Source organism: Argiope bruennichi, chromosome 1 (assembly GCF_947563725.1).
Source record: "Argiope bruennichi chromosome 1, qqArgBrue1.1, whole genome shotgun sequence".
Lineage (NCBI taxonomy): Eukaryota > Metazoa > Arthropoda > Arachnida > Araneae > Araneidae > Argiope > Argiope bruennichi.
In genome coordinates, this window is record NC_079151.1 from 75,740,095 (window position 1) to 75,884,273 (window position 144,179).

The 144,179-nt window shown below is 32.6% G+C and overlaps 1 protein-coding gene across 2 annotated transcripts; it reads left to right on the forward strand.

Moving 5' to 3' along the window:
* The first annotated feature begins 35,047 nt into the window (after positions 1-35,047).
* On the forward strand, positions 35,048-97,244 carry LOC129962684 (mucin-5AC-like). 2 transcript variants are annotated; one of them, XM_056076596.1, is made up of 11 exons: positions 35,048-35,382; positions 70,922-73,724; positions 88,409-88,495; positions 88,615-88,711; positions 89,437-89,894; positions 90,520-90,630; positions 93,102-93,268; positions 93,377-93,522; positions 93,668-93,748; positions 94,533-94,683; positions 95,641-97,244. In XM_056076596.1, exons 2-11 carry the CDS (start codon positions 70,977-70,979, stop codon positions 95,924-95,926), a joined length of 4,332 nt encoding a protein of 1,443 aa, XP_055932571.1. In that variant the 5' UTR covers positions 35,048-35,382; positions 70,922-70,976; the 3' UTR covers positions 95,927-97,244. The 2 variants fall into 2 exon arrangements, with proteins under 2 accessions (XP_055932571.1, XP_055932580.1); XM_056076605.1 differs by lacking the exon at positions 35,048-35,382 and adding an exon at positions 48,595-48,694.
* The last annotated feature ends 46,935 nt before the right edge of the window (positions 97,245-144,179 follow it).

Consider the following 144,179-nt stretch of genomic DNA (forward strand, 5'->3'; position numbering starts at 1 on the left):
CCAGGAATTAATTGTCAAATAACTTTCCAAGGATGGCACGATAGATTCAGTAATGCTAAGTTCAAGCCGAAAGTCAGTATTTCGTAACTATTGTCAACTAATGCCATGGAAGGCGTTCTCTGGCATGAAAAGATTATTAGACAGTATGCGAGAAAGTTTCGGAGAGACCACTCCCAATGGTTTTCTAATATCAGGATATGACTAATACAAGAAATGTAAGGGTAGTTGTACCTTCTGGCTAAATCTAATGAGTGAAAAAGAGGACAACGGTTTTCATTCGAATTCCAAGCAAAGATCGATAGCAAAGTTGTTGTCGTATTATCAATTGCATTCAGCATTATATAGGCATTTTTTATATACTGAAATGAGTTAAGATAAATCAAAACTGACATACGCGTCCCTGCTGGTTGCACAGGGAACATGAGAATGCGCATGCTCGGAATGAGAAATAAGCAGATGATTAATATTCCATTGACGATCCATCCATTTTATGCAGGGTATGAATCCTTGATTACTTTTACAAGTGTAACAGTTGCGAAATGGCGTTTTTCGATGTAGAAGGTGTAATTCATTGATGATGTCATCGCCTCTACAGTCAGAGAGGTTCGCTGGTTGTGTTGCCAGAGAATTAAGAATCACGTTTTTCAAATAGATTTAATTGAAGAAACTGGTTGATGTGGGAGTTGTTTACCGAATTCAATGCTTCTCCAGGTTCTTTAATCATTATAATAATATATAATATTCAAATTCAGGTATAATTCATTGAGAATCAGTTCACCAAATGAACATACACCATATGTGATAGGTTTTACATAGGTTCGAATTATGTTCTAGTGACTGACGATTTATGGAGGCTAAAGTGATCCACATCACGCCTTACCAACTGCCCTTCTACTAAAAAACATTTCACTTCAACAAGCCAAGTGTAGGAACTTAGTGACAAAATATGCTTAGTGACAGGAATAGTGGCAAGAATCGGAACTGGAAAATTTGTTGCTCGAATAATGAAGATTACAATGAGTTCTACGAGAACAAAAGTATGATATCATCACTGAAGCAAAATAACTTTAAATATCTTCGTTAACCACTAAGACATTGAATGTGGATTTTTTTTTCCAAATAGCTCTTTCCCTCCTTTCCCCTTTTAAATTCTTTCTTATGCCGAAAGAGTTGTTTTACCATAAACTTTATCACAAAGTTCATCGGAATTCGTATTCATTCCTCGTGCAGGGTAATTTGGAGTTCAGATAGTGTGTGTGGAGGAGGAAACGGAGCACGGACTTTATTCTCTAAAAAATCTCACAAAGCTCAATGATATTGAGATCAGGGGACTGAGGACACAAGATTAGATGTTCCACTTCAACATCATGCTCATGTAACCATGTATGAACACAGCGAGACGTGCGAACAGGGGCGTTGTCATCTTGGAACAAAGGAAGTTCTCTGGAAAAGAGAGTCAGAAGCATAGGGTGAAGATGATCTGCGAGAATGCTTCGATAGTGGTCGCTTGTGATCATCCCCCTCAAGACAACGAGAGGCTCAAATCCCCGGGAAGATATTACGCACCACACCATCACAGAACACCCTACATGTTTCACGGTTGGAAGCAGGCAGACAACATGAAATGTTTCTGCCGGTTAAGATAAAAATTAGGCAATTATTTGGATATAAATTAAATTATCACTACACATACACACACAGACACACATATATAATATAAAATGCTACATTCACAAAAAATGTTATATCTAAGAGTAAAGTCATAGACTAAAATTTATTTACGGGAGTTGTACATCTGCTACGTATTCAGTTCACTTCGGAAAACTTAATCAGTTCATTTTTTGGTAACAAAATATAATTTTTATAAACATAATAAAATCTAACTTTAATAAACACGGCGATTGTAAAAAAATAAATAATAACTCAAATAACCACTGAGTAAATGTGTCTTGATGAAAATGCAAACAAAACTGTAGAAGATACAAACTTTTTATATTTCCCAATCATGCACAATGTTCGGTGAAAAATTCGTGACATTTGCACGAAATGCTGATGTCACAAATAAAAATAAAGATTCATTACGAAGAAATATTTTGATGCAATTAATTAATCTTAACGTATTTGAAATTCGATTTCAGTATGTTGCAGGGCTAAGGCAGAACCAAGTACTAGAAAGGTTTCACTGTAATTTATCTGTGTAAATTGCTGTCCTTTAAGAATTTAGACCTCTTTTAATTCTTTATTTTTATCCGAAACCTCTTTCTCCCTATCCTTCATTCTTAAGCAAGAGGGGTGCGATGAGGAGAGCGAGTGAAAAAAAAAATTGGACTCCTTGCAGAGAAAATGAAACCGAAGCCATAGAAAAAGAGCACAAAACCAACCCAGAAAACAGAAGCCACTGCAACTGACGAGTGGAGGAGGAAGGGGGGAGGAGTAGGGAAGTGGAGTGGAAGAGAATGAAAAAAGGAAAAGAACAGAAAAAGCAAAAAAGGAACGGCAGCAGAGCGTCTGGGAAAGTTGGCTGGTCGAAAAAGGATATGGACATGGACGTTATCGTCGCTGCGCAGGAGTTGAGGAATCGTTTGCTCGAATGGGTAGAAGGGTCGGTTGACCCTGTTACTGGTCTTATCGGCACGGACTTGGCGTGGCTAAACAAAGATCAAAACTTGAGAGGAAGATAGAGAAGACTTTCATTCATTCGAATTTCCGTTTTTATTTCCCGCCGTGGGAGCTCTGAAGACTGGCGAAAATGGCATAATTCCGCGGTTTTTACGACCGAGCTTAAACGGGAGAGCCACGTCGCCAAAAGCTTTATTTGGCCCATCGCGCGACGCTGATAACGCTTGTTGATATGTGTCATTTTTTTCAGCCAGTTTTCAATGCAGAAGAGCTTAAAACGATTGAATAAATTTTGTGTTCAGCGTAAGAATAATAATTGTTTTATTTGCTTTAATAGTTTGTTATCAAGGCTAAAAGAAATCGTACTGTAATATTTGTTAAGGCATATTAACAACTTAACTTTTTTCACATAATGCTACTGAGATGTTTCTAATTACATGATTGCCATGATGTAACGTGAGATGTTACTATGTACATGACTATCTGGACGTAGCGTGCTGAAAACAAGTTTTAAACTACACGAGTATATACAGGGTGGCCATAAAATAACTTTTCCTATTTGGCGGCATCTGCAGCTAAAACGAATGAACGAAATGGAATCACATTTCATATATGGACTGTGGGAGACATAAGAAGATAAATTCCACACAAAAAAAAAGTACCAAAAGTTGCCGATCGGGGCAATGTTGGCGTTGCTGTCGCGTACGAACAAGGAAATTTGCATATCGAGATGGATTATGTATAATTCCTTGTGTGTACACGACAGCAGCACCATGCATTCCTTATAAAAAAGGAAGAGCAAACGAGCTGTTAGCAGTTCGTTTTTGACTATTGATGTGTTCTTGACTGTTGTAGTGACTGACTGTTGATGTCTGCATAATACAGGTCCTACCTTAACGTGGCATGCTTTACTGGTAAAACTGTTCTACGCTAAACAGTATATTGCCGCGGTTGCCCCTAAGCAAACCTACATGTTTTGAACAGAACATAAGACGGGCTATGATGAACATCGAAATTGACAGTTTACACGCAGCAGTGGGGGACGTCATACGCCATATACAGTTTGTCGTACATTGAAAGACCAGAATATTGAAAATGTTGCACGGCGTCCAGAGGACCTTAATATTGATGAATAAAATATTACTTTTTGTAAATTTCATGAATTCATTCCTACCTGTATTCCCATAGTGCCAGTATTTCTCCCATCAGCAACTTTTGATACTAATATTATTTTCTGCGGAATTTATCTTCTCATGCCTCCCACAGTCCATATATGAAAAGTGGTTTCATTTCATTCATTTGTTTTAGCTGCAGATGCCGCAAAATAGGGAAAGTTATTTTATGGCCACCCTATATAATTGAGCATAAGCATCGAGTGTAAATGTGTTTATTTGCACTCTTTGCAAGTACCATTCATGCGATTCACAATACGGGATTTGTCTTATCTAGAAATTAATTTAAATAAGGAAAAAAACCTCGTTCCAATGTAGGAACGAGGCTTTAGGGAGTCAGAGAAATCAGAAACTCTCAAAATGACGTTTCTTCTCAGCCTTCATTCTTTTCCCGGAGTGAAAAGTGAACTTCCAAGCACTCCATCACATCGGCAGTCGTATGGTAAACAAAAACATCTGCAAACGATCTGTCCTGTATGACTGTTTTGCTCCTTCTGTCTTTCTGGTACGCACGGCAATAATTGTCGATCTAGATGAATCGTTTATCACGGGCCATTATTACATGAATTTATGTTTTTTTTTTTTTTCGAATGTAGATTTTGATGTGGAGAGTAAAAATGTGTGTAGTTGTGAAGATATTGTTTGATATTGTAAAAAATGTTGAATTCTTTTTGTCTCGTGCACAAAACATTTTTCATTTTTTGATATCTCAACTCTAAAAAAGATCCCCCCCCCCCTATCAAAGCACAAACGATTATTTTAAAAAAATGTAAATGCATTCTGGCAAAATTGAGGTTCAAGAATTCTTTTTTGTGAAATTGAAATTGTTTTGCAATGCGGAAAGTTCCTTTTTAGTAAATAAAGCAATCAATTATTTTTCTAAATTATTTCGTTTTTTTTTAATTTATTTATTTATCTAGAGGTTTTTTGATCATTTAAATAAATTTCAAATTTTAAAAGCGTAAATGATTTTTTTTTGTTTGTTATTTTCAGATATTTTAAATCTGAATTTAGTTTCATCTCTTTTTTTTTTTTCTTTCATTTAAATGTTTTTGAAGATCTATGAAAATACGAAGAGCTGAAAACAATATGATTAAGAGATTAAGGCATAGTTAGAATTAGAAGAGATAATCTCAAAATGTTTGTAAAAATATATTATGAATGCGATTAAAATCTCAATTTACTTATTTATATTAATGCTTTAAGCTTTAATGATTTCTGATAAAAAAAATATTATTATATTTTTTCGAGTTTTTAAAGCAAACTGTAGAATTTTTCTTTATGTGATTGTGTTTTAAGGCTGACATACTACAATAGCCGCCGTCTGCAGATATCATGGATGTAACGATCACTCAAAATAAAGTAGATTGGACCTACTATATTTAAATAGATGCAAATCTGTCAGTTCTAGTGATAAGCAACTCGCTTAAAATGATCAATATCGATGGTCGAATGGGAAAGTCCAAAGACAGAGTTAAAGAAGAAGGGGAGGAAAAAAGAACTATTTTGATCAAAGAATATCAGTTTCACGATGAACAACGGTCGCGTGTGTATAACATGACAGAAAAATGCAGCTTTCTGGAAGAAGATGAAACTTAGTCAGCAGAAGACTGCAGGTACGCTGAAAATTTCATGCTGTAATGCAGAAATGATTCTGAATCTATAGTTCGAGTTCAGAGTTCACTATTTTTCCTACCAAGATTTGTCTTGGTAGGAATCTTTCCGTGTTTTAGAAAGAATATACCTGTTTTAAAAATAAAGATTTTTTTCTTCTTATCTTCAATGCACTACTAACGTTAAAAAATTGTTTTTTTTTTTGTTTTTTTTTTGTTTGTTTTTAATGCCGAGAAAATTTCCGATTGAATACAAAATTATAGGCCTTGATTGCTATATGCATTAAAATTCTACACTTTTTTTTCGTAGCATTTACATTTTGTATTTCATTGATATTAGGGGCTAGTAAAAGGCACTTAATAGGGAAATGAGAGGTTTCGATTTTGTTATTTTTACCAGTGTATATATAATTTTTGTAATTAGAAAACATCAACCAGCAAGCAAATATCTTCCCCGATAAAATATTACCTGCTTTGTGTTGCCTTTTGTACTATTCAATCATTTTGATTTTGAAAGTTTTACTAAATTCTGTTATTTTGTCTGGAAATTACTTTATTTTTTTTATGTACCTACATTTATCTTAATAAGTTTTCAATTCTAGACCTTCATTCTTTTTTAGACTCAAAAAAATAGATCTGAGCAACTGCTCTAGAAATGAGTTACGTTTAAATAAATTAAAAATTCTTCTAAATTTTAAAGAGCTTAATATATTCTTTAAAATGAGTTATCTAAATTAATAAAATCTTAAAATAAAGAAAAATGAAAGCTTTTAAATGATTGATTTTAAAATGCACATATTCACAAAAATTTAAAGATAGGTTTCTGCATGAAATTTGCCTTTTATAAAAATTTCTTATATTATTATTAACATTTATAACGGTGAAAAATGTAGCTTCTAATAATATTATAAAATATATCACAAAAGGTACACAACCCCTTTATAGTCAACAAGGATTCGGATATTAGAAACATGGCTGTACATTAACGCAGATGAACACTTAATAATTGCAATTATGGGGAGGGAAATCTTATGTTCATTCTTCTTCACTTTTGACCGTCTTGGATTTTAAAGAACTAGATTTAATTGTTACACAATTTGTAACAATGCTTTTTATTGTTCTAATGAAATTCAAATCAATTTTTCTATTTCATGGAGTGTTTCACTCTCAAGTATTTGACAATATTATCATTATGATAAAAAGGAAAACGACTTTCTTTCGAATTCAAAACAATTGTCACATCCACTTTCATTAACATAATAAAGACTTCAAGTCTGCATCATTTCTTTGAATTGAGTGATGTAAATTGTTACTTACAAAATGTAACAACTGTTGCAATCAAATCAAGACAGGCGAATCAAATTTTATCACATTGCAATGTTTCGTACTAGAATCTCGAAATGCACGAAGACAATTTTTCTAATTGTTTTTATTTTCCTCGTTTCTATATTTACACTAATATGTTTTGAATTAAAACTGCTTATTTTAGTTTGTTTATAAACAATGCACTAGATAAACAAAAATAAACTCCACAAAACAAGAGCAACGAGTTGTCCTTTAAAGAGCGAAATGAATCTAATTCCCGTCGAATGTTCGTTTGCATTTCTGTGGTGCATGCTTTTATGCGGGCTGCCGGGAGAAAGAACAGAGGCAGGGTGCCATGGCAATAGCAACCGGACACCTGCCTCCCCTTTGTTGTAATTGGAGAAGAGGGTTTTGCGACAGATGAAGAGATATACGGGTGGAAAATTAATCGAAAACTGCTGATCTGGTAGTCGTCGGAAATGAAATACGGCCCACTCTTTGTGTGCCGCCAAGTTATTGGAATGAATTTTAACATAACGTTAAGTAATTTTTACGTGAAATTACATCTCCTTTTACATAACAAGATAGGTAGTGAAAGAGGGAGTTTTGTTGGTCAAAAATTCTTTCTGTACTTATCATTACGAAACAACTTACAGAACTCACTAATGAAAATTAATATTACCTGGACTAGTCAAAAATTCTTTGCTTTCTGTTTTTTATGTTTTCAATAAGATATACAAGGATTGGGCCAGATAAACAAGACTCGGGGCAAATTTCTTTTTCGGAATACGACACACAATGTTTCGTATCAAATTGCCTATTGAACCTCTTACTCAAAAACTTTTCCTACCAAAAACTCATATTGAAATGAATAATTATATTCTAAAAGGATTATGAATAACCGTATTCTGTAAAGTTTATACAAATGGAACTAGGAGTTTGGCTTCCATCTGTTTTCAATCAAATGAGGAAATATTAGGTGTGATAAAAAATAATATAATTTTTCGTTTCTTGTGATTTTCATTGTGACAACATTTTGCCCATTGTTTAAGCGCCTTATATTTTTGCTATTTTTTTTTATCTCCTGTTCATGTTGATTTATTTCCCCCTTGATAGCCGTTCTTGGATTATCCGTGCCACCCAATACCTCAGAAAATCAAGAATTAACAACTTTTGAAAATAAATAATAGAACGAAATATTGGAGAAGAAGTAATGAGCTACATCGTGTTAGCTGAAAGTTAAAAGCAACATCTCGAGCTCAAAACTATGAAGCGACTACTCCCAAATATGTATGTATAAATGATATTTTTATGATTTCACCAGTTGCCAAATGCGTGTGTTAGCGAACTCGTAATTAATGGCATGTGAAATTTTCATTCTAATATTTAACCAGCTGGTCTGCCAGAAACTTCTATTTGTGCACCACTTTAAATGCTTAAACTATGCCTCAATTTTTATTATGCTAACTCTTTGCGTTTTGCAGTTATTGCATTTTGCATTAGAAGATATAAGTACATCTCTTGTGAATGGATTCTTTTAAAATTTGACAGAAATACACAAATTTGGTGTAAAGACCATATACTGAATATCATCCGTCGAACTAAAATTTATCCTGCAGACAGATCGACAGAGAGATATAATTCCAAAAATATGCCTTGTGAACTCAGAGATATATAAACGTTGAAATACGTTAAAATCTTGAGCGTTCTTTACTTTATGCAGTATATAGAAAGTTTAGTAATCATCAAAAAATTTGTACTCGAGTTTATGAAGTTATCATTGGAAAACGCAACATTTCACTCACTTTTTAATTAGTAAAAAATTCAAAATAATTTATCAGAGATGCACGTTCCCATCCTCAAAAGTATATATGTGCCAAATAAGGTAGCACTAAGTCAAAAGGTTTGTCATACAGAATGCCAACACACACTCGCACTCTCTTTTATTATTTTCTCATATACGTAGCTACATAAATATTGTTTGTTTGTTTCTTTATGGCACTTGCCACTGACAAGCCCACTGTTACGAAGACAGCGATTTAAGTCTGAGGGGGAACGTCTCTTATTTTTTATAGCAGCGCCAACTAGGGCCAAGAGTACGACTTTGCCACTCACGCATCACTCATTCGCTTGCACAACCCCTTTTTACAGGAGGGCACATTCACACATCTCACAGATAGAACAACAGAAGAACAACCATGCCCAAACCGGGACTCGAACCCGGGACGCCCAGATCACGGGGAAGACGCGCTACCCCTATGCCAGGACGCCGGCACATAAATATAGTAACGTCAAAAAATCCGAACTCAAAATTTTGACGAATCTTCACGTTAAGATCTCCCTGCTTTCAAAAAACACATTTTTAGAAAATGTCTGTCTCTCTTTGACAAAAATAGCTTAAAAAATCTTTGATCTAGATGGATGAAATTTGGTGTACGATCTTTACTACAAAATTGGAGATTTCTATCAAAATGTGTGCACAATTCGCTCCGATGAAGTATGTCTGTTCTGCTCTTCGAATAAAATTTAAAACGATAACTACAAACCAAGAGAACTAGATAGAAAAAAATTTGATACTCCGAATTAAAATCTCTAGTCTAGACAAATTTTGAGCTGAATCCAACAAGGCATTGATCGTCTGTCGGTTTGTATTTTTAGAAACATGTAAATGCTCAAATTCCCAATGACTTAATTATATAAAATTTCACGATAGATTCAGTAAAAAGGCTAAATTCCCGCCAAAGATTAATATTTCATAACTATCGAACACCAATGATAAGCAAGGTGTTCTTTAGGATAACACTTTTATTAGAGAATATGCGAGAACGTTTTGGGGAGACCATTAGGTGGTTTGAAGATTTCAATACTTCCTCTTTATATATTTGGTACGACAAATAAGTATGAAAATATAAAGCGTACTATTCATAAATTCTCGAGTAACAGCTTTTAAGCCATCAGTCTACGGGGTCTCCAGGACTTGCCAGTAATATTTCTGAAATGACTAAGACGAAAGCACACGTGTGAATGTTTAACTCGCGAGTTAATGAGCATAAGGAAGACAATTAAGAGAATCAGCGATTTATTTACTAAAGGTAAGCATGTAGGCAATTACTCTCGGCTAACAGTCGTTTCTGTAAAGCTTGCAACAACGACTTTCCTAGCAGCGCGAATAAGGATAAAAGAACGACTCAGTTCTTAGCCTTAGAGAAGGAAAAGGGTTTCATGTTAAATTTCTGATTAAAAATTATATTTGCAACTATTTTGAAGAATAGAATGAATCGGGAATCTTTGATGTTTCAAAGCAGAAAGCAGTTAATGCTCTTTATTTCTAACACAGGAATGTGTGGCTCTTAGTTGAAACCAAATTCCATAAACAAAGTTAATTTAGAATACTCTTTATTTCTGAAAGCTGTGGAAGTGATGATTAATGGTTACTTGTACATTTTAATCGTAGGAATATCAGTATTTATAATACTACATTGCATAATAATGCATTTTTTGCATAACTTAAGTTCTGCATTTTTTTGTATTCATTTTTGAATGATTTTTATATACTTTATTAAAATTAATAATGCCATTTTTATTACATGCAGGTAAATTTTTTACAAAAGAATTTACTAAACAGTTACTATTTTTTTAATTAATTTTTATTTAAAACTTCGAAATTAATTTTTTAAATTTTTGTTCATCGTTTTTATTTTTTGTACAAATATTTTTTTATCTACTGTTGAATAGCAATAAATAAAAATCAGGAAGTGTGAGATTAAAAGAAATACACAGGTAAAAAAATTACTTACAAGAAATAACTTATTTATTTCCAAATTTTTGGCATACACACCCACACACAACGCACACACAATATATATATAAATTTTAAAAAATTCGACGGTGTAAAAAAATATTTTGAAATTTCATGTCTATGACATCTTTAACTACCCCTTTCTAGTGTACTCTCTCTTTCTTTCAAATCATGAATTGGGAAAGGAGTGTATTGTTACAAGGGAACAATTAATTACTCACATAATAAAGTCGACATTAATTTAAAATAAACTAATTTAAGGAGTGTTCTCTCTCTCTCTACAAAGAAGAACTTACCATTTTTTCTCCACTCTATTTCCCGTGAAGACCTAAAGCTCTAGCGAATTTGATTATTGATGGGCTTAAATTTTAAGTGTAAAATTATATGATATATGAGGAATTAATATGTACATTAAAAAAATAGGCATACAATTTCGCATGCTAACAAATGATTCGTCTCTGCCTGTAGCAAAATACAAAAATGGCAACATTTTCCTTTAAGAAAGAAAATAAATACGATTTAATGTTGACTTGTTTAGCTAATGCGAAATTTCAAATAAACGATATTTATTTCACTAAGCTTATTTTTTTAAAAATATCGTTGTGTGACATCTTTTAACTTATTTCTTAACTTATTATTAATTATCCTTGATTTTCTTATTTATTTTCAAATTTTCAAGACAAAAAGTCCTATTTAAAATATTTTAAGTAAAACTAGTCTAAAATATTGTTCGTTTCAGAATCCGATGTCCCCACACTTTAGCACGATTTTACTCAACAGAGGTTTGCTACGCAGTGAGTAAAGAAAAGACCTTCCAAAGTTTTTCTTTCAGCTAATCATTCCACGATTTTGGTAGTTTCTCTTTCAATCATACCATTTTAATTTGAAATGTGTGTCATTTTTCGATATATTTCTTTAAAAATAATCTCCTTTTCTAGCTTTTATTTCACCATTATTTTAGCAAAATCAAAAAAGACTGGCGCATGCGCTACAGTGCAAACGGTCTCTGTATCTAAAAAACAGACAATATGTAAATCTTTTTTTATGAGCCCTCGACATCTTTGATTGCAACATATTCATTAGAGACAAAGCAAATAATTTTAAAGCAAATTAAACCTGCAAGAAAAGTCGCACCTTTATTTAAAAAAAGCAAAATAAGTTTTAATTATGCTTCCAACCAATGGCCACGGTTGTTTATAATTAAATATTTCGAAGATACTAATTTCTATTATATTTAAAAGAAATGCCTAGTTTAAAGTGTAACACTGATAATTTTTTTTAATGTATTATATCGTGGTTTATAATTTTTTTATCTACATGAAGGAATAAGTTGTGATTTCTTTTTTAATTTTCAAGCAAAATAGTATTTTATATATATGACATGAAATTTTACATTTATACAGTTCGTAAAGGTGTTATGTATTTATCAGCTGTAGGTTTTGTATATCTATCACGGACTAGAAAAGTTGTTTATCCAGATGTGTGTTTCTTTTATTTTTAATTAAAGAACAAAACAAACTAAATTTGAAATAAATTTTCAAAGATTCATATTGCAGAATGATTTTGATTGTTCAAGAAACACTATAATATTTGGATATAAATCTAAAATGTTAACTTGGTTCTAAATTTTCCGTTGACCTCCTCAGTGGTCTCCTTATAAACGTGGGTCCTTTCTCTAAGATTCAGCAAAGAAAAGAAACAAATGAAGAAAAAAGCAAAAGTTAAATAAAATATTATCTCTACTATATCATTTAACTATGAAGTTTAATAAAGATGTTTCTTATTCGTTATAGTAAATGTATTTTAAGAAGAACGAATCTTTTAAAAATTTGGCATTTATAAAAAATAACTACTTTATCATTTTAGAAGTGAAGAAAATTATTTTTCTCATTTGCGTTTGCTTTTATAATAAGAACACATCAGAGGTACAACAGCTCCCCAGTCAAAGGATACACTGTTATAGATTTCTTTTGAACTGGGCTAGCTATAATATTTGATTATTATTATTAATAATTATAATAAAAATTTTTTATGTAATTAATTTTTGTAACTTTAATTAAATAAAAATACTTGATTCGAGAAACGAAAATAATTTGCTTATTTTCTTCCTTTAAAAACATATTTAAATTTATTTTATGACGAACAAACTAAGTACGACAAGCTTAAAAATAGTGCAGTAACATTTACAGTATTTTTTTAGTTTGATATTTCTCTCCACACATCACTTCTTTACAAGATTTTTTTTTAATTTTTTTATTATTAATAATTTAATAATTTTGATAACAGTAATTTAATAATTTTAATAATAACAATTTGATAATTTTAATAATAACAATTTAATAATTTTGATAACAATAATTTAATAATTTTAATAATAACAATTCAATAATTTTAATAATAACAATTTGATAATTTTAATAATAACAATTTAAAAATTTTAATAATAACAATTTAAAATTTTTAATAATAACGATTTAATTATTTTAATAATAATAATTTAAATAAAATAATTTTCATCATTCAATTTCTTCTGTTCTTATGTTCTCTGTACTTATTTTTTTTAACTAAATTTTGCAGAAGTTTTTTTTTTAAATTCATTAATAGAAAAATTCGGTTGTATTCTCACTCTCATCCTACCTGCTTAGTAACTAAAAATACTCATAATTTTTAGTAAACAAATCCAAAAAGTAAGGCATGCGTACTACATAAGGCATGTCACGAAATTAAACGGAATTTCATATTATTATTTCCTTTAAAATTTTCTAAATTCTGGAAATTCTACTTCGATTTTATTTCTTCTATGTAGTATTTTCAATTTTACATTCTTTCGGTCACAGAAAATTACGAATTTTTTCGCAACCTTACTAAGAATTCGCAACCTTTACTCGAAACAATCCAAAAGTAAAGCATCTCTTTAACTGCCGAGGTATTAAAACAACGAATGAAGTACAACATATTTATTATATTATTATTTTGTTTCAATTCTCAATATTTATATAATCAACTTCGAATTTATTTATTTAGTGTGAAATTCTCAGCTTTTTTAAATCAAAAATTAAAATTGGATGTTTTCTTGCTGTCCAGAAACTAAAAGAGTTTGATTCTTTTTTTGCTCAGTAATAAAAAAAAAAAAAAAATGAGGCACATCCACCACTGTTGATAGATGCGTCATGCGAATAACCGAAGTTTCGTATCGTCATTCATCCTCGAAATTTGCAATACGGCGATAATCCTCGCCAATGTAGCAGCCCTGAGCGCGAAATGGAAAGATGAGCGATGCGGGCGGCCCTTTGCCTTTGTTCCAGGTGGCTGCCGCTTTCGAGCGATTACAGTCATTACGGACGAACACGGGTGCGTGACACTCGGAGACGCGCCCTTCGTTCCCTCCCCGCCACCTCCCGACACACGGCGCTGCCTCCCTCCCTCCCCTCCACCCCACCGGAGGGGGGAATGCAGCGGGGAGGAAATTGAAAGAAAAATAGGAAGAAAACTCGCCCGCAGAGGGGAAAGAGAGCTCGGAAAACAAAGTTGTAAAGTGTGCGGTGCATCAGGTGTGGTGCGCGGATATCTCTTTTTTTTCCTCTCTCCCTCTTTGTTTTCTTTTTGCCTCTTTTCCCGCGGGCTGTTTTGCTGCCCCCCTCTCATTTGGGAAGGGAGGAAGAGTTTATAAAGTCACCCACGCGTCAAAATGGCGCCCCTATGGTAAACGAAGGGCGGGAGCGGCGATATCGGAGAGATTTGCATACGGATTCTGCTGGGGCTATTTGCGTGGTGACAGGTCAGAATTCCAATCGTCGAAAATGGAAAAGCTGTGGGTTGGAGGTTGTCGTGCCAAGGCTTGTTTAGGAAGGTTCTGCATGTTTTGCTTTCGGAACTGGAATTTAAAACTTTAACGCAGCTCTCCTCCCCCTTGTTTTGTTGAAGTGACGTGTTTGCAGGCGCGTTTTCAAGTTGACAGACCGAGACCTTTTTCTTCTTCATTTCATTTATGGTATTTTTTTTTAGAATTAATTTTCCAAGCAGAATTTATTTATTTTTTTCCAACAGGGTGTAAAGACATTCATTTTCTCTAAGTAATTAGGTTAAATTCTAAATGCAGAGTTATTCAGAACAATTGCAATGAATACAAATGTGTGCAACTTCCTTGTAGCCAATGATAGGGAGGAACAAATAATTAAAACGCAAACGCATTGATGCTGATGTTGATGGTTGACGTTTGAAACCTACATTTGTTTTCCAACCGTTTCTTCTTTAACTATGGTTTGAATACATTATAAAGAAATATTTAAACTCTTGTTTGCATATTAATAATCATACCGACTATGCTGACGCCTAGGGGCACCGAGATAAGGCGAAGCAGCAGAAAAGTTAATTTAATGTACAATTTTAGCCTTGTTGTCGCCAAATTAATCTGTAAAAGATACAAATTTTATTTTTTATGAAATATTAACACATCGTCTAGTATAATTGCTCAAGTTGATGTTTGATTCATTATATTCATAAACGTCAGGTATCTTCTTAAATAATATTCATGTTTAAACGAATATGCAACACAATGATGATTACTAATAAATAAATAATAACATGCATATTTTCACAAATTAATAAAATAAAAATTACTCTAAATTAAATCGTTAACATTATTCGTGAGTTAAAAATGTGTCGAAATATAAAATTAATTTCATCAATTCATAGAAAATGGACTTTATAAGGCGAATTACCTAAGGGCGCAAAATGCTTCAATTCGACATTTGGCAATAAATGGCTTATGTGATTTCTTTTGATCATATGAGGGTCAGCCGTTCGATTGTCCATATCGTGTCAGAGACTATTAAATTATTTCCAGTCCTTGATATATCGCTTTTTTTTTTTTTTTTTTTTTTTTTTTTGCATATGGGTAATAAAAACTTTTTGAGATTACTTTTCGGTTTTTCATCTCTTTGAAATGCGCCATGAACGCAAGGCATGTTAACGATGCATGCAATGATCCTTAACATAGTAGCATATTGTTGGATTTTTTTTTTTAAATTTTACAATTCATTACATCTTAAATTAAGGTGATGGCATTGTGACCAAAAAAGGACCCATGATCATATTAAGTTGTTTTTTATGGCACTGACCATAAACAAGCCCGCTGACAAAGTCAGTGATTTAAGCCGAGTTTGTGCAGTAGCTTCTTAGGGTAAAGGCCCCTAAGAACTAGAGTGCAGAAGTCTGACTTCTAGCTCATATCAAGATGACGTTCACACACTTGCTTGCACAACCCCTTTTTACAGGTGGGCTCTTTCACATACCTCACAGACAGAACACGGTAACGAATGACCATAATTGATGAGATCAGTTGATCATATTATTTATTATTTAAATATTTGTTTATAAAGATATTAAATAAAAATTACTCCCCCAAAAATTAATTTTGTAAGTTGGGTAGGGGGAAATTTATATCGCCTATGGGCTTATCCTTATCATAATACGGGTTTGCTGTTCAGTTTGCAAGATTTAACACGTTTCCATTTCCACGAGTCAAAAGACGATATCAAATAACTCAATCAATTGTGTCATACAATGCTATCTATTGAATAAATTTTCTTCTTGTTGTCATTGATTAAAAAATATATACGCAGTGCTTTATCTGTGCTTTGTGAAAATATTGCGTTATCTCCCTTTTAAAATGTCTTCAAAAATAAATTCGTTCTGAATACCTGTGCTCTCGCGATACGATTTTCGTTTCTTTATTTTGTGCAACCAAAAACGTTTTTAGCAACCTACATCAGCTAATCTCAGTAAAGGTCAGGTCTGTTGTTAAAGAAGTCCGAAAGGCGAGAAAGAAAGGAAAAGAGAAAAAAGTGCGACAGAGCCTAGAGCATAACTTTTTGTTGCAATAGCATAATGATATATAATTTTATCTTTTTTTATTATTTCTCTCTTTGAAGCCAGCTGCCAATAAACTTCGTTCTAGTTCAGTTAGTGTGATATTTAATGCCTTGCCATTTATGGACTACAAACGTTTCACGGCAGTATAGCCAGTCCAGTTAATCCAGTTGCTTTCTGAAAATGTACCTATATTATTAGGCCGAAAATAATGTAATTGCAACAAAGATTATGTTACTTTCTTTCAGAATTTTATTGATGAAATTTATATATATATATAAAAGGAAATGCTTGAGTCTGAGATGAATAAACAGAACTATTCTACTCAGAACTATGGAAAGTGGTACATAAGTAGATGTAACAGTGATCCAATGCGCCTCGAAGCTCAACATTAAAAATCTATATGGTATTTTCTTTTTAATATTTTGAGTTGTTTTAAATAATTCATGCATACATTTGTCCTAAATGTCGTTTCTAAAGATCGTAGGGGGGAAAATACGGTACACTCCCAAGTATCCTGTTCGCGACTGTCCGGGCTTGTTTTCTTTTATCGTAATTAAATGAGGAAGGCAAGACGTTGCATTGGCAACATTGCCAAGACAGTGGAAGCAGACGTCTGCTTCAATCCTTCTACGCATCAAGTGTAAAATGTAAATTGTGACAGAAAAACAACAGGGTTCTGCTAGCTGTTCATTGTTCCGTCAGTGTGTAACGAACCTCTATTATAAATTGTTGTTTCTAATTATAACTGCATAGTACGCACAGTATTCTTAATAAATTCATGCAATGTGCAAATAAACATATACAAACACCAGTCCAGAGCCTTCTATTTTAACTCGACACGTTACCGGCAACTACTTCTATGATTCACCGGGCCCGGACCCGTTCACATTCTACGTGGGTTGAGATAAATAGATGGTTTAGTCCTGGATAAGAAGTGAGAAAACAATGAGTTTTAATATGTCTTCTAATATTGGTGGGCAAAGAAATGAGTTCATAGAACTCCGGTTTATCCGGCTTTTTTGTTATCCGGACTACCAGTCCACCACATTAATCCGGATACTCGGGAGTGTACAGTCGATGTATTATTGAATGAAACAAAGAATTCTTATTTGAATGAAATTCATTTGAACGCCTAATGTAATTCGAGATTTTTTTTAAAAAAACATAGTCAGTTTTCCAAAAAAATTTAAGAACTTGAACCAAAATACAACAGCTGACTTTCTAACTTTATCTTTTTTGAATTTTTGGAAATATTAACTCAAATATTTCTATCTAATTTAAAACGAGAATGGTGAAAACATCTTTTTTTTAATTGATTTTAAATTAATTGTTTTCCAAAATAATGAAAACATTTTTTTTTTTTTTTTTTTTTGGCGATTTTACTTCTTCGCTTGTTTGGCAATGAACCAAATCAGTTTTAATGTTCGGAGAAGCATGAAGATAATTTTTTTTACACAATTTAATTTCTAAAAAACATCATTTGAAGAAATGTTCTAATTTCTTTTTCTCTTTATTTTTATGGCATGCTTTCTATTTTAATTAAATGTTTTGATTTCTATTACTTGCAGTTCATCAAACGATATCATTGTCGCCAAGGAAGATAAATGTGTAAAATGAGTTGCTCTCTTGTTTTGATTTCTTTTTATTTTATCGTATATGAAGCATACAAAAGGAAAGTATTGAATTCCTCAAAAATTTACAATTCGAAATTTTGCAGAAACTCCACTTTTTAAACCTCCCAATATCTGAAAAACGTATTTTTAGAATTATTTCAGAGAACCGTTGCATGTCAGGGATTATCGCCTGATAGCTAGCTTAGGAGGACACGATATATTCAGTAAAAATGCCAAATTCTTGTCAAAAGTTAATATTTCACAATTATTTTACTCCAATGCTATGCAAGGTATTTTCTGGGATAACACCGTTACTAGAAAGTGTGCGAGAAAGTTTTGGGGAGACGACTTAAGCTGATTCTTTTAGAGCTTCACATTTAGCAAATTGTCCTTTTTATAGCACAAAACAACCAATGGGAACCACACTTCCTTCAATTTTTGCGTATTTTCCATGATATATACTTTTGTATAATAAAATGGTCTTTATAAACAAAACGAAAGGTTTTTAACAAAATTATAGTAAATTTTTTGTACATTTAAAGAATTATTAATCAAATATTAGAGCAACAGTTCTTTCCTTTGAGTGATTTAGCCTAAAATTTGAAATAGATTTACAGTTTATGCACAGAATAAGTGCTAAATCCACCTCTTCCTTCCGACTAAATAATGAGTTTCGAAAGTTCCTTCCGACTAAATAATTTTATTGTTGCTGCCTCTTAATGTGATCATTTAGGAGCTTAAGAATTTCGATGACAATAATTGATTGATAACAATACCCGAAAAAATAAAAATCAGCTATATTTTTATTACATCAAGGATGGGGGGTGGGAAACAATTATCTTAAATCTATATATAATTTACTTCAAAAACAACAATTCAAAAAATTATTGATTGTTTTTTTTTAACAACTCAGTTATTTCCTTTTTTTTTTTCTTCTTATTTTTTAAAAGTAATCAAAATATCAAACGCTGGATTCATTTCGGTATTCTTTGGTTCGAGAACCGATTCCACCGAAGAACCGTCGCGTAAGTGGGTCTGGTGCACGTTAAAACCATCGGGGCCAAACGTCCTCCGGCTGGTGTTGTGTGGATATTTGGAGAGAGGTTGCCTGCTCAGGTGTTGTCCTCGTAATCTGACTGTGGTTCAAATTTAACGAGATCCGTCGCAAAATAACCCTAGTGTTGCTTTAAAACGGAAGATTAATATAACTAAACGAAACCAAACTAATTGGGCATTCCTTAACACATTCAAACTCATTGAAAACATCATCGTTTATAGCTTGGTCTAGCTAACAATAAAATTAAGATTTTTTTTTTTTTTTAATTTTACAAAGAAGAGGTTGTGACAGAACAGCGCTAAGTTGACTCTTTCTCGATGGACTTCCATCCTTGTTGAATATTTAAATTTTGTATGAGCTCTTTTTTACATCCATTTTGTTTTCATGTTTCAATTGTTGACAACATTGGTTTATGGTTTTTCAACAAATTTCAAATTTTAAACCAATTCAGACCATTCTAACTCAGACAAAATCATGTGAATTTCACGCCATAGGAAAAATAACTCTTAGATGTTTATAAACAAATGAGATAGGAAATTCCATGAGCGTCAACTGTTAATATTGGTTGAAAAAAAATAATAATCGATCGTTCTATTAAACAGGTTATTACATTAACTGTTAACATTAAACATTATTACATTAACTGTACATTAACTGTTGTAGTGATCAGACTAAGCGAATATTTTTGTGTACATTTGAATATATCTGTTCAGGTCAAGCAGATATTGATAATATAAAGCAAATGATAACATTAACCGCGATCCACTTTTAAACCTTTGTACTCGGATGGCGCCTCTAACTCACCATTCAAAACGGTGCGCTATTTTAATATTTCATTTATTTATTTTTCAATTTTGATCGTTAAAAACACTTACAGAATGGTAAAAAAGATATCGATTTATTTTTCAGGAAAATTCAACTTAAAACAATTGCATGGATTTGTTTTTTGGTGTAATAAACAAGTGCATGCATTAAGTGAATAATCATGCATCAAGTTACTTTTCCGAGTACAAAGCTTAACACAGCGGCATCATTAACACATAAAGCGCCATCCACTCCCTGTTTTTTTTTTAAGGGATCGAAGTAAAATACACGCGAATAAATAGACAGCCAAAAGTCAAGCGTTTAGCTTATTTGTTCAAAGTTTCTCACAGCGGTATCATCTGGTGATAAAATAGTGTGCCAAATTTCCACGTCCCAACTGAAGCTTTGAATTATCGTGTTTACATGCAGACAGATCGAAAAGCAGACTTCTTTTTAAAGGATTAAGACCAATCTTTGGCACTTTTTGGCTTAAAGAGCACGTACCAAATTTCATTCGCCTATTTCACACCACTTATGAGTTTCGAAAGTTCGGAGAGAAAGAGAGATCGATTAATAGATAATCATAAATAAAAAAAAATGTTTTTTTCATAAAATTCTAAAAGGTGGCAATTCTGAAGCCGAATTGTTGACGTCAACCATTCTTTCTTTAATACATCCTCTTCGAAAGTGAAAACGGAATGGCAGGAGAGGCGCAACAATCGATTAAAACAAGCGGCGGCGGGCATTAAGGAATGCACGAATAAACATGGCTTCAGCACGCACTCTGTCAACCTTCAACAAGAGTCAGGCGATGCCTCTTTCCAGGAAAAAAACGAACGTGATAACATGCAAGAAAGAAATCTCTCATCGGTTATCTGTCATTGGTGCGATAAGGTGTCTTTGACAGTCTTCTCGCAAACCGAACACAATGCTGCGTCGAAAGGAAAGCAATTTTCTTGAATATTGTCTTTTTTTTCAGGGGTCAGCTTTTCAGAAAATGGCGCGCGGACCAATCCCGGAGATCATTCCCTGGGGTGAAAGATCACGCATGGAAGGCAATGCGATGATCGCACACGGCGACTGGAACCAGTTTGATCGCCGCATAAGGGATTGATCAGATAAGGAATTCGCCTCTCTCTGCACTCGGAGATGCATCGCGTCAAGCTTGTAATTAAATGTGACACGCACCATTCATTCCGATTTGGAGAGCGACTTACAAGGATGGATGAGAGGTGGCGTTACGCGTCGTTTATGCTTCTTCCTTCCATGGCGCCGTGAAAGTGCAGAGCAAAGCCTCTGACTTGATGGAACTGCAATAGAGTTGGTTTATTCTCGGGATAATCTACTGACGGTATATTGGAAGCAAGTTTGAAACACACAAAGATTGACTGGTTTGAAACATATAAAGATTGTTTGATTTATTGGCACAAAAACCAGATTTTGCCGTGTTGCGCCAGTCACGTGCTGAAACAACTTAATCCATATGAAATCTTAAGAATGTGTCATTAAGATTCATACATTACAGTCAATGTATGAAAAAATGGCTTTCTATAAAATAATATCTAGGCATTTTATAGAATGCCAAAAACTAAGCTACAATGTATAAAGCGATTTGGCCATGCCTAAAGCGATTATAGATTTGGCAATCTCATGATGAAAGAAAGTCATTGAAACCTTATTTAATACCTTAGCATTTTGTAGAAATGCGAAAACTGCTGGGAAACGTATGAAACGATAAAATATATCATTCATGATGTACAAAAAGCTGATCCCTATAAAATGTTTCTTTAGAATTTGTATGTTAGCTTCAGTGTACGTAAAATGGCATTCTATAGAATTATACCTAGATATTTTATAGAATGACAAAAACTGGTCGACTGTGTATAAAACGATTAAACGGTTTAGCCATGCCTAAAACCATTACAGATTTGGCCAATCTCATTATGAAAATAAAATCACTGAAACCTTATTTAATACCTTAGTATTTTATAGAAAGCCGAAAACTGGCGGGCAACATTTGAAACTATTAAATGATCTGGCCATGTTCTACCAATCTCATGATGAAAAAAAGCCGATCTACATAAAATGTTTCTTTAAAATTTATATTTACCGTCAGTATATGTAAACTGGCATTCTGTAGAATAGTACCTAGGCATTTTATAGAATACCAAAAACTGGTCAAACTGGTTTTTTGGAGATCACAATATTTTCCCTGTACTTTATATATGAGAACGTATTTAAAGATTTAAAAAAATAAATAAAAGGAGATTAGGAGGAGAAAAGGATGAAGGTATTATACAAAATATGAAGTTCATTATACAAAAATATAAATATCACAGTTTTTTTACAGCAGCATATTTATTGATTCAAACAGTATAAAATATGATTCTTTAAGTAATTTAAAACAATTTTCCAACTTTAGCATATGCCTATTTCTATTGCTGAACTAGCTTATCAAATGAGCCATAACTAGTATGCACCTCCTGCATATGTAGACTTGATGCAAACATTAATTGTCAAAAGACTATAATAGTATCGAAAATGCTCACATTCGAATTGAGCGATAAATATACCCGCAGGTACTCCCTTTTGCAGATCGAATTAAAAAGAAAAGTTTCCGAAATCAAATATGTCGGCCGTGAACCCGGGAAAAACCCCAGGGCGGTCGGTCTGTAACGGGATGGTGGGACTGAAATATGGCTCATCCACCCTTGGGAAATCATCAACTATAATAGCGCTTTTGGGAATCGTCTGCTCCTTTTGGCCTGGAATGACAATAAAGAGACCGGACGTTCGACAATAATATCTTTTAACAATGGGTATGTTTCGTGGTGACGGAGGAAAAATCGATCTCATTTTCTATTTTCCTTCAAGAATTCAATCTTTTTAACTTTGTTGTTTTTGTTCTAAATGAATTTTTATGTGTGAAACAGAAGGCTAGTTCACTTTCGGCAAGAACTACATCGCATTCTACATTCAGTTTTATATTCTTTGTTAGATCATTTCATGGTTTCTGCAGTTTATCTTATTTGCTACCTCCTTTTCAGCAGGGAGTTATGGAAATCAAACAATAGTAATAAAAGCCCAGAAAAAAAATAAAACAAGTAAAAGAATACAATTAAAGTGCCATCATTAAATGATTTATTAGTAAATAAACATAAATTATTGATACATCTTTCCATACTGGAAATCATAAAAACATGTAACGGTTACATAACTCTACTACCTTCTCTTTTGATAATACAGATCTTTTTAAAGTCAAGGTATATTTCCCATGATCCTTCTTGGGGGTCGTTATTAGATTGCATTCTAAGTGGGTGTCATGTATTTTCATGTTCGTGTTTGTTTTGTCTTGTGAAATGTGGAACTTAGAAAATAATTAAATAACTGTTTCTGAAACTCGTCTGTTATTTTCATCTACCTTATGATGAAGTTATAAAGAGTCTCATCGCTGTACAAATATATATAATAAATACAAAAGAGCTTTTTTTATTTTTTAAAATTAAATAAACCATTGCCACAAAAATTAATCTCTTTTTCTTTCCTTTTCATTTTTGAAACTAATTGCAGTGCTTTTGATTAATTGAATAAATATAAAATTGAATAAATTTCTCAATTTCTTGGCCAGTTGAAATTATTGTTAAGAGTTATGATAAGATGGATTTGAAATATTTCTTAATTATTCTAATTTTTAAATATTAGTTTCTACAACTGGCGAAAAACGTGTAGTGCGAGTAAAATTCTGAAATTTACAATTAAAGACTCGAAAACTCGTTACAGGTTATTTTTATGAATGTAACGAAGCGTTTTTTCTGTAAAACCTGAATTAGGAAGCAATTTTTTTAAAAATATTTTTAATTACTTCATTGGTTTGAAATACTCACATCCATTTATATATTATTTTTTTCTAACTGAAAGAAGCTTTTCAATGTTTGGGTAGTTTTGTTTTAATCTGCTTCTGCTGAACTTCATATGTTTGAATTGCACAATACTTTAAAATCTGTGTAATCTTAACATACAATTCCTTTAATATTTCTTTTATACGACATTTTCCAATGTGGAATATTTTTACTTTCTCCTATACACAGTACAGTTATCGTCAAAAGATTCGAACTCAAGATTTTGACGGATCTCCATATTTTAGACCTCCCTGAGTTCTAAAAACACATTTTTGTCCGTCTGTGACAAAAAAAAAAAAAAAAAAAAAACTATTTTATCTAGAAAGGTGAAATTAGGTATAATTTGCAGATTCCTTTCAGATTGTGAGCAAAATCTGTTCAGTGGAAGTCTGCCTGTCCGGTTGTTCGAACATAAGTTAGCACGATAGCTACAAAACGTAGAAATCTAGATAGATAAAATTTGTTACACAGATTTATTATCTTTAGTATAGATATGTATCAAAATTTGTGCGAAATGCAACAAGGGATTGGCCGTCCCTCGTCCTGTATTTTCATAAACATGTAAACCCGATAATTTGAAAATGCAATGACTTAAGTATATCAAATTTGTTATTCGATTTTGTGAATTCAAGTGTAGTTTTATGTCAAATTTCCGCTTCAGTCGGTTGGGAAGAACGCATCTGCCTTTCGTCCCAGAGGTTTTCTCTAAGATACAAGTCTGATTTAAGTCCAGTCGGTTTATCCCTTTGTCATCATACCAATCCATGGTGAATCTTGCCATCTGATAAGAGGTGTTGTCATCCTGGAAATAACAATGATTCAACCCATAAAATTGTCACAAAGTAGGGAAGACATTGTTGTCTAGAAAAATTCAGTAAGAGTCGGCGTTGAGCTTAACATGAATTCGGATCAATACTCCCAATCCATACCATGAGAAACATCCCCAAACCATAATTCCACTTCTGCCAAACTTTACTGTAGGTTACAATCTTTCTGGCAAAAGGCATTCTCAATGCAGACGCCAAACCCACACTCTGCCATCCGATTGGTATAAACTGAACCTTGAGAACTCCAGGGGACCTGTTTCCACTCATTTACAGTCCAATATCGGCATTATTTGCACCATAACCTAGCAGTACGGTTGGATATTGCAATCAAAGGCTTATGGGCGGCAACACGACCACGTAAACCAAGCAAATGTGCTTCCTTGCGGATGGTGCTTATCAGAACAATAGTCCCGGATGGATTGTTAGAACTTTTGGAGTATGTGTATCATTGGTTTTTGTGATTTTTCCGAATTTCTTTAGATAGCACTCGTTGGTCTAAGTTTCTTATTTCGTGGGTCTATCGGAAATGAAGCACATTCCGACAATCACCACTCACCTTCCAATTCTTAATCACAAAAGCCACTGTCGATTTTGGAATGTTTAACTCACTAGATTTAAAGACAATTACTAGATTAAAGGATTGACCATTTCTATGATATCCGACAATTACACCTTTCTCGAAGTCAGAGAGCTCTGAATTTCATGGCATCTTGCATGCGACTAATACCAATGATGTTTCCTACACGATATATAAGTATAGAAGGCGTGATGTTGATTTGAACCCAGATATTCTCATTTGCATGGGTATCCAAATATTTATTGGTAGATAATGTATAAGTATATAATCTATGAAAATGCAACTTCTTTGTGAGAAACTTTTTCTTACCGCATAACACGATGAATTTCTGAAAGAACTAAAACATCCTTTAAAACCATTACTCATAGCAAGAGAGTTTAAACCCGAAAATCCCACTTATGAACCGCATTCCAACAGAAATCCCCACACTGCTCCAATGAGTGAAAACATCCGATTCATTCGAGACGAGCGAACCTTCCCCATCCCTGGCTCGAATTTTCTTCATCAGTGGATTGGAAAAGCATGTGGGTTCCTCTCGGTCTTCAGGCTCACCCTCTGATCCGTTTGCTCTCTCCAGAGATGTAAAAAAGCCGAGGCACTGGATGCCAAAGATTTCTTTTATTGTTGCTTCCCTTTTAGCAGCAACTCCTTTCGGCATTTATTTTTTCCCCTTCCTTCCCACCAACGAGCGGTAGCTAACTTTCGCTTCTCCGAGAGTAAATATGAAAGCGAGCCCGCTCCTCTCTCACACATACACTCTCTGTTCATTCTGAATATATTAGCGGGGAGGAATCTTGGACTGCTTCCATTTTCGCTTCGGCTGCCGAGAAATGAAGCTGTGCCAGCGGCAATTGTTTTTCGAACCACCACTCCGCTGAGAGAGAGAGTTTTTTTTTCTCCTCCCGAGCTCGAGAACTGCGCCTACTAACTTTGGTAGCATTACTAATCGTTCTGACAAGCGACAAGCCGAAAGTCATATTTTCTTTTTTTTTAATGTTTTTTTATAAATAATAGCAGAATTTAAATATAAACCTTTTTATTTTGGAGAAGTTTGTTGCTCTTGAGATTTTTGGTTTTTACGAGTTTCTTACATTTAGAAAAATCAACAAGGGCCAAAAAAATAAATAATGATAACGTTTGTTGGAATACTCTCTGTAATTTGCAACATGAGTGATGAAAAAAAAAAAAAAAATTCAAAGCGTTCTACAGCATGGACTGCTGCGCCTAAAGCTATCAAAGTTGGCTGTTAATTATTTCTTGAGTTGTAAATGTTTAGTAAAAATTTTGAATGCATTTTCTTATTAAAAATCTATTCAAAATTTTAAAATATTTTCTCAATAACTTCAAAGCATATTATTATATTAAGACCATTTTTACGCTATTTTAAAATTAAGAAAAACCGAAAAAGAAATCTTTTTAGTAATATCAAATTTATTTCTTATAATTTTCCTCTAATTTTAATAAATTCCTAATAATATTTCAAGTATACTTTATAATAACATTTTTCGTTTAAAAAAAATATTTGATTTACAGTCATGTGAAACATGATGATATCAAGTCCATTTTTTATGTGCAAATTATCACTGCTAATTAACCCGTTCTTCGCCAAGGCTTAAGACAGATATTTGAACCACCTATCTAACTAGATGACCCTTTTTTTTTGCTATCATTTGATCATAATAAAGAAGGAGTGATCTAATTAGATAGATGGTTCGGTACAATAAGAAAGTAGGCGTGGATCTACGGGCGATGCTCATGTCAGTAAAGAATATATATATATATATATATATATAAATTACGTGTCACGTTGTTTGTCCGCGATGGACTCCTAAACTACTTAACCGATTTTAATCAAATTTGCACACCGTGTGCAGTTTGATCTAACTTAAAAGATAGGATAGCCCTTTTTTTGAATTTTTAATTAGAATTTTAATTATTAATTAAAAACTAAGTTTCCCGCCAAAAAAATCTTCAAATCGCCAAATGAGTACGGCTTCAATTTTTTTCCCCAACAGTCATGAGGTTAGGCTTAAGATTTTTCGGCTGATTATTTGAAACGATTCTATTTATTTTCTTAATGTTTGATGCATTTAAAATTAAACATTGTTAATGAATCGATCTTTCAGATTCATTCTGAAGTACTTTTGAATTAAAATAAAACAAAATAAAGGAAATTAAAAATTTCTAATCTGCATAGCGTTACCCAAACTGGAGTAGAAAATTCGCACATTTGCTTTAGCATAATTGGCGTTGAAAATTCACGCATGCGCATTGTTTTCTTATTGTTGACAAATGTTTTCAACGGATGCGGATTTGGTTTTGATGGTTTAATATGTTTCCGACAGATTATTTCAAACGATTCTGTTTATTTTTTTAGTGTTTGATGCATTTGAAACTAAACATTGTTAATTAAATGATCTGTTTATGATGAATCTGAGAAAATTTTGTTGAAAACTTCTTGAGATATTATATAAATTAAGAAAAATATTCTTTAGTGGCCATAAGGTTTAAATACTCAGCGACTCTGTTTTCAGTACTCATATTTAAAAAAAAATGCTTTGTTTCAGTAAAAAAAATATTATTATATTTATTGCAGTTTAATCATTTCCACTTTAATTTAAAGCATAAATTCTACGGGAGCTAACAGAAAATTAGAGAGATACATATTATGTTATGGCTGAAGGCCTTTATAATAATATGAGTGAATTATATGACTATTAAAATTTGAAGTTTTAAAATATTTTAATGAAGAAGCAATTAAAATGGGAGTTCCATAAAATATTTAATTATTAAAATTTTGACGTGCATTAAGATTGGCGAACCAGCTGGTCGCCAAAGGCGGCTAGTATATATATATATATATATATATATATATATATATATATATATATATATATATATATATATATATATATATATATATATATATATATATATATATATATATATATATATATATATATATATATATATATATATATATATATATAATGATATAAAGAGAAACGAATGAAGCCTGGAATATTATCATGCTACTATGTTTTAAAAAATATTATTACTTCAAAGCCATTATTAAAAGCTCGAATTTTCTTTGATTTTTTTTTTTAAGCTAATAAGAAATGTCGCAGACTTGTACTTTTTTCGTCTCATGTGATCATTATAAATTAATATTATCTTGGATATCTTCATTTCGTGTTCATTAGACTCACGCCAAGTGCACCGCGCCAATTCTAACATTCTGCTCATCTTGTTGGCGGAACTTAGGCGTGACATTTTCTCACACTGTAGCGTAATCTGGATGGTAAGAATGGAAATAAATTCTCCCCGTATCAAATAAATTTAAACGCTTGATTAACAGCTGAAAGAAATGGTAATAGTTAGAGATGAGGCACAATGTTTAGCTTGTGGTTCGATAGAACTAATAAAAAAAAAAGCCTCACCACCAGGATTTTGACAAAGAAAAAAGACAGGTCTTTCTCCTCTTCACTTTGTGATTAGAATTGTATTTATTTTCAACGCCTAATGTATTTGTTAATCGTATTTTCTCCGATAAGCAATCAAATTAACAATCAAACATGATATCTGTTACAGGAAAGAGAAGTAAAATGGTCGATTGTGTGATGAAAGCCAGATTAACTTAGGTAAGAGAATAAATACAGATCATTTGTTTGCATTTCCGTTCTTCTAGTCCGTAGATAAAAGTAAAATTGCATATGCTTCGTCTTCTCTTAAACAGCTCCTCAAATGCAACTAAATTTTGAACACTTATTATGTAAGTATATATGCATGTATGTGCATAAAAAAACGCAGTCTTATTTTCAAAGTATAAATATTATTTAAATGTTCAGTTAATTCGAAATTAATCAAAGTTTTTCTTTTCATACACTTTGAACTATTCTACTATCATTACTTTTTTGAAATTGGTTTTAAATTAGATTGAATTTAATCATACTTAAAAGCAAGTTTAAATCCATCTATCAAAAGAACACATATTTCAAAATTTGTAAACAAAATTTGCAGCATATAAAAGTAAAAAAAAAAAAAAAAAAAAAAAAAAATGCTAATAACTAAGGAGAAAATTATTTATCGGCAGTTTTTAGAAATCGGCTAATTCATTTGGTATTCCAATTTTAATTGGAAACATTTTAGAATTTAAATTTTATACTATTTAATAAAAGAATACAGTGAAAGAAATTATTTTAATCCCAAATAAAGCCAAGTATATCAACGAGTAACACATGAAAGTGAAGGCAACCTACTGTGTCTCGAAGAAATCTATTAGAAATTCTGACGCATTGATTGCTTAGCCTCTTTTGCCAAAATGAATACATACTTTGTAAACTGGGAATGTTCAGATAGAATCGGATTCTATTTGATGATCCCATGACTCCAGATTTCGCCCATTGAATCTATCTCCCAAGAATAAATAAAATTCATAAAGTCTTCCAAAATACGAAGTTGGTAAACAAGTATAATCGAATAATTTCAAATTTTATTCCTCTGGGCTCAATGAAACTATAACACATTACTCCAATTTATGTTCTATAGCCATAAACATAGCATTATACACTAAATCACTAAGAGTATATTCAAAAGTAATAAAGCTGCCTTGATATTATAGTACGAACATCTATTGGTACTTTCTTTTCATTAATCTTTAATTAGTACTTTATTTCTTCGTTGTCTTAACTCTTTATTATATCTGTGATGGATTGCTGCATTTATTATCCTTCGGACAGTTTTAAATTGGTGCAGTATGGATATTAGTAGGATGGAACTTTGATTGGATGGTATCATTGTTCTTTATGATTACGGTACTGTTTTCATACGGTATAAATACAAAGACGTTAATTGCGTCAGCCGTCTTTCTGTTGTTTGAGAGCACTATAAAAAAAATGTATGAATAAGTAAGAAATAATTGATTGTAATTAAATAAAGATCCCCATTGATCCAATATACCTGAAAAGTGTAAGACCATAAAAGAGTCAGTGGGGTAAGATTAGACTTAATCTCCTGCATTCGAAGAAACCAGGAGAACAGCCCAGCTTAGCAGAAAGACAGCAAGCATGCGACCACCAAAGTAACATTAGAGAATACCATGGACACCCAGAGTTCACCACCACTCATTTCGATCCGTAAAAGTTAATTAAGCAAAATATATAACATTGCAAAAGTTGCCTGATCAAAAACGGAAGAAATGAACACAAAGAAATTAAAACAACTTGCTAATTCACACAATTGTGAAAGATATCGGTCACATTTGTTCGATTCACCAAATGGGGAAGAAATGGTATAGTTAAGCCACTTTCCAATATGGGAAAAAAAATTCCCTTTCGGCAAACTGGAAAGCAAAGGTAGATTCCTTTACGTATGAGTTATTATCTAACAAACATAAGTTGTTGATGCCAGAAACAGTCAAAATTAGAGCTTGAAAATCCATTTTCAGTCCCTAACTTCTAAGACATTGCAGCTATCGAAGAACTTTAAATACAAAAGTTGTTCGTCTTAATGAGGCGCTAATTTGGCTAAGTGGATTTTTTTTTGTCTTTAATATTAAGAAAGTTAAGCAAAATTAAAATTTCAACCCTCCCCATTCTCACCCCATTTTAGCTAGATGGGCCATTTACGAACTCGCACGTATGGCACTCGGGCAAAAAGATAAGCGGTTAAAGATTTTTGTCTATATGGTATCTTGGCAACGGAAGAGTACGAGCTAAAATTCTGATTACAAAATGGTGCCATTTAGCACTGAAAATCTGAATCGATTCGTTCGATGTTTTATTCTAAAATGGCATTCAAATAGCGAGCAATAAAATTCTCGCTTCCTTTTTAAAACATTGAGCACTGAGGACCAGCAAGAAATTCGCCGTAGTGCGCATTCAAATGCATGCCTAATACAGCAAGCTACACCCATCAGACACCTCGAATTTTGAAGAGACGGCACATAAAATAGCCTATTTTGAAAGTAAATATTAGGTTTACTCCCGGCCTTCGTAGTATAGGCATTCGTTATGAAATATAATGTACAAATAAAATGAAAGCAGCGATTGTCGGATGCAGTTAGTCACAAGTAACTGGAACAAAAAACTGAGAGTTAATATTTCATCATTTCGGATCACTTATTGTTTGAAGATACATCTCTAAGAAGTTAATAATGTTGCTATTAATAATATTTTTATAACTGCTTAAACAAAGTTTGAATTTTCTTTCTTGGTATTATTAGATAGGATAGGAGTATGAAGAATTATATTATTACGTTTTTTTTATTATGGTTTCTTTATATAATTATTATTTTATTCCGGATATTTTAAGAGAATAGAACTAAATAGATAAAATTCGGCACACGGATTTAATATCGATAGTGCAAATACCTGTCAAGGTTTGAGCCAAATCCAATTACGGGTTGATTGTCTGTCGGTCTGTATTTTCAGACACATGTAAACGCAAGAATTCAAAAATGCAATTACTTAAATGTGTCAGATTTGGTATGGGATTCTGTGACTACAAGTGCAGATTTGTGTCAATATTTTGTTTCAATCGGTTTTAAGAAAAACATCTAAAGTACAAATTCGATTTTCTGATACTATTACTGCATACCAGGGATAAATCGCCAAATAACCAGCCAGGGAATCGGTAAATATGCTAAATTCACACCAAAAGTTAATATTTAGGAACTATTGCACGCCAGCGCCAAGTAAGATTTCGTCTGGCATGACATGTTTATTACAGGGCACTCGAAAAAGGTTTTTTTGGGGGGAGGGACCACTTCCGCTGGGTTTTATTCAAATTTATGGGTATACTATGCATGAAATGGCGATTTGAGTCCAAACAGTAAAATTTCGAATAGGTGTTGAGGAGGGATATAAATTTTTTTTGGACTTGTCTAAAGAAAAAATCATTTCCTTGTAATATTCTATACTAGCATGGTTAAAAAACAGATCAGCGACATTACTTCCTTTAATATATTAAACATTGTTTTTAATTTCGCGTAGTGTCCCATTTTGAAGCTTTCAAGAATTATTCGGAGCGGTTCTCCCAATTCTCAACCATGATCTGAAGATGTACACGATTTTCAGTGGACGCCTCACCAAACGAGCAGAGAAGACTTTTGACCACGATGGATCACGTACATGGAGGAACAGTGATCAGACCATTAGGGAGGAGGGAATTGGAAGAGGAAGGCAAATCCCCGGAGCCCGAATCCGGGGAGAGTGGATGTCGCCGCTCGAGAAAAGGTAGGGTTAAGAATTATTGGGAAGTCTTAGATATGTGGGGACACCGCATGCCAATATGGGTGCGGAGGCAGAGTTCGGCGGACCTGTCTTTGATGGATTCATGTCCTGACCCTATTGATTTGGCAACAAATCATCGCAACTTATTAGGTTTGTAATAGTTGATTATCAATCCTAGGAACTGGTAAATTATCTGTGAAAAATTATAAATGTAGAAACAAACAAACAAAAAAAATAATCCAGTTTTAACTTGTAATAGAGTGGAGTAATGCTTTAATGAAGTATAAGATTCTTTCACTGAAATTTCGAAAAACAAACATTTTATATTAATTAATTTTCAAACGTTAACGTTTAACGTTAAAAACGTTGGTTTTGAAAAAATTAAATCATTTTTGAATAGAATCGGAAAATCCAAACTTCAAAAGCAGGACCTCTCAGATTCTAGGCTTTTAATCATTACAATCCTATCTCTAACGATAACACATGGGGTTGTTTGGACGGAAGATAAAGACACATTTTTCTGAATGAAATCAAATAATTATCGTATACTGTCAGAATTGCGCATTTTCTGGAAGTCCTTCCAACATCAATGAAAACTGTGGAAATAATTGCATTGCAAGATGACACACACACACACACACACACACACACACACACACACACGTTTTAAATCTAACTTAATTTCCAAATTTTTATTTTAAATTAATCTATATTTACTTCATTCTAAAATGCTCTCTTATTTCCTGATCCAATTCCACTTTATTACTTAATTAATAACTCGCATTCTATAAAACTGCGGATCTCAGCATTTTTTCACGTTCCGAGTGAAGAGAGGGGAAAAAAATCCCCAATGCTTACAACATTCTTTTGAAGATACTTAAGGTTCCCCTTCCTAAGTTTAGACGTGGCAATGAATTCCTATCAAATTCTTATAGTAAAATCACTGAAGGGGAAAATTGAGGTCGTTCTTTTGTCGTGATATAAACGGATGTCAGTTTTGTCATCGTTGTTTTTGTACATAAAATACTTCCCGTCATGAAATAAATTAAAAAGTTAAAAATTTCAAAAGTTTCTTCTATTCGGCCACGCATCTGCTAAAATATGCTTACACACACACACACACACAAACATTTTCTCATACTGTCTAATATAGATCTTCTCCCTTTCCCTTTACATAAAATTTTATTAAAGATGCTTTACATGCTTTACATGATATTGGTAAACAATGGTTTCGAAATATAGCTTTTAAACATAAGTCTAGTATTTCAAAAAAAAAAAAAAAAAGGCTGAAGAATCTATCTTGCGAATATGTATTATGAATGCTTTTTTTTCTATCGATAATAAACAGACGTTTACTATCGATATAGCATGGAACTATAGTAATCACAAGAACACGTATTGAATTTCACTGATGTAAGTCATTGTATTTACGAATTATTGCCATTACATGCATATGAATATACAGAATGTCAGTGGGCAAGCTTTGGACACATTTGACTCAAAATTTGATAAATATCTACATTTTAGATGGCAAACCTATGTAATTTTTTTTTAAATATCTGCTTCTATTTATTAGCTCTTTACGTTTTGCACTTATTCTGCTCACTTGTATTCGAACAGCATGGCAGACATTTTTTTTCCTGAATGAATTTGGTTCAAAATTTGTTCGTAACCTATAAATTCGGTCTATAATCCATGTACGAAATTTCATCCGTCTAGCTCAAAGCGTTTTGGAGTTATCATATTCAACAACAGACAGCAAGACGCAGCGTCACAAATGTGTTTTCTGAACTCAGTAAAGTCTGAAAGTGGAGGTTTTTTAAAATTTCGCGTTTGAAATTTTTGATGATTATAAGATTACATTACTTCCTGATGTACGACAAAGTAAAAATAAAACAAAATAGATTATAAAAAAGAAGTTAAAATGAAAAAAATCGAAGATTTTATAAAAAAAATCTGAATTACTAAAATTTTTTTACACTGTAGGTTTTTTTGTATTTGCATATCTTTAGTATTAATAAACTTTGGGAAGTTAACCTCAATAGTAATAAATAAACGCTAAATAAGGAAATAATTTTGACTATTTTTCACAAACTGAGAGGTGTGAAATTATTTTATTCACCACACTGATGTATCTGATAAAACCGAATTACTCAATCTGCGCCAAATCCCGCTTTCGAGTAAAGAATAATTAGCATATAAATTTCGAGATTTCCTGCTATGTTCTGTACTTAGGCAGACATTTCTGAACGAATCGACGAAGTCCGTCGCAACCATGACCATATGGACCAGGTGCTCAGACAAAGAAAACAGAGAAGCCCTTTAAACCAACTCAAGCTCTACGTAGGCGTAAAATCGGTCGGAAACCCGACGCTTTCACCCGCATTCATCGCACGCGAAGCCGACCGCACGTGATGCGAAAATTGCCAGCGAACAGAACCGAAAAGTAAGAGAAATAATAATAATAATAAAAAAAAGAAGATAAAGTGAACCGCAACCGCGCCGACGACGACGTCATTATCCATGGTGGAACGGTTATTTCGCAACTCGCGGGCAGCAATTGGATTTTTGGCGCTCAGTTTTCCTCGCCAGATACTCCGTTTTTGGCGATGGGGCGAACGAGAGCAAAGCCGAGCGGAATAATGTCGATGCGCGGTAACCCTAGCGTTACAGTCGGCAAAGAGCTACGCGAGCGATTAGTCGATGACGTGTCGGGCGTGTTGTCTGCGGAACTTCCGACGATAGAACTCCGCGGAGTTTGGACCGCGGGAAAGCTGCGTCTTTTCCGACAAGTGTTTTTTCGTTCGCTCTCTCCCGATCTTTGCCATTGTATTAAAGTTGACATTTTCCTGTCCCGGACTTTTGGAATAATAGGAATTGTTTCCACGAAATTCGTTCGATTTGTTTGCGCGTTGGACTTCTTTTTTTAAAATATTATTTATAATTCCGTTGATCTGTGAATGGTATGGAAGTTTCTTCCATCAACGACTGGTAAGTGTTAATCTTTTTATGATAATTAATTAATTAATTCATTCTTAAATGAATTGTTTTTTTTATGCATAAAATTTATTACGTGTATGTTTTCCCGTAATTTTTATGGACGTGGGAAAATTATTTCGCATTCTTTTCTCGTATTCTCTATTCTGTTAAACAAAGAGAATGCTTTCATATCGCACTTCTTTTTATTTTGAATTCTTTTTCCTTATTATAGATTTTATATTTATTAATAATTAATCCAATATGAATAATTTATTTAGTGTAAGAGTTTTCTTCTTTTAAATCCAAAATAATTTGTCTTTGAAACGTCTTTAATCTTGATACAATTTTCCAGAATGTATTAAAAATTCAATATGTTAATAACCATAATTTTAATCACGTGTATATAAGCAATTTTATCTAGATATAATTTTTTTACTTTAGAATTCACTAACTTTGCTATTTTATATCTAAAAATCTCTTTTTCTTTATTATTTCAATTCTTATTCTTTATTCGTTCTTATTCATTTTCCTGTTAAAAATTGTAATGGAAAAAAGAAAAATACGTAACATCAGAAATGAATTTTAAAATGGAACAATTTTAGACCAAATTACGTGAGTCTGTTAAAAAAAATCGTGTTTTTATTTCATTCAGAATATATTCATCGCCAATAATAATTTTTTTTTTTTTCATTTGCAATAACTGAAATTTATAATCGAAATCTAATGAAAGAAATTTATTTTATTTTGTAATTATGATTTTGTGACGGAAATAATTTGGATTAATAGAATTTACCATTATGACTTTTAGGCGTCAAATTTCTTTCCGTGTTCTGTCGTCGATATCACCTGATAGTGTTTTATTAAGTGAAATAATATAGCAGACGATAATAATCACTAGTGAAAATTGGAATTCTTTACAGATCGTTTGCGTTTATCGTCATTGCCATCTTTAATCGTGTTTGATTGGGATGGTTTTCTATCTTTATTTAAAATTTTGCGTTTGCTTTGTAAAATAAATTGTTCTAGCTGTAGTTATAAATTTAATATTTAAAGTTTCTGACGCTGAATTTTTATGATGGAATATTGTGGAACATAATCGAAAGAAAGTTTAGCTTCTAACCGAATTTTTTTTGTGGTTATTTTTTTATAATCTTTGTAAATTTGTGTTTAAGTTTAACATAATTATAAACACTTATAACTTCTGGTTGGGATGGTTTTGGGGTTTCTGAAATCCTTCAATTTTATTTAATACAATTGTATTATTTTTGCAATTTGTTTTAGTCTAAATCCAAATACAGGATAAGTTTCTTAAGGGAATTTTTTTTTAAAGCTGTACGTTGATTCGAATATATCACTGTAATTTTTATTTTAGGAGTGGAAAATCTAATTCTGCATTACATGCGACTAAATATATAGCTTTTCTGAAAGACTTCTTTACATGCTTTACAGGAAAATAATTGTTACTTTTTTTTTTTTTTACTAGAGCTGAAATACAAAATGCTCCGAACCTAGAACGGTTGTTCCTATTTATAATTGTAAGAATAAAAGAATATTTCGCTTCTAGTTTATTACGAATTGCTGGAAACTGAATAAGTCTATTTCTTTTCGCATTCGTACTTATATATATAAATATATTTTAGGTAATTCGGAAATTTTTTGCATTCTGAATAATTCTTTTAAGAATAATATTTATTAGCATTAACATGAACAAACATAATGATATTTCTAATAGTTAACAAACTAAATTCGGCTATTTCCCTTTATTCCTTTCTACCTCTCTCGTTAATTTATTAATTTAGACCCACGATTTCTAGTAAAAAGTCTTGACTTTTTTTCATTGTATTTTTTTTTTTTAAGTAATGTCTTTTACTTTATTAAAATCCCGTAGCTGGAAAACGTTTACGAGATTTTTCTGTTTCAGTACATTCTAAATTTTACATTTCTAGTGATATGATAAATGTATTCGAAAAACAAATAAACGAACAAATAATTAGCTCATATTCGGTTTTAAAAAAACTTTTATAATTTTTTTTATTTGTTTTGTCTTAAAAGTATCTTTTTAAGTTATATAATCCATTTGAAAGAATTTTCTGTTTCAAAGTAGCAGCTAAGGATCGTTATATTATCTTCTAAGAATTCTGTGTTCATTCAATCTTATCGACACTACTGTTTCCTTCGAATTTTCGAAACAAGTTAAACGTCCCCGTGAGAAAATCTCCATACACATCGAGTTCTTATTTGTGCATTTAAGCACAAGGTTCGTTTTTCTTCTCTTGAAGTAGAACCACCTGTTTGTCAGAGACGCAAATTATGATCGAGTGCTAGTTTACACCCTCAGTCTAAGTGAAGCCATCTGTAGAATAAATTTCAAGGACACTCATTTTGGAGGTGAACCCTTCCGTTGAACCATCTCTCCCTCCTGGAAATTGATAAAGGGTTGAAACAACCAATGCTTCTGAAGTTTATCTGCACCGCTGTTTGTCCTGTTAGTTGATCCAGCAAGCGATTCTGAAGTGGGGAAAATGATAAAGAAAGGCAATAAGTATTTCCAGCGTGAAAAGAAGAGTGCCTTTTGTGTTGTTATTTTTAGAATATTTATCCATTATAGCATTGCTTGGACTGATAAGTGGAACGTATTTATACAAGTGTTGAATGAATTGAAATTGGCTATCTAGGTCTGTGTAAGACTTTTGTTTTAGCAAACAACTGAGATTTTAAACTGGAGTGCAATTCGCAGATGTCATAGCATAGGAAAATATTGGAGGCGCGAAATCCTTCACTGGAACTATTTAACTAAAACTAAAAAACTAGAACTAAAAAAAAACTATTTATTAATATCTTTAAAAAAACATTTCGTTATAATTTGCTTAAATAAGTACTTTTTACAGACTTTTTAAAAAGTGTCATTAATGCATGCTTCATTTTCCTACTTTTTTTCCAATTTTCTACAGCAAAATTTTTTCATCTCGAATGAAAATGTCAAAAACTTTGTAATTGTCCTAATTCTATTCTTTATTTTAGAACAGAATAGAGTAGAGTCGTTTATCCTTATTGGGTAGAACACGAAGACACTAAGAGTCGTGAAAACTTTCAGATAATCGCTTACCATAACATTCTTTAGCATTTATTTGAAATCGAAAAATGTTACGAGTACTGTTTTGTTAACAATCATTATAAAATTATTCTGTGACTACTTGTTACTGCATTTTTTAAAAATATTATTACTCCATGTACAATTTATTACCCTATTTATTTTTCAATTACCCTATTCTATCTATTACTCTATTAATTACCCTATTCTATCAAATTTTTCTGTCAAAAATGGAGACGCAGAATCTTTATTATTATTATTTTGGTTGAAAAAGGGGTCACGACTTAGAGAGGAATCATTGAATATATTTTATTACGAAATCAATCGAATGAAAAAGCTATACAAAATTCGAGACGTGACAATTTAAGAAGAGTTCTTATCAATACCATCTCATGACTGGTGAGTTTTTAATGTTTTTGCCTTCATTCATGGTTGAAACATCATAAATCTTTACACTGCCAATTAATAAAAAATAGCATAGCTTATTCAGCAAAAATTGTGCCTATAAATTGATCAAAAACAGTATTTTAAATCGTTTGCTGTGTCTGTTACGTACAAAATACGCGGCTATAAGCGATATAAGCGTCAATTTGAACAGTAAAAATAAACCATTTCAATGAATTCTTTTGCTTTAATTTTTAAAAACCCATCAAGTTATATATAAATCAGATTTCATTTAATTCGAACATTTTCTCCTATCTGAATTTATTTTTAAGAGATACTACATTGAAAATTTTTATGAGTTCTGAGATTATTAAATGCAAACTGGCAGGTCTTTTTATTTTTAAATTTATAGACGATAGTAAATTGTGTTTCATCTGTTTTTGAGAATTCTATTTAACAGGTTTAATTTAAACGTAAAAGTAAAGGAGATAAAGTATTTTGAATTAAATTTCTGTTTTTTAACTGATTATTATTATTGATAGTAAAGTATTTTTTAAAGTTAAAATTTTACGCTTAAAATTCTAAAGAAGAAAAAAAGTTTTAGGTACATGGAAAAAAAATTACAGACTGAATAATTATATTTGAATTTTATGTTCAAGAAATGAAATAAATGATTGCATTTTAATTTTATTTTTATACTTTCATTTTCTGGCTACTTTCGCGCTTCGGTTCCGTAAATCTTGAAGATGGTATTAAAAAATTTTTAAGCTGACTGTCAGGTTTATAAACCATTTTTTAAGATAAATAAGTAGTGTGGATTTTTGATATCCGCATAGAGAGCGTATTTTCTGTGAAAAGTTTCAATAAAAGTTACTAATACGCATTTACCCCTTAAATAAAAAATAATAATAATAATAAAAAAAAACGTGCCATTCGTCCAATCCATTTCGATATCATTTGGTGCGGCAAACTGAGCAATTGGAGGCAGACGACGAAAAGCGAAATCGGGGGTTGTTGAGTATGCCCTTCACGTGCGTCGGCCCCACCCAGTGTCTGCGGTAGGTGGCTGCGGGGAATGAGATGGGTCGGCCGCACAACATTTCGCAACCGCCACGAACAAAAGGGTCGGCGGGGTTTGGGGGTGCACCTGAAGGAGCGTGCACTTGATATCTGCCAGAAAGGTGCTTTTCGATAACGGAAGTTTTCCCAGAATTTTTTCAGAACGTATGTTTTATCATCGTTGGTTTTGTTTTTGATTTTTCCATTAAAAATAATTAAAAAAAAAAAATTGAAAAATCTGCCAATGGGCTTCTCAATTTAGCATTGTTCATTTCTCAAAATTATTTGAATCAATTAATATTTTCAAGAATTGGACTTATTTTGCTGTTAATAATTGTAGTATTCGGCGTTTTTTGTGTTTTTGTCTTTGTTGTAATGTGCAAATTGCATGGAACAAATTCACTAAGAATGTGAGATATTTTCTTTTGCTTGTATGATGTTTTGAACAATATTTTGTTTTTTTGACAATGGAAGATTTTATGAATTTGACTGAAAACTTCTGTTTCAGAATTACGTTTCGATGAATTTGTTTTAGTTTCAATCTTTAATCTTATTGTCCTGAACTAAATCTTTTAGCTTTTCTTTATTTAAAATTGAAATTGCAAGTTTTATATTTTTCTCTCTACTGTACCATTTTGCTTTGAAACAAAATACGCGCCCATACCATCAATGAGTTAAATACTAGGTAAGGAAAATTTATCTTCACTTGTATTGTGTGTTTTTTAAAAATTTAATATTGCTTCACTTGTAATAATTTTTTTTAAGAATTACTATTGTTTTTCTAAATATTGTTAAAACAAATAAAATAGTGAAACTATCGCTGTTTGTATATTCGTTGCTCCAAAATTAGTGTTTCTGACATAACATGGTGAGAGGATCCATGGTTTTAGAAACTCCGAATTAAGATAAGAAATTTGAAATGCATAAAGTTTCACGGTTAATTTCGCTCTATAATATTATTTTTAAACAGTTTAAATTTAGAAAAGGAAATTAAAAATAGCGAGAAAAAAATTTAAGGAAATTTTTTGTTGATCTTTAAACCACTAGATAATATACATCCAAACAATAGCGTTATTATTTTTTTTCTGAGAGATTCTCTCTTGATTTAGAAAAAGAAATTAAAAATAGAGAGAAAAAATTATTAGGACATTTTCGTTGTTCTTTAAATTACTAGATAATAGGTATCAAATGAGTAGTGTTTTTATTATTTTTTTTTCTCTTAGAGATTCTCTCTTAATTTAGAAAAAGAAATTGAAAATAGAAAGAAAAATTCTTAGGAAATGTTTTGTTGTTCTTCAAGCCACTAGATAACGCATACCAAAAGGTTATAGTTATTTTTTTTCTTGTAATTGCAAGCTCCTGTTTATTAAACTCACATTCTTTTTCTAAATGTTTTCATCCTCCTAGAACCAGTGCCGCTACAGACCTGTCTGCTAGGTAAACAACGCGCGACACTTCGAATTTAAAGCTATTTCGCTTCAGTTTTAAGTAGGTTACTACCGCAACCATCCAATCACGTCACTATTTATACACCCAACTATTTTTCGGAGTGACGTGCAGGTGCTTTGCGTCTCGCTTCACTTTAAAAACCGATCCCGAAATACTCCGAGTGGAGCTATCGAGGCCAGGCGGAAAACCCCGAGAGTGTCCCCGTCGCATTTCGGGTCACGGTTGTGCGACGACTGGCGATTTCTTTTTGCGGCCCCGAGGCATTCGTTTTCCTCCCTTTCGGCATCTGCGCCTTTTATTGCGTGCGACAGACTTTAATGAATCCCGAGTCGCTATTTGCATATCAGCGCTGCCGATCTCCAGAGAAACAGAGAGAGTGGCTCCCAAGGTTCGCGACCGCTTCCGACGCTCCACTTTGGCGGTGAGTTCGCGTGGTCAGCAAGTGCGGTGACGTGCCAAGGTGAAATCTTTCAACTCGGAACGTCCTGCGCTGACCACGCATAGTTTTCGCAATGTCTTTTCGGGTGAAATGGAAGGGAACATGCAGAGAGTTACTCCCCGAGCTGAAATGTTGAAACTGAAAAGAAATGAATTATTTTCTACATTTCAGACAGGAAACGTTGATGAGGTGATGTTCAGGATAAGGAAAAAGTCCTCTATGTTGTATTTTTAGAAATCTTTCAGTGGCGTATTTAGATACATGACATATTTATTATCTGAAGTATTTCTGTATTTGAAATATTTCAATCGCATATTTAGGAATATATAAATGGAAAAAGTTTACGGAAAATTAAATTAGTCACTATTTCTAAATAGAAAAAATAACGTTTTTTGAGATTATTAATCATTTTTATAATATTGTTAGTTAATTTTGAATCTGTGAGCCTGTGTAATCTTTATATTTAGAATCGGAGAACTTTAAAATCCGGTACATCGATTATGCCACATCTGTAGTCATATATTTGTGCAGTTGCTCGGAAATTCCAAAAAAAAAAAAAAAAAAAAAAAATCAATTATATTGATTGTTTGTGATATTCAGTTTTAATGTTTCATGTACCAATTACCTGTATTTCTGAATATTTAATGTGTCATGCACCAATTACCCGTTTTCTGAACATTTAATGTTTCATGGACCAATATTTCTGAACATTGCACAAATTACCCACTGGAAAAATTCTAACCTCTATAGTAAACAATATCATTGGTACGCTGGTTCTCTTAGTGCACTATTTAGCATTTCTTTAATGGCATTTATTTTAAATACACTTCTACCAAAAAGAAAAAATAATAATAATCTAGTTCTATAATTTGGACAATTTTATAATTTCTTTTTTAAGAAATTCTGAAAGCTGTAGCACACACTTGCGAATGATTGCTTATGTTGTAAATAAAATATCTCAACTCATTATCTCCAATCAAATCAAGTCTTCGTATATACGAAAAAATTATCAATTCGCCTTTCGGTTAAATGTTCCTTTCTTTTCGATTAAAATCATAATTAATTGCAACATGAAATCAGACGCCACAATTGACTGTTAAAAGTCGTTTCATATTCTTTAAGAAATCCATGCTCCAGAATGATTTGCAGGTTTTTATTTTTCGATATACGTATTAAGAATTCCTTGAACTTGACTTGAAAATAATTTAAAAATGTTTCTACATTATCAGATTATTATACAAAATTCTCCGATTATTATTTCATCTTGATTTCTTAAAATTGTTCTTTTTAAAATTGCTTTTTAGAAAAAGATTTATTTTTATTTGACATTTCCGTAATTTGACATGTTCGTGAAGATTTTTTTGTGATGACTGTTTTAGATATGTTCTTAAAAGAATAAGGATTTTCTACGTTTTTGACGAAATTAGATATTCTTGTAGTTTTAATCATTTTATGTATTCTAGCGCTTTTTGAAATAATTTTTTTTTTATTCTTGATAAGATCTAAGATAAGATATTTAATCGTACATTTTTCTTTTCTTTTTAAAAATTTATTAGACACGAAGTTAGTTGAATTCTGAAGCGATTCTAGTAATTTTTAATTAGTTGCTTTTTCTAAAAAAAAAAAAACTCGGCTGTGATTTTCTAGTTGTCATACTTTTAACATACATTATATATAAATGAAATATAGCTTGGACACGTTCAACCAGTGATAGACTATAAATTCTTATAGGATACTTTTTTTTTTTTTTTTGCACCAACTGTTATCTGTCGCATTATCCGTCTATTTTGAAAAAAGGAAACCAGACTCTTTTCATTTTCTCGTTTTAAAATAAAATCTGCGCATTTTCGTCTTGAAAATTATTATTTTCTGTATAATTACTCCGCCAAAGAGGATTAGATGTAGAATTAACAATTGTCTTATTTGTAAATGAAGTGGAACTAGCAATTTAATTTTTTTTGTTGTAACAATTGTGCTTCTGTTACTGTAATGAATATATTTTTTATCGAAAAGGAAAGAAAGTGCAAAAGTAAAAAAACGATCTTAAATTATCTATAGGATTAGCAAAGTAGAAGCATAATTTATTCTATATTTCATTTATTTGATTATGTTTCTTTACTTTTCAAATATCGGCAAAACCGGGAAATCTTTAGTGTTATTTTCCTTAGCTGATGACGGACGATAGGAAAATATGAGATCCTTCATAAACTAGTCTATATGTTTCAGTATGAGCTCAGCAAAACTAAATTAACAGAATAGCCAGGATTTTAATGGATCTAATATGATATGCAATTAATTATTATAATTACATTAATTATTATTTGTAACTATTTTATATTGATCTTGCAGCAAAGTTGACTACTAGAAAAACTATGCGAATTTCTTTTTTCATCAAAGTAATGGCAATATAAAAATGCATGAAATTCATATATCTAAATTTATAAATTTCTATTGGAAATAGTTTTAATTTTTTATAGTTTAAAAGTGTGTAGAGATATGTAATGACTAAGAAGGTTGTGTGTTGCTGCCTTTCAAAACACTCTTTTCCTACTAATATTGTGTTATATTTTTTATATTTTAATTAGCGCTGTTACAATATTAAAATATTTTATTCTACGAAATGAACATTTTTTTACCTCTTGAAAAGGTATAATGCAGTGCTGACAAGGAATTATATTTTGTTAATTCTTTAATGTTTTATAACTTTGTTTTTTATATATTTTCGATAATTTAAAATTCCTATTCTGTTTCTGTTCGTAACAACTTAATAAATAATTAATTTTTATTTGTGGAAGTCACATAATGATAATAATAATAATAGTCGTAAGTTGTTTTTTACTTTTCCATCGTGTCATTGTTTGCAAAAACGAAGTACATTATATTTCATGTCTGTCAAAAGTGATTTGGGTGCGAGGGAAATGACGGAAACCTTTTCTTCCCGTACTCTTTCCAAAATTTCTTTTACATTATTAATTTAACTTAATGAAAATTTAAACGATAGTTGGGCAAAAGAAAAATCATTTTTTCTTCAACAGATATGATATCATACACAAGAAATTTTATTTTATTTATTTTGTGACATTTTAGGACTTCCTTTATAATTTCGAAACCTTAAAAAACCCTATTCTGTATCCATTTTTTGAAATGGTTTGATAGATAATTAAATTTTATTTGAGCAAGACACAGAGTTTTAAAAAATTCTTTTATTCTTGTTCTAACTGTTTTTAATTATGAAATGCAGTATACTCCACATCTATGAAAGGTGATTTGAGTGGAAGGAAACAAAGGCATGAATGATACTTAATGACAGAAGCCCTACAACTTCTTCCACATTATTTTCAAAATTTCTTTTACATTATTAATTTAACTTAATGAAAAATTATTATTTCTCGATAGCTGAGCTGAAGAAAAATCAGTTTTTCTTCAACATATATAATATGAAACAATGCACAAGAAATTTTACTTTTTTCTTTTTATTATGTTTTATGACTTCACCATATTTGTGAAACCTTATAAGTATTCTTTGATAGGCGTATTCTTTGCCTATTTTCGTAGCAGTTTAGTAGATAATTAATTTTTATTGCGCAAGTCGTAAAGTTAAAAAAAATCCTGAAGTTGTTGACTTAATTTTTAAATGAAATACCATTGAATTTCGGAATGCATTTCAAGCCTCAAAGTTAACTTTTGTTCGAGGGGGAAAAAAAAAAGAAAGTAGGTGCCTACAACAATATCTTCTTTTGTATTATACGAAGCTTAGTGGCGGAAGCCGCACAACTTTCTGGAAGCATACTCTTTTCATACGTTCTTCTATGCTATTATTCTAACTCCCTGAAAGATGTCGCCAAACATCAAAGAAACTTTTCGCAGTAGTTGGGAAATAACACAGTTGCATGGCTTCTTTATTTCAATAAACACAAAATTATTGATCAAGATCAATAATTTTTATTCTTACTTACGTAACAGTGAAAAATAAAATTATTTTTGTGCTAAAAAGTATGATTTTTACAGAGACTTTTAACCCGTTAACCGAATATGTCGAACAAAACTTAATTCCTTGCTTAGCAGTTAAATAATAGGCTGATGTTTCACATATGAAGCATCACAATGTGAAATACGAATACAGAGAATTCTTAAACTTTTATTATAGTTTCTGGGTGAAAAAATTAATCAGTAAATATTTTTTTAATGGAAATAAATGAGCAAAGAGAAGAAAGGGCGACAAAAATAGCTAAATGATCATTTATAATTATATTTCTTGGAGGAAAAAGACTTCGTTCTGCTTTCGCTTATCGTTTAAATGAAAAGTTTCGCAATTTGTAACTTCATGAAAAGTCGAAAATTTATCAGTTTTATCGAAAATTTTGCTTGAAAACAGTAAACACCAATCAATGATTCTGAAAATTTTCTCTTTCGCTTTCTGCTTTGTTAAGTTGTTGATAAATCTAGTGAAAATTAGGATGTCTGCGTTATAGATGGGAATAGGTGTCTGTTTTCTTTCTTTTCTAATATGTTCCCTTTCATTTCTAAAGCCCCCCCATAATTTTTCATTATCATCATGTTTGTTTTCGATAAGGCTTTTTTCATTACCAAACGATTCCCGAATTTTTTCTTTAAACAATTTTTACCAAAAACTGTTTGCACTTTGAGAATGTTACCAATGATGTTTAAAAATTGCAATATTTTATGAATACCTTATATTTGAAAATTTAACGGTAGGGTTTTTTTTTTTTTTTTTTTTTTTTTTTTGTACTGTGATTCCCTTTGCATTGACTGTAATAAGAAATTGCAATAATCATGCAATAATTTATTAAATTTTTGTACGAACAAAATTTTAATGAGGAATAAAATAGAAACTTTCTATTATCGTTATGCTAAAGAACGTACATATTTATATAAAGATTAATGTTTGTTTGTATGTTTTTTTGTACAAATCTACAGGATTTTTTTTTTTTTTTTTTTTTTTTTTTTGGCACGCATGCACTTCAAGAAGAAAAAGGTGACTGTCAACTTTATTTTCCCCGTTTTTGCTCTATATTCAGAAAATGTTCTCTTTCTTCATAAGAAAAAGAATTTTTTTCATATCTTCTAATAATTTTTTTTAATAAAATTAGCTTTTCAGTCACATCAATTTTATTTCTGTATCTTAAAAAAACCGTTGAAAAGTTCAAAATTAAATTAAGATAAAACTTTATTTTGAACAATGATTCTAAAAGATGTGTTTCATTTCCAGTTTTATTTCGTAGTATATATCTTAAATTTTTTTTTTATTTTTTTTATTTTACACGTGTAGTAATTTGTAGTTGTGTGATTCCATTTAATACATATTTTTCAATTTCATATCAATAACTTAACAGTCAGGAAAGCAAATAAGTTCGCCATTAAAGGTGGATAGTTTTATTTATTTAATGCATATCGAGACAATATTTTATGTACGAATGATATAAACAAATCAAAAGATAATATGAAAAATGAACTCTAATTTGAAGTGAAACTAAGTGTGCCATGAAAAAATGAAATGGTATCGTTTTTTGAGTATCTCAAAGTAATTTACCTCCTTATCAAAATTAACTTAAAATAATATTTTATCACTAATATTTTAGGAGACTTCGTAGTAAAAATTTAAAATTTAACTAAGAGACCGATCGTTTGTACTTGGAGAGAGAAATACAGAGTATCTGAGAATATATGATCAGCAAAGAATAATTTCATACTTAGGCTGAAAGACTAGATTTAAATGATTGAAATTTCATGTATTAATGACCTTCGTTAAATTTCATTTCCATTGCATTTATTAATCTTTTTCACATAGTTGTTTGCTACATAAAAAGTGGCAACGCAATGTTGATATTATTTTTTGCAGTTTAGATCAATTTTTAATGAAAATATTCCTTTCGCATTTAAGCAGATCACACACTATGTAAAATGAAAATAAAATTTTATCTAAAAATAGTAATTTTAAAAATCAGTGATAAGATAGCACGAAAAGTTGACTTCCACAAATAAATCTGAGTCGAGCGTGTGGCATTGTTTTATGATAGTTTCTGGAGCGACTCGTAATTTGTCGAGATAGTATTATCAAAACCACTCTGTTACCAATGGTTGTGTCGGGACCAACAAATGGACTTTTATCATTGGCACCGGCGCGATTGAGTGCGAACACTTCTGTTCTCCCTTATCAGCTGTGGATGTGACATTCGCTTTTGGGATGGCACTTCCGACGTTGCTAGCCGGAAAGATTCTTCACATTTCATTCTAACACCCGTGGTCACATCTCCCGATGACGCATCTAACGGGGGAGTGGGATTCTCCTACCTACAAAATTCCTTCTACTTCCCCCCCCCCCGGCCTTCAGTGCTCGTAACAACTCCCCTTCCCAAGTGACGGGGGGAAATTAGTGGGGGTGGAAAAACCCTCCCCCCATCTGCTTTGTCCTTCCCCTTCAAATCCGGAGATAGGGGCGTCACATGACCGCTGCAGACGGCGCAAGAGATTACCACACTCCTCCAGAGGGCTTTCGATCCTTTTTTTTTTCCATCCTTCCCTTTCGGTGGGTTCTCGCTCGCCCCCCGTGCCGTTTATTACGAGCTGGATAACGAGCCCTACGTGCCGTCCTCGTCCGATCAATGCCAAAAGCATTCTTTTTCGAAGAGGCAAGCGGGAGGACTTTTTTTTTCCTTTTCTTTCTTTCATGCCAATTCACCCCCCCCCCTCCCCTCCTCCAGATTTGGCGTCCGCCGCCGACTTGGTTGGGTGGTTTTCCTAGCCAAGAGGATTTTCTTGTCGCTCTGTTCTCTGGAATAGAACTTGTGCGTCTGTGGTTGTGTGCGGTTTAGCGTGCTGCCTCCTCCGGAGATTATGTTCATTAGGATTCGGTAAAGTCTATGGAATGGTTGGGATTCCAGGTAAAGTAGTATTTCAGTATGCATGGTCCCGTAGTTTGATTCTAATATTATCCATTAATGTTTTGAAAAGAAATCGTTATTTTGAAACATAAGTTTTATTTATAATTAAGTCTTGGAGTAGGGCTTAGCTTTTAAAATCCCCCTATCAGTTATTTTTATTTTTAAAGTTTAGAACTCAAGCGAAATGTATGTGAGTTCACCAGCGGCGTAGCAAGAGTAAATTGCCCCCGGGTTATAATATGATTTTTACGCCCTCAGTTGTTAGTAACCGAGCAAAAGTAAATGACGCCTGGTGCATGTTGTAATTTTATCGCCCTTTACTTAAATATGACTCAAAGTTCTAATGGTTTTCCTTCTTGGCGTCAACTAAGATAGATTTCGAACGCTTAAAATTGTACTATCAATTATTTTTATTTTTTAAGTTTAGGTCTCGAGCGTGTTTTTCTGCAATGGCGTAGCAAGAGTAAGTTGCACCCGTGTTGTAATATGATTTTTACGCCCTCAGTTATTCTTATTCATTGAGCAAAAATAAATAGCACCCTGGTGCATGTTGTAAATTTATGGTCCCTTAATTTAAAGAAATGCTGCAAAGGCATTAATTTTTTGCCTTCATGGCGTCAACTAAGACTGATTTCGAGGGCAACTGCAACCTCCCTCGCTACGCCACTGCATGCCAGTTAAGTTGTTATAATATTTAATATTTTCATAAAAATTAAAGTAACCTTATTTAAGCCATTGCAGCTCTAAATGTACGATTTAATGGGCTGTTACTAGTTTTGGGAAAAGCGAAGTTTTTCCAGCATAAAACTAATTGTTAGCATAGGGATCTATATAAGACAGTATGCTTTATTTTTATGACCAGAGACGATTTTTTTTTTTTTTTTTTTTTATAGTTGGAAAATTGTTTTTGCAATTCAAATTGTAATCTAGTAGAAATGTTATTCATGACAATTGAACCGTCACATTTTTTTCAGTAATATGTAAACAAATTATTGATTCTAAATGTTAAAATATTGAAATTTGTTTTGAATTTCATGATGTGCTGTTTATAAGTTTTGAATTTTGCTACTATCGTGACTTTAATTTATAAAGCTGATCGAAAAATATGTGCAGTCAAATCTGTACTTAGCCAGGTTTTGCTTAAAAATCTTGTTATAAAGAAAATTCGTTAAATAGAAATTTGCAAAATAAGTTATGGTAAACGAAAAAAAAAAAAAAAAAAAAAAAAAAAAAACTTGGGTTGAAATATACGTATATGCTCCGTTGATTGCAATTTGTATTCTAAACTGTTAAAAAATGAGTAATCCTTATTTGTACAGATTTTTTATCAAGAAATATTTCATGAAAATTTCCGCTCTTTGTTAAAATTTGAAACGCATCATTTGTACAGTTTCTTGGAACTATAATCTTCTTTTGTATTTATATACTGTCGGTATTTCTTCTTATAATTTTTTTTTGATAATTTCTTCATTATCATCTTTATCACCCAGTGTAGTGTCTTCATTACATTTCGTAATGATAACGATGTAATGTCGATCGTTATGCGATGTGCCATGCTCCATAAGATATTCAGCAATTACTTTATGAATGGCAAGAAAATTTGACAGAAGTCAACTTCTTCAACAGCTGCCATGTGTTTCAGATGCTGTTATTTTCAAAAACAGTCAATTTAATTGAGTTTGTTAAAATTCGACTGATAAGAAAACTGCGAAAACTTACAGAAAAAAAAAAGCGTAGGTAACTTTGTTATATAGAAATTATCTTCCTTAGGTCAGAGTGTACCTAACACAAATATCGATCAAAGTCATTTCCATTAAATGGAAACACTTCTGTACAAAATACCACCTTCTACTAAGATATAACTGCACCATATTCAATGTGTATTTTTATTACTATACTTACACCTAACTGTATTTTTTCCCATATAATTTTAAAATCGTAATGCTAACTCTTTCATTAGTTATTTAGCTTCTTATAGTTATTGAATAAGTATACTGAATTTATTAAAAATGAATGAGGAAATAGCCATCATGTCATTATTTGATTATAAATCACCAGTCCTAAACCACCTGAGTCAGACCCTAACTGTAAGTAGGACAAGTGGGTATTCTGGTCTCTTCCCTTAACCAGCTCAGCAGTTCGAAATGCAATCGGTAACAGGATGAAATACCACTCCTATTTAAATCCCCAACCAGCTGGAGCATGTGTGTCTCTCGCAAACAAGTCGCTGGCAAAAAGAAAGAAGAGTATCAAAAAAAAAAAAAAAAAGCCGAATGACGCACACCAAAACAAACTAATAGACAAATCTAACTATCAGAGGCCGAGCCCCATCGAGAGCTGCTAATCGCGGCACCGCACACTATTGATTGTTTTTCCTCGTTCGTCGCTCGCGGGCAAACGGCCAATTACGAAATTGCGCGATCCTCTGTTTACCCACGCGCTCAGACAGGAAAGCAAAGTCCTCCTCTGCTTTCTCGACGCACGCATTGTTATCTAGCTGGCTGCTGTCAGTTTTTTTTTCTTCTTCTTTTTCAGAAATTATTTTTTTTTTTTTCCCTTTCCTCTTTTTTTCTTCTTATCATTATCTGACTCTCCTATCGACGGCGACCTCTTTCGACGCGGCGGCTACCCTTCGCTGCTTTTGCCGTTCACACCCCGGTGGAAGACCGCCGACAGCGAAAGGCCAGCTTTTGGGAGTCGTTCGTTCTTTAGTGGGGGCCGGGTTTTCTTTTGAAGAATTTTTAATTTCTCCAATATGAAAGAGGAGGTATTATGGTAGTCGAAAAATTCGACTTCGATATTTTGATGAATCTAATCTTTTTAGATTTTTTCTCGGGGAATTTTTTCCGTATTGGTTTGTGAGTGCGTTATGCAATAAGTTAAATGAAAGAAAAAAAAAATGATGTAAGGTACTCACATCATAGCTATAGATTTCTATCAAATTTTTTACTCGAGATCCTCTCTTATATTTGATTTGTGTGCATCTGAACTCAGAAACGCAGTGAACTAGAAAGATGAAATTTGGCAAACGTTTTTTAAAATTATAATTGTAATTATATATCAAATATTTATCAGTTGTTGAAAGAACATCGGCGGCCTGTCTGTTAATACGTACTTGAAATGATAACTCAAAAACTCATAAGATAGACCAAAGAAATTTGATATAAGATCTTTAATCCAAAACAGTATATTTCAATCAAATTTGGGAAGTTATATGTTTTCTCTCCGACTTCATGTGAACACGATGATTCGGAAATAAATGAGTTAAAAAGATTATATTTGTGTGCTTTTTCTTTTTAATTGTATATCTGTCAGCTAACGAAGGGATGACTGTCTAGCAGTCTGTCTATTAATATTTTTGTGAAAATAACTGAACAAATTCGCAGCAAGCTATATAAATTGAATTCAATATTATGTATTCCCCTCACTATATAATTATTGATGTGAACCATACTTTGTACTCGAGTTATCAACGGAAAGAGTACAAAAGACGAGGTATAAAATCCGTACTTGATTTTGTTTCGTTATGATACGAAACTGACGCAACATACTCGGAAAGTAAACAGAAAAGTTGAGTTGAGAAATACTCCCGGTCGTTTTAGTTGCAGAAATGCGAGTCCTTTTGGATAGCTGCCTTTCATTGAAGTGAGGGAGTTTCCTTTCTTTCATTTCGATTTGTTCACGTCTTTTGCAATCAGCCATTGTTCTTTTAGAAAGGTTGAGTTCAAATTAAAAGACGATTCATACTAAATTCTTTTTTTTTATAGATATGAAACTAACGAAGATTATTTAAAATATGCTCTTTGAATTAATTTTGTGCGTCAAAACTGTCGAATTTAAAAATGTAACCCGACCGATTTTTAAGTTTCAATAGCTAAAATTTAGTTTGGAAATAGCAGTGAGTGCATATTTTTTTTTTTTGAATATAAATTTTTCTTCAATCTTTGTATTAATTATTATTATTTGCTAATTCCATTTCATATGTTGAAAAGAAAAAAGAAAATTTGACATTGTTATTTTATTATATCGTATGGGTATAACGACAACAATCCGATATATTGTTATTCTGCATTCAGTGTTTTTTTTTTTAATTACCTCATTTGCATATTGACCGAGGAATAAAAGATTAAAGTATTGGGGGACGTCATGTGTACGAAATATAATGCATTTATGTCGCGTCTTGAAATATCTTAAGGGGGCGAATAAATAATGTCATGTCCTTGGCGCCATTTGTCCTGGCTACATTACTGCATATTTGCAGAACACAACTCTAAATGATATATCGGAATTATTCCATTTCTTGAATTTTCTCTACTTTTTACAATAATGTTTTAACGATAAGGTTTTTCTTCTTCTTTTTTTTTTTTTTTTACAGCGAAAGAAAGTAAATTATGTTATTGAATTTTATAGAATAATGCCATTTCATTCAATATGCCTCATTTTTGTACTTCATTTGATTTAAAAATTCTAAAGACCGAATATAACTTGGGGATATTCGTTCCTCATTTCGTATTCCATCCTTCTGCGGTTGCATTTCTGTTAATGCATCTTTCACCCGGATCCACAGAAGTGGGATTCTTTTTCAGCTTGCCCATTCTGATGTAATGGCTCATGAACTGAACAACCTCGATTCGAACACGAAACCTTGTCCTACTGGAGAATCGATTTGCATAAACATTTCGCCAGACGACCGCTCTGTGTCAAAGGGCCCGTCTGTAGTTTGGAAAGCAGTATGTAGATTAGGAAGTGATCTGTACCTCGATTTTTATTCTTCTGGGTTTCTAAGAATGCTTTGGAAATAGAAGGAATACAGTTCATGCTGTTATATTTATCTAAAAGGGGAAAAAAAAAACTTATTCTATTTTCTTCTTGTTTATTATATAGTTTTACCATAAAAATATATATATTAGGTGTCGTTATTATATTTTATTGAATCATTTAATATCTTTTTAATGTTAAGAATTTATTCTATAAAGAGGACTTAATTAGAAGACTTTTTACCGGAACTTTTTAAATTTTCGAGTCCCTAAAAGTAATTCCTTTCTGCAAAATTTGTCTTCGAAAGTAATTAAGAATTTTATGTTTAAATATTTTAAATTTTCTCAAAAAACTTTCTAATGGAATCTATATACAATACACTCCCGTGTATTCGGCCTAATGTGGCGGACTGGTAGTCCGGATAACAAAAAAGGAGTTCGGATAACAAAACTAGCCGGAGTTCTATGAACTCATTTCTTTGTCCACCAATACCAGAAGACAAAGTTTTTTCATACCAAAATTCGCTGTTATAATGCGTATTTTCTCACTTCTTATTGAGTACTAAGCCCTCCATTTATCTCAAGACATGTAGAATGTGAACGCGGCTGCGGCCCGGTGAATCATAGAAGCAGATACCAGTAATTTGTCAAGTTAAAATAGAAGGCTCTATACTGGAAGTTTATATACTGCACTGCCCGTTTCAAGAATTTATTAGAGAAAAAGTAAGTTAAAAGATATAAACTGTTTGCATTTTAACATAAATTCTGTAAAGGCCAACTTTAATGGAGGAAATATTAACGTAAATCGTAGGCCTAATTCTTAAGATAATTGACTCAAACTGATTTTATTTTTCATTTATAAATGATTATACAGATATTAACAGGTAACCCTAAGATATGAGTCAAAACTTACACTTCTAGTTTTTTAAAAAGTTCTTAATAGATGATTTTTTTGCAGCTTAGCTCGCTTCCAATGCCTTTCCAATGCAACACCTTGTCTTCCTCATTTAATTATTATAAAAAAGAAAACTAGGCCGGATAATCGGGAATTTACTATATTTAATTTAATTATTACTTCATTTTTTTTTCAAATTATGATATATAGGAATTTTTTTTTTCTTCACCAGGAAAGCGGTTGCAAGAAAACATTTATTTGTACTAAGTCCCTATGTTAAGAAAGAAATTTTCACTGACAATCATTCCAACGTATCCAGTTAATGATTGTTTCCCTTTTCATATATTTTAATACAACAATTCTCCAAATAAACATGTGATCTGTTTTGCTTTTATCACGAACTCGATCAGAAGCTTATTTCGTCGGAAAGCAGTTTTCCCCCCACTTTGCATTGTGACACATGACTTTCATCTGATTTATTCCGATACTATTTGTGAGTTCTTTTGTTTTATTAATGTATTGTGTTTTTCATGCTTTTATGTATAGTCACGTGATGGAATAGCTAATGAAACGAGAATGAAAAACAATTCTGAGCATAGAATCGATTTAAATCACGCAAACATCTATTTTGTCTAAGCAAAATGACCATTTGTATCAGTATCAAATTGATAGTTGATAATTTGGTTTATGGATATGTGCTGCGAATTTGTTTAGATATTGTAACGTCTCATCTAAGGAATCCAAGTAATCTTTTATCATAATAAATTTGTCATTTTATTCAGTAATTTTATTGTTAAATTTTTTGTTTTCTTTTGATAAATGTTTAGTTTTCCCTTCTTTTTATAAAGTTTTTTTTTATATCATGTGAATACGTTTTTTTGATATTGATTTTATTTCTAAATATTTAAATTTAATATTATTTCCAACTTATTTCCCGATATTTAAAATTAACCTCTTCGCCGTTCGTAACGCATCGGGCGCGTTCAAGTGAAACTTCTGCAGGGCGTTCGTAACGCGCTTCAAGCGTTCTTCAACATTTTCAAACGTTTAAAACGCTTTGTAAATGTTTACATGTTTGAGTTTTTACTTTTGTTTGTTCCAATGTGGCGGAACACCAATGAAACAGAAATTTTCGCGGACAGGAGAGGATGGCGAAAGGGTTATTAATTATTATTTTCAGCTTATTTCCAGATATAAGGAAAAAAATGTATAATAAAATAATTTTTTAAAAATCATATCGAGTGATTGGTCGGTTTAACATTTTTTTAGAAAAATCCGTAGCATTCAAATAGAAATATTAGACATCAGGGGTGTGGGGATTTAAAAAAAAAAAAGAATTCGAAAATTAAATAAGTGTGTACAGCTATCGTTTTCATTTAGAAGAATGTTTTCATTTAGTTAACAATCCTTCTACAGGTTTTTATAAAAATCTGAACTTTTTTTCTTTCTTGGCTGTAACAGGAGAATTTTTTACCTTTTCTTGAAAACAGGTTCATTTGTTTTAATAGTAAATGGTTAGAACTTCGTTCTATTCATTGAATTAATTCGTTTCTGCTCTAATCGCTTGATTGATTGTTTTATATCCCTGTCCTTTCTGGGCCCGGTGTTCTCCCCAATTTATGTTGGACAAGTCATTAGCATTAAGGTGTCGCCAAGCCATTAGCGTCGTGGTTGTTATTTTCAGCAGACTTGGTATTTCACGCCTACTTACCGCCTTGCTGAAATGTCGAAAAAGTTATTAGCGACACTTTTCTTAAATAGTTACACAAAAGGTTTAAAAAATAAAAGAGGGAAAAAAATCAATGATATGTATGCATTATCAAACTATTATTAATATATTTCAAACTTCAAAACTTACCCGAATAATATAATAACTTAGAGATACAAATCGCATGCGTGCACTGTTCTTGAACCATCATATGCATGATGAGTATTTCGATTACTAATGCAGGAAAACATTAATAGTAATTCCGCAAGCAGTCAAGAGGACCTTCAGACTTAATCTTCTAGATATTTGGTTTGGTTTAGTTATATTTGTGTCCCAGTTCGAAGTAATATTAAAGTTATTTTAGAACAAACATAGTTTTGAAATCATGATCCGATGACGAGGACAATACCTGAACTGGCATTCCATTCTAACTACTTGATAGAAAGGACAAAGAACTCTCTTATTTATATATTCCCAATACACTATAGCAAAACGTTTTTGATTTTTTTTATATAAGGTAAGTCATTCTTTAGGATAAATTGAAACAAAAATAACTGGAAATAACCTGAAATCAGCAAACTATAATTGATAGTCAAAAAATATTCATTGAATTGTAAATCTGTTTATTTTAAATACTTGGCATCTCTCTTTAGTTTAGACAATCGATTCTGTGGCTTCATCCTTAGGATAGTTACCCAACTTCTAGGAAGACCCCTACGAAGTCAGTTTCCCGAGGAGCTTTGTGCTCGAGATCGTCTGTCGAGTGTACATGTGCGTGGAACGGGAGAGAGAGAGGGAGTGTGGGGAAGGGTGGACGGAAGATAAATAAATAAAGCAATGAAAAATGAAGCGGACGGATGGACGGTGGGCGTGAGCCTCACAGGATGTTTCCTCATGCCGCGTCACGTAGAATGCCGATAGCGGAGGGGTGGAGTGGGAGAAGAGAGGGAGTTGCTGACTGGATCGTTTGTTCCTTTTTGCTTTCCACCAAATACACTGGGGATGTCGCAGCGGGAAATGGCTCTGTCGTGCGATTGCACTCACATTGCCTTTTTTATTTTCTGGCACAAGGAAATCTTAGCGTTAGGGTGATTGCGAGGACTATTAAAGCGAAATTACGTGTAGCGGCGGTTAGTTGACTGCGTTTCAGAAGTTATCACTCCAACTAATGACGATTGTGGAGTGAGATCTGTATTTTTCCTTTTTTCTTTCTCGTTAGAAGATGATATGGGTTTGTGACATCCTTGTGTGTAATCGTTTGAAAGAAGAGTAATGTGTTGTTTTAGTACAGCCTGGTAGATTTATAAAACATTTGATAAATGTTAATTAAATTTCAGAACAAAAGAAGAAAAGTATTGATGGTAAAAAAAAAAAAAATGTACCTAAGATTAGGAGAAATAATGTTTTTGTTTTTTTTGTTGCTGAAAAAGTAACTTTCATTCTGACCAAGAAAAAAAAATTGGACATTAATCATTAAACTTATAAAATGCAGTAAGTTATACAAAGCTAAAATTCAAAATTACTTTTATTTTTATTAAGATTTAATTTTACTACAGCCTTCCATTCAAGGGAAAATCTCATTTAAATGAATCATAATTTAAGATTCGTTCTGCTCTTCGAATACGAATATCGATAAATTAACCATGCTGTCAGAGAATTTATTAATAACTTATAAATACACTTAGTATAAATCATGATACGTTCCTTAAGAAAAATTATATATTATTTCATTACTACAGAAAACTAATACTCTGTGTATTAATAACAAGATTATATATTGAAATTTTCTTTTGAAATTCACCAGAAGAGATTTTTTCTTGTAGAATCCAAAGATTCATAATATTAGTGACGAACTTTCGTTAGCATTAATTCAAATGATTTCACTCAAGATATATTATAATAATTTGCTAGTATAATAATTATTATTGTACCTATGTTTCTCTTTCTAGATTTCTTTATTGCATTTCTGTGATCACCAATTTTTATATTTCAAACGCCTTATAATTTTATTTGTGCGTGATCGTTATAGCCTTGCAATATTTCACAATTTGTTAAATGGCGACCGCCTTCTTTTTTGTGACATATAAGTTGCTTAGATGGTTAATCTAGTTCAAATAGATATTTTTATTTCTAATCATTTTTTTCTTCTTCAGGATTCGTTGTCATTAGAAAATTACTTCTTAAAATTATTCAAAGAATTGTTGTTTCGTTTAATTTTTCATTTAGTCCTGTCCAGGCAAATCACGTCATTCAGCATCTCTCAAAGTGTTTTTACATTATACAAGGTTTGTTTTCTATCAATGCTCACCATTGTGTCTTTTTTCCCAGGTAGACCATTTCATGTACACTTTTGGGTATGCGCATCATTTGTTGAAGTGCACTGCTGTAATGCATGATATGTCATAAGAAAATTATTTTTTCTATTGAAAAAAATAAGTTTAAATAATAATGAATCCAGTTCTTTTAGTTTTTATGAATGCATAAGATCCCATCCCGGGGGGGGGGGTGACACAACATAAATGAGGATAAGAAGCATCCGGTATGGTGGTTGGTTCTCGTCACCTGGATGGATACAGAAATGATGGGGGTCGGCTACCGCTTGCCGATGACGGAACGTGCTTCCCATGGGAAGGTTGTACCGTGGCCAGTGATGGCCCTTAAGACTCAGACATAGTTCCGGCCAGTGTTGCTATCTAGGCGATCCGGTCAATCAGATTTACCCATGTGCCTTAGTGGCGGGTCGGAGTGACCGTTTATGGCTTTAGCTGCGTTCCGACGGCCTGTTGCCTTTACGGATATGGTCGTAAATCTGCCATCTGATTCATTGTAAGAACACCCGCGTCTGTGGACGTCGATCGGGAGCTACTCACAAATTGTCGGCATCAAAGGATCCCGGGAAAGTGGGCGAAATATGCTTATCTTAAGATGTGCATGGGCCGTCGGAACGGAGCGTTATGATTCATTCTACATAGGTATTAATTTATCAACTATTTTAATATCCATGTGGTACTGAAAGCGCTATATTGTGTTAAATATTTTTTTTTTTAATTTTATTCTGTGTTTGAAATCATGAAAATATACTATGAGCTAAAGATTTGAACCAACGCCGCTTATTCCCTTTCTGTTTCCACTCCATTCAACGACCGCCACTGCCAGTATTTATCAATTACTAACCTGAATCGCGATTCGGCACTCAAAAGAAAACTGCGAAAGGATTTTAAAGACGAACTGCGGCGACTGCAAAGCGGAGCGGTCGGAATTTATTTTCCCCATTTAAGGCCATAAATCGTGTCCAAATGGAGACATCACTCGAGAAATGGGCCTTGCCCCAAGAAGGCGTCTGTAATGATGCGAATCTTGGGAACGAGCTCGTAATGAGCCGCTGGAAAAGGGACAATCGCCCTTTCTCTCTCTCAAAAACGGCATCGGACCTCAACTGTTAATGAAGTCATTGTACGGACGAAAGAAAGGAAACAAATAAATAATAAAAAAAAGTTCTCCCTGGCCTGGCTGTGTGTGGTGGTTTTTGTTCGGGGATGCGCGTCTTTTGTCGGTGGAACGATGCTTCGATCCGGATCGTGGAGTTGTCTCGGGTTCCGTTTTGCGTGACCGGCGAGAATGACGAAGTCGGGCTCGTTTCGGCGGAAAACGTCAGGCGAGGTTTCGGAGGGAGTTGATGGCGTGGGGGGGGGTCGAAGGGGGAAGTCGTCGTCTTCTCGAAAAGCGGTCTTTTCCTCCCCCGAAGCAGTTCGCGACGCCGATTGCAGTGTGGGGACTGTCTATGCAGTGCGCTGTGTCTATATACAGGGCTCATTTTCTTAAATCCTTTCTTCACTTCTGGGGATTATCAGGTGGATTAATAGTTGCAGAGATTGTTTCTTAAAAGTACCTGTAAAAATTTTATAAATAAATTATGGCACATTAAAAAAAATATGTATAAGTATACAGGATTTTTTCAATATTAATCCCGATAGTGATTGTAACTTTCATTTCATTTCTTGAATTTATCAGAAATGTAACAGAAAAGTTTGGCTACTAAATTTTTCTGATAATACTCGTTTCTATCGTGTTGTTCGTTACAAATGGGAGCAAAAACTGCAAAAAATATTTTTCATTTGGAATGTTTCCTTAGAATTTGCAAGAGAGTACTCTCAGTGTTATTATTATTATTTTGTTATCACAGATTAATTGATGTTTCAATTTTCATTATGAAAATTGTGAATAAAGTGTAATATAAATCAATTTATGGAGTCGTTAGGAGGTTCAGTAAAAAGTCCGAATTAGTATTGCAATTATTTATTCACTGGTTACGTTACACACAGACAATTTATATACAAAATTTTAGAATAATTTTAAAATATATATAAGAGCATGGATCAAAGCATACAGCATATGCCATCGATAGATCTGAACAGAGTTATAGCGCCACAAGATTTCTCAAGCAGTGTTCCTACGACCTGTGACTTTACAGATGGGGCACATTTTCTCCCCTTGACCCACTCTTGCAGTTTCCTGGGATCCTTTGATGCCTGGACTGTTTACCGACAATTTGACGATAAACTGGACAAACAACAAAGCACTCCAGAAAACCGCAAGAGATGGTCGGGGGGGGGTAGTAACATGCCTCGTCTGTAAGGCCACAGACCGTAGGAACAAGCTTCAGAGGGTGCTCTCTTTGATGTCATTATCCAGTTATGGTTAATATTACAAGAGCGGCTATAATTTTGTTTAAATGAAAAATAAAATAAACTTTTTATATTGATGAAAGGGTGACAATTGCCTTTTAAATTGTATGTTTTCTTCGTTTAGCAGTAGTCCTTTGAATTTATTGAAGTATTCTTATGATTTTTTAATATATAATGCAATAAATTGCAATTTCATTATCAACGTAAAAATTACATTCGGAATAGTGGGAAGTTTTATAAAATTGCTCTGCTGGGTTTGAAATAATATAGGTTAAAATGCACAGATTAGTTTGAAACTATCTATACTGAATGCTAAGAATCGTATCTTCAACTGTTTCCACATATAGAAGGGAGAGAGCTTTTATAAAGTAATCTTGCAGACTGGAACTCGTGTTCAGTTTCGAAGATGTAATCTCCTTTTCATTCAACGAGTGTACAGAGAAGAGAGAGGGGGAGGAGGAGAGGGGAAGGTATGAAACGCTATGCTGCACCTGCGGTTGCCAAAGGTGATGCTTGTTAAACACTCGCAGTTCTTTCTCCTCTAACCTTCTCCTTTTTAAAAGAAACTTTATTTCTGTAATTGAAAAACAATAGTTATATGAAATATTGAAAATGAAATAATTAAACCTGAAAATAGTTCAGGACTCTTAATATGTGAGCAAACGTAGTCTTAATTTTTTTTAATAAAATGATCCAATGTTGCAAATGCAAGTTTATTTTTCGGAACAATAAACAAGTTCTTGCATTCGGTGAATCATTATGGATCGGATTACTTTTCCAAGTGTAAAGGGTTAAACTTTTCTTTCCCGTACACAGATGCTGTACCATTGGCATTTTTATCTTTGTTTATAGGTTGGTATAACCAAATATACTGTACCAATCAACAGTCAGGATTCTATAAACAGTTATGACTTTGTCCATCATTTAAATCCAATATGCTGTTCAGTCACCACATGTGTGATGCAATTTGATAGTTTATGAAGAAGCAAGAGAAATAACTTCACATGTGGTGGAGGAAAACCGCAAAACTTATCTTCTTATTACTTGAAAGTGGAGAAAGCGCTTTCCGGTTTCATCTCTCTTGTAGAGATTTTCCTCTAGCAGGTAATTGGGATAATAAAACTGTAACATGGCTTTTTGAATGAAATTTTATTTCCTTAATCTTTAAATGAAGAGTAATTAAAAAAAAAGACGAGGATTTTGATCGAAAAGCAGGGCAATGTATCGTCCCATTTTAAAAGTCATCAAAACTGTTCATTCAATCGTAGTAAGCGATTCATCGAGCTGTCACTCATGTGGTTATACATTACACAGAAGAATAAAACAATATACAGGATGATTAGAGTATCCCAGCAATTAGGTTCGCAGAGAAAGGAAAATCTTATCTAATTACTGATAGATACAAAAACTAGATCAATCCAGTAGGCAAAGGCTTCAAATCTGTTGGTCAGTTTTATAAAAGAAAAGTTATGACAACATTGTTCTTTTTTTTTTTTCCGGATTCTGATGATAGTGTTCATTTTTCTTACTTTTACATAAATGTAATAAAAGGTGTGCGAGAATTTTTATAGAAAGAAATGAACTCAACTTGACTGGAGGAGAAATTCAAATTTCGTTTTGATGGCGAGATGCAGTGCCATTTGAACTATTCTGGGAGACAATCCACGCCAATTAAAATACCCTCCGCGGTGAGTGGCGGCGAATAAAAAGAGCTCGAGGGGTGGTAAACCATTCGTGGGTCCCAGCTGTCGCGGGCTTCAAATTAGAAAGGGGGAAGGAGGAAGAGAACATTTAGTGAATTTCGTCCGGTCTAGGTCCAACGCGTGCATATAAATGAGGATATAACATGGAGAGAGGGGGCGATGTGACCTGCATATAATTAGCTTCTGCCGTCGGCTCTTGACGAGGGATGGAATGGACGGTTGCGCAACCCCCTTCCCCCTCTGCCTCCTCCGTATTGAAAGGTCGGCTTTGTTCGAGAGAAGAACGGGCGCAGTGTGCATTCGTCTGCTGGCCCCGATTCGGTGCGGCATCGACGCAGGTTATTCCGTTAGCGGGCGGCTTTGACGAAGGACTCATTTGCATATATTATGCGGTCCTGAACCCCTTTCGGTTCACTTTGTTGTCTCCCTCCCACGCAGAGGTCTCTCGCGCTTCCTATGTTCGAAAAGCCTGTTTGCGTTTTAAAAAGAGCCGGGAAAGAAATTCGGAGGGTCTGATTTCGTTTTTACTTTTAGTTGTGTTTGTTTGTAAGAACACTTTGTGGAGGAAGATGTGGCCTAGGACTGGATTTCTACTTTCATTTTCTTTAACGTTGTGGAATTTTAATATTCTGCTTGTATGTAACTTTTAGATTTGTATTTTTCAAAAAGTAATATGAAGGAGCTAAATATGAGTTTCATCTGAAATAAGTATTGCTCATCATGCCGTTACCAACAAAGGCTGTACAAAATGCATTTTTGTAATAGATTTTCTTGTTGAACTTAAGCGAAAGTTATTATTTTAATTTTGTCTTTAAAACTTGTGTATATATTTGTTTGAAAGCCCTCCCCCCCCTCCCCCATTCTCATTTTACTTACAATCAGTTTTTCTGTTTCTAACTAAACAAAGTAATTTATCCTAAATTTTGAAAGAAATGAGACAAAAAAATCAACATAATTTCCTCTCTGTATTAGTAATGAGGGAATCTCTTAACCAGTTAACTGTTTCCACCTCTTCGGAAAATTATCTAAATTTTTATTACTCCTACTAATTACTAATTACTCTAATTTACTCTAAATTATTTATTACTCCTGGCGAATAAACTCGTCAAGACGCAAAATGTTATACTTTTACCATGACGAGTATATTCGTCAAAAACAGTTAATTGGTTGAAAAGAGTGTCCCTTTGAATGTTTTAAATAAAACGTAAAAAGGGAAACAAAGAAAATTTATTAATGAATATCCCCCCCCCTGTTTTGTATATTTTATTTCAAAGATATCTCCAATAACCTCAGCTATGCAGTATAATTGCATTGCTATTCTTGTTGCATTACTAATATTTACCATGTATAATCTGTTTTTATAGTCAAAATAATTCTGTGGCTTTTTCAATAAAATTATCCATTTCGTTATTAAATTCGAAAAGAATATTTTCGGAAAAATTTAATAACTTGATTTTATTTAACCCATAACCGTCGAGACTTTATAATTTGATTAAAATATATCATAAAATATGCGAATATCATAACTATTCTATGGATTCTGAATTAAATTAATAGAGCAGCACATTTCAAAACAGAAGATGCCATGTATTTAAATAATAGAGTAAGGGGTCAAAAATTTAGAATTCAAACAGGAATATATATATATATATATATATATATATATATATATATATATATATATACAGTACACTCCCGATTATCCGCGGAATTGGGTGGCGGGGCCGCCGCGGATAACAAAAATCGCGGATAATCCGAAAAACGCTAAAAACGGTTAAAGCAAAAGAGAAAACAGTCATTCCAACTTTGAAAAATCGTTTTATGTACAATAAAACGTAAAATAAACAGCAGGAAATGTTTAACTAACGCTTGATATTTTAGTATATCACTCAAAACTAACCTAAAATGCATTTTGTTAATGAAAACAGAAAAGTGCTTTGTACTTACGAGAGGCGTCAAGGATACACAGAAAAATTAATACATATGTACTGTTTTAACACTGTAATGTATTATGTAATTACAAAAGCATAACTGTAAAACTGCACCTTTTTGAAGAAATCAGTCAAAAAAAAAACAAAAAAACTTTGCGTGGTAGGCGCGGATAATCCGCTCCGCGAATAACCCGCCCGCGGATAATCGGGAGTCTACTGTATATATATATTGTTAGATGCTTGTTAATTCTGTGAGGTAACTAATTCACTATACAAATTATCAAAAGAAGTAATAACTGGACGTCAGATTATATCTAATTTTTTCCATGGATATAACCAACATGGAATATCTCCAAACAAGCTGAATCATAACGTACTTCTTTGAAAGCGCTGGCTATAAAAAGTTTTCCGCCTCTACCAGTCGTCGCAGAGCAAATCAATGTTTCTTTAGCGCTTTCCTTCACAGCGAAGCCTTCTAAACAACCCAGCTGTGTCTACAAATGACCGATAAACGATGCTCTACAAGTGCATGTCACTCGCCAATTAAAAACGATTGCCCCAAACTGTTTCTCCGCTTCTGCACTGGCTAAAAACGCAGCAATGACTAGCGAGCGCGTCTTTTGTGTGTTCTTGGGATTTACCACGCCCCCGATCGGGGTTAGGGATTGTGAGTGTTTTCTCACAAAAGTTGCATTTGAATATCAGACATCCTTTGTTATGGAATGAGACATTTTATTTCTCTATAGAAAGTGTTTGTATTGCATGGAACTACAAACCTCTGTTTTGCATTCGTGGAAAATTAAAATATTTTATTGAAATAAACTGATGCAGAATTAATAATAGTTAATAATATTATTTTTCAAACGTTAATTGAATATTATTGGAATTTTCATATTTAAATCGCTTATTCCTTTTTTTAGTAATATTATAAAAATATTTAATGTTAAATATTGAACAAGTCATTGTTTTCATATTATTAATCGACCCCATTCTATTCGTGTTTTGAAATTCAGTTCGTGAAATTGTTTACTTATTGTAAGGAAGGAATTTTAGTCAGAAAATACAATATTGGACACACCAGTTGAATCCCCATCATCTTTCCTTGGTGAGCCAGTTCTTAGCTATAAATAACTATAACAACCTATTTGTCTCAAATGTTATTATAATTACTATGTTTAATGAGAAACACATTCTTTTTTACACAATTCAATAAATTTTGGTTCAAATAATAGAGCATGGACCAATGAATCCCGAAGAATATCTGGGGAAGGTAGTCTTCGGAAGCGCTTATACTCGGGGTCTTTCATTTTTATTTCAAGTTGAATAAAAGTTTTAAAGGATATGTTGTACATGAAAAAAAATAATTCGGGATGATTATTTGAGCATTTGTAGAAGCTTAGATAATAGCAATATATCCTAGATATAAGAAAAAAAGAGTAATTTTATGTATTACTATATTATTGACCAACTTCCACCTAAGTTGCTTGTCTGTCAGATTTGTAAAGAAGGTCTTTAGTTCGAGTAAGGCGCATTTCTTAACTTTGTGCATAGTTTTATGTCTGTTACGATTGCTCTATGGATATATGCAGGAATTTTTTGAAAGTTTTTTTTTAGTATTTGCACCTATTCCCCCCCCTTTTTGTTTTAATATCAGGTTGCTATTGTTTTAAAGAATTCCTTGAACAAACAACAAACAGACCCAGTAAATACGAAATGAGCGTTAACGGCATAGTTCAACGTTCTAGTTTTTTCGAAAAGGCAGCTGCGAAGAATTTTTTGGCGATAAATAAAAAGATCTTCAGGAGATAAATGATCAGCATTTAAGTTTTAACTCGCATTTGCTTTCTGCCGTCTATCAGTAGCGAAACAGGAGAACCAACAGCTGCGTACACGTACGGCACACTCTCAGTAGAGAGAATGGAACAGAAATTCACCCTTTCTTTTTTACCTCCTTGGAGCTACGCCAAATGGAGTGACGCGTCTGGGATGTTTCTTGCCGGTAAAGAAGGGAAAAAAAAGAAAAAGAAAAAAGTCGTTACCGGCAGTTTCTATAAAAACCACACACGACAGCGGGAGATAGGCGATTTTCGGCGTCGCCTCTGCTTGAGATAAACGCTCGAGATTATCATATCATAACAGCGGACAGTGCGGAGCGGGTAAAGGCCAGACTGGATGGCTTGCTTGCTTTTAAGAAACACTGGCACGTTTTCTTTCACTGCAGGATTGACGATTTAAAATGCGAATCGGGTTCCGACGAGGGTCTTGCACAACTGGAATGGTTTGGATGCAAAGGTGTAAGTGACAAATGGCTTGTCGAGTGTCTGTTTTTAGACGTGAGTCATTTTGCGTGAGAATTAATTGCTATGCATATGCAGGCTGTAAGTTTATTCAATTCCTTTGTTAGTTGAACAAGTGCGTCAACTGCAGTGACAAACACTTTATTAAGACGCCTATTTAACACTTTTCCACAAGTTGTGTGGGTTGAATTCAAAGTATTAGATCTGCCACGTCCATACATGTATTTGGATGTTTTATTTAATCTATGAAATTAGTATTTAATATACGATTCCCTGTGCAAATAATATATATTGAGTGCAAATAATATATATAAATGTCAATATATAATAAATATATATTGAGATATTTATGAAATAATTTCTGCCTGCTCTTTTTTCTAGAAGAACAACTTTTGAACTTCCTTTCCATTTGAATTATTTCAAAAAATCTTTAAAATGCATAGGTTTATTTTATATAGTTCAGGTGTCTTAAAATGTATAAAACTATTTTACACAGCTGATATTTCTTTGACGTTCTCTTATTTCATATTTAATCTTTATTTCAAGTATCTAGGACATTGTGTTGGTTGTTCGATTTCAAAAACGCTTTTGCCGTTGCCACAAACATTGCTAAAAATTTTTACATTTAAAATGCGTTGAGTTGAAATAGTGATTTAACTTCAGTTCCGAAAACTAACTATTAAATATATATATATATATTCTTTTTAGGAAAGTAACACTGTCTTATGGGTTTAATAATTTTCTTGATAAAAATGATTAAAGATATTAACAAAATTAATGAAAACATTTTTGTTATCTTTTGTAATAATATTAATGAACTTTTAAAAATATAGATTAATAATATAGGTAAAAATTATTTGCGTCGATGTTGATTTTGTTTCCATATGTATTTAGTTATTCTAAAATTTGCTTGATGTACCTGAAAAATTTATTAAAGCTGTGAAAAATAGGTATTTTATCAATAATAAATCTAAATATTTTTAAAGACAGCTTGTAGTTTGTTATTGATTTTATATTCTTACTATTATCATTAATCCGGAACTATTTTTTACTCATTTAATTAACGGTTACAATGAATTTAAATATATTTAGTATTAACATTATTTCGTTATTTTGAGAAACAGCGTATTTCATCATTTTATTCCCAAAATATAAAATGCTATTTACTTTCCAATAGAGGTAATGAAATATATAAAAAAGTAATATTTTATGGCAGGAATAGTATGCTCAATGCTATTTTGAAGACCGCCAAAATATAAATCGAATCCTTTTGAAATAACAGTCACTTCCGTTTTTCCATCCCTACTATACCATTTTTTTCTAAAGATGATTTTTTTTTGTCCAATACCTATATTCGCCATGCTATCATCCACCATCGAATTCTCACAGAATTTAACAAATTGCTGCAGCACGACGCAAAGGCGGTTGCCTGGCGTTTCACGCTTTGTCGAGTCTTCGTAGCATTACCCACCCCTGCCTATCGAGAAAAAAAAATGTAGCACTGCCTTTCCCATTCCTAAATCTCTGCTGCCAAATAGTGGGAATAAAAAGCATATCTGTAAAGAAAAAAAAAAAAAAAATGTTCTGTCGGAGAAGGCAGGGGGGGGGGCGAGGCAAGAGGAAGCAATCGCTCTATTGGCGATGCGTGAGACTGCCGTTTCCGAGACGGCCGAGAGCAGATAGTGAGAAACAAAAAACAATCATAATAAGGGAGAAAAACAGCAGCAAGAAAGACAGAAAGTCCCGAAGAGAAGAGAGATAAAAATAAAGAGCAAGGAAATTTCCTGGAGGGCTTTCTCTGTCTGTCTGTCTGATAAGACAGGCGTTGTCTTTTTGCGGCCCGGTTATAAATTATGCAGGGGTCAGTGGTGGGGGGGAGCCGCTTGTTCGGTCCGCGGACTCATTTATGCCTTCCCTGCAAGGTTTTATTAGTTTTGCTTCTTCCTCCGCATCCTTTTCCGAAAGAGGGTTTATTTTTAGTGGGAGGAACACTCAAGAGGATGCACCGCGCTTTGAGAAGTGCCTGGAATGCGTGGAGGCACGCTGGGAAGGAGTGAATTTATGAAGATTCGGTTATGATAGGTTCGCAAGGAAGAAATAATTTGATTCGGAGAAGCAGTTGCATGGATGTTGGAATGGCAGTGAATTTTCAGAGATTGGTTCTGCAGCTATAGAAGTTAAAATGTCTCCGTAATTTCATTTAATTGCTAATTGATATATCCGGCGTTGATAGAGATAAAAATATTTTTGCGTTTTTTATTAATAAAAAAATTAATTAGTTATCGAAATGATTTCAATAAGACATTCGTTCTATATGCTACAACAATTATGAGCAAAATTTGAGTACTTGTAGCATAAAAGTGTTACAGTTAGCGTATATAAAATTAAATTTTATCGGTTGTATCAGATGCGAGAAAATAAAGTTTAAAGGATATATTTAATATTAGGTTCAACAGAATACCAAATAAATTTTTAAAAATATCGAATATTTTAATTCAAAACTAAACAATGATTTATAATTTAAACATTGCGATTAATAATAAAATAGGTAAATAAATAAAATGATTTAAAATATCTAAAACATTTTCATTTGATATTATGGAATGGCAATACAAATTATAAAATAATTTGTTCTCTTTATTGAAACATAGTTTTTAATTCAGAAAATTAGCTATTTAATTCGCTGTCGCAAAATTTTTCTGATTCACTATAGAATATTTTTAGCAAAATTAGAAGAATCTGATCAACAATTTGGATTTTTGTAGTGAATTAACTAATTATGAACTTTTCTTTATTTAACCTGTAAATTCCGTTAATCATTGTAGAAAAACATAATAGTTTTTAATAATTGATAGTAACGGATGTCTCGGATTGCATTTTTAACAGTAACTAAAATTTCAATGCTGCATTTCTAGTATTTCTTCCGCTTAGGTAAAACAATCGTAAAGAAATGGTTTTGAAATGTATCATCAAAAGACTGTAAAGGACATATTGATGGATAGGGTGCTATTTAATTTAGCATGTGGTTACTTCTAAGCTAGAAGTGTTCGTTAAGGAAAGGACTTTTAAGAATATAAAAGGATTTTTACTTAAAAATGAATCAGAATATTAATATTTTCACTTTAATAAATTCACAATATGCACAGTAATGCATATTGTGTTCAAAAACTATTCTCCCAAAACTTTAAAATTAATAAATAAATAATTAAATAATAACTTTTCAGTGATATGAATTTCCTTTCCGTACTAAATTCCTCATATATACAATTACTTTTCCAAAATACTTTTAAGTTCAATTTTATCTCTTTTTCGTTGTTTAAAATAAACTCACCCGAGATGTGATGACTTTAATTACATTTTTGTGTGCATGTTAACAATAATATGAGTTTACAATAAAAAATAAATAAATAAATCATGCTTAACGCTTTAAGCCGCGATGTTTCGAACTGGATAGTCGAATTTGGTTTTAATTTTTTTGAATATTTTTTATCCTTTCCTACAAATTTCCACTACAGAATTCTGAGAAAGAGATATGCAAATATTCAACCTCTGTTCATGGCATTATGACTTATTTTCTATATGCGTTCATTCAATAATAATAATAAAAAAAAAAGATGTTTTCGCATTTTTCATTACATGCATATTTGTTTTTTCTGCATTCATAATTGTCAAGTAAAAATCAGCATTTGTATTTAAACATTACTTTTTCAATAGATGAAAAATATTACTCATCCAGCAGAAGAATAAGTGCCTGTTGCACTTCTAGCGAAATGAGAATTGTATGAATGGTAGAATGCTTCTAAACGGTCATAAAAGGCCCGTAACATAAATTTAACATCCTTTTGATTGATGCTCGTAAAGCGGAGAAAGAATGTGATGTCGGCCAAGAAGGCGATAGGAATTTTGCGCTCTCTTTTTTGACCTATTAGCCATCCTGGTCTTGTTCAATGATTTTATCACCTTTTATTTTATTCACGCTGACGACTGTTTTTTCTAGAGAGCGGCTCATGAATATTTTGTAATTACTGTTTTCTATATTTTTCCTTTACATTAAACATAACTAGCATACATTGGACAATTATTCCGTGTATAACCATTTTTTTAAAAAAGAAATTTATTAACTTTTTTTACACAATTATTTCTATTATATCTGGAATTCGAGATGTTTAAGGACACGCATTTTATTTCTTGTAATTTAATCTCTTTTTTTCCCCTTGGCAATTTATTAAATAGTTTTGTTTTCTTTCACAGAAGGAGATCCGATGACGACATGCGTGGATAAGATCAACCTTCTTTTGTTGCCGCTATGTACTATCCGCCTCTCTTTACTTCAGTAAGACCATTTGATCCTCGGGCCAATTCTCTAGACGTACCAGTGGTCCGAGAAAACCCTTTGGACCTTTCGGTCAAAACCATTCGACCATCTTCTGACGCTGCCGCCGGCGGTGCTGATGCTGAAGAACTGATGATGTTAGATCACCGAAAACTTGCCAATCTGGCAGCTTCTCACTCATTGTCTGCCATGGGTAGACAGTTATTGGATCCGTCCCTATATAGACTGGGATACGGGGCAGAGGCTGTTGTGCCTGGACTTACCCCGCCTTTCTGTTTTGATCGAACGACAGGAGTTGCTGTACCAACTTCACTAGCTGGTCACCAAATGCTTTCAACCTTTTTGCAACAAAGAGAGAGATTGGAGCAACAGCAACAACAAGCATTTTATGCTGCTCGAAATTCTGCTGTTGCACAGCAACAAGCAGCTGTGGCAGCCGCTGCTGCAGCATACATGGATCCTGCGAACTTACCTTTGCATTTGCGGAATGGCCTGACACAGCGAGAAGCTGCTGCTGCTTTGGCAGCTACAAGAGGCTTATATGCTCCATCTCTTCCCACACCAATGATGCTGCCAGCCTTTTCCTTATACACAGAAGACAAAGGTGCATTTACGTCCCTGCGCAATCCAACAACTAGTACTGGCTCTACGGACAGAAGTGTTCTGAATGGTGTTACTGCTGCTGCGGCTGCACCTACTCTTGAAGCAGCAAGATATGCTGAACACATACAAAGACTTAGAGAACAACATCTTCAACAGCACCAGACGTCTGGTAAGTGCAGTAGTACTTGTTGTACGTCGAGTTCCCTTTCCGGCTTAGGGCAGTCATCTGTGCCATGTGCCTGTTGTGTTCAAACTCCTTCACAAGCTGCATTGTGTGCTCGCAGCCCCATGGGATGCGCTAACAAGGATCCGACATCCGCTGCAACAGGCAAAGTCTGTGATTTTCCTCAACCAGGGTTGACATTTTTGCATCGTCCAACTGCAACCACTGCAGCGGCCACGACAACAACTTCATCCACTTCAAGCAGCGAACTAAGGTTATCAGTATCAAGTCTTTGTACGACTCAAACTACTGCTGAGCCTACAACAGTGAATTCTTCTCGTGATAAGCAGCAACATTCCGGGTTTCGGTCGACGATTTGGAATGCTGGACTACCATCTGTATCTACAGGTGGTAAAACGGCTTTTTCTGTTCCTAAAAAGAAGGAGAATTCTCACAAAGATTCTTCTACGCATCATTCCAAGGAACATCGTTCTTCTGGCAGCATCAAAGATATTTTGAAAGATAACCAAAATAATAATTCAAATACATATGAAGGATCTAAAACTGATGCTCCAAAAGTGAGTTCACATTCTTCTAAGCATGATAATGTCAAAAAGGCCAATGAAAAATACTATGAAGACTTTTCTTTGAAGTATTGTCAAAAAGAAAAGACAGATACCAGTTCTTTCAATTTTCATAAAAATTCAATGATTACTCCTCACAAGCACACTCATAGTGGAATGATCCTAAATGGCAATGATGCCCTTACTACAGTTACATCAGTTACCCCGATTGTACCGACTAGATGTGAAGGAGGTTCGATTCCCATTACAAAAATGCCACCTTTACTGGAAGCAGTTCGTCCATCAGAATTGCCAAATTCAATTGAAAAACCTCAAGATCCTGTTTCTTCTGTGCACAGTCCCCAGGGTCCACCACCTCTTATTGCTGTATCTAGCATGATAGATTATTCTGCTGCTTCGATTATAAAATCATCATATACATCTTCGGAAAACTCTTCTTTGAGAATACCATCCACGATTTATCCCGCTACTTCTGTTCCAGTGCCATCTTACAAACACCAAGCTGAAAAAATCCCTTCAGAAGTATCGAATGTCAAAACATCTTCTAAGTCACCCAAGAAATCGTCCCACTCTACTACAAAATATAATGGAATGCCAATAGGCTTCATGAATGGTGAGCATGCAATAGCTCCATTAGCCATCCCAAAGCCAATACCTGCCAAACCCATACCTCAGCTTCCAGCCCATCATCTAACTCCAAATGCCACGCATTTTTCTAGTCATTATCGCCCTGCTCAACATCAGCTGAGTTTACAGACCCACAATGAATGGATACCACATGCCAATCCTAATGTTACTGTCGCCCCGCTGCCACAGCCCACAACTTCGACCGTGACAGCAACTTCTACTACTGTTGTCACCAGCGCGCACCGTCCAAGCAAACCTGTGCAATCAAACAGTTTACCATCGGCGACCGCGATGCATCGTGAGCCCGATTATGCAGACACTCCAAACGTCCTCCAGTCTCTTCTCGTTCGATCTTCTACTGGAATGGATCCCATGACCACGATGCCAACTGCCATGACAAAAGATATTCCAACAAGTGTGATAACCTCTGCAAATCCCTTGCCACTTTTCAGTATCGACTACCGATTTCCGATCGGTCCTCAGATAAGTTTAGTAAACAACAGTCGAGATGAAATGCCAGATGTCGCTTACAGCACACCTTTGACTGTCCATCACTCCGCGACATCTACAAACGCGGCACAGAAAGATAAATCTGATGTGCTCAAATCGGAAAGTGCATCTCAGCCTTTGTCGATTACGTCTAAGCATAAAAAGAGGTCAGCCAACACGGAGGACAATGGAAACACGAAAAAGCGAATACTTTCTTCGAATTTCAACTCTCCCATGCCTAGATATTCATTTCAGGTAATTATTTTTTTTTTCAAATGCATGTATTTTTTGTTTCTTTTATTAATTTATATTTCAGAAAAGTTAGTATAAGATTATGGGGTATTTTTAGCATCTTTTTTATGGCGTAATTTGGAATAACAGAGCCTTTTTTTTCTTTAAATGCCATAGGGGCTTAGTAAGTGTGGGGGGGGAGACTAATTAGAAGCCAAGGGGACAAAATGATAATGTATACAGCGATTTTTTAAAGCTGAATGTGTCGAAAAGGGTGAACACTTGTTAAGCTGTTGCTGACGATTAGAACAGAAAAAGGAAAAAAAGCGTTTTTCGTCCTGCACCCCCTTCCCTTTCCTGCCGTCTAAAATCTCAAGTTTGATGCTACTTGAAAATATTTATCTAGTAAAATATATTTAAGAAGCTAGATCTGCATTTTCATGCTATTTTACTTCGTAAGAATAATTAGTTTTGCTCAGGAGCTTTGATTGGTTGATTAGCTCAGAATTAAAAAGAAGTTTAAATTTCTGCATGCGCTTTTATTGCGAGGATATTTTAACGAGTTTGAAGAATAATAAGGTTATTGCTTAGTTTACTTGAAAAAAAAAAGTTGTTTTACACTTTATAACGAAATGAAAATCCCCCAAACTAGAAAAGGAGCTAAAGAAGCCCTGTTTTATAAACACCGAAACTATTTTAAAAGAAAGAAGGAAGGATCAATTCACGATGATAGAACAATAGATAGGTTAAAGGAAGGGGGGGGATGGCCAAAAAAAATTTAAATTTCCCTGTGCTTCCGATCTCTAAATTTTCAGCGAAACGCTTTTAATTATCCCTGTTTTGGAAAACAATAGCCTCGGGAGTCCAAAGACTTAGCTGATTGGAACTTCCCAAACAAAACCCTTCCACAACGAGCGAGAGAGAGTGGGAAAAAAATGTAGGAAAGAGGGAACAAAAGCAGAAGACGTAGGAGGAGAAATAAATATCCTGCTCGGCGACTGGGAAGACAAAAGAAACCTGAGGAATGGATTTTTCCGGATGAGTCCGGGAGGGAAGCGGCAGGTTCTCAACCTAAAATCCGATCGAAAATCAATGGTTTGGGCTCTTTGGACAGATAGACGGCGTCTCGTTGGGAAATTGAAAGTTGCTAAAGCTCCGCCAGCGTGCTTTTCCGTTAAACCGGAGCCTCGGAAGAAAAACGGGAATTTTATATATGGACGGGATTTCTCCAGATTATCTGCCTTCCGCTTTTTTGCTTTCCGCTGCAATCTCTGCATTCCCCACTGGAAGTTATTTGTCTCGAGTGCTTGAATGGCCTGCCGCTCGGTAGCTTGTCTTTTAGCTGCTTTTTGGTTTTTAAAGCTCCTCAGATTGGCAGATGAGAGATATTTTTTTAAAAAAAGATTTTGATTCGAAAATGTTCTCTCTTTTGAACTTATGAATGCATTTATAATGATGTTTATTATGTCCTTATTTAATACCATTGAAATATTACTCTTTTTTCAAAGAGTCTACAGTATATTGTTCCATCTATATAAAAGCGTCAGTAAAAGCTGTGAAGTAATTAATGATGTTAAAATATTAACAAATGGAAAACTAAACATGGTTAAATTTCAGACTATGAAATGATTGTATGTTTTTGTTAATCTTTATTGTTCATTTTGATTTAACTAATTTAGCTTTTTAGTAGTTTTGGTTCGTTATTTACTTGTTTTTTCATCATTTATTTTGGTTCGTTATTCACTTTTTTTTTTATGATTTATTTTGATTTTTTATTTACTTGTTTTTTCATCGTTTATTTGGTTCTTTATTTACTTGTTTTTTTCATCATTTAGAGAACATTTTCAATGTAGATTTTTTAATATATATATAAATATAGTGATATCTCTTAATATAATTTAAATCTCAATTAATTTCCAAATTTTTAAACCCATATTAACTTAATTCTAAAATGTTCTTTTATTTCCTGTTCCAATTCCACTTTTTTTTTTTTTTTTTTTTTTTTAACTAACCCTACATGCGATCTGGAAAATTGTAACTTCAGCAGGTTCCCACGCTTCAAATGAATTGATAAAAATCCTTAACGTGCGCAACATTCTTTTAAAGATATCTAAAAACTTCTCTTTCAAAAATCGAGACCTGGCAAAGAAATCCCTATTAAATTCTCATTGTAAAATCTATTGAAAGGATAATTTCGCTCTCTTCTGCACTTGTATCGCGATGTGAACAGACTTCAATTTCATCATCACTTCTTGTACATAATACAGGGGTGTTTGTGCTCCGGGGAAACCCCGGAATTCCGGGGATTTTGAACTTCGATACCCGGAAATTCCGGGGATCGTCCTTCAAAAGGAAGTAGGAATAATAATGAATTATTTATTTTGATCTGGGTAATTTTGTTTGCTTTGAAAGCAGAAAACGCAAGGTCAGTGTGTGTGGTGAAAACTTTTCCTTTCTTTCTCCAAAGGCAGTGATAATGCGTGAAAAGGGGGGAAAAACTTCTTTTTTGTTCTTTCCTTATTGCGAGTTATGACTCATTCCCCCGGTTCTCGGACATTCTCTTCTGGATTCTTTTCGGCAAGTAGGCGCGGCAGAAAAAAAAGGGAGAGACTTCGTTCGACCAGATGTGCGATCACGTGACCTGGGTTCAAAGGTCTTAATTTTGCAAAATTAATGGTTATTAATTTTGCAAAAAAGTAATTCATTGAACTTTTATAATTAGGTCATTCAATACTTCATAATTGTAATTTTTCATTTCTCCCCCCCCCCTTCTCGAAACTCCAAAATGTAGTAAGTCCGTAAAAGTTTCAGGGGATTTTTTGGGGTTCCACAAACACCTCTGATAATATGCTTCCCGGATGAAATAAATCGAAGTTAAATTCAAAAGTGTCTTCTTCTGGGCCACGAAACTGCTAAAAAATATGTTTAACATATTATAAATAATTCTCAGAATTATCTTTAAAAAGTTTGTAAAAACAAACTTATTAATTAATATATCGAACTATTGATATTAGTAAGGTTCCCTTATATTTCATTCCTACTCATTCACCATAGCTGATCCCATTTTCCTTTTGCTCCATTTCCCCGATTCTGAGGCGGGGAGGAGGTAACAAAATAATTCACCTCTCCTCTAAACTTCCCATTCTTCTTTTTTCACCCCCTGGGGTCTTCATTCCCTTAGTCACGTTTTCTCAGCAGGTACTACTCCCCAGCAGTGGGAGGAAGCTGATAGGGGGAAAAAAAGCTAGGGAAAGGAGTTCCAGAATGTACACCCCGAGTGGGGAGGGCAGTCGGGGGCAATAGGAAATCAATGTGCAGGGCCGCGTGCTGTGCAGATCGTGCACGCGAACACGCCATTCCCCCTCTCCCCCTGCGTCCTGTTTTCGGCTGTTTTGTGCATCGCGTTCCCCTCTATTTCGAGCCATCGGCGATATCGATTTGCGGCGCGCGAACACAGTTATTTTCAGCCAGGATCGTTCGCTTGCAACCGATTCTCTTTTTAGCATCTGCCTCTACAAAAGACAAATTCTGGCCCATGCGTCGTTAAATTCGAAACGATTTTATCTTAAACTAACTCCTGTAGTCCTTCAGAAGTCCTTGAATGTCGCTTCTCTGGTTATATTATATTGAAAATTCTTTTAAAAGTGACAAAATTATGTTCTTTTCCACAGAGAAGTGATTAATGATAGATCGTGAGTTTATTCTATAATATAAACTTACGGGCTGGTATATTATAGTGCATTTTCCCTTTTTAATCAGACAAGTGAAAATCCGAAAAATATGTCTAGTATGTTGTCTTGTATATATGTCTCTACATAGGATTAATACTTTAACATTTAAGTCTTATTAATTTATTGCCTAGTTCCAACAGGGATAATGAATAGTTTACTACTCTTTTTTGTTGTAACATTATTATGGGCGGTATTTTTAAATATTTAAATGTCAATGATTAATTCATATATGACGATAGTCATAAGCAGATACAGAACAAAATACAAGACCCAAATACTGAACATATTTTTTTCGGATCTTCACTTGTTTGATAGGAAAGGAAAAAATTTACTATAATATACTATCCCGTAAGTTTAGATTATTAAACACGTGAGTTTCATAATTCAATAAATATTTTTTTAACTCTTTGATTACCTAAAGACATAAAATATTTATAAATTATTAGTTAGTGTAATATAAAATTTTATATATAACCTTAAACAGACTACTCCGACCCAACGAAAACACAGAAAAAAAAACTGAATGACCTGACCGCCGCAACAGCAACATTGCTGTTGAGTCCTAAGGGCCATCACCGGTGGCGGTACAACCCTTCCCTTAGGAAGTACGTCCTGTCATCGATGGGAGGAGCCAGACCCCTATCTTTTTCTGTACCTACAAGGGTGGCAAGAACCAACTACATGCCGGGAACTTCTCAACGTCAATTATGAGGTGCCCCCGGGGGGATTTTATCTGTAAATAATAACATAACTTTTTTAATATTCTTACAATTTTTAATAACAAATCATAAAATAATTTCAGACACTTAAATGGGAAAATACAGTTCATTCCCTTCTTTTTTTTCTTCTGCTTTAAACCAAGATAAATGGATTAAAATTATTCTTATGGTTGAATTTTGTTTATTTCCTATAAATTTGTATATTTCCAAACACTTGAGTTTCCAAACTTTGCGAGTTCATCATAGTTTTTACAAACTCGGATTCATAGACACAATATAACTCAAAGTATTTTACAGTAAAAAGGAATGCGCCCTCCCATTCATTTTTGGATTAATTCCATTTCGATTAATGTTCAATTCGATTTGCGAAATGACTTCTCTTCATCCTTCTCCGCTGGCAGCTACAACAAACACTCAAGGACTTCGTCCCTTCACTTAACAGCGTTCCAATCAGTCAATCGACAATCGCGAAAAGATGCCCCGCTTTTTCATCCGTAATCGTCCCATCCAACTCCGATGTTCGTCCTCGGTCCCTCCTAATTGGATGTTTATTTCCGGCTTCTGGCGACATTAACACATTTCCGATGGAGAGCCGCAATCCATCAGAAACGGAACGAAAAGTGTCCATGCGCCGCGCCACCTAATCTGATTTATATACCCTCCCGTACCCCTCCCCTTCCCTTCTCCCTCGCTCCCGATGCGCCGCGAACTGCAAAAATAAAACGCCATAATTTAACTGTTCGTCCGCCTTTTGACGGGCGCACTCGCCGTTTGAACTTCGCTTGTCGGAGAGTAGAGTGTTTAGAGGGAGGAAAAAGGGTGGTGGGTTCTTGTTTCTGAGGCAATAAGGGCTGGAGTCTACTTACCGATGAAAAAGGGAACTTTTGTGAACTCTTGAAATAGGCAATCCGATGTAAATGGTTTTGTAAGACAAAACGTAGGATTTTATTTAGTGAATTTCTGTATCATGAGATGGCATTCCTAATAATTAAACCGTAATTGTTCTGAAGTACGTTTAAAATGGAGATTTCTTTAAGTTTTGAAAACTTTCATTGCGATTTATTTCTTTCAAATGTTTCAGTTCTTAATAAGAAAAAGAATCTAATTTAGGTCTTTTTTATAAAATTTTTTATTTTCTCTGTAAAGTTAAAATGCATATTTAAAAAAGTTTTAAGAAGTCTGAGCTGAAATCTGTAAAACTTCAACCACCATCGACTTTTTTCCAACTTTCTCTTATTCTAAATTCTATTTCTCTTATTCTAAAAAATTTCTTTAGGCAGAACTTAAAATACTTTTTGATTGAATTTTGGAAGTTTTCATGTTAGTTTCAGGTTGATTATAAATAAATCAAGTTTAGTTTAATTGTATTAACGTCCCGTTTTAAAGCAACACTGGTCTGTTTTGGGACGGACCTAATAATTTTGAACTGCGTTCAGATGATACGGTCGGTGTCTGAGTTGGCACCCTCTCTTCAAACTCCCGCATCACACGAGCGGGAGGATGTTTGACTCCGACGGATTTAGCGTAGACCATGCCCGCTTACACAACGGTTCTTCAGTGGAATCAGGTCTCGAACTTGATACCAGGGGTGTTTGTGCTCCGGGGAAACCCCGGAATTCCGGGGATTTTGAACTTCGATACCCGGAAATTCCGGGGATCGTCGTTCAAAAGGAAGTAGGAATAATAATGAATTATGTATTTTGATCTGGGTAATTTTGTTTGCTTTGAAAGCAGAAAACGCAAGCTCAGTGTGTGTGGTGAAAACTTTTCCTGTCTTTCTCCAAAGGCAGTGATAATGCGTGAAAAGGGGGAAAAAACTTCTTTTTTGTTCTTTCCTTATTGCGAGTTATGACTCATTCCCCCGGTTCTCGGACATTCTCTTCTGGATTCTTTTCGGCAAGTAGGCGCGGCAGAAAAAAAAGGGAGAGACTTCGTTCGACCAGATGTGCGATCACGTGACCTGGGTTCAAAGGTCTTAATTTTGCAAAATTAATGGTTATTAATTTTGCAAAAAAAGTAATTAATTGAACTTTTATAATTAGGTCATTCAATACTTCGTAATTTTTCATTTCTCCCCCCCCCTTCTCGAAACTCCAAAATGTCGGTAGTAAGTCCGTAAAAGTTTCAGGGGATTTTTTGGGGTCCCACAAACACCCCTGTTGATACACTCCGATTCCGAAGCCAAGACCTTACCATCAGGCCACCGCAGCCCTGTGTACCTTCGGATTGCTGCTCAAACGAATATGTAAATCAAATTTAAACAAGAAAATAACGTTTTTATCATTAAACGGTGTTAGTTTCATAATGCTATGCATTGGATTAATATTTTACAGATATATATTTATGATGCTTTTTCAATTTTCATTCCCAATGGTGAAGAAATATTTGAAATTATCCACTTCGGACGATTTGCTTATAAGTCCGGGATATTGACTTTTCTGTCTCTTAAGCTATTAATATGAGGTATATGTATATTCTTAATCTGACCTTGCTATTGGATAGGGCTAAAAAAATACGAATTTAATAGAATCAGCTTATTGCCGTTGCATATTGATTTGTGATTAATGTACTACTAAATAAAAGCGGAACTTAATATACGTTATGGAATGATTTTCTTGTAAAATATTCTCCGAAGGTGCTTATTTCGCCCTTAAATAGGAAGATATTACAATTACTGTCCCGAAAAGCGTTGCGTTTATGATAGATATATTTTAATGGAATGCAAGTAAGGAAATGAAATATATTTGTAGTATAAATTAATTAATGCAATGATCGTAAACCAACCATCCTGAAAATTCACCCTAAACGCTTGTAATATTACTAAAGCATATGTCCATAAATACTACTAATATATATACTGTAAAACATACATGTATAAATTTTATTATTGAAAATAAGATGCAACAAATGTCAACGACAACATCGTGATGTTTCGGAGTTCCGCGGTGCAGCAAAGGGGTCACGAGTACCTCCACATCATAATTTGGAATATCAATTATAATTTGTAAGTTTGAGGGAAGTATTAAAATCAATTGAAACTAATTTAGAGTAGCTCATAAAGCTTTAAAGTCATGAAATAATTATTAATAGAAAAAAAATATTTTGATTGGGGGAGTAGAGAACTTTATTGGATTTATGTTGCGCATACATTTATTTACTATGGTGGCTGATTTAATTAATTATTTTAATTAGTTATTTTTGAAAAAAATCTGGAAAATGTCATGCATGTAGCTTATATTAGCTATCTAAGTCATATCACTGACTATCCGATCCGCCCGAAGGCACACGGGTAATAAATACTGGATGACCGGATCTCCGCATCAGCAACACTGACAGGAACTGTGGTTGAGTCCTAAGGGCCATCACCGGCCACGGTACAACCCTCCCCTAAGGAAGTACGTCCCGTCATCGATGGGAGAAGCCAGACCCTCACCTTTTCGTGTACCCACCAAGGTGCCGAGATCCAACCACCATGCTGGAAGCATCTCATCCTGATTCATTTCGATGTGCCCCTTCGGGGGGTGATATATTGGCTATCTAAGGCCGAAACAGAAATAATTTTGAAAAAGCTTTCATCCACCGGATCGGCGTCGAACTTAGAAATTCTCTGTGTTTTTACTTCAAATGTCAAATTAAAAATTTAATACGCATACGTATTTCGATTTCTAGTTCAAGTAATTGAAATGTCTCGGTTTTTCAATAAATTAGTTATAGTATGCTGTGCCAAAATTACTACAAACCGTCTGTATGTAGTTGGCTGTTAAAATTCACAAATTTGAATAAATCGATCCTGCGCGATATCGACGCTCCGTCATCTCGGAATCTATTATGCAAGCGATTTCCCTCCCCACCCAACTGAGAGACTTCACACATCTTGCTAATCATGCGTTTATTCAGCTTCGTCAGTTCTGTGCGTAAATAACCGTCACCGCGGATCGGTTTCATGTGAAAAATGACCCTTTTCGACTGTGCGCGCGCTCTCCGACCCGCGACGACACACGCAGAGGCGATATTTCTCCATTCTTTATCTCCGGCCCACGTGACTGCTCTCCAGATGACGGACGGACTGATAGGGTGTAATCAGCTGGAGTCGGTCTCGCCGCCGCTTAACTCGCACAAAAGACGATAGCAGAGCTTTTTTATTTTATTTTTTCCCTTCCCATAGTTTATTGTTTCTTTCCTTATGGAGTGGAATCGTTGCGACATTTTGGAGAAATGGATTGTCCAAATGTTGTGTTTCAACAATGCTCCATCTATAATTTGAGCTCTGGTTTGAGTTAGACAAGGGATACTTAAGGTTGTTTTCAGTTTTGGGCTCTAAAAGATATTTGCTCTTTCAGAACTAAAAAACTAAAACAAGAGTTATTTACAAAAGAAATATAATAAATATAATGATGTTTGGTAGTGATGTTGCTATAATTGTTACAATGATGTTTTATGAAAATTAATTTTAAATTATTTCTCAAATTTTAAATTAAATATTGTAAATCAAGTTGATTTTTTAAAAATATTGTTTTTCACACTAATATTTAGATATCTTAAAATTTAAATTTACTGAGTCTTGCTATAATCTTTTGCGAAATTTTAATAATACTCCTAAGCTATATTTTAAATTGATGTTTTGAAATGAAATATATTTTTATTAATCAAAAGGAACAAAAAAATCTATTTATTTTTTGATAATAAAATACTTATTTTGAGTTATATTAACATGTAAAAAGTTCTTAGTTTTTATCTATAATATTTTGCATTTGTCTGTTTAATGTATTTTCAAGAAAGTAGTTTTTAATCTAACTTATCACAGAATCTATGAAATTCGAGAATTTTTCATAGATGTCAAATTTAGAGTTGTACATAATTCTCTTTCATGATCTATCTTTTATCTGTTTTCTGCTTTTACTTTCAACAGTGGCGTAGCGTTTGGCATGACTTTCCACAAAGTGATATACATGCTTCAGCGGCAATCATAGGTAGCACCATGGGAACAAAACATTAAGGCCACATTTTTTAAAGAGAAATATCTCGAGGAGTATGCAACTTTCCTTCTCTATACCACTGCCTTTTCTGACTCGTTAAAATCCTTCATTTTCTGTTACAAAGTTGAGCAATATTATCATAGGTATTGTGGACGTAATGCTCTGCTTGTGTCCATATTAGAGGGGGGGAAAAAACTACAACTTAAGTTAAATATCAGTATTTACTGTCGTAAAAGTTTCTTGTTCCTAAGCTAAACCGGTGAAATCTCAGTTTTTCAAAAAAAGGAAGGCTAATTGAAATTATTTTTTCCGTTCGCTTCATTACAGAAATATCAGTGGCAAAACAAAAACTGCTAAGCGGCAGTTCTTTGAGCCGACATCGTGCATCAAAACCCGCTTCCGTCCTGAGTGACTCGCTGACGTTGACATATGGTTTTCGCATTCGTCATCGGCGACCATCCTTTCCGATGCGGCGCCAATTTGCGGCAACCCGGTCGCCAATGCCGCGGCTGGCATGGGCTGTGACGGCGGAAGGCGCTATTCATCACCGGCTCCGGCGACGTGGGTCCGCGGCCGCCACTCACCGGAGGTAGTCGGCTCGAGTGATCGATCTTTTGGTCCACCCCTCCCGCAGGCATCGGTGTCTAGAAGAGGTTTCCCCTCCCGCGTCACCCACACGACGTGCCACTTCACTTCCCGCTGCTCTCTCCCTCCTTCACTTCACTCCCCCCTCCCGCGAAACTACGCATCGGATCTTTTTTCCGTTCCGTGCAAGAGGGCGCGGTGAGAATAATGGGCCGTTTGCTTGTAGATCGGATTCCACGGAGCGTCTGCGCGTTGGTGAGAGGATTGACTTCTTTATGAAGTTCAGTTAGAAAGTTTGATAAACATAATAATTTATATACTTCTGTGTTCATTTCCTCAGAGATATTAGAACGGAATATTTTTTTAAGAGGAGAAAGACTAAAATCTTTTTTCTGATTTAGAAATATAATTCTAGTCTAATAACATATTCAATTTTATTTTTTGCCGTTACTTTTAAAACCATATTAGTTGTTTATAAATAATGCTTTGCTGATCTCATCTGAACTATAAACTATAAAAAAATATGATATTGCTTCGTTCAGAAAATGTATTCGATGTATGGATGTGTTTAATAATTCCTCTCTATAATAGTTGGTATAAATATATTTCTGAAGTTATTTTGTGCGTGTTTACCAAGCTGTGTGGGGAAATAGAATCATGTGGCTAGCGTCTAAATTAAACAATTCAGAGAGGCAACACGGTCACTTTTTTTTGTTGTTGTTGTTGATATTATCGAAATATCAAAGCTATGGGTTTTTGGAAAGTTGTAAAAAAATAATAATTTCATAATTATGTTCCAAGTGCATGACGTTCGCATTCATTTGAAATCCATAGCCTCGCAAATTGAAAATTAACAGTTTTAAGCTTTTCCGTTGACAAATATCCTTATTATTGCTCGGCGTTAGTAAGCTTTAAAAAAAAACTAGTTTTTAACTATTATTGGAAATGGCGGGGGTTCAAAGATTGAAATGGTGCAGTCAAATAGCAGCACAAACATTTTCAATGCTCTGATTAAAAATAATAATAATAAATAAAAAAAAATACTGTAAAAATAATCCCCTCTCCCCGCGCACATCTCATCATTTCTACGTAGAAGAAAGAAATCTGGACATACAATGATTAGTCTAGCATCATCATGGCATCAAAATGATTCTACAAACGGAAGGGAAAATAAAAAGAAAAGAAAAAAGTATTTTAGGGAGAGAAGTTCTTGTCTCGAAAAAATCCAGTTCCTTCAATTTCTTTCGTTTAAAGACGAGAAAACAGTCGTTCGATATCTGTCTTCGAATGCTAATCGTCTATTTGCTCAGCTTTATTCGTCAGTGCTTTATCGCCACTGAAGAGCGGTTTCGATCAACCTCGGAAACTGACCGTTGGTTAAATTATGCAGAGATGTGCATAACGAAAAACGAACGCTGAATTGGTAGGATAACTAAAGAAATAGATCCGCGGGAAAAGTAATTGGAGATTTTTTTTTCTTAGTGTTTAACATAAAAATAAATTTTAAAATGTGCATTTTTAGTTCTGAAATGTGCATCTTGTTTATTGATCCCTTATTTCGTTTGAATTTTTATATACTTTTTGTTATTCCTTTTTTTATGGCTATTTTATTTATTAACATTCAATTATTTTTAATGTTTTATCTGATATTTTCACAGTTACAATGTGATTTATTAAATTTAACTGGAAACATATAAGAAATGGCAATATCTTGTACTATATGGCAATGCATAACATTTTTTTTTTTTTTTTTTTTTTTGCTGCTGCTTTTGTTAGTCTTATATGATACACTTGATGCATTTGCTGATTTACTTTAAAGCATCACTGAAATAACTGTTGCAGTTAACTTTTATGCCAAATATTTTTTTTTTACCTGACTATCAGGTCTTAATTTTTAATCATGCTAAATGTATCGTGCCGATTGGCTATCTTTTAGTAATTCTATTCCGAAAGTTTTTGACAATGAATCTTCACATTTATTTATACAAAGTTTTTTTTTTTTTTTTTTTTTTTTTACGTGAATTATAAATAAATTTTTAAAATGAAGAAAATAATTAGCTGCTATTTCTTTATTATTTTCGAATTTATTAATTAATGCAACTAGTAACAACTTTAAGTGTTTACCATGTTGCTTATGCATGCTATAAAAATTTCACTTTTATTTAGTTCAAATATTCTTTTAAAAATAAACTTGAAATAAATATCGAATTTCATAGACTTTAATCATAGACTTTTATATTAAGCAAGCTCAGGAAATTTTTTAGTGTAAAATTACGTCTTCTGAAGAATAAAATTCAGAAGAATCGAAGCGACTCTTAAACGAGACCTCACTAACGGCGGATAAATAATTTCTTTAGAGTAATTTAATATTATGTTTCTGGAACTCGAAGCCGCAACTGGAGAAATCCGTTGGAGATATTTTTTACTTTTTCTTTTTTAAAAATCTTTTGACTAAATAAACAATATCGAAAATGATACACAATATTTAAATGTATATGTAATCTTATATTTCAGAAAAACAAATTTCTGCAACATTTTAAAATTACCTTACATATCATCAACGGAAATTTATGGCGAGATGATTTTAAATGTCTATCTGTCTGCAAATGTGATCAAAGTTTTAAAGATTTAATGTTGTTCGAATTCACATCTTTCATATTATCGTTTATTTGTGTGCCGAATATGAGAGATTTTTGCTATATTCACATTCAAATCAACACCGTCGCGAGTTGAGTTGACGTCAGCAATGACGACTTCATCTAAATTCGCAGTTGGTCCCGAATGACAAGATTTCGTTTCGTCGCCGGTGTTTCAGAGAGCGAGTCGCACGAGATAAAAGCGAAGTGATAAAATAAATAATAAATGACGACTTTGGTCGTTAAAAAAAAGAGGGAGAAAGAAATAAAACAAGAAAATCGCAAAGCGCGTATAACGAGCGAGAACTCCCCCCCCCCCCCCCTCCATAAGGTGAGCTTCCATTCGTAATTGTTTCCGAACGCATTGGCGGAATCTTTTAACCGTCGCGGTTCCCGCTCTTTTTCGTTCGTTCTCAAATTGGGTCCTGACGGGAATTTAAAAAGCAGGAAAAAATATCGCCTGCTAGTTGGTAGGATCCTTTTATTTATTTGTTGCCATTTGTTATTTTAAAAAAAATTTAAAAATAAAGATCTAGTGGAATAAAATTAAAATTTAAAACTTACTGATTTTATTCGTTCTTGTATTCTAATGATGTCTCATAGGATTAAGGTCAACTGAGAGAGGTTTTTTCCTTCTATGTTAAATCTCACAATCGTACAATTCTTCCTTCTATGTCTGATTTTCTTCTTCTTTTTCTTTCTTTCTTCTTTTTCTTTCTTTTTTCTTTTCTACTACATGAAAGTAAAATTTCTTCTTATATTCGATTATATATTGTATACATTCTGAACCTAGATATCTAAGATACGTAAAAACAAGTTTTTACTGAAATTTTAAAAATATTATAGTTGATGCAATTCGCGTTGTTTAAGGTATACAGTCCCAAATATTATTGTATCTCTAGTGTTTTTATGGAAATATAGATATTTTTTTTTTTCTATTTCCAGTAAGACAAAATTTTAATTTTACTTTATTAAGTAATTTTATATTTTTACTTGTGATACCTATTAATTATTCAAAAGTGAATGAAAGAGCTTATTGTTGAAAACTTAAAGACAATATTTATATTTTAAAAGACTATCAACCAAGTATAACATCCAGTGTTCTGTCTTTTCTCCATCAGAGGTTACAATTTTTGTTACTTTCGCGACTGTTGCCTCTTTCATTTTGAGAACTACTTACACAAAATTTAAAGTGCGTTAAATAATCTCACCTACATATATTCAACGGATTTTATTCAAATTGGGGCGCGGTAACTATCTGCCATTACTCGTTGTGGACACTTTAAACTGACCAGTTATTTTTATATTTTTAATGTGCAGTAGGTACCGGTTAACTTGAACTTTTCTAGTGCGTCTTCATCGATAATTTGAATTTTTCTTTAGCTTCTCAAAATTCTTGGCTATATACTGTTACGGTTTCGTTTATAATTCAAACTTACTTTAGTTAGTCTTAAATCTGAAATAAAAATTCTAATATACATATAATTTCTAAATCGTTTAACGCAGAATAATCCGTTCCTTGTGTCCTCGTTATTTTTAAATGAATATTTTGTTTATACTCCCTAGTGAATCGAGGGCTTTGTTGCAAAACAATATTTTCAAATAAATAAATTAATTTAAAAAAACCTTGATGTGAATTGCACATTTTATTTATAAAATTTGTTGTTCAATTGTTTTAATATGTATGGTTTTATATTTTTTATTGAATTTATTTCCTTGCCGTATAAAGATTATTATTTTAAATTACTTATTCATTATTTTTCTTATTTATATTAAAATTATTTACTTCTTAATGTCTCATCTATTATTAATTAAAAATGTTAAATTTTATAAATATATTGCCATCATTAGAATAGTTGCTTTTTCTATTTTTCTCTGATTTTTAAGGTCTTAGAGAAGAGTTTCATATAGTTTTTCTAGATTCTAATTATTGAATAAATACTCATTTTTTTTAATGATCTGATCAGCTACGAATCAGCTATGCTTCTATAGGAGCTTCATTATTTTTATTTGTTTGTTTACTCTTTACCGAATTTAAAACCAGGCCTTTTGTTTTTTCAGCCTGCATCGTTTATCAATGAAGTGTCGGAAGCTCCAGAATGCCCTTACACTTTCCATCCGGAACCTCCCCTCAATTACACCACTCAGGTGAGAGTTTTTTCCCACATCCTTTCGTGCCTAACCTAAATAGATCGCTAGCGTCACGTTTATGCTAATATTCCTTATTGGAAATCCTATAATAAAAATCTTGTTTTCTCTACGAACAGGTGAAAGACGAAAATCAAAAGCCTTTGTGGAGAGAGGTTCCTGAGAAGACTGCTGATATGACTAATTTCCGAGAATTGCCCAAATCTCCAGTTTTAGGTAAGCGGTTTTAATTTTTATTATTAAACGCTTTTATTTAACTTTACCTGTTTCGTGTTTGTAAAAATGTAATTTTGTGTTTAATATTTTTCACACTTTGAAGTGTGTGTTAGTGTTCGAAGTGTCAATTAGTGTTCTGAAATTTTGTTTAATATTGTGTTGCCGGTTAAAACATTAATTTAGTATTTAATTATCCGTTTCAATTAATTTCATTCAAATTTAGGTCCTATATCAATGGAGCCATCTAGTGGTACATTTGATGTACAATTTTCTTAATATTTATAATAATGAATTATAAATTAATAGCTAAAAGGAAGAAAATAAGAAGAATATAAAGTAATTTTCAAAGCTCTACTTTAATTAGTGTTCTAAAAATAATTTTATGAATTTAAATAAAAATAATTGGGTGTCAAAACAGAAACGCAAAATCAGAGGCATGCGATAAGGAAAATAATCGAGAGATTCTTAACATTTTTAAACACTCATTAAAAACTAAAATAATATATTCTGAATGTCAATATTACATTTTATATAAAGCATTTCTACCATCTCCCAATTTTGACATCCAAATGTGCTTACTAAATAAATAATTAAAAAAATTAATATATAATGTGCAATGTAAGTCATAAAAAAGTTAAACTTTCACGAGATATGAATTCAGAATCATTCAGATTTTTAAATAACAAAATATAAATTATTCTGACAAATTTCATTTTTTTTTTCAGTTCCTAAATCCCCATCCAAACCTACCGAAGCTACATGGTCTCCTAAATCTGGTTCTGTACTTCCTGTAAATTCTAGTACTTTACCACAAACTGCAGATAATGCTGCAATGGACAGACTGGCAGCTATCCGTGCTCGTCGAAAACTTAGGAAGAAACTACTATCTCGCATTTACCTGCAAAGGAGACCACTTGCTACAACGGGCAATGTAATGCCCGATCGTGCCGCTCTTGACAGACAACTTGCCGTAAGGTACACTCGGAAATTGTTGTCCCAGTTAACCCTTCGATGGGCCCACCGACGTTATGTGTACAAGTGGCATTCCATCAAAAGAAAGAGCCTGTCTGGAAAAGTGGTTGTACAGAAAAAGAAGAATGGGAAAGTTATTTACGAATATAAACAGAAAAATGGCAAAGGGGCAAAAAGCAAAATAGTCAACACGGAGAAATCCACGTCAAAGGTAAATTTTTATATTTAAACTATTTAATTTAATCTAATAATCTTATGTTTCCATAAGCTTTTAAAAAATAATATAAAAGAAAAAAAATCAGTAGAAAGTGAACTTTTCCCCTTTAATTCTGAAAATAAATAAATAAAAATTAATCATTTTAAATATCTGGGAAAAACTCCAATCTAGATTATGATTGTTTTATTTCTATTGTAATACTTTCATTAAAATTAAAAAATAAAATGGCACATTTAACCTGAATTTTTACCTTGCATGCATGTGTACTTTATTTATTTAATATGCTATTTAGAAAGTTTAAAATAATATTTATTTCGAATACTAAGAATAAGATTTATTGTTCATTTTCCGAATCTAATTGTGAAAATTTCCCCACCTTATTTTGGCAATAGCGTAATTAATTCTTTTTAAGCAGACGATTTCTTTTTTGATAACTTCAAAATAAATCTGTGTTTGGATATTTAGCATATATAGCAATAACTTATTCTTTTAAAACTTTAGAACGGAAAACGAATTAAAAATGTTTGTAAAATTCATTGGTAAACTTGTTTTGAATTTCTCTACGAAAGATTTAATTTTGATTTTTTCTCCCCTCTCTTTTTCTTTTCCTCAATGATAGAGCAAGGATTCTTCATGTTCGTTACCCATGCCACCTGAAATGAAACGATTGATGGTTAATAAAGCATTAGGAGAGACTCAATTGCACCGAGCTGCCAGGCTTGGCTATCCGGTAAGCATCAAAACTTATTTTCAAATTCTTTTAATTGAACAGTTGCGAAATTTAATTTCTGTAATATCACGTCTCTCTCTAATTCATTTACTATGTAAAAGAATGCGCTTGCAATTTTCAAAATATGCTGAAACTTGTAATTACTTAACAAGATTGAAGTCAATGGTTTTCTTCTTTTATTATTTCTTTTTCTTTCTTTCTTTTTCTTTTTTTTTTTCCAAGGAACTATATAAAATTAAAGCCATATCTAAGATAATGAATCGAATTTATCTTGAAAACAAATAATATATTCCATATTATAATCATTTAAATTATAAGTGAAAAAAATGGCATTTAAAAAGTTTTTTTTTTTTTTTTTTTTTTTTTTTTAAATTCTTATTACTGTTAATTCGGTATCATTATTGTAAATATATAGTTTTTAAAATGATGGTTTGGTTTTTATCAGAATCTAGTACTGTAGCGATTGCAAATAAAAGAGGTCACACATAAAAGAGAGGTTACAGTTAAATTAAAAAATTTCTGCTGTTCAGTGTCAGTTAAAATAACAGAATTTTCGAAAATGTACTTAAGTCCGTTAATTTAATAAGGTAACAAACCGGAAAATTAAAGTCAAGCAACTATTTGCCACATTTATAAATAAAAATAAATATTCTCGCTTATGTTTATCATATATACTTTATTGATTAATTCTGATTCTCTATAATCTATGCAAATATTCCCAATAAGTAGATTAGATGTGACTCAGAATAGGATTTTATTTATTTAGGATTTATTTAATATTTAGGATTTTTTTTTGTACAATTTCTGCTTAGATTTTATTTATTCAAATTTTGTAATTCCGTTTTGGTCATCAATTCGAAACACAGTTGTCAAAGTACTTTTGACTTTAAATATTGAGACTGAACATATCTCTTGTTAGGATATTATTCTTAGTTCTTTGCCCTTTAAAAAAATCTCTAACGAAAGACAATACATTTTGAGACAGTTTTATATCGTATTATTCAGGCAGACCACGCACCTTGATCGTACAGTCATCTAGCGTCTTTGTTTCGGGTACCACCAACGCTGTTCTGCTTTAATTGACCATTTCTGAACCAATGAGGAGGAATTTAAAAGATGTAGAGAGAAAAAAAAAAAAAAAAACGAAGACAGAAGGGGGGGAGTTTCCCTCGCGGTTGGAAGAAGGGCGCAACATCATAGTTAATGACTCTGTTCAGCACCATCCCCTTTTAATTTTTATCTTTTTTTTCCTCCCCTTCGTTTATTTTTTGCATGCACTTTTTATCGTTTCGCTTCAGTGTTCGCTTTGCCCTCTGCCTACTTCACCCTCACAATGGGATTTCTTTTCCCCATTATGAGAGCTGTGCATTCTATTCTTTCAGTTCGATGAGCACACGAAAAGAAGGGAATAAAAGAGCCACTTTTTTTTTTTTTTCCTTCCCTCCCTTCGATGGGTGTCACGTGCCGTGCGGTTATTCTCTTTCTGGCATGGCGATTCTAAAAAGACTGCGTGCGACAGCTGGTGTCCTATCCTTCTTCCTCGTCGCATGCAATCGATGCGTTTTGCATGGCGATCGTCGAACTACTCTTTGCACTAAAGCAGTATCTGAGCAGGGGGAGAAACAAAGGTCATGTTGAGTAGAAACTTAGAAATTGATCAAAATAATTATTTTTTATGTATAATTAGTGAAAAATAGTGATTGTATCTAGATTAAAAAGTAAATTTTCTTTTCTGAAACGTTACTTCATAAGCTGAATCGCTTTGTGTTTTAATTGGTTAATAAACAACGTTATCAACATCCTTTAATAATGTTTTGTTAATGAATAACAATAGCTTATATATTAACTGGAGAGTACATTAAATATGCGAAGATTTTGAACCGAATAGAATAAAAAAGAAAATTGCACAAACACATTACATTATGCAGATAATACTTTAAAAGTACTTTCATTAAGCGTTTTTGAAATTAATACTTCCTTAAGAAAAGGTAGAACCTGGAGCCTATCCCACCTCTTATGTTGAAATGAAAGGTGTCCCATAGCACATTTAAAATATCTATACTCTGGGTCACATAAAACACTAATCCTTATACAATAAACTGTAAAACCTTTGAGACCGGAGTTCTTTGATTTTAATGTATATATTTCAGTATTTTCTTTATAGTGTAATTTTCATATAAAAAGCAGATTAGAAAGGCTTTTTTTTTAAAATCTGCCTCCGATAGTTTGTTTCGGTATTTCTTTGTGAATTTAACTCAAAATTTCATCTTAATATCGCCCTCTCAAACTGGGTAATACCTCAATGCTCAAGCTACAAGATCGAAATCCCATTGTTTGAATCGGTATTTTCTAAAACTTTTCTTTCGTTCATATATGTATGTTGTTAATGATTTTGAAACTATGTCCATTAGCCGCTGCTTGTTCATCCTCCCCAACTCACCATCCCCCCCTTCTCTCTCTCTCCCTTTCAGCAAGCCGTCGCCTACTGCCTGAAGAGCAAGTGCGTGAGTGTGAATGTTCGTGACAACGCAGGCTACACACCTCTCCATGAATGCTGCTCCAGGGGCCATCTAGATATTGCGCGGGCTTTGCTGCAGTATGGAGCTGATGTCAACGCCAGCGCTGCAGGAGGAATCAGGTAAGTGAATAAGCCTACTGTCATTCTCTCTATACACAGAACATGGTTCGATGTTTGCGTTGAGTGCATTTAATGTGCCGATTTTTATTTGGGTTTGTGTTTTTACAGGCCTTTGCACGATGCCGTCGAAAATGACCATGTAGAAATCGTGAGATTATTGCTGTCTTACGGTGCCGATCCGACCATTGCCACTTATTCGGGTTTGGAACCCATGAAATTAGCTCGTTCTGCCATGATGGCAGAGTTCTTACAAGGTACGTTGGACTGTTTCTTATTTATTTTGCGAATTTTTTTCCCCCTTCTCTCCTGGCGTTTTGAAAATAGAATTTTATGTATATCGATGTAAGAAAAATATTGTTTCGTTTCTCTGTAATGTACTAAATATATTTTCGTTCCTAGGATTCCTTGCCGACATAAGCGGGGAAGTTGATAGTAGACCGCATTTGCCTTGGAGATTTTGGGGATCTGCGAAATGTTTAGGTATGCTTATTCCTAATTTCTTTTACTCATTCAATTTGCGGATAATAATTACAATAGTGCAAAATATCGAAATGAAATATACCGCCATTTGTAGATTTATGATATATTTTCACTTTTGATTCTTTCCCTAAAAAATTAAAATTAAAATTCAATCCTTATTTTCGTAAACGACTTGACGAGGCTCCTGGCCTAGGGGTAGCGTGTCTTCCCCATGATCTGGGCGTCTCTTGTTCAAGTGCTGGTTCGGGCATTATTGTTTTTTACCCTGTGTTCTATCTGTGATATGTGTGAAAGAGCCCTCTGCAAAAAAGGGGGTTGTGCAAGCGAAAGTGTGAGTGTTATCTTCATATGCGCTAGAAGTCAGACTTCTGCGCTCGAGTACTCAGGGGCGTGTACCTTTAGGAACTACTGCACAAACTCGACTTAAATCTGTGACTTCGTCAGCGGGCTCTTGTCTATGGCAAGTGCCACACGTAACCACAACAAAATAATTTGATGAATATGTGTAACCTTCATTCTGAAAATGAGTTATGTCGTTTCATGATAATTAAATGTCTACATTTGATTCTGTCGTTGCCAAGAGACTAGCTAAATTTTAACAGTTGAATTTCTAAAATTTGAGTGACTTCAGATCAAACCGTGTGAAGGAATGCATTGCTGTTTTTATCGAAGTGCATCAAACCATTGTTGTTTAATCAGCTGTTTATGCTTTTCTTTCTTCCTTTAGCGTTTAGTTTTTGTTTTTTGTGTGTGCTCGTGACTAACTCCATTGTTTGTATTGCAGATCCCGAAGACGGCGGCTACGACGTCTTCAGCGGCGTCCCTTCCGATGGCGAAGACGAGGGGGAGGGCGACAACGACTTCCTGTTCGAGGTGAGCGACTCCCCGCACCTCCCCACTTTCCGACTCCTGTTGCCTGCTGCCAGCAGTAAGGCGTAAGTAGGCGCAGCCTCTCTCTCTCTCTCTCTTGCTCTTCGACTCGGTTGAACTGAGGAATTGAATTCGCTTCCAGAAATACATCGCATTCGGGTGTTACGTGCAAAACATGCGCATATGTGTCTTGTTGTTAAAAGAAAGGAAATGATACCTTACCATAAGTTTTTCTCCTAGGTTAAAGTCCATTTTGCATTAATAGTTAAAGGATTGTTTAATAGATTTTATTTACGAAATTTGAAATGTTGGTATATATTATTAGCCAAATGTAAACAAGTGGGAACTTTTATAAATCTAAATAATACATTAACTTCTTAGAATACGGCATTGTCATCATGAGGTGTTTACGTCATTTTTATAGTTTGTTTTGCAGTATCTTTGGATAGATATTTCGCTAAATGATATATGACGCTTCGGAAACGAATTTTATTGTGAAACAAGTTGGGGAACAAAAGATAGCAGAGGGTGGGGGAACTGTTCAAAGCCATGATCATTAGGAGAAATCCTTTTGCATTGTGATTTTTCTCTCACCCCTACTTTGTCGAATTAAACCCATCTTAACGCATGCGCAAAAGCGTGGAGGGTTTAGAATCCATTGGCAAACATAATGTAGTTTTTAATAAAATTAAAATTAACCTATTTCATGTGTATAAAGATAGAATTTTACAACTGATTTTATAACGCTGATGTACTGGAATTCTCAATTCTTTTATATTCGAAGTTTAAAAATAATATTTTAATATTTAGAGAATTAATCAGGTGATTATATTAATTAAATTTAATCTCATTTGCGTACCGTTAATTGATAAATTTGAGAAAAACCAATTACAAGACTCTATAATCCTTATATTAATGAATTATAAATTAAAAACTGAAAAGTATTAATAATTTAAATAATAAACCCCATTTATTAATTGTAAAAACATTTAATAAATATATGAATTTTTCCATATCTCTAGGCAAGGCAACTATCTTCGGTTGAACGATGTTCTGCGCAAGTTGTCCATTACCAAAGAAGAATTCCTTAAGAATTATGGCCATATAGAGATCCTTTCTTTGCCTCGTCACGAATTCGAAGCCAGTGCCACCTGCAGTCCGCTGCTGTCCGGAAACAAGCTGGACAACCCCTTCGCGTCCCGTCCCAACTCTGACCGGTCTCTGGACAACGGAAGCACGACCGATCTCATCAGGTTGGACAAGGGAATCCGCAAAGTGCTCGGCATTGAAACCATCTCGGTCCGATAGCCTGAACACACTCTGTGGAGAGAGAAGCTTTATTGTGATAAGAACTCTGTACATAACGATACAAAGCTTTGTCATTTCCAGTGGCTTAGTGTGACTTTTTTCCTACAGTTCAAGCTAAGCGGTTTTTATTTTCGCTCAACCAGCCGTTTTGGGGTAAACAAAAAAAAGGGGGGGGGGAGTTTTGGGGATTAAGAATTCAAAAGGAAATCGTATTATATATATAAAAAAATATATCCCCTAAAAATAGTTCAAAATATTTTTTTTTTTTTTTTTTTTTTTTTTTGATATTATGATTTAAACATTTAATTTCAGAGTTTTAGTATTTTAAAGCAAGATAAAATTAAAAATAAATAAATATTTTTTTTTTTAAAGTTTACAAATTTGAAACTTCTTGTAAAGAATTTTTGTTATAAAACAAAAGAAAAATCAGTGTTTATGAGTATGTCAAATAAAATGTATCAAAAAGAAACTTGCAAATATTTGAGATATTACGATTTCCTTTTGAATCGTCACCTTTTGATTTTTCTCGTGATCCTGCAAAGCTTGAGAACTTCATTTAATGTGTCTTTCATTATGTAGCTGCAATATGGGCATTTTTCGAAACTATGTGTTGATATTTATGTATCCTAAATCTCTGTTTTCCTTGAATGCCTTGTTTAACCCTAGAAGTTAACTGCAATCCTTTTAGAAGCACAATGTGCCCACTTTTAGTTCCTGTTTTAGACAGATAAATCGCAAATTTCTGGGGCTATTATTGCAAGGCATACTTTGGTAGAAGTTTCGTAATGTTTTTAATTTTCTTTGATGTACAATTCGTAAGTGCTCTCAGATAAGATTGCTATGTTTGTTGAAGTAGTTCCTCGGAACTCTGCTCTTTGCATTTTAATGCTTGAAATAAAAAAAAAAAAAAATAAAAAAGGGGGAAATTTAAGATAGAAATTTTGTTCGTTTTAATTGTGTGAATCGCATTAACACAGAGACATTGTCCTATCTTACAGCACTTGCGAATAGTTCACTCCGTTCCATAGGAGTGATTCCAAATTGTAAATTATTGTTATAAAAAAAAGGGAAAAAATCTATGAAACTTTTATGTAAAAGATAATTGTAAATAGCTAAAAAAAAAAAAACATTTGCGCATAGAATGATGTTATATGCCTGCCTATTATAGATGTACAGAAAAATTAAAAAGAGATTTATGTGAAAGCTTGTCGGGAAGTGGGCTGTGCAATTCGAAGTATTGTACAAAAACATTTTGTCGGCCTACTCATTTGTATGTATGTATGTTTCTTCGTCTTTTATTAAAAAATATTCATTGAAATGGGTGACTCTTTGTTTCTTTCTTTTTTTATTTTTAGAAAAATTATGTGCTTGATTAAAATTAAGGGAACGATTTTTTTCAACACGTTCGCTGCTATGATTTGCGCATGTGACTCAGACCATCAATTTAGTTAAATAGTTCCTATGTTGCTATCATCTGCAATAGAGGAAAGATTATCTAATTAGATAGTAGTGATGAAGTGACAGGCAAATCACGTGGCACTTAGCATATTAAATTATTGTGCAACTCCTAGTTATTTCAGATTTCTGTAAAGAATGGAGGGGGGGGGGAATAAAATCCTTTATATTAAAGGATTAAAGATGTGAAGTAGCGATTTTGATTATGTTCAAAGAAGTCGATTTTGACTATGTTCATATATATATATATATATGTGTGTGTGTGTGTGTAATGATATTTTAATTCTAATTGCAATTTAATTAATTTTCAAGATTTTATCTTAATTTAGCCCATAGTAACTTCATTCTAAAATATCCTCTTATTTCGTGATCCAATTCCACTATCTCTACTTAATTAATTCAAGAGAAGCTTTGTTAAACTGCTGAATCAGCTAAAACTAACTTTCCCACACTACGCGTGAAGAGATAACATACCGCTGATCAGGCAAATTCTTTTTTGAAATCTCCCTGTGTTTCCCCTACCTTCTCCGCGCTTGTAACAAAAATCCCTATCGAAATCTCGTAATATATTAGCACCATGAAGAAATGTTTTCCCTATCAAAATCAGGTTATATAAGACCGGGGATAAAGTGTCCAAGAGCTTTTTCCTCACTCCTTTTCTGTGTGCTCATCGCTTGTACATATGCTTGCTTGTTCAAAATTAAATAAAACGACGTCACAAAAATTAAAAGTATCTTCACTGTCTTCAAACTGCATCATGCTTCACAACAAATAATGTTACACACACACACACACATATATATATATATATATATATATATATATTATGTTCTTTAAGTACGCAATATATGTGCAACATTGTCTTTAGAGTTATTAAATTAATACGATATAAGCAAAATTGAGATTTTCCCATGTAAGAAATACTGTTTACTGTCAATTATCCCGATTTCCGCTTATCTGAAACATTGGAGTTTTACAATATCTGAGAATTTATTACGAATAACGAATTGTAGAGTTATTTAATGCTCCCTCGATCAAACTTTTTTTTTCTCTTACTAGAATAAGAAAACGATATACATTTTAAAAAGTTATTTTTAGACAGCTTGTAATGCTTTTTTTAAAGCGTATATATGCTACTGCCATGTTTCTTTATTGAAAATGAAAAATTAATTCGCCATCTTATTTTTTTTTTTTCTTTCTCGTTTCTTAAAAGCTTATTTAACGGTGAAAAAAAAAGGGGGGGTTGCATTTGTAAACCATTAAAAAAAAAGGGTGGGTATAATCATTAGAATTCAATTCATATTGCAAAAGATTATGAATAGCTTGGATTAGCTTATTTATCAATAGATTTGTATTTGGTTACACGAAAACACGATCAAATAATTTATTTCCATGTTTTAAAATATTCCTTGAATTTTCATAAAGTGTATATATAATTTTTGGACAAGAAAAATTGAAGAACTAAACTCGGTCATGGGAGAAATATTACATTATAAAATATACAAAGTACCAAGAAATATATAATTCCGAGTAATTATGAAATAAATAAATAAACTTAATCTGAGTTCTTGGAGGAAAGCTCATGTTATTTTCCTTTTTCATTCATTTAATGATCAGTTATTACTCTGAAATTTTTGATTGCACAAGTTGAGCTGAAAAAAGGTCTAAATGTAAGTAAAGGGTGTCCCAAAATTAACTCAAGGTTTGAATTTGATACCATTTATGCAGTAAAGTGTTGGTAACCCTATTTTAAAAAAAACTTTTGACAGCTGATATTTCCTGGCATAGACCTTTGACTTTAAATAACACCATAAAAAGAAATCCAATGGTGTTAAACCACACGATCTAAAGGGCCAATTCTCAAATTTTCGAACTATGGTCGTCAGACTTTCATTATTTTTGAAATATTGTTCAACAAAGAAAACACGCTGTTCTATTCCTAACACTATGTTTTTACTAACCCTAAACTATGAGCTGTCAAATGGGTTTTTTTTAATAGGATTGCTAACACTTTGATGCACGAATGATGGCAAATTCAAATCTTGCGTTCATTTTGGGACCTCTTTACATAAACATGAAATTATCAAATTATATGAAAAGATCCAATGGAGTGATCTACTATTGAGATTTTATGAATGAATTTTGATGATAGAAGGTTTATTAGTAAAAGAAAAATATTCACAATTTATAATAAATATTGTTGATCCCTAACTATCCTATCTAATGTCATTGGAAAGCTGGATGGAAACTGCTACTAGACTATTGCGGGCACAGATATTAAGATCGATGTATGTAATCATAAAGGAGTAAGATGCTTTTAATTTCCGGACTCTATTTTTGTAAAGAAAATGACATAATAAATGTTTAGATTGTGGTAAATATTAATTCATTGATATTTTGAGAACATATAATATGTAAGAAAAACTTTTAAATCGCAGAAATTGATTGACAAATACCAGATGTATCTCTGCTTAAAAGAACAAAAAATCCCACTCGAAGATGCCATGAAAAGGAAAAATATTGAATTAGCCAAAAATTTTTGCTTTCGAGATTTAGATAAACTTCTACATTTTAGAGATTTTTCTATCCGAAAATAAGAATTTTTGGAATTATATCTGTCTCTCTCTCTTACTCAAATGAAAAAATGAATGAATGAAACTGAAAAATACAATGAGGTAGATGCTTGAGATTTATCATGTAATTTTATTGTTATAATTATAGATCTGAATCAAAATTTTGAATAACTCCGTAAACTTTTTGACATATATGTTTTTCTGTTCAGCTATCCATGTGTATATGGAAGTGCAATTCATGCATGTGTATGGCATAGAACTATTTTGATTAATGACGCCAGACATGCAATTCTTGCATCAGAATTGGAGGTCTGTATCAAACTTCGGGCCAAATTGCTCCAAATAAATGCTTGATTCTCTTGTAAGAGGAAGTTAAACATGAAACGTGCTATTTTGTGAAGGCATGCCTGCAGTATATAATTTTATCTCAGGCATTATTAGGCAGTGCAGTAGACTCTTAAAAAGCTCCCAACAAGTCAAGCGTAATTGATCTCAGAATACAGGATATTTTTATATATAGAAGTCTATTTTAAATAAATTATCGTATAGCGCGATTTCCTGCAAGAATATTCATACAAAGCATGACTTTTTAATGCGTTGCACGTGTCTGTAGTATACTTACCACCAAATTTATCTATTTTTAAAGGCCCTTGATAAACTGTTTTAACACTTCTTACTACGATCTTGAAGTAATTTCTGAAACCATGAAAGTTATTAATTTTTAATAATACCACATAATATTATTTTAAAACTAAATTATTATTTTATTTTAAGATAGGTGTTAATATCTAAGGCTGAAATGGAGGCTAACATAAATTATCCGTAAATTGCTCAATTTCTTTTCTTGTGTCACAAAGAAATTTATCGATTTTATAAAAACAAATTATCAATTAATCAAATTAATTTTATGAAATAATCCATTAACTAATGAACTACTAAATTCAACTTCTGATCTCAAAGAAATTGAAGGATATATGTATCTCCAATACGAAATATTGTATGATATTATTTAAGATTGATATGTCCATCGTTATACTATATTTAAAAATTTGTTCTTAATTTTAGCAACGATGGCGTGCACACAATAGATACGTCAAACATCGTCGCAGTAAGATTTTATTAAAATAAAATAGTTACTAAACCAAAGAAAACTATTGTTGTAAAATATATATATTAAAAAAATATCTTGGAAAAAAATTGTTAAAGTAAAGAAATAAATATTATTCAGAAATAAAACTAATAGCACTGAAAATTCATTTTTTGAATTTTAAAACGATTTAAAAATTATTCTTGGGCAATATTATGTTCCAAATTATTGAGAAAATAAGTTACAATTTTTAATTAAAAATTTAATCATAATTCGGGAAAATCTTTTCACAAAGAACACCTATTACCTAAGAAATAATTATCCGCCTAATTTGGCAGCCCTAGGTCCAACTGTCAGTTTTATAAAGAGTTTTAAATATCGCGTGTTGCTGTATACAATTAATATGTCAGACTATAAATTTTATCTTGTTAAAATGAGAACAAATCCTGTCTCTGGGTGAACAAAATGCGCACAAAAAAAAAAAAAAAAAAAAAAAAAATCCGATCTGAGAGCTGTTTGCCGACTGAGAGTTCTTTTCTGAATAGCTGGGGAGGAAAAAAAAAAGAGCAAAGGAAGGCGGTCGCGGGGAGCCGGTAGCCGTTTCATCGCACGGTGGTCCTTTTTTTAAGCGCGCGGCCGTCGAGGAGTCTGGGGCAAAGTCCTCCGGGAGTGGAAAGAGATTTAAAATGGCACGGTCTCTCGGGACGCCCTAAAAATAAACCCTCGCGTTTTCCGTCACGCGTGGGGTAGCATTCTTCCGTCCGGCTGCTGCTCTCTTCTCCTTTGTGCTACAATTGAAACTCGGCTGACAGTTCGTCTTCGCACACCTCCGTGCTTCGGCATTCCTTCGATCAGTTGATTATAGGTGGTTGAGAAGGTGATGATGACGCGCTCTGGAACCCTGCCAGGCACTTATATTAGTCGCGATGCGTCACTCAGGGTGTGAAAGTAAGGACGTTTCCTGCACAGAGCATGCAACAACGCTGGGTGAAAAAAGCGACACATGGTCGCGATGTTTTTATCATTTGCAATGTTTCCTTTAAGCAGTGGTGAAGCAAATGGTAGGGAGAAGGAGTTATAGATGCCCCAGGTGCCATTCTAAGACGACACAATGAAAACAAAATGTTAGTTAGGATTTGAAAATTAAAGTGTATTGTCATCATTTTTTTAAAAAAAATTTAATTGAAAGTTGAAAGAATGATTACAAAGCTATTAATGGCAATAAGAGCAGCAAAAACTCATATTATACCACAAGCGCTACTCACTCTCGCAATGTCACTGCTTACAAAGTGGCAAAACTGGTAGAAAACTCTAGGTCCGTGTACTAACGGCCTTCAACCTCAGATATGACAATTTTATAAGCGCATAGATGCTCATAATTTCTACGGCTGAAAAATAAATAAAAAAATATTAATAAAAGAAATGTTCTAATGAGTTTTTACTTTCACAATTAAAATTAAATCCCTCTTCAGGAATATTATGAGATGCAAGAAATCGAGCCATCAAACACTATACTTAACTGAATATCATCTGGTTTGAATGTCAGAAAACGACTGATAATAAAATAAAAATTCAAAATAAATAATTTTAAATCATTTGTAAAAGTAATAATATTTTACAAATAATTTTAAATAATATCGGTTGAAAATAAATAATTTAAAACAATTGTTGTTGAAATAAAAAAATTAATTAGTTGTTAGATTTGTAATATATTAGTGAGTATAATAATGTATGTATAATATTATAACTAAATAAAAATTTAATTAAAATAATAATTTAAAATTTTTTAAAAATTGTTTTTAAATCGTGTATTGTGTAAAACAAATATAAATGATTGATATTCTTTATGCCTTCCATATAATTAGATCCTTTAAAACCAACTAATCATATAATACTGAGTAATGAAGCTTATCAAAAAATGTCATAATTAGAGATAACGATGAATTTAAATTTTTATGGGCTTCCGTAGAGTTTATCACACGAGTTATCTATTTACGCTTCTGGTTAAGTTATTCCCATTTTAGTAATATCTTGTGATAATTGATCTGAAACTGGTTTACAAGTTACCAAAATCTTATTTAGTTACGAAAAACTGGATTGTCAATCTATACGATAAAATAAAATATACCCTGCAGGGGCCTACAAACAATATAGAGTATGGAGGGCCCGTTTCCGTTCTCCAGTTTCCAAAATCCACCTCTTTGTTACTATTACAGATTTTCATTTAATTTCATTACAAGAAATTAATAATTAACAATATTTAATACAAACGAACGTAGCGATATATTTAATGGAGGGTCCTTTTCAGGAAATTTATTTTTATTCATCTCACAAGGAATAAAATGTAAATAGAAATTGAAAGGTAATTTTCCGTTAAGAAAATGCATTATTACAACTCGTTACGAAATATTACAAGTTTTTTTTTACTATTATAGATTTTTATTACTATTATTTACTGTTATAGATTTTTATTACTATTATTTATAGATTTTTATTACTATTATTTACTATTATATATTTTTACTATTACTATTTAAATACTATTATAGAAAAATTTATTGGGGTTGTGGAATCAGTTAACCAGTTACAAAGCAAACTGGGCCTCACTGATCGGCAAGTGAATATGAACACATGAATATCCCGCCACCCCGTCCCCACACACACCAAAAATAAGAATCTTAAAAATAATGTTCTGAAATTTAAATGATTCTTGATTCTAATTTGAAGCAATGTGAGCATACTGTTCTTGTAGATTAAATAAAAGAATTAAATTAAATTATTTTGAAAATAATTTTTAATGAACTAACAGGAATAGCCTCCTCGAAATTTATCACTTCTCTCTCACTACCTGCCTATTATTAATGGCATGCCATTGGTGAGCCATAGTTACGAAAAAACTTATTAGAATACGGGACGCGCGTGCCAAATATGCGTTCATATATCATTGATTCGTCAAATATCAAATATATCTATAATATGATATTTGATATATAAAATTTAATGCAATGAAATCATCGCGGTTTTTAGCTATCACGTTTACATGTTTGTGAAAGTATAGTTGGATTTGATTTCAAATTCGGTATATATCTACACTTTAAATATTAAATTTGTAATCCAATTTTATCCATCTAGTTCTCATCATTTTCTAGTTATCGTATTAATTTATATTCGGACAGCCAGACAAATAGATTTTTTTTTTCCGAACGGATTTCGTGCAAAATTTGATTGAAATCTACAGATTTTGAGCAAAAACAATACACCAAATTTCGTCCATGTAGCTCAAAGCATTTGAAGTTACAGACAGTCATCATTCCTAAAAGGGATTTTTCGGACTCGGAAAGATCTGAAACTTGGGGATTCCTAAAAATTTCTGGTTCATTTTCTTTTTCTTTACAAATTTTACAATTACAATATTTTCTCTTTATATATTTCGTATACCGAATTGTTCAAAAAAAAAAGTTTCTAGGCGCTGGTGGTTTTTAGGTATTTATGAACTTTTCTTATTTGAAAGTCTGTGCTTAGTATCTCTTTTAAGAAATGTTTTATGAATATTTAATGAAATATTTTTTCTTAGAAAATTTTCATACCGATTTTTTTCCTTGAACATGGTACCGACTTGAAACCGCCGTGAAAGATTTCTCTTCCAAATCCCTACATCTAATATTGTTCTATCACATCACATGATTTAAGAAATCCTGATATTATTGATGTACACTTTAGTTTTTATTAACAAATCGATGGCTACGGTTGCTGATTGAAAAACTGTCCTGAGCTGCAACGAAATGCCTTGACACGAGCGGAACTAGTTCCATTTCCTCTGTAGAGAAAATAAAATACAAAAAAGTGGTGTAGAACAAGATAATCTTTTTCCTGTGGGATGAGCGAATTGAAAAAGAAAATTAATCAAGTTTTTGCTAAATACTGTATAAATAGGAATGTCGAGAGAAAAAAAATGAATTTTGTGGGCAAACTTGAGATCTTAGAAAATTTTGGCTTATAAAATGTAAAAATTAACAATTATCATCATATTTTTTATTGCATTTCGTAGCAATTCCACTGCTTTAAGAACAAAAATGTTTCAGAAACCGAGATTGCCAAATATTATTAATATAAAAGTGTTGGACCAGAATCTGATGATAAAAATTTAATTTGGCTCTATTTTTTCAAACGAACATAATTTTGCAGATGCGTGGGCGAAAAGAAGAAACTTGAAATTGCAACTTCGGTTTATTTCACCATGGGAGTCATAATTTGTACAGAGCGATAAGCGATGCATCAGTCTACATCGCGACACAAAAGCAAAAGTGACAAAAATGTGTTCATTCGGTGATTTTATTATGAGATTCTGATAGGAAACTTTTGTCACGTATCTATTTAGGCAAGGGAATCTTAGGTATCTTTAAAAGAATGTTGTAAGCATTAGGGAGTTTTATCTCTTTATTCCTGTTATGGGAACGGCGGAGTCAACAATTTTATTAAGCGCGTGTTAGAAGACATTAAATAAAAAAGTGAAAATTGAATCAGGAAATAAAAGAACCTTTAGGAATAAAGTTAACATGGGCTAAATTAAGATAAAAAGTCGTAAATTAATTAAGATTGAAATTAAATTACGAAATACCATTACATGTATATATTAGTTACGTTATTTCAATTCTCTTTCTTCTCACAGTGAAACATAATAGTATTGAACTACTTATGGATATTATTAAGGAAATGGTAATCCTCTCTCCACGATTTTTTTTTTTTTTTTTCATATTTATGTACACAATACATTTTATGATTAGTTTGTTTAGTCAAAAGAATAGACTATGCATTTTGAATATCTTTTCTTTGACTGATTGAAAACAATTAGGGTGTTAAAACTACTACATATCTAAGTCATGACGTTTTCTATTTATCTTATTTGTATATATTTAAATATACAAACCATAGATCTGTTGACGGTACAGTTGACACTTACAATGCTTTCTGAGTAACAGATTTAATTATTGATTAATTACTGCCCCTGTACATTTTATTTACAAGAGGAATCTTATCCTTCATCTATTCTACGAAGTTGATCTGTACAGAATAGATGAAGGATTCTGATTACGATTAAAATATTCATCGATATTGTATTCCAGTAGTTATTCCGCTAAGATGCGCGTCCAATCCAGAAAAAACGCTCTCCCTTCTTTCCAAAATAGGGTTTGTCGGTTTTCAAACCCGGTTTTAAAAAACCGATTTTTTAAAGTAAATTTGTCACATTTGAAAACCGGTTTTTAAATTAAGAAAACCGGTTTTCCGGAACGCCTGGATATTCCTCCTCTTCAAAAAATTGAATTTTATTGGTTGAGACCGATTCGTCTAACAGCTGAAGGCGATGCCAATTTATTAACAAATGAAGGCAAATTTGAATTTCTGTAAATTGAACTAAAAAAATTAAACACTGAAATAAGTTTGAAATTATTATATGCTTTAGAAGAACGAATTCAAGAAAGAAGACAAGTAGAATTACCAACTCTTTTACTATATTTGCAAAATCCATAAAACATTTCTAGTTCAGCGAAGAAATCTAGACTACTTTCTTTAGCTCCAAAACCGAAATTATTAAGTTATTTGGAAAGATATTGTCTTGAATTTTTCCAAATTCTTATGTGGAAATCGATTCTGATGAAGAGGAAACCGAAGAAACTACATCAGAGTAATGCTTTTTTAAAAGAAGAAAAATCAGTTCATAAGTTTCTTGAAGACCCCGAAGAAAAACTTACAAATCCAAAGACACTGTAAGCTGAATTTTCATTATTTGTTCGAATAAAAGAAACGAATACGAATTCATATACGAATAAAAACAAACAAACTTAGATTTGTTATTTGATGCCCTGAAAACTATAAAACCAAGCTCAATAGCTAGTGAACGAGCATTTTCAGGCAATATTGTATCCAAAATAAGAATAAGATTTAGCCACCGTTCAGTGAATATTTTATGTTTTTTAAAATCCTATTTTCTTAAGAGAAATTAAAATTAGTAAAAATAATATAAATATTATTTGAAATTTTTGTTTGAGTTTTCGTTATTTTGTGCAAGTAATATGTATATGTAATCCTTAATTTTTTTTATATATATATTTTGACTTTGATATTGATTTCGTTTGTTATTTTGTATAAATTAAATAAAATATTTTCCCTTTTATTTTTTTGACAAAAATTCGAAAACCAGCTAAATACCGGTTTTTTGGAAATGTTGACTTCGAAAACCGGTTTTTCAAAAAGTCGATTTTTGTATAATCCTTATTCCAAAGCTTTTCTTTTTCTTCTTCTTCCTTGAGAGAATCTGCAGAGAAATTAAATTTCTCGATAAGATAAACCAATTTCGGCTCTAGTATATCTTGAACAGTAAGGAGGGGATTGTTATAACGGATTCAGTTCAAAATCCGTCCCAGAAGTATGCAGTTATGATGGTAAGATATCCATCTGCTTCTTTGCGTTTTTGAGTTATCGTGTTCTCATTTATACAGGCGAACAGACAGACTCCTCTTGCAAATTACAATGAACTCAACAATTTCGGGGAAAAGACTCCATACCAAATTTCATTCATATACCTTGCTCCGTTTTTGAACGGAAATGTTCACAGAGAGGCATTTTTTCAGAACTCAGTGGGATTTGAAACGTGAAGAGTCATCAAAATATCGATATGAAATTTTTTTACGGATCACAATATTTTATTTCGCTGTATTTAGCAACCCAGAAAATATATGAATAAAAATAAACTATAATCAATGTTCTTACTTCTAAAGACATTTTTACTTTCTCGTATAAGTAAGTATAAAGAAAGTTTTGCAATCGTCAAAAAATTCGGACTCGAGATTTTGACGAATCTGCCTGGTTTAGAACGATCTAAGTTTGAAAACTCATTTTTGAAAAACACATTTGTCTGTCTGTCTGTGATAGATATTTCAAAAACGTTTTGAGCAAGACGAAAGAAATTTGATATACCGTCTTTACACCAAACTTGTAGATTTCTGTCAAATTTTGAGCAAAATCTATTCAGGAGAAGTCTGTCTGTCTGTCTGTTTGAATATAAATTAACACGATAGCTATAAAATAAAGAAAGCTAGATAGATAAAATTTGGTACACAGATTTAAAATCTATACTGTAAACACCAATCAAATTGCGAGCCATTTCCAACAATGAGTTGAACGTCTGTCTGTCTGTACTTTCAGAAACATTTAAAAGTGATAACTCAAAAATGCAATGACTTAAAAATATTAAATTTGGTATGGGATTTTATGACTGCAAGTGCAATTTTGTGCAAAATTTTTGTTTCCATCGATTGGAAAAAAAGCGTATAAAACAGAAATTTGATTTTCGTATACTATTAACCGCAAACCAGGTATCAGTCGTCAAGAATAACACAACAGATTCAGAATGCTCACTTCAGGCTAAAGGTTAATATTTCCTAACTACTGTACGCGAATGTCATTCAAGGCGTTCTTTAAGTTATGTCACCTTTATAAGAAAGTATGCGAGAAAGTTTTTGAGAGACCACTCCCGCTGGTTATTTCTAGAGATAACTTTGATACCCTTAACTACTATGATTTTATTTTACTATCAATTCTACATATTTTTGAAGAATAAATATACTGTAGAAGCGATGATGGGGATTGGGAATTAAATGAGGAATGAGATTTAAACTAGAAATTTGTATAAACATATTCATTTGGATGTTGAAATGAAGAATTCAGATTTTGCATTCAATAAGTAATAATTGCGAAGTGAGAAATGACAGATTTTAAAGTTAATTTTAAGGGGGAAAGGGGGGGACTCTTATATTCAAGTTACACGCTCTCAAACCAAACAAGCAAATTAGCGGAAGTATTCTACCATATATTTTCCCACACACATAAAATGGACTCTTAATAATCCGGCAAAATATCTGACCATAGGATAACTGGATTAGTTGAAGTTCATCATATGCTGCTGCGTATGATGATAAGGAGTGCTATTTTGTAACAATTTCTTTCGTCGACGATGTTGTTTCATAATGAACTGGTTCATTTTTAGGTTCATAATGAGTGGTTGATTAAATAGATTCATAATGCACTGGTTCATTTTTAGGTTCATAAGTAGTGGTTCATTAAATAGGTTCATAATGAACTGGTTCATAAAATTGGTTCATAAGGCTGGTTCATAAAGTTGGTTCATAATGAACTGATTCATAAAGTTAGTTCATAATGAATTTATTTTAACCTTATGCTTATTTGAACTTGTGTTGTTTAGATCTTCTGCAATTCAGTTTTTGATCTAGAGACCCTGGATTCAAAACTCCATGACTTCGTTTCTTCTTAAAAGAATCTTTTCAATTAAGCCATCACTTTTTACTAGACATTTCAACTATCTATAAAAATTAATCAAAAGAACTTAGAGTAATCTCTAATAAGGCTATCCTCTAAACTGCTTTCAGTGCCATTTAATAAAATATAATTTATTATATTAAAGAATTATTATTTATTATATTAAAGAATTTTTTTTATCTATTCAAGCTCTTAAGAAATGCTCCGGCAGTTGCTTTCAAAAATTCATTTAATTCAAGTCAATGTTTAACTTCGACAATTAGTGAAAAGAATCGAATACTCATTCCTTACCTATCGTTGATCGATTGGTTCCATGCGGTCGATACAGATCTGCAATTTTATCATCAGGACCACATACCGAATTTCATTTATTTACCTCAATCCATTTTGAATTATCGCATATTCGTATATACATAGACAAGCAGACAAACAGATTTCTGCTTAATGAATTTCATATAGGCCTGCAATTTTGTACAATCACTAAATTTGATATATACTTATTCTTTTTCATTTCCAAGTTATAATTTTCCGATTCCAAGTTTTCCAATTATTGCAATATTTGGTATGCGAAAACGATTTGATTACTTTTGACCAATGGATATTTCCATTTCCAATTTCTTTGCATTTCTTCCGATGAATTTCAGAACGGTAATCGTCTACCACGATGATCAGTGGGCATCCCAGCAGGTTGACAAGACTTCACGAAGGGGGGATTATCGGTTGGAAGGTAATTCCAGCTAGCGGTGAAACCTGTGTCACTGGAACGGAAAATCTGGGGATCGGAGTGAATTCGAGCGTGAACCCCCAGAATCGACACCCTCCCCATTCTCTCCCTCTGCCTAATCCCTTCAGATTTCTTAGACGGAAAGAAGGATTGCGATGCAACAAGGCTGACACACAACTAAAATGATAAGAATTAAATCTGTACACCAGCCATAGAACAAGGTGGAATAAGCTACCGTAAATTTTACGTGGATTCCGAGCACTTTGGCTGAGAAATGTGAAAAGACAGCTCAGTCCAAGCGGAAGGTTCTTATCGTAGTAATTAAATCAAATTTAAGATTGTTACGGAAAAATAGAGGAAACCGTTTCGCAGATAAGAAAGGATTAGAACAGATGATTGTTGTTTCCATAGCGATCGTAATCAATTTTAGACCGTTTAGATTAAATAGAATATGCATCCAATGAATATTCGATGCATATTTATCTATTTTTAATATCGGGATTTTGGTTTTTAATCGTAAAAGCTGGACTGATACAATAATTGTAGGCTCACAGGAGACTCTTAGATGGGGATTCTGATTTGGAATGTTCCAAGTTACAGTACACTCCCTAGCGCCCGGTTCGCTACTATCCGGTTTCCGTACCATCCGGCCTAATTTTCTTTTATCGTAATTAAATGAGGAAGGAGAGACGTTGCATTGGCAACAATGCCAAGGCATTGGAAGCGAGCGTCTACTATGATCTTTCTACATGTTGAGCGCAAAATACAAGCTGTGACAGAAAAGGAGCAACGTTCTGCTCGTTGTTCTTTGTTTCGGCAGTGTATAATGATCCTCAATTATTGTCGCTGTTCCTGATTATAATTGCACAGTGCGTACAGTATTCGTAAATTCACATTTTAAGTATTTTGAGATAAATGGAGGGCTTAGTACTCAATAAGAAGTGAGAAAATACGTATTATAACAGTGAGTTTTGGTATAAAAACTTTGTCTTCTAGTATTGGTGGGCAAAGAAATGAGTTCATAGAACTCCGGCCTATCCGGCCTGCTTTTCAGCTTCATTAGGTCTGATACTCGGAAATATACTGTATATTATCAGTATCTTCAACAGGTTTCGAGAAGTGTTCAGGATTACGTTTGAAGGGTAAGATTGAGATAATTGATAGGAATCTTCCCCAGAGATGAAGATACTGTGAACCAAGGGAAAATGAAGAATGAAAGAGAAGTTGCAATAACTTGAAAAGGCGGAGAATCTCCTTCCCCAGAGATGGAGATTCTATGAACTAGAAGATGCAGACAGAAAGGGGAAAGCTCATGGGAGAGAAGGCCGTTAAGTGAATGAATGACAAGAGCGAGAAATTCGATAGGTACCTTAATCAGAGATGTAAGAGCGTCAAGGAGAAAACTGACGATAGAAGCTTCAGCTGCAGGTATGTTCGAAACCTATTCTGTCAATTATGTGGTGTGCAAGTTTAATTATTGGAATATGTAGGCTTATGCTTTTATGTGAATAAATAAATACCCACATTCGTCATTTTTTTTCTGTTGCTGATTTACTCTGAACGACATAAATACATTTGAAAGTGGAAAGGAAAAGTCACTATAATGAAAAATAATCAATTTTAAAAGAGCTTTAAATAAGTGCAAGTGACCGGTTGGATTTCCTAATAAAAATCGCAAAGAGCATATTTCGTTTCTTCTAAAAGAGTTCTCGTTTCTTCTTCCGTTTATAAACTCAGAATAGTTTTTTCTTCAAAATCAATACCCATTCCATCAATTTTTTGAATTATGTTTGTTTTCATAGGTTTTTTTTTTTAAATCGCACTAACCAACGAAAAAATATTTTTTATAATTTTTAATATTGTATCATATTGAATAACTGTATCTAAAAAATAAAAAGCAATTAAAAACTGAATTATTCGAACTTATTTCTTATGTTCTCGCTTTCAGTCCCTTGACCGATCTATGAGACAAAAAATTCCATCATCCAGAGTTCTCGATCTGTTTTATCTTTCAAAAGCTAAAGTATGTTTAAACTATGGGAAACTATATTCAAAAGCTGGCAAAATATCTTTTACTGGTTATGAAATAACATGTGGTTTTAAAAGCAGAATTGCGGGTTTTTATTTCTCAGATTCAGAGAATTCCTCAGGTTTTCCAGGTATTTGATAATGACAAATTAAGCCATGTTCGATCTTTGCCCTTCATTTTTCGCATTAAAATTTTTTATAGGTTACAAAAAATTTGTAATTCCACTTGAACAAACAAAAAGTAATGTTAAAATAAGAGGTACAATGAAAACTTATAGGAAAACTACCATTTGCCCCACATGGTAAAAAAAAAAACGGCTAGGTAGAAAACTGTCAACTTCTTTAGGCTTTGGCTTAGTAACCAAGTACTAAAATACTAATAAAAAAAATACTTAATAAAAAAATTAATCAAAGCTAAGTTGCATGAATGTATGTTCCACATCTTCTTGTAAATGACTGGGACCAATTCAGCCAAATTCTGTATATTCGTCATTTAAGGCAAAAGAAAAAATACAGTCCAGTTTTCAAAACGCAAATATTAATTAAATATTCAGTTAGAAAGAAATTAATCGAGATTTTGTCAATTCCCCGCCGAAACTTCGATGCAAATTATTTCACAAGAATTGTTTTATAGCTTCTCAAATTACCTTTTCAACACCAATTTAGGTTCCAATTTAAGGCTTTTTTTTAACAATTTTTTTTATTCAATTTCAAAATTTAATTAGTAATTGAATCCATGCAGTGGATTTTGAGAGAAAGAAATTTATAGATATTCCAAAACTAGGAGCAACTAGATCCTTTTTTTATTATTAAATTACTTTTTAATATATTTTTGACAATATTTTTTACTAACTATAATTTTTTTCTAATGAACTTTTCAAAATTTATTTACTCCTCAAATCGTAACATATTTTCTACTTTGAACAAGAAGAAAAAATTTTAAAAATACTTTAGCAGAATTTTAAAAGAAAGAAAGAAATGTTCTAATCAGATGATTAAAAATCTATATCAGAAACAATTATTGATTTGGTTAATTTTCTAGTTTTTTATTAAAAAAAATAGCAATTTAATTACCTCAAAATGCCCATTAAAATCTTTTTTATATTTCAATATTTCTGAGCAAAACTTGGAATACCAATGTTAAGAAGATCAGCAATTGGCGATTTTTAAAAATCGTCTGGCTCAATTGCTATTCTCATTTCAATTTAAATTATGTTATCATTTTAATTAAAAATGACTCAGACGTTAAAAGGATTTTGTATATTTATATTTTCACTCATACTGTACATTATAATGCTCATTTATCCAGTTTTTTGTACTCAAGATATTTTTCATTCTAGTTTTTATAATTTCTTGTTATATTGTTTGTTTATGGTTCTTGTCATGTGTTTGTTTATTTCCTTTGTAATTGTTGTGCAATTTTTTTTAATAAAGTCCACCTGCATCTATACCAAACCGGAAAGGGGCCACATACGCTCTAGAAACGGAAGTGAGGTGTGGTGTTAAGTGTTAAAAGGATTTTGTGTAATAAAATATATTATACAATTTATATTAAAATTTTTATTTTAAAAATATTTGATATGGAAATATTTTTACTCCAACCAACGCTGGGTAAAATAGCAAATATTAAATGGATTTTAGTTTTGTATGTTTCCATACATTTCGAAATGAATAAATAATAGATTCCTTGACTTATTAAATTTTTTTTGTTAAAAATTTGGTAAGGGAAAAAAATAGCTAATAGAGGGGAAAAAATGACTAATGCTGAAGTTAAAGGAGGAAAATCATACAAAAGGAAATAGCTTGAAAAATCGTCGAAATTTTTGTGTAGAAATTTGTTTTCCCTTGCAGTAATAGGCACAACCATTCCGAACCGTAGGAAGAGAGCTTTTAGTTCGAGCAAGCGGTTCAGAGCACGTAAATAGCGCGTTGCGAAAAAACGACCTCGCTTTTTTTGATTCTCCCGTCACGATTGCGGCTACTCTTTGTTGGGTTTCCCAACTCGCTCTCTCCACTGCAGAAAGAAACATGCCTCAAGGGCAGCGGCTCTGCCTTTTGCACGTCAAATAAACCCTTTCTCGTCGCGGTTTTATGGCGAGGGCTTTTAAATGCTGCACCGCTGTCGTAAGTGAGACGTTTCAGTTTCTTCGCTGTTCGAAGAGGCTGTCTCCTTTGTTCTTAAAAAGATTATGAGGATCGTTTCGGGGGGAAATGACTCTGAGACTTCTGCCACTTCGGATCGTGAAAACATTTTTTAATGGGAAAGAAAAATAAAGAAATTTTCATCTAATACGCTAATTTGTCACGCGTCAAACGGAAGGTTTTGCTAACGATGTGCAGTATGCAAATCGTTAAAGAATTCGATCTCGAGATTTTAATTTCTCATTTTAGATCTCCCTTAATTAGAAGGGAAATAAAAAAGGAGTGGTTTTCTCGAAACTTCTTCGCATATTCTCTAGTGGCGATATTATCTCCTTTTCACCACCGCATAAAATCGTGGACCTTGGTTAAGCTGTGATTGGCTAGCATGGCATTGGTGAACAACAGTTACGAAATATGGATCTTTGGTATGAGTCTAGAATTCTTGTTGAATTTATCGTATGAATATGTATCTTAGACACTTTCTCCCCCGAATGACTGAAACCAAATTTTGACACGAAACTCCAGTTGTATAAAATCATATACTGAATTCCATTGATGTAAGTCATTATGTTTAAGAGTTATTGTGTTTAAATGCATACGAAAGTTTATAACGACGGACGATCAAGCCTTTGACAGATTTCGTTCACAATTTGAATCAGCAGCTACATTTTAGACGCTAAACCTGTATTCAACATTTTACCTGTCTAGTTCTTTGTTGTTGTTTTTTGTAGTGTGATAATATATATACGGATAACTATACAAACTTCTTCTAAATGCATTTCGTCTAAAATTTAATAGAAATCTACAAATGTGTGTTAAGTCCATATAGCAAATTTTATTCGTCTAGCTCTAAGGGATACGAAATATGAACCATCGATATGACAGATACCTGAATCTTATGGCGTTTACATCTAAAAATAACCATATTTTTAAATAAATTTTCGTAATAAATTCATTGTTTTCTCTACATTTTGTTTTTTAATGAGTTATCGAGTATTTTAAAAATTAATAAATAAAACATAAATTAGAAAAAAACAGGCCTTTATAAACGCTACAAATATGAGCACTAATAATAGAGATATAAAGTTTCAGACGGTACTTTGATACTAAAATTATAGATCTGTATTAAAGTGTGGAGCTGGAAAAAGATACAAAATACATGATCGACTCTTTTTCATGATGAATCTACAAAAACAGATTTAAAACAATCTTACTGTAGAAATATGAGAGAATTCTTAACTCGTTTACTTCCATTCTTTAAGATGGGTTTACATTCAGCCATTTATGAATTCCAGTAAAGTTGCGCCTACGCTACAAGATTGAACACATTGCTTGTCTTGATGTGACAAGTATTGGCTATGGTACAGTTTATACTCATGCATACGCGGTCTTTCTGGATTTACGGGTGCTCTGTGAATGTAAATCCAATGGATCAGGTTTCACATGGGATAAGTATTTGTAAGCTGTTTGTACAGCAGACACTATTGGTGGAAAAAAATGGCTTAATTGGACTCTCAGATGCACATGCGTATACAGCCATGGCCATCAAACGGCCGGACATGGCTGTATAAGCATTATAAAAAAATGAGGAAATACTGAGATTATTCCAGACTTTTTCTAAAACGTAAAGACGATTTTAGATTGATTCTGGCTGGACGCATTGATTAGGCGGATATTCAGCGGTCATTATGCTGCAAAACGTTCATGTTTCTGAATATGATGTATCCATCATGGCAATAGTATTTTATGCAAATACGTAAGTGTTCTAGTTTAACAGCTTGTGTATGATTCCTACTTTACATGAGTACAGATTTGACAAATTCTGAAGAAAGAATTCAAAACTATATCAAATAAGGATCAGAAGTTAGATAATAGATGAAATGAATGAAAATTACAGCTAAACTATGAACCATGCTTATTGGGCACCTTCCACAGCAATTGATCCGCATAACAAACAAAACAAAATGAAAAATAAATAAATCAATAAATGATTCCATGCATGAGTATTGCTTTGCAAAAACCAGTGATAGGAAGGCAGTGAGACTTGGAACACACGGAGAATCCTGCTTGTATATCTTAGCTATCAATCTGAATTTAGCGCTTATTTGCTGGTGATTATTTTTATTTTTCAAATCAAAAGTAAAAATATAAAATCTATAGTTAACCGAAGCTTCAAAAAATATTTGAGACGCTTTGATAAATGTTATGAGGGAGAAGTATTTCCATAACATACCACAAAAAGAGCAAAGATATTATCTGTATTCTGCGTAATACAAGAGATTTGGTTACGAGAGGAGGGGAAAAGCATTTCAGTATAATATTGATTTTCTAGTGAAAAAATGAAAATGCCGAAAGCATGGAAATCTGTCTCATCGTACGTTGAGAAGCATCGTCCTTATAAGGCAACAGATATACTCGTAATAGTTTAACGATAATGCTGTGTCTTATTTTTGCCAAATATTTTGATGCATATCCTGTGTTGTAAAACAAGTTACTTTATTATAAATTTGATTCTTTTTTTTTTTTCCGAATAGAAACGCATTGCATTATTTCATATTGATCCTGAAATTTGCTTCACATAACGAATATTTCCCATTACAAACCAGATTCGGGAACGAATCATGCTCTTTAAGCGAAGTTCCATTGTAGTTAAGTTTGATTTTTAGTCTAAATGGATTCAAAGTTTGAAGTGATTATAATAATAAGCCAGCGTTGAAACCCAAAACTGTCTCGCATACTCTAACAAAGGTGTTAGCTCAGAGAATACTTTGCATAACATTGGCGCAAAATAGTATTATATTAACTTTTGATTTGAATTTAGCATTTTTATTGAATCTACTGTGTGATTCTTGGCGAGTATTTTGGTGGTTAATACCTGGCATGCGGTCAAAAGTATTCAAAAACCAAATTTGTGTTTCAGGCGCGTTATTCCCAGCCGATTGAATCAAAAATTTGACAAAAAAAAAAAAAAAAAAAAAAAAAAAAAAAAAAACTACATAAAAAGTCGCAAAATCATATACCAAATTTGACACTTTTTTTTTTTTTTTGACATTGCGTTTTTGAATTATCTGAAGGTAGAGACATTTCTAAAGTAGAGGCGACGGACAATCAACCCCTAGATGTATTTAGTTCAAAATTTGACAGGTGTCTAAAATATAGATATTACATTTTACATAGAAAATGCGAATTTAATCCTTCTAACTCTCTTAGTTTTAACTTGTATTCGAACAGCCGGACAGCCAAATTTTCTAGGGACGGATTTTGCTCAAAATTTGATAGAAATTCATCAATTTCGTTTTAAGCCTGCATATCAAATTTGAGCCATCTAGCTGAGAGTGTTTTTGAGTTATATTTGTTGCAGACAGACAGATGGCCGGTCATTTTCCAAAAATGTGTTTTCTGAAATCAGGAAGATATGTCTAAAACCTGGATATTCGTTAATATCTCGTGTTCTAATTTTTTGACGATTACTATACTTTCTCTATATTTCGTATACAGAGAAAGTAATAATAGAATTCATAAAAAGAATTACATATTCAAATAAAAAATTATAATTGAAATTATCAACACATAGTAGTAAGAAACGTGACTCAACGATGCTGAGATGCTTTGACAATTATTAATGTTTGAATCTTCTCATACTTAAGAAATTAGTTTCCATACCAGCAGTCTTGATGTTGCGGAACAAATGATCCAGAAATAGAAAGAGAAGCAGACATACTTCTCTGAATATTAATTATTCTCGGATCGAATGAATCCAGACGCGAACGCAAATTACGTCTGGTCAATGGTTCATCCGAAATGTTTTTCTCCGAAGTACTGCGATTTATCATGCCAGAGCATCGGTTTAAGGAAAAACTGCGTTGTTTCTTGAATTTTAATACAGAAAAGGTTTTCTTTTATTTATTTAATTATTTTCACTTTTTTATTCGAAACATATATTGAGAAATATTGTTATCTCAAAATTATTCTGTCTTGAGATTTCGTTAAATCTTCACAATCTTAGAGTACTGAGTTTTAGAACATCCTTTCTGGGTGAACCAAATATCTTCCTTAAAAAGAAGAGCGGCATTACTATGTCATATTTGAATAAAGAAGTTTTTGAATTTTTGCTTAACCGTAATTTATACGTTGGCTTAAAAAGACTAGCATGTATGATCTCTCCGCCATTTTTTCGTTTACTTTTACAATATGCTTTGCGTTTAATAATATAATCACGTTTTGCATTTAACTTCCTCGAACATCATAGTAAAATGAGAATGCATTTTAAGCTTCTTCTTGACGAACGATTAAATCCAAAGTAGGATGAATTTCTACAGTTTAGGTATCGACTTTTATGAAGTCTTAATATTAAATTTCATTTATGTAACAGCTTATAGGCACGAGCAGACACATACATTGGTTTTTGAAGGATATCACAAAAATTTATTAAAGATTTAATTTTCAGTAATGGTAAAGACCGAACATCAAATTCTACCATCTACCACGTTCCGTCTGTTGAGGTTTCTCTCTTCAATGATAAAAGAAACTGGCAGACAGACACGCTCCATTCAAAGATTTTTTTTCTTCTTCTTCTTTTTTGTATTCAAAGATGTTGAGGTAAAATTTTTGACAATTAGATTTGCTTTTTATGCTTGATGGTTCTTTTCGCTATATTCAAATAAGTGACTTTTTTAAAAAACAGTTTCGATAGATTAAAAAAGTTCTATTTTTCACCAGAGTTACGCAAAATAGTTTTTGTTAAATTATGACTGAAGGTTCAATTTATATAAACGAAAATTATGTTGAGAGCAAAGTACAATTACCAATATGTATTTCAATGATTCCTCACTAATTCTGTTGGTAGATAACGATGTTTATTCTGTCATTTGAAATATTTGTTTCTTCAGTGTGATCTTTAAGTAGCATGAGTGTTCATCCCTAAATTTTCATTCATACTCACCAATAATATTATCTCCCCCCCCCCTCATAAAATTGTGGACCTTGGCCAAAGCCATGAACACCAAGGATTTTAATATGACACGATAATTATATACTGATTAGTATAGTAAAGAATTTTTTATTTATTCGCTACATGCCATTGATGAACAGTAGATAAAAAAAATTGATATCTGACATGAATCTAGCTTTGAACGTGCTATCTCAGACGATTTTTCTTTGAAATTATCTACTATGTATTTTGCTAAATGTTAAATTTGAGTACCAAATTTTATCAATCTAACTTTTTCTTTATGTAATTATCGTGTTCACGTATACTCGGACAAACTTCCACTGAATAGATATTATTCGAGATTAAATTATTGTGACAGATATCTCCAAATTTGGCGTAAAAGTCACATACCAATGTTTATCTGTCTATGCATCTTTGAATTATTGCATTCACAAATTGGCAGACATAATAATAATAATAATAAAAAGTGCTTCCCAGATTCGGAGTGGTCTGAAATGTGAAAATATTAATCAAAATAGCGAGGAGGAATTTTTGAAAATTACAGTGCCTTCTTTTTGTATATATCGTAATACGAGAAAACAAAAGCGCAATAGCACGTGTTTGAAAAAAGTATTTATAAAAAGAATTTTTATATATTTGAAAAAAAGTTATTATAAAACCTTTTAACTTTTCTTGCAATCAAAATGGTAAAGACAGGGACATCAAGAAGTATTATTGTGGAATAAGGATTTCTGTATTTCCCCTAGTTTTCAGTAAAGAACTCTTGCTGAATATATTAGAGAACATAATTACTCCTAAACACCACACTCTTGTTCTAGATGATGGCTACACTGCAATTTTTTTTTCTTTTAGTTATATCCATGTATCATTTTAAAGCAGCATTAGAACCATTTTAGAATTGATTTTCAGGCGTCAGTTCTCCTCCAACTCACATCGCATCAAGGGAGGAATCAGATTTAATGTGCATTAAGATGATATAGACTTCTTTCACACACACACACACACACACCGATCTCGGTTGGATAACAGGAAATCGGTCAACCGAATTATTTTATTGAAACACAGAAAAAAGTGAAAACTCAGATATTTTCCGACACCAATAAAAAGTTGGTGATTGTCACTGTCTTTTATGTGCCATATTCCAAAAATCCTTTGCACACTCTCCAATTTCAGTTAATCGTAGGTCTCGAAACATGTCTCTTTTTTTCCCCGTAAAAGTAATAATATTTTATTGGATATCTTTAAAAATTGTTCAACAATCCATCTTAATAATAATAGTTTAAAAACCATTTCATTGGTTTTATTTATTTTTTTTTTCTTAGCCATTTCAACTGAACTTCATAACTCTTTGCAGATAACAAAATACATCAGCCGTTGTGCCAGTAAGGCGGCTATCGATAAGCGCAGACGATTAAATATTTTGAACTTAAAAAAAATGTGGCTACGGTAACTGTTAAATTGATTTCTGAAGGAAGTATGAAGCATCTTTATTTTAAATATGCTTTACTCTAAATAACTATTCTGTGATTGTTTTTAATATTGGCAATAAATCGTGTTTTTCCTAAAATTCTTTTTCCGAATAAAATTAATAGAACTTTGGTGGTATGGAAATTTATTTAATTATTTATTAGAATAATTATATTACTTAAAATTACTCAGAACGTTTAACTAAATAAAGAAAAATGAATGCTGAATTCTGCTCAAAATAGTATCGGCCTGATGTTATTGTGGTAAGTACCTTTTCGATTTCATTAGTTTTGTTGATATTTACGAATGTAAAATGTCGTTTTTTTGCCGGCTAGAAAAGAGAACAAGATGTTTAGCTATGGGCTTGAAAAAGGATTAGGCTCCTAATTTCTCAAAAACAATTAATTACAGGATACCGAGCACTCTAAAGAGGATGATGTCAAACTTATGTTAGAAACTATAACTATAGTTAGAGTTGAGATCCAGTAAAAGGAGAGATGGAACGATTAAAAATTCTGTTAACATAGGATTCTTATCTTCATAATTGCCAAGTTTTGTAGTATTATAGGAAAAAAATAGATTTATGTTTGTTTCTGTAGTCATTGTCTTCTTATTCAATTTTATGTTAATATATATTAGCTAATATAATTTAGAAAATATCCAAATATAAAAATAATCACAGTAAAATAATGATGGTCTGGGGATTGGTACTTGAGATTGGTACTGTATTGGATTAATTATGCGGAGTTTTTGCTTATTTACTATTTATGCGTTTCTATTTTTTATAAATACATTTATAATTGCTAAAATACACTTTATAATTGCAATTATTTTTCAATCGATTTTGTTGAGTAATTTTAAATTTTACGTAATTTTCTGATGAATTTAAATAACAGCCTAATTCTCGAATGAAATTAGAGTGATTAATATAAATTTAAAATTCTAAGCATAATAATTCCATTCTATTTAATCTTTTGTTTTGTTTTGTTTTTGTTTTATCAAAATATGCTAGTGATAGTACTTTTGATGTTTATATATTATATTTATGTAACTGAATTAATTTTTTTCACGGCTCATAAAGGAGAAGTGAAAATTGCTTTCCTGCATTTGATACATAATTTGTTTTTGTTTCTACTGAAAATTACCTTTTTTTTTTTTTTCATTAATATGATCAGTTGTGGGTTTTTAACTAGGTAGCTGCCTAAGATAGTTAGGCTAAAGGATACACAAATAAATCTATTAAAAGATTTTATTAATCTATATATGAAATAAGTAAATTGTAAAAGACAAATTTTATGAATTATAAAGCATTAGGAATCCGAAAAAGTGTTAACTATCTTTTCTGTTTTATTATGTTTAATTAGTTATTATAGAATTTATAAACACATTATAACGGGCTTAATAATAACGGGTACAAATGTGGGTGCTACACAATTAGTGATTCATATAAAATATGTAAAACATGTGCATTTCACAAAATTACTATAATAAAAATTTAACATAAAATAAATCATTAAATTAAAAATGTGTTGCAATATGAAAATAAGTTGTTTAGTTTATCAAAAGAAATCCATGTATTAGGTAATGATTAGGGCTACAAAATATCTATATCCGCAATTCAGTAGAATGCAAGATAGCATAGTATACGAAAACTGAAATTCTATTTAAAATATCTATTGAAATTCGGTATTTGCTATATTTAAAATGCTGTTTATGAAATGAATGCGATGCCGATTCTTTGTAAAGTTGTACAATTTTGAGATTTAAAAGAAGCTCTGTTAAAAAGGAAAAAAAAAAAAAAAAAATTACATTAACATTCGAATGCTTTGCAATTGCATTAAGTTATTGACGAACGTTTGTTTCGGCTCTAGTCAATGCTTTTATGGATTTTATGTATTAAAGGATGCATTGTTCGGATAATTTCTTATTGTTTGAGGATGCTTGGAAAAAATATATATATAACACACAAAATTCTTTTTCTCAAAACGTAAAAAGCTTGTAGGTTTAAATAGTATTATATTATTTATTAAATTTTAATCTAAATGTTATATAAAAATACAAAAGTATTGCTTCAAATGCCATTATTTAAATGAAAAAATCAGTGCATTAATGAGTGTCATTTTACGTGTGTGTGTGTGTGTGTGTGTGTGTGTGTGTGTGTGTGTGTGTGTGTGTGTGTGTGTGTCATTCTTATTTCAGTAAAGTACAAACCCTTTAGCTTTTAATTATTGTATTTGTTTTGAAATGCTTTTTTTTTGTGAAAGTTGAAATAGCTTTTTAAATTAAGTGAATTTCATTTTAAGTATACTCATCCCTTGTCGTGTCTTTTTGGAGAAGTCGTGGAAATCTTAAATTATATTAGAGGGAATATTTTTTGGAATTCCTTTTCTTTGAAATAAAAAGATTTTTCTATAAAAATGAATACTTAAAATGCGAAAGAATAAGGGAGCTAATATTTAAATTGGAGCCCCATTTAAATATTTACCCTCCGTCTTTTGTAAAATTATTTACATTTGAAACAGCGCATCCCACTATTATATGTTCAGACCGAAATCGGCGTGTGTGCGAGTAACCAAACAAGATTAACCATTTCGTGGAATCAGGTGGTCTACAACCCTTCGTTCTGATACAGAGACTACTAAGCCACTCACACTCGAGAAAGATGGTAAATCGAGAAATATTGTGACCGAAATTTAAATACAGATAATGAAGTGAATGCAATAGAGGTTGAAAATTTTTCTAATATTCTTTAAAATATTTCTTTATAGACCCTGCATGGCGAGCAATCGTGCTCGAAGTTCATGCTCGTTTTTTAAAATCCGGAGAATTTACGGTTTGCCCTCTTCACCGACGAAGCGAAGTTTTTGGCCGGTGCATGTCGAAAGTGAGGGATCCTTATCGGCGCTCAGTCGAGAGCGCGAAACAATGGACCTCCGCAGAAAGGATCATTGTTCCGAGCGATATCGGAAAGGAAATGGCGAGAAACAAACACGAAGAGGGACCGCTCACAAACTGCAATTTCCACTTAAAGATCACGCCGTGGCATTTATCACATCCGGAATAAGTAGTTCTTCGTGGAATTCAAAAATTGATGTTCTTTTCTTCATTTTTCCCAAGTAGTTTCTACACTTATAGTTTTTTAATGTATTTTCTTGGAAATATTATGCGTATTTTTTTAGCAATAACAACGCGCTGTTTTGAAATTAAAATAAAGATAATTTTGGAATGAACTTCGTAATTCACAACCGTGATCATATAACAAGGATGATACATGAACCGATACCCCTTCTTCGGATTTCCACAGCAAATGAATGGGGGTATTGGGAATTGGTTGTTTGTGAATTTTGTGGCAGAAGATCCATTTTCTGGAAAAACTGTGCCATGGCAGATGGGGGGGGGGATTTTGTTAAAATGATTTTTTAAAAAAATGTGTTTCTCTCTTCACAAAATTTCTGAAAAATTATGTCCAACTTTTATATTTTTCTCGAGCTCAAAAAATTTAGTGTTTTCGCAACTTTTTTGCCACAGTTTGAATAATTGTTGTAGAATTGATTAGATCAATCAATCGCCTCCAGAGTTATTGAATATTTGCCCTTAGTGACTTTAAAAGTATTAAAAAAATTGTGATACTATAAGCTTACACCACCTGATCTTATCGCTCACCAAATCCAATAACCACTTTGAGATTACTACGAGATTCCAGTAATCTCAAAATCTTGCTCGCTTACTTGCATTTCTACTAGTAACAAGAAGTTATAAATACATTTGTTACTAAAAGTAAATGTAAATTATTTCAAACTGCATGAATTAATAACATTATTTTTCATCAATTACTGAAATTAAAATTCTCTGATGACTTAGTTATATATGTAAATGCTAGAAGGCAAAAATACATAATTCTGATGTTTAAAAACCAAAACTGAATTTATTTCTTTTCCTTGTTTTAATAAGACTTATTTCATGAAAATTGGGCGACACGATGACAACATTAAAATAATTGGAGCAATTGATGAGTTTAAATGAGATTAATTTAGTCATGTCAATCAATTCTGACGAATAAATTTATTATTATTTTTATCATATTATTTAAAATTACATTTCATCTATAATGATTCAAAGATGTATTTTACAAAAATGATCCCATGTAGTTAGCTATATTTTAAAAATAATTAATTAGCGATGCTTTTTAATTCAGCAATTACATTTTGTAAACTAAAACGTATACACCTTTTTTTTCGTTCATTTCGGCTTATTATTCTTATGAAAGGTTCTTAAACACTTTCCTTTGTTCTAACGTCTTCTTTTTCACAATTTCGCGCTTTTATTGCAACAATTAGATTTACAATGATTTTTATTTTTCCATGTATGAACTATAGAGAAAGAATAGTAATCGTCAAAAAGTGCGAAATCGAGATTTTGACTAATCTCCATGTTTCAGACTTCCTTAAATTCAAAAAAGACGTTTTTAGAAAATGTCCGTCTGCCTCTTTATGACAAAGATAACTCAAAAACGCTTTGAACTAGATGGATGAAATTTGGTATACGGTCTTTACACCAAATTTGCAGATTTCTATCAAATTTTGAGCTGTTCAGAGAAAGTCCGTCTGACCGGCTGTTCGAATATAAATTAGCACGATGATTATAAATAGAAGAGAGCATGATAGATAAAGTTCGATATACAGATTTAACACCTATGTTGTAGACACTTGTCAAATTTTGAGCCAAAAACAACTGACGGTCAGAAACGTGCAAACGCGATAGTTCAAAAACACAATGACTTAAATATATCAGATTTTATATGGGATTTTGTGATTACAAGTGCAGTTTTGTCAAATTTTAGTTTCAATCGGTTATGAAAAACATGTCTAAAACACAGTTTCTATGTTAATTGCACGTCAAAAGTTAATATTTCGTAACTATTGTAACCAGTACCATTTCAAGACGTTCTCTGCCACGACAAGTTTATTAGAAATTATGCGAGAAAATTTTGGGAAGACTACTCTCGCTGGTTTTCCGTACTACACGCCTCCCCCCTCTATGTGAGCATAGTCTCTTTACTGCAAATACGCATTACTTCACTGTATTAGACGTCGTTTTGACTTTAAAAGGCTCTATTGATCACCCTATATACAGACGGTCTATGAATGTAGGCTAATATGCTTGGAAAAAAAAAAGTAATAAATAGTTCTTTAAAAAGTGACTTCCAATTCGTTTCCAGATTACTTAGAAATATCACACTCATTATCATTTAGAGTACCGGATAACCAATCGGTTGTCTCGACTTTAGGTCAGATGTGACACGGAAATGAAACATGAGTCTACGGTGAACTCGCCAACTGAAAAATGTCGATGGATGAAACTGGATATGTTGTTTTCGCATAAAAATAGCTGATTTCTCACAAATTTTATCTTATTTTTCTGTGACGGATTTCGTCTATCTATTCTCATGCATCTGAATACCTTAACTCAAACTAGCTATATTATAAAAATTGGCATATATTTTTATCATAAAAATGATGGATATGAGGACAAATTTTACTCAAAATCCATCATTCTGTTTTCTTCCTGTCAATAAATCAGTATGTAGGTATGTGAATGTAATAGCTCGGAAAGGCAACATGCAAGATGAAGGAATTTTATTCCATAATTTTGGATGCATATGCCAATATTCTACACAAATATCGAATTTTTAAATAAATCTATTTAAATATAGATTGACTACTTATCTGTTGGTATATATGAGAACACGCACACGTATGCACGTAAGCAAGCAAGCACACACACAAAGAACTCCAAACCCATATGTTGTCTTAGCTTCAAAATTGCAGATATGCTGTACGTTACATAAAATCTATTCCATAAAAATCTATATTATATCTTTCATTGCACAACGAAATTAAGCGTAAAACACGCTGTCAAAAAAGTCGAAAGGAGTAACTCCCGCTGGCTTATGATTAGGTTCAAATCATATGGGTTTTGTCGTATGGGAAATCATTTTGTTCTGCGAAGGCTCGTGACATTTCTATATCATAAATGTCAATCACTACTTGTTCTCTCTAAAAAGAAATTTTAAGATGTAAGAGGGAGAAAATATTAAGTGTATATAACATTTCTTCCTAGCATCGTATTTCGTTTAAAACATGTAGTAAGAACTTAGCCATCAAACCTGACTAAAAACCATAAAAAAACACACTTATAAAATTTGATTAATTTAAAGTTATATTTCTTATAAGTTCTTTTGAATGAAATGGGCTCAATTGCGCAGTTTTTTAATACCTTTGTTGTTGTTGTATAGTTTATTTTTGTAAATACAGATGTGTTATCTTAATTATCATCCACTTATCTTTAATTTACAACTCCTTATTATAAGTATTACAAATGCTAAAAATCTGCTTTTTTCCAATTCAGTACTATCGTTATGGATAGAGAATCAACATTAAATCACACTTGTTAATTAAATGAAAAATAAATTCTGAAACCATTAAATTAGTTTATTTTCCTTGAAAATATACAAATGTACAGAATTTTAACAGAAGCGAGTATGAAATTGATTATTCAGTAAAGAATTTCATTTTGCAATTATGAAATGTGTCACTTCATAAATTTGCTATCTGATTCATAAATTGAAGATATTGAAGGTAAATTTCGATTTCTGTAGCCCTTAATTGAAGCAATATCTGCAATATATATTTAAATACAAGAAGCCACGCAAAATTACGCCATTTCCTGCTAAGAAGCCGTATTGAAACGAGACTAACAATATCATAGATCTTATACCAGTTTTTGTTCATTTTATTAAATAATAATAAATTCCACACCATTCTTTGAATAAAGTATCTTCAATATAATATTTTTATTAAGAAATATTTAATGTTTTTTTTAAGTATAAAAAAATATTTTTTGAATACCCTAGATCTCTAAAAGCATCCATTGTTCAGATTCTTACATGTTTCAAAAGAATCTAAAGGTCCACTTTAATGCGAATCATATGAGCTCATTCTTTCCATTGGTTTATAAAGAAATTTATTTCAATATATTTATACATTGCCTTTTATTTAAGTGCTATATTTATTGAGCTGCAAACAACGTAGTTCACTTTTATTATGTTTATCAAAAACCTAAGCGAACGAAAGCAGTAAGAACAAAGAAACGGGAAATAATTTCGTGTAAATTCTACTAAAGCTACGCTGTTTTCAAATCACACGAGGAGTGCCAGTTGGAAAATCAAAGTTTTCATTTGTTAAATTGGAAATATAGTGAACATATATTACAAGGTTAATAAATCAGTTAGTGACAGTATGTTATCGTTGCTGAATGCCATGAATTAGCCGACAAAAAAAGAAAATCCTAAAATTCTTTAAATTATCTACTTAACCCCTTGGGACTATATGACTGGCTAAAATAAATCAGCCCAATAAAAATTGGCACTAATAATCTATAATTATAATACTTGGCAAAAAAATCAATAAGATTTTAAAATAAATTATATACTATTAAACCATTGAATACAAATTAGATAACGACAAATTCTTCTTTAGAGGAAATAAGATAAATTTTATCTTTAAGTGTGAGTCTTATTCTCTTTATTCACACTCATTTTCTCCTGGGATAACTTGTCTCTCTTTGCTGCATATGTTAGGTTCCACTTCTGTCAAAAATATTATCGATGGAAGTCCAGGGCGTACATCAAAATGTAGTCAATATTTCAAATCGATTATGGAAAGAGTTCTAAGTACCCAAATGCCTAGAATTTTACACAAAAATCATAGAACTTCTAATGTCATTTTGCTTTCCTTAGTTAGATATTAAAAATATAGGTACTTGTTGTTCATAAATTGTAAGCAAATTTGGCTCAGTATGAATCCAGAGGATCCAGTTCATCAAACAAAACAAACTCTCAATATTATTCCTCATATTCTTTTCTGAGAGTTTAATTTCGAAAGAACATTCTTTAGGTTGCTAAAAGTCCAGTCACTTGAAAAATATATAAAAGACCCTTGATGCCAGCGTCTTTTGAAATTACATTTTAAAATTAAAAGCGTAGTATTCGTTATAGTCAGATTTGAAAATCTGGCTTGTTGCTATTATGCTGACTTGGACAAACTATTCCATCCGAATCTCAACGATCTGTCGCATTTCACAATTTTTTAATATCAAAATTCTCTCCCGACACCCCTATTTACATAAATAATTCTGACGGCAGCAGTGACAGCCTTGTTCTGCGCTAAATTATTCTCTGGCGAACTTTCCGGGCGTCCGAAATTTCCTCCGGGGTTGTTAACAGCCGAAAGAAAAGTTCGAACACGAAACCCATTCCGAAACGAGGCGGTGAGAGCCTCCTGTAATGCGTTCAGCGGAGACTCGTCGAGACTATTTATAGGCAATTAATAATCTAAGAACGTGCTTGCCGGATTTTCATTTCTAGGGACGACCGGGTTGCCAGCGCCAATCCACCTCGCCAAGCACTCGCCAACGGCTAAAATTAGAACTTCGCTTTTATCACGACGGCTTTGCGGAAACAATGGAACGGTGTTGAAAACCGTGGCTGCGTTTCGTCGCCGGTGAAACAATGGGGACAAGAATAAAAAAAGTATAACGGATACTCTCCGGTTTTCACGGATGAAGACTGTCAAGTGCAGGTTGGAGAGCTGGAAAAGTATTTCAAAACGTGGCATCAGTTGGGGTGCGTAAAAAAATCGTACACGGGTTAATGAACTATAATTAGTTAAAAATTATAACAAGTAAAGTGAAAATTAAAGACCAAAATAGGTTGAGTTTGGATCACCACTAATGGAGAGAAAGATGATTGATAAGGGTGTGGCGTTAAATTTCTCCTTTAAATCAACCCGATTTTTTAAAAAAAATATTAACAGATAAATTAGGTTCCTAATCAGGTTTCCAAAAAATAAATATATAAAATAAAAAAAACTGACATATGGCAGAACTCCCTGATTCAAGTTTTCCAGGTAATACTAATAAAGACAAAGGAAATATGTAAAAAAAAAATCTTAAATATTTGCTACCGCTGATAATATAAAGAACGTTAAGCAACAGTTATGGTCAATGAAAGCCAACGTATATATATTTTAAAGAAAATATGGATTATAAATTTATATTGGGTAGATAACACTATTAAAATGGCAATTTCAATCTGTTTGCCATCAAAAAAGCTTTTTCAATTCTTCGTTCCTGCCATTGTGTCATCTTATAAATGATTGCGTCTGCTTAATTTATAACAGAGGACAAATTGAAGGGTGGTGTGTTGTTTTTAGTCTCTAATGTGGATGCATAAAATTTTCACAAGGACTAATAAAATAAAAGTAATCCCAGGATCGATTAGTGGAATACTAAAAAAAGATAGTAATCATATTAGATGTCCAAGTATTGTGAAACTACATAGAATCGCACTTAAAAAAATGATTTCATATCGTCTCAATGCATGGGTAAATGCAATATCTAAAATAATAAAAAAAAATACTGTAGTAAATTATGCTTATAATTATTTTTTAAAATTTATGTGAATTAGATAGAGAAAAAATGATCGAAAATTATATTGGTGTCATCACTTATTTTTGCTCTTAAAGTTTACTTTTGGAATGTCATAGCATTTTTGTATAGCAACATGGGGTGTAGCAAAAGTGTAGGCGGAGCAAAAAAGTGCAAATACAAAAGGAAAAAAAAAAAAAAAAAGGAGGGGTGGTGGAAAATGCAATGTCTGTCAGATTCCAATTGATTCACATAAGGACCCCATTGCAAAATGTTCAGTTGCTGCTACAATTATTCGTGGAACGGTAGACATCTTCGAATGAGAACACAATCACTTGTTACCAGGTCAGTACCGATGTTGATAGTGGCACATTTATGCACTTATTGTAACATTTTGTAAATAAAGAGATTTCTTTAAGAAATTTTAATATTTTTGTTAAGAATTTTTATCCCTTCGTTCACTGCGTGGGAGCCAACGGAATCGACAATTTTGTTAAGCGAGAGCTAGAAATAATTAAACAAAAAGGTCGGAATTGGATCAGGAAATAAGAGAACCTTTCAGAATCAAGTAAACAAACTTATTTAAGATAAAAATTAGGAAAGTAATTAATATTTAAATTGGATTTAAAAATATTATTACACACACGCACGCATATATGACGTTCTGAATGAGCGAGCACCTATTATCAGGAAGTAATGACATACACCAAATTTGATAAATCCTTGTCCAACAGCCTACTATAAAGAGTTTTATGAATGCTTTTTATATTCATAAAGTTCACATGACATAATTTTCAGATAGCATCTAAGCTTTTTTTTTTTTTTTTTTTAAATTTGATGATATATACTTTCAACTACTTTCCTGCTGAAAAGATTGTCGCAAAAGATATCTTTCCTGCTGAAAGATATCTACAATAATGCTTCTAGATTATTGATATATATTTGTCTCTTTGTTCTAAATTTGAGATCAAAATTTATATTTAAAAAAAAATCATTACTTTGATATTGGCAAAAAGTAATCGCCATTTTCGAGAGATTGTATTTACGTGAGTGCCATTTTCGAAAGTAAATTCCATTACATTATATAACATTATCTGCATTCATTACATGCTGCCATTTTTAAGACACCATTTCGAAAACAAAAAATGATTTAACTCTAAAATAGTTGCAAAACCATGTTGGCAATGTACTTTTCAAGAAGATATATTCATTAGATATAATAATTAACGTGCACTTTCATTAATCAGCAGTCCACCTAATGTATGACATTTAATATTTATCTAAATTTCAGAGTAAAATCAAATGAGATGAAGTCTTCCCCTCCATCAGCATTTATTTACACTCAGCAGATTGTTCTCTTTGGCATTCTGAACTGAATTCGATCTGGATAAGAAAACCGACGACGGAATGCTTTTATGTTGCTCCATTTTGCAAAACACGCACATCTGTGCGGGGGAGTTATCAGTGAGATTTCTGGTTTGCGCCGGAGCATGTGCAGCTTAGCAAATATCGAGAAGACCGTTTTTCCCATACACAGATGGGAAGGATTACTTCTGCTCTCTCGGGTTTCTCACAACGGGTTGAAATCTTCAGATATGGTTTGACTGGTTCTTTTCGTCCATTTTCAACAAACGTCTGTTGTTCGGGTTTTTAGTTATTTCTGAGAAAAAGGAAATTCCAGATTTAATTCTGAGAACTATAGACTATTTTTCTTTTGTAATCGTTTTTCCCCTGGAATTCGACTGTTATTATTTTTCTCCCCCACTACGAGAACTGAATTATTTATTGTCTTAAAGGTAGTTTTTACATCGCTCAATTGGCGAAATCTCCCATTTAAGACCAAGTCGGTAAATTATATCTATTTTATCTTATATAAATTCTCCAGCTTGTGTTTCAAAAATGATTCCGCGCTCGTCTTCAAATATAAAAATTCATCATTTAAGCTTAGATAATTATTTTGAATGTTAAAAATTTTTGTGTGCTTGCTAAAAGAAGGAAAGATATTTTTGTAATTTTAAAAAGTAGTTTCTATCTGTTCTCATTTCTTTTGTTGTTTATAACGGCTCTTGCTATGGACAAGCTCGCTGACGAACTCAACGATTTTAAGCCAAGGAAGCGTCTCTTGTTTTAGTAGCGCCAACTAGGGTCAAGAGTACGTCTTAGCTACTCACGCATCACATTTGCTTGCACAACACCATTTTACAAGGGGGCACATTCACACATCTCATAGATAGAACAGATGAATAACAACAATGCCCTAACCGGGATTGGAACCCAGGACACCCAGGTCACGGGGAAGACGCGCTACCCCTATGCCAGGACGCCGGCATCATTTCTTTTAAAACTATTGACTGAATTATTGCTCATCCAATGAATCCTTTTTTGAGGTTGTAAAAAAATATATTTACCATCCCATCCATCAGTTTTTTTAAAGATGTTTATAATAAGCTATCTCTGAGAAAAGCTGCTGTTTCCGAACGAATAAAAAAAAATTTAAAAAAAAAACAACTCAAAGTTCATAACACAGTTTTAACTATAAAATATACGTATTATTAATCTAAGATAATTATGTATTAATATCTAACAATCAAGTGAGGAGTGACTTAAGTTCGCCCCCCCCCTCTAAAAAAATCCAACCTAAATATCAAGTTTTTTGCTTTTTTTTTCGAAGCAAAAACCTTGATATTTAGTATTAAAACTCAAATTATAATAAGATGTTTTGATATATTAATTATAATAATTAATCGCATTAATCAACGAGTCATATTTATTTTATTTATTAAGCTAAATAAATGTATTTTCTTAGATCGATTTAAAATACAAATTCTTTTTATTAAACCATTATTAGAAAAAAAGCAATTTTAACGAGAGGGACTCAACATAAACATAAACAAAAAGAACTACAGAAATTTATATCAAAAACATTTGTCCAAAGAGAATGCATATTTCATCACAGTCCTTTATGCAAAGTAAAAAAACTTTAGATGGAAAAAACTGCTATATTTAATTTTCAGGTAAATAATAATTGCCAAATGGTTTAAAAAAATATACTAAACGCTGTTCGCTCTTAATCATTGTTTAAGCTACCTTTGTTTATTATATCGAATGGAAATACTATCCAATTTACCAAAAAGATTTTAGTGTAATATAGGTCTTATGATTTATTCTTTGGACGTTCAGGGTTTTGTAAATTTTTAAATTCGTTTTCTTTTTGATTGTCTGCCTTTGACATTTTACATATACGGACAAACAATTTTATTGCGAGATATGCATGGATGAAAGATATTGCTCAAACAGTTGTCAGTTCCGGCAATTATTGAAGGAAAAAAATGTTGAGATAATAGAAAAATTATAACCTATACCTTGCTCTTTTCTTACTTTTTCATATTTAAAGTATAGAAGAGAAAAATGACGTAGTTTTCAAAAAATTCGATCTAAATATTTCCATAAAATTATACTTAAGATTTTCTTGAGTCAGAAAGACAAGAAAATAAATAAAAGGCAAAATCCGAGAATATCTTACTGTATGTGAACACCAAAACTTTAAATCGTTACGAACAGGGCGAGCAAAATATGTTATATGGCCTTTACACCAAAATTCTAAGTCTATTCGAAATTCCGAAAGAAATTCTTTGAAGGAAAATGTTTGTCCAAGTGAACAAATAATTTGAAAGCGCAATAAGATAGGTGGACAAAATTCACCCGGAATTAACACTCAAACTGTAGATCTTTATGTAATTTTGGACAAAATCCTTTCAAGATATTTTTTGTCTATCTTTTTTAATGAGAATATGTGAATGCGCTAATGCTATAAACGGTAGATCATGATCTGCTCGAAACTTTCTCGCATACTCTGTGATGAAACTTATAATCTCCTCACCCCGCATAAAGTTTTGGATCTTGTGCAGTCTTGTAAACGCCAAGACTGCACAAATTTTTATTTCTACACATGAGAGTTCTATGCTTTGTAATACAGTAAAGAAAACCGAGACATGTATTAATTACATGCCACTGGCGAACCATAATTAGCAAAGACCGATTTTAGACGAAAATGTACCTAGCATTCGATCTTTGGTGGAATTATTCTTTGTTTCCATTTGTTTATTTATTTGGAGATCAATCGCTGACATGCTGTTAATACACAGGTACCAGAAAGTTTAATATATATTTTAGGCTTTTTTTCCAGGCCGCTTGGAAACAAAATTTGATGCATAATTACAATTGTAAACCTAGTATTACATACCAAGTTTCATTTATTTACGTCCTTGTATTTTTTAATTATCTCATTTATATGCATAAAATTGACAGACGACCAAATTTTGTCACAAGCATTTATATTTTAGATGCTGAAACTTAGAACAAAATTTTATTTATCTAAGTTATGCTTTTGAAAACCGTATTTTCATGTACGTACAGACCGATAGACTGTCAACCCCATAGCATATTTGGTTCGAAACTTGATATGATTCTGTATCATAGATGCTAAATTAATGTACTAAATGCTATCTATCTGTTTAGCTTTCGTGGTTTTGTTAATCGTATTCACTTGTACGCATAGATTTTCTCTGAATGGATTTTATTCAAAACTTGATCGAAATCTACAAAAGATCATATACCGAATTTCATCAACCTGGCGCAAAGCGTTTTTGAACTATCATGTTCACAGATATGATTCCAAAGTTATGTATGTCGAACTCGGAAAGGTCTGAAAGGTGGAGCTATCATATTGTGGAAGCATAGAGGAAACGAAAGGCCTTCTTACATTTAGCTTCATCAAATGCTTTAGAGTTCTAAAAAAGTATATTAAGAATATTTTCAGAACTATTTATGGGTAATTCACAATTCTAATGAGAAGTTTTTGTTTTTTTCCTTCAAGTGTGAGAATTTAATTTTTTAGGACAAGCTCATCTGATTTCCATAATCTTAAGTACCGGAAATGAGGCCTGAAATTATATTTTCAGCATAAGATGTTGACTAGTGGGGAAAAGTTTAAAACGTCGCGCACCAGTTTACTCCTGACTACCCCCTTTATTTAGTGGAAAACCCACATTCCTTCAAAGGGTAACAAAAAGCATCGGCAAACAAACGAAAAAAAATGCTGGTACCGAAGGAGCCACAATTAAAACCGATCCGCCTTCACCGATCAAACGGGAAGAGAAAGAGAGGGGTAAGCGAGAGGGATGCCGACAATTCCGAAGGACCGTTTTCTTTACTCTCCTGACGATACGTGTTCCGATATTGGGCCTTCCTCGGGATGGAGGTGGAGGGAGGGTCGAAACGAAACGCTGTGGGGCGATAAGCTGCGAAACCGAGCAAACCCGAAGCTCCCCTTCGGTCATCAGTCGGAAGAGGAGGAGGAATTCGGGGCACGAGTGGATGGGAGAGGAGAGGAGGAGGGGGGATGGAGGCAATATCGAACAAGCGGGGGATGTCGCTCGGCATGTCATTATCAGGGAACGAAGAGAAAAGTTGGAAGCGGTTCTCTCTCTCGCTCGCTCTCTAAAGCCTTTTCCAGATAACGGCCTTGTTGCCGACTCACAAGTGGAAGGAGAGGGGAGGGGATGGGGGGAAGGCATTATAAAGTTTTTTATTTCTTCTCTCTCCACCTTGCGTCTTTGTTGTTGTTGTTTTTGGTTCGCGAAGTAATCGACGGGAGGTGTAGTAGAGGAGGGAAGGGAGGGATTTTTCTTTTTGGAGAGAAGAGAGAAAAGACGGTTGGAGAGGTGCAGGGGCAAGGGGTTGGCAGGAATCTGCATTAACTGCTTCCTTGTAATCCGGAGAGCAAAGCGGCGGCATCTTCAATCGACGGGAAAAGTTCGCAGAGCGAGTGGAGTGTTTGTTGGTGTGTGGGGGTAATGTATGCGTGAAATCGTCGGGATGGATTGTTTGAGAAGGCGTCGGAAGTGAAATGTTCGACAATGGGAGATTTCGGATTGTGTTTGCATTGAAGAACGATCAGTACATGTAAATGGGGAGGGTTAATAAACGTCCGCGAAAATTACGAAATTGTAGTGTGAAGGATGCAATAAGGGAAGTTGAAGGGGATTCCTACTCGCAAAAGCTGGTAACCAAGAAAAAAAATATATCATCTTTACATTTATGGTATCACTCTTTCATTTATATTCCAACCATTGCTTTGACTTTATACTCCCGAATGTGAATTTACTCCATTGTGTACAAATTGTTTCTTTTTACGAAGAATCATTGATAGTATACATTTAAACTATACACATGCAAGTTCATTAACAGTTCTCTTTTAAGATTATTTTTCCAAATAGGAACGAATGCATTTTGCTATTACAGAATGGGTCAGATTTCCGTTTGATCTTAGCATTCTATTGGAACCTTCCTCATTATGTTAATCACTAAGAGTGACTTTATGAATTTATAGAAATCCGTTTATATATGTGAAACACAGAAATATGTTTAAAATCTTTTAAACCTTTTGTTAACTTGTGTAAATTTAGAATTGTAGAATAACGAGGATTTCTCTTTTTCTATTCGAATATCAGAATCACTAGATATTAAATTCAAAACAGACTAACAATAACGATAATTTCTTCTTTAATAAGATCACCATCATATCGTAAAATAATTTTTAACTAATAAATTCTATATACTTACTTCTATGTATTTCTATATACTATAAAATTATATATACTTACAATTTTTTTTTTTTAAATAGCTGATTAGTTCGTATTTTATGCTTGGAGGAAGAAACTTGGTCAAAACTGACATCAAACCAGGATTTTAAAGAAATAAACATGAAATCTTTTTCATGTATGTAACAAATAATATAAACTTGAGGGAATTTTTTTAAAAAACTTTTTTTAATATTATTTAATGGAAATAAAGCCCGATTTGATTTGTTAGATGAATTTTTCAATTTGATTCCAAAAAAGGATGTTAGGCAGTTATTTTTATATTGGACTGAGTTTCTCAACTTCGGTCAGTAGCAGAATAACACTGAAATATTAGGAAATGTACTTTAATATTTCATATTAACGTGAAAATCGTGTTCAGAAAATGCGTTTCTTTATTGGAATTGAATTTGTATCAGCATGATTCTAATCTATATTTTCATAATTTATATCTGTATGATTTTAGAGCTAAGGGTCTTTAATATTACATTTGGGATAACTCTAAAATACGAAAAGAATATATAAATTACTCGATTACGTTCTGGTATTAGAAAAGCTTTCAAAATTTTCTTTTTCGTTCTAGTCTATTTTTCCATATATCTGATTTTCATTTAAAATTCTATTTCAAAAATACTTAAAATTTTTTAAAAAATTAGAATTGCAATACGATTTGTTTTAAGAAAAACCCAGATAATCATACTAAAATTTCAAACTTATGAATAAAATAGTCTCCAACCATTAATAATGTAATGTTTCGCGCATTTATGACTTTATGCCGACTGCATTCAATCTACTTTAAGAATTGGCTCTGTAGTTTTTTTTACTTTACCCTCGGAGAGCGTTTATGCTACTTCTCACGAGATGCCACTTAGTCTTAGGCATAAAAATATATCCATATCATTTCCAATGAAATGTTAATACATTGGAAATTCTATCTTTCCTATAACAGATAAATTCTATCTAATTCTATCTGTCCCTAGTACCTTGTAATAAGACATTTTCAGTTGCTCTTCAAAAACCGTGGCATTATCTCTCATGTTTTTCTCTGCTGCCAAAGATTTGACATTTTTAATGCTGACTTTAAACGATTGTTTTTCTTTTAATTCTAGGACATCTCACTTTTGTTGATCTTTGTCATGCAGGTCTTCCATGAAATGAATCCATGAATTAAGCTGCAAAACGACCTCTTCTTTTTTGCAACAAAGATTTTCAGTTTCTGTTGTTAAAAAGTCCCTCGTTTCGCTTATATTCAAATTGGGAGGGAACATAATACGGCTTTTTCTTTTCTTTATATATCATTACAGTTGGAGATGTTGCACGGAGTCAGAAGTAATCAATGATATCTAGAATAAAATTTGGTGGTTTTATTTATTACACAAATTAGAAAATTTCTAACTATTATATACCATATTTTGAAGTAAAGGGCAATTAATTCCATTTCTTTCATTTTTTTAAAAGATAAATTCGTATCCCGAGATTCAAACTGTTTCTTTTCTGAAGGAGAATGGGAGGCCGCGGTGGCCTGGTGGTAAGGTCTCGGCTGGTGAGACCCTATTCCACTGAAGAACCGTCGTGTAAGGAGGTCTGTTTCACGTTAAATCTGTCATTCCAAACGTCCTCCCGCTAGTGTGGTGTGGTGTGAAGAGGGGGTGCCAGCTCAGGTGTTGTCCTCATCATCTGATCGCGGTTCAAAATTACGAGGTCCGTCCCAAAATAGTCCTAGTGTTGCTTTACAACGGGACGTTAATGTAATTAAACTAACTGAAGGAGAAAGGAGTTGCACAAGACTAGGGCAAAGACTCCGTAGATAAAATAGACTCCATTCCAAAGAGTAAATATAACAGGTATATCTGGATCTGTATTGTTGGTGAATTGAAATGCTGACGAGTGAAATAATGGATATAATTTTTTTTTTGAGTATGTATGGATTTCCTCCAGATTTTGATAAAAATTCACGAATTTGGTGTAATGCCCTTAACGGATTTCATCCATCTATCTCAAGCCATTTTTGAGCTATCGTGTTCACAGAGAGGCAATATATTTTTCGTGATAGTTTGAAGAAATCTATTATTATTATAATTTATCTAAGAAGCAAAACGTAAAAATTCTTCAAAACCTCGAGGTCGATTTTTTTTTTTTTTTTGACAATTACAATAATATGTTTTTGTACGCTTCGTACACGAGATAGTAAAATTGGAAGCTCCTGATATGAAAATAAGCATGACCGCTTTGGAGTTCCTCCAAGTAAGGATTTGCAGATTTTTTATCCTCAAGAAGTGTTGTTAAACTAATTTAGACAGAAAAGTTGTTACAGCAATTTTCTTAACTTTTTAAGGTACCACGGTGGTCTGGTGGTAGTGCTTCGGCTTCGGAGAGTTCCAAATTCGAATCGCGCTTCGACCGAAAAACCGACACGGAAGCATGTCTGGTGTACGTAAAAGTCGTCTTAAGCAAATGTACCCCGCTGTGGGTATAGTGTTGAAGTTTAGAGAGGGGGTGCCATCTAAGTCGTCCTGATCTTGGTTCAAAACTAGAAGCCCCATTCCCAAATAACCCTAACGTTACTTTAAAAAAAGCGGGATGTTAATATAACTTAATTAAAAAGATTTTCAAGATTATTAAAAACATCTGAAAATAAGTTTTTATAATCATCTAGAATGAAAGATCGATTTGCCAAAGATCTGTGATTTTTCTGTATAATAGATAAATCAAAAGATGATATTCGAGAAACTTGTTGATAGGCAACAAGTTATATACCGTCTTTCCATTATTTTGTGGACTATTCTTTCTACACAAGAGAGTAATTATCGAGTCTCAACTTTTTTCTTTATAGGGCGCAATGAATGGAAACATGTCATCTTTGACAGAAATATATTAATGTTTCATCATAAAGATTTTATCTTTATTCTAAAATTGTTTTGAACTAGAAGGGTGAAATTTAGTATGTGGTCATTGCACCATATTTGTAAATATCTCTCAAATTTTGATTGAAATTCGTATAAAGAAGTTTCCTTCGTTCTCTCCATTCGAGATGTAAGTGAAACATGAAACTACAAAATTAGGTGAATGAAAATTTACACACAGTTTTAACATCTAAGCATCAGCTTCATCAAATTTTGAGCGAACTCACTCAAGCGATTAACCTTCTGCCAGTCTATATATCCACATGTATAGAATTCAAAAACGCAACGTTTTAGATAAACAAAAATTGATTTTATTACTAAAACAGTAGTTCTATGTCAAATTTGGTTTGAATTGGTTGTTTAAAGGCCCAAAATGCATACAAGGTTTCTTTCACTATTTTATGAAGAGCCAAATACCTTTGTTTGGGACCTTAAAAATAAAAATATGAAAAAAAGGCGTAAATTCTTCTCCAGGCATAGAGAGAACATTTTTATTAAGGAGTATTTTATAAAGTTCCATAAAGACAATTTCTCTACTTTTTTTTATGAATTTAATTTAGTTTTTTAAAAATATTATTATTGTGTGGTGTTTGATTTACATTAAACTAATCTACAAATATTAAATATTTCATATTATTTCCTCTCTAATTTTACAAAAATTCCGATTCCATTGCTCTTGTTATTATTAACTATGACTCAGCATGTCCCAAGAGAGTTTTTATGCCATACATTTTTTGAAAAGTTTAACAAATCAAACAATAAAAGAAGACATTTCTCTAATTTTCGTTATATTTTCAGAACATCTCATATTTATCAATTTTGATTTGAAGATTCAAACACTGAAACAGCCAAAATATGTGGTTAGGTTTTTAAAAAAATGTTGTCGAGGTTTCTTCACATTAATTACCAAGTTTCTTTCAAGTTACTAATCAAATTTTAATGGAAGGCGATTAAAATTTGGGCGATGGTGTTGATGATGATGGAGAAATTTTGGGGGCCAGACGGAAGACTTCGAATCTATCGATTTTGTCATTTTCTGCTCTGCATCATCTTGCGTGTGATGGGAAAGGAACTGGTGAGTTAGGGAAAGGAACTGGGTCCTGATCTGATAAGAGTCTTGTAATTTTTACGAAAAGGACTTTGGAAATGAAACTTGCAGCAAATGCTTTTCTAGCATTCTAAACTGTTCGTTGAAAATTTCAATAAAACAGATTTGACTAGAAAAAAATAATTTTCATCAGCATAAAATCTGACATTTTCATATTAGATTCTACAAATTCTAGATCAATGTTAGATATTATTTGTTTAAAAGTAAAAGAGGCGTTTAATGCTTTAATTCATACTCAATTTGATCGTAGATTGCATATCCCTTTAATTTCGGCACAAAAAGGTCTATTAATATTAAGTAATATCTCCTGTCTTTTATTTAGATTGCAGTGGCGTGATGGTAAAATTTCGGTTTCGAAAATGGAAGTTCTCAAATTTCCAAATAGGAAACTGCACAACTTGATAAAACAGGATTTTAAAGAAATAAAACGTCCTCCATTCACTAGCTTGGAATTTTAGAGATGACTTCGCCGTCTGGGTCAGAACTTTTTTGCCTCATTTCCTCTTAGCGGCTAATAATAAGCCGTTAAGAATTTAAGACGAATAGAAAGCAGACATTTAAAAGATGGATAATCAGAAACGTAGTTAGGACAAATAACGCCCGGGATATGATTTTTTTTTCTCCCTCTTAGTCATGGTTAGTAGTCTAAAAGGTTAATAGCGCTGGGTACGATCTTACTGTTACACATCCTCATCAGAATTTTCTTTGAAAGAGGATATACAATACGTACTAACATTTGGTCTCAATTATTATTTCTAAGATTGGATCCTATGATATTTATACTTTTCCTCGTTACTTCTCTATCGTTATACCACTAAGATAATGTGGTAAAAAATGTAATTGTCTGTAAGAAATTAGAAAAAAAAATTGTTTAATGTGGGGCTTGATTGCAACCTCTAAAATCCCGATTTTCTGCCCAATTATTATTTAAGATTCGTTGATATATCTTCATAAATTTATGAGGGTCAAAAATGAGCTCCACGGAATAATAAACGTTTTTCTTTCAATTTTTTTCATTTAAATTTCTGGATGGCGATCCATTAACCTCTTAACTGTTTTGCTTTTCTTATTATCTTTAAAGGGCATCTTCCGTATACAGAAGGCATTAACTTACTGGTTCGATGAAGAACCCATTGAATACTTGAATTGCGTTATATGTAAATTTTGTATCCAATTATAGTAGTATCTTTGAATTTAAGTTCAACTTATAAATTTGAGAAACGATAATTCATTGTCCGTATGACGCACAGGAATGGCAATTAAGAATTTAACAACTACTTTACAATATGTTATTACCTAAAAACAAAAGAATTAATGATCGTCCTTTGCGCTTTTAATAACATTTTAAAAGAAAGATTGCCTTTCTGATTAAGGTATAACTTAAATACAATCATGAGCAAAATACTCACTGGTCTTAGATAAAAAGTAGTAGTCTTCCTTATAAATTACAAAAATAATAATTTATCTGATCAATGATATCAGTGTGTCTTTCATAAATAAAACCAACAGGAGTAGCCTCTACAGAACTTTCTCTCATGCTCTCTAATAAACTTACATCGCAGAGAACGCCGTGGCGCACAATAGTTAAGAAATATTAACTTTTGGCGTGAATTTACCATTTTACTGAATCTTACGTGCCTTGCTTGGCGTGTTATTTGGCGATTAGTCGCTGCATGTTTTAATAATATCCAAAAATCGAATTTGAATTTTAGACATGTTTCTCTCAGCTGATTGAAACAAAAATGTGACAAAAAACTGCACTTGAAATCAGAAAATCCCATATCAAATTTGATATCTTTAAATCTTGGTGTTTTTCAATTATCACTTTTACATGTTTCTGAAAATACAGACCGACAGACGGATTGACTTAAAATATGGCAGGTGCCCAGTCTATAGATGTTAAATCTATGCACCGAAATTTATCTATCTAGCTGTCTTCGTTTTGTAATTATTATGCTAACTTATATTCGAAAAGTCAGATAGATGGTCTTCCTCTGAACAGATTTTACTCAAACATTGACAGAAATTTCCATATTTGTTGTAAAGACCGTGTATCAAATTTCAACCGTCTTGCTTAAAGCGTTTTTCAGTTATCTTTGTTGCAGACAGACATTTTCCAAAAATGTGTTTTTCGAACTCTGGATGATTTAAAACGTTGAGATTCGTCAAAACCTGGAGTTTTTCGAATATATTATACTTTATCTATACTACTACGTATATAAGAAAGTAAAAAAAAAATGATAAAATTTGCATTATTTCTTAGCCATTGGCGTTGCACACAATAAAAAAAAAGGTACTTTTGAATATGAAATGGAAAAAATACAAATCACTTTTAGAGTATCTCAACGGAGTTTCTAATTGTTGTTTATCAACCGATTTCAAATTTTTCAATATACTATCATTTAGTTGACATTATATCCAAATTCCTTCTAAGGCAGAAAGGAAGCTCTTATAATTGTAACTATTCTATTAAGGAAATTTTAGTTTTTTACATCCTAGGTTTGCCATCATATTTGGCCATAGATAATTACACGTCAGCTAATCGATTCCATTTTATCAATTGCTGAATATAAACAGCTTTTTCCTAAATATTATGTCTATTAGGTTGATGAAAAAGTAATTTATAAGCTAATAGTAAAGCTTACTTTACAACAATTTCTGTCAGTTACATGACTTATTTCGCTTGATGTTAATTATCTGATTGTTTATTCGTCTTTTCCTCGTATACGAACTATACAAAGAGGAAATATTGTAATGTTAAACAATTTGAACTCGAGTTTTTATTAATCTATGTGTTTCAGATTTCTCCAAGACCGATAAAAACACTTTGGGAATTAAGTTTGTCAATCTCTGATTAAGATAAATTAAAAACGTTTCGAGATATATGGATAAAATTTGGTTTTTGGATTTCATATCAAATTTTATACACTTTTATTACATTTTGAATGAGATCTATTCATAGAAAGTTTGTCTGAGCGAGTGTAATTTGGTTCAAAAACTGCAAAATTAAGAGGGCCGGGTGAATACAATTTAATACTTAAATATAGCATCTAAATATATATATATATATATATATATATATATATATAATTTGGAACCAAATCCTCAAGGTGTTGATGGATTGTTGATATGCATATTTACAAGCATGTGAACGCCAAAATTCAATAATAGAGAAGCTTAAATATTTGAAATTAAATATGTTATTTAGTGAGTGCAATTTTAGTTTTGAGTCAAATTTTTTTTAATCAGTCTGAAAAAAAAAACTTTTGAAATACATATTCTGTTTTCCATTTCTTCTGTATTGATCACGTTTCAACGATTAATCCACCCAAAATTGCCACAAACAGCACTCTA

Coding starts and splice junctions, on each gene's coding strand:
- LOC129962684 (XM_056076596.1), top strand. CDS start 70,977: ATGTACTATCCGCCTCTCTTTACTTCAGTAAGACCATTTGATCCTCGG. Junction 88,496..88,614: donor CCCTCAATTACACCACTCAG/GTGAGAGTTTTT, acceptor CTCTACGAACAG/GTGAAAGACGAAAATCAAAA. Junction 89,895..90,519: donor CGGAGAAATCCACGTCAAAG/GTAAATTTTTAT, acceptor CCTCAATGATAG/AGCAAGGATTCTTCATGTTC.